The sequence below is a fragment of the Rana temporaria genome, chromosome 11 (assembly GCF_905171775.1).
Source record: "Rana temporaria chromosome 11, aRanTem1.1, whole genome shotgun sequence".
Lineage (NCBI taxonomy): Eukaryota > Metazoa > Chordata > Amphibia > Anura > Ranidae > Rana > Rana temporaria.
In genome coordinates this window covers 36,014,141-36,158,319 of record NC_053499.1, presented here as the reverse complement: position 1 = coordinate 36,158,319, position 144,179 = coordinate 36,014,141, and the positions used below count along the sequence as shown (strand labels likewise).

At 42.8% G+C, this 144,179-nt stretch overlaps 1 protein-coding gene across 3 annotated transcripts; it reads right to left on the bottom strand.

The window, feature by feature from the left end:
• Positions 1–46,274: 46,274 nt before the first annotated feature.
• On the bottom strand, positions 46,275–111,136 carry SLC5A12 (solute carrier family 5 member 12). Of its 3 annotated transcripts, none has more exons than XM_040328355.1 (15): positions 110,684–111,136; positions 93,338–93,403; positions 92,263–92,314; positions 85,645–85,712; positions 84,968–85,122; positions 79,077–79,217; positions 72,063–72,192; positions 66,358–66,446; positions 63,046–63,158; positions 61,263–61,330; positions 59,135–59,221; positions 56,966–57,165; positions 53,491–53,594; positions 50,297–50,427; positions 46,275–46,741 (listed from the first exon to the last, which is right to left on the bottom strand). In XM_040328355.1, the coding sequence occupies exons 1-15, from the start codon at positions 111,038–111,040 to the stop codon at positions 46,580–46,582; spliced, it is 1,923 nt and encodes a 640-aa protein (XP_040184289.1). In that variant the 5' UTR covers positions 111,041–111,136; the 3' UTR covers positions 46,275–46,579. The 3 variants fall into 3 exon arrangements, with proteins under 3 accessions (XP_040184289.1, XP_040184290.1, XP_040184287.1); XM_040328356.1 differs by lacking the exon at positions 110,684–111,136 and adding an exon at positions 103,755–104,313; XM_040328353.1 differs by lacking the exon at positions 110,684–111,136 and adding an exon at positions 99,521–100,066.
• Between the last annotated feature and the right edge of the window lie 33,043 nt (positions 111,137–144,179).

Here is a 144,179-nt window from a genome sequence, read left to right as displayed (position 1 = left end):
ATTTGTTACATGAACAAGAGGTGGGAGTAGGGCCCATTCACACTTGTGCATTGGGGCAGGGCACTTTATAACACATGTGTAAAAACAAAAGTCCTGTATTTTTTTTATGCCTTGTGGTGCATTGCTAGTCCATTCATAATTGGCTACCTTAACGCAATGCCATAACACTCAACTGTGAATAGGCCCTGACTCTTCCAACGGGGACACATGTCATTTTCTTGACAGCTGGGAACATTCTAGAGATTTCCCCTCACTTCCTGTAACATTACCAGGACATAAGCTACAAGAAATCCTCTAAATATGATACAGACAGTCGCAAATAAACTGGCAGGGGTTTTAAACGTTCTCCGCTGTATCCAAAACCATTGTGGTGTCCTGGAACAGTACAGTTTTTAAGGGCAGTTGCAGTGACAGCATACAGTGTGAATGCATAGTGGGTCGTGGAATTATTTTTTTTTACGATTAGCTTGCCTTAAATGCACAATTAAGACGCCAAGCTAAGCTGATCCATTTCAGTTTGCATAAAAGGCTCTTTTTGCACTGGTATTTTCTCCCATGGCAGTGCCCAACATCCCATGCCTTTTTTTCCTCTAGTAGTTTGCCTATTAGCCCTAGAAATGTACAGAACTGAGCAAAGTTTAACCCCCCCCCATTCCACCACTTCATTACTCTATCACCCCAACACCAGAGATGGGCCGAACGACCCCCTGTTCGGTTTGCGCCAGAACTTTTGACCATCGCGAAAGTTCAGAGTTGAATAACCAACCTCATTGAAGTCTATGGGACCCCAACTGGAAAAATCAAAAGTGTCCATTTTGAGGGCTTAGATGCAAGTTATTGGGCATACAAAGGGCATAGGGGTCTGGGTACTGCCCTGGGGCACATGTATGAATTAGCAATGATTTACTGATGCCTAAAGTAAAAATTTTAGTGTTTCCCTACAAGACACTAAAATACCCCTTGAAATAATTTTGAAATGCATTAAAAAAGATCCTTGCATGTCTCTGCATATATCTTTGCAGATGCTTTTGGACGTAATATTAGTTGTAAAAACCACTGGATGGGTTTATCAAGCTTGCCTCATATTGATATGTGTTACAAAATGGCAGTGAAATTATATTAAAAAAAAAAAAAAAATCTTCACATTTTTATAGATTATACAACTGTTGCACAAGTAACTGGCTTACGTTTTTGTTTATCTGGAGGTAGACTGTGGTTGTCTGACATTATTACTTAAAGTGGATCTATAGTTGAAACTTATTTTTTTTTTTAGTTTTGCATAGAATGGGGGAAGGTTAGAACCCCTGTCAACTTTTACTTATATCCAGGGCTCAGTTATAGAATCTCCACCCTCCCCCTGTTTTCTGTTCTGTGGACAACCTTTTTCTAGAAAAGACGTGAAGGAACTTTCCAACAGTCTTTGAATACAGTGAAATCTGACAGAAGTTCTAATCCTTCCCTTCTCCATTCAACACAAAAGAAAAAAAAGTTTGGGTATACACTTTAGTTTTAGGTCTTGTGGATATCGGGTATTCACAGGGCAGCTCTATTAAGAGTGGCAGTAAAAAGCATGTTTACTTATTTGATGTCCTGCAAAGCACAAATTGTATGGGGCATCCATAGGGAACTATAATGAACTCTAAGTAATGTACACACACAGTTTTCAATCTATTCTGTGTGCAATAAGGCCAATATTTGCACTGAGAATAGATAAAAAGGTATTTACCAAACAGTGGCTGGCCATAGTATTGAAGAATCGGCATCCTTCTGTAATTGCGTAGACATTTGACTGTCTGTGGCCAATCTAAGATTACAACAGCAATGAACAGTAGTTTGATTAAAGCCCAATGTATTCAGCTAAATACATTTCAGGTGAATAAAAACAAAGGCGTGTAAAGTCGTACTGTTTGTTTTCCATAGAAAGCAGCTACTTCCTATGTAGAAAAGCCTGTCTACTGCCAGCTTGATAAGAAGGACTTTTTTTCTCTAAAGCCCCGTACACACGACCAGTTTCCTCGGCAGAATTCAGCTTCCGACCGAGTTTCTGGCTGAATTCTGCCGAGAAACCCGGCCGTGTGTACAATTTCGCCGAGGAAGCCGACGAGGAGCTCGACGAGGAAATAGAGAACATGTTCTCTATTTCCTCGTTGTTCTATGGGAGCTCTCGGCCCGCCGAGCTCCTCGGCGGCTTCAGGGCTGGACTGGCCGAGGAACTCGATGTGTTTTGCACGTCGAGTTCCTCGGCCGTGTGTACGGGGCCTGAGTGTAAGCAGTGGTCTTTCTGTACTGGTCTGACACCCCCCCTCCCCTGCTGAGATAGACCTATAGCTGTGCTCTGATGCAGCGGGGGTGGGTCCAACCTATGCAGAGAGACCACTGCTTTCACCCAGAGAACATGGGGCCTTCTCTTCAGCAAGATGGCAGTATAGAGGCTTTTCTACCTAGGATGTGGCTGCTTTCTGAAGAAAGCAAACTGTAAGGCCGCGTACACACGATAGGATCGCCAGAGGAGAACGGTCTGAGGGACCGTTTTCATCAGTCCAAACCGATCGTGTGTAGGCCCCATAGGTTCTTTAACCTTCGGTCAAAAAAATTAGAACTTTCTTTAAAATTTAACGGGTAGACGCCTAACCGATAGGTCAAAACCGATCGTTAGTATGCAAAAGCATCAGTTAAAAACCTGTGCATGCTCAGAATCAATTCAACACATGCTTCGAAGCATTGAACTTTGTTTTTTTCAGCACGTCGTTGTGTTTTACGCCGCCACGTTCTGACACGATCGTTTTTTTAACCGATGGTGTGTAGGCGCGACGGACCATCAGTCAGGTTCATCGGTTAACCGATGACAACCGTACTTCGGACAGTTTTCATCGGATTGACTGATCGTGTGTACGCGGCCTAACACTTTATTTATTTTCTTGGAATGTTTTTAGCTGATTTGAACTGAAAAGTTGGGCTTTAACTCCCCTTTCTGCTAATTTGCACCTTTAGAGATCAGTTAAAGGGGTTGTAAAGGTTTGTTTTTTATTTTCTGAATAGGTTCCTTTAAGCTAGTGCATTTTTGGTTCACTTACCTTTTCCCTCGATTTCCCTTCTAAATGTTTTTTTTTTCTTTGTCTGAATTTCTTACTTCCTGTTCCTCCTCAGTAAGCTTTCCACCATCATCTGAGTGGTGGAAAGTCATTCAGAACAGCTTACTGAGGAGGAACAGGAAGTGAGCAATTCAGACAAAGAAAACAAAGAAAAAAAACATTTAGAAGGGAAATTGAAGGAAAGGGTAAGTGAACAAACAATGCACTAGCTTAAAGGAACCCATCTAGAAAATAAAAAACAAACCTTTACAACCCCTTTAAGGTTTGCACTTTCCCTTTTTCTGAAAAATGATCCACAATGGATACGTTTTCATGGCACGGCTAAGCTGCCACTGTAAGAGCCAGTTCACACTGGGGCGGCACAACTTCGGGGGCGACTCGGCCAGGCGACCTGAAGACGACTTCTAAGGCGACTTGCAAAATTACTTCTGTATAGAAGTCAATGCAAATCGCCCCGAGTCGCCCCCGAAGTTGTACAAGAACCTTTTTCTAAGTCGGAGCAACTTGCGTCGCTCCTATTAGAACGGTTCTATTGACTACAATGGGACGCGACTTGTCAGGCGGCTGTGTTGCCTGACGAGTCGCCCCAGTGTGAACCGGGTCTCAGGCATTCAGAAGGTAATCTTGTCACTCCCTGAATGCTTGTGTTCTTTTGTTTTTGGCAAATTGCAATTTTCAATGAAGCATTTGGCTCATGGTTGTGGTGCAACTCCATTGACTTGAATGTTCACTCAACATGACGTGTTAAATTTCCTATGACTGTAATGTAAAGCATCACAGTCACACCTTGGGAACAGCTCCTGTAAAGTACCACCAGTATAATAGGATTTGGGTGGTTGGTTGGGGGGGGTCTGGGCTTAACCACCTGTTTTTACTGCCCTTATGGCTGCCCCTGTGAAGAAGGCCTAAAGTCTTACTGAAACCATTTCTAGAACCTGCCACCTACCCTCAACCTTCATTGCCCTAAATCTACCCATAAGTCCCTACTGCCCCAACATCTGACCAGGAGAGATGGAGTTGCAAACAACCGGGTCCACAAAATGTTCCAAGGCAGTGTGGAGTGGTTGTGCACTCCACTTATTTCATCTTAGTAATGTTATCTTTTCATGGCATCAGCAACTTCTACAACCATTCTTCTGCACATGTAACTGATTATATGAATGTACTTGGCAGAACTGTAAAATTTTATATGAAAACTGACTTATTATATGCACATGACTTCAGGAAAATAGTTATTTTTATGCTTCAGGGTAGCATGCAACTGTTTTTTATATGCAGCATTTTTGATTTCTTGGTTTATGTACAAATCTTAAATGCAGATGGACTTTTGCTGTGCAAACCCTTTACCGCTAACCTGAAATATTTATGCAAGCGACCTTTTTTATATGTAATATAATGGTGATAATCATTTTCTCATGAGAAACACATAATTTAGCATTATGGGGACTACATAAAAGATTATTCACTCCTGCAGTGAAAATTATTATGGTGTATTAATACATACTGTATATACTATAGCTATGGTATTGCAGCATGCACAAGAGGCCTACAAAGAGTTGTGGACAAGGCACCGTGACTTTATATGATGAAACAAATGTTCTGTAACTACACCCAATTTTATTGATATGGTTAGTGACTTAACCCCCGAGCGTGACTCAGGGTTGTTTTTCAATGCAAAAATCGGTAACCCAGAGTCACGCTCGGGGTAGATGTGCAGAGCCTGCAGCGCGCGCTGGCTTACCTTTTCCAGGCAGGGTTACTGTACTTACCTTGTCCCTGGATCCAGCGATGCATCCCCGCTGTGTGAGCGAACGGCGTCCTCCATTCGATTCACACAGTGCCCGCGTGCCGTCGATCTCAGTTCCCTGCGACGTTATGACGCACGGGGGTGGAGACCGGCAACAAATTAAAAAAAGTAAACAAACACCTTACATACAGTATACTGTAATCTTATAGATTACAGTATACTGTATGTAAAAAATACACACACCCCTTGTCCCTAGTGGTCTGCCCAGTGCCCTACATGTAGTTTTATATAATAAAAAAATAAATTTTGTGCCTGCAAACTGTATATTGTCCATATCAACCAAAAGTGTCCCTTTATGTCAAAAGTGATTTTAGAGCAGCTAGAAAACAGCGATAAGCAATTATAATTGTATGATTTTGTGTTTCAAACTTTATCATACCCGGGATGTCTATTAGACTCTTGTTTGGACAGATTTAAGTGAGTTATTCCTAAGAATTACAGGCCTGCGGTATAAAACGCAGAATTTCCATGCAACATAATTGTACCGCTTTTGGTACGTAATTCCAGACAGAATCAGACCGCCAGGGAGGTTAAAAGACAGAAACACATCAAATTGCTCGTCTATATTATTAGTAAATTATATGGTGGATTTATTAAAGTCAAATAGACTGTGCGCTTTGCAAGTGTAATTGCACTCATTTTCAGATCTTATTAAATGTGGTGAAGCTCTGCTAATTTCCATCAGGTAATCACATGCAAGCAAAAACTTTTTTTCCTTGCCCCCAATTAAATATTCTTTAACCACCTAAGGACCGCCGCACGACGATATACGTCGACAAAATGGCACGGCTGGGCACAAGGATGTACATGTAAGAACCCAGCCGTGGGTCGCGAGTGCGCCACCGCCGGCATGCTCGCGACCCGGTCCGAAGCTCTGTGACCACGCCCGCGGGACCCGATCGCCGCCGGGGTCACAGAAGCTGAAGTACGGGGAGAGGTGAGTGTAAACAAACCTTCCCTGTTCTTCTCTGTGGCTTGTCACTGATCCTATGTTCCCTGTTATAGGGAACGACGATCAGTGTTTCTAGGCATACACACGGACGTGTTTCTCGTCGAAAACCAGCCCGACGAGGAACACGACGAGGAAATTGAGACTCCCGACGAGGAAAAAGACAACGTGTTCTCTTTTTTTCTCATCAAATTCCACGACAGTTTTCTCGATGAAAAACATACACACGACCGTTTTCCTCTGCAAAAAAGCTCTGCCACCAAGTTTCTTGATGGATTCTGTAGAGGAAAACGGTCGTGTGTACAAGGCCTCATTCTCAAAACTTTTGGCCACGGCCTTAGAAGAGACCACTGCATTCCCACTTGGTTCTCAGTATGAAGACTCTGGTTGAACCATATACTGTATACACACAGGTTTATCCTAACAGAATCAGATGTCCACAGCAGATTCTTACCATAAATCTTGCCAACACAAAAGCTAGCCCTTCAATTTTAAAGGTTGGCTAAAATGCAAGATATCCACATGCAAAAGTAATTTTTTCATAATTTTTAAAAATGGTAACTATATTAGTTATAATAGGACAATAACCATACACAATGCCTGCTTGCGCAGTAGCATTTAATACATTGAAATATGATGTTTTATAATTAGAATTTTTTTGTGCAAGAAATTAATAAAATTTTTACCAAATAATGTATGTGTTTGAAGATGATGTGTGATGGATTGGAAGGGTCTTTTTATTGCGTGATTTGGGTAAAATAAAGCCCACGTGTCAGTATATATAAATACCTGAATTGTCCTTAGAAATTAAAGCAGGCATCCCTATCTTTGAAGATCTTTATGGGCGCTTCACACTATGCAGTATATTTGCAGAACATTTCTTCACACACTTGTGGACAATGCTTTTTAAGCATAATACACATGCATGTATTAAGGTATAGTGTACTAGAATCGGATTAAAGTGATTCTAATTGTTGTTGTTTTTTTTAAATAACAAACGTGTTATACTTACCTGCTTTTGGTTTTGCACAGAGCAACCCCGATCCTCTTCTTTTTTGGTCCCCTTCCAGATTCCCTGGCTCCTCCCCTCCGACGAGTGCCCCATAGCAAGCCTCTTGCTATGGGAGCACTCAAGTAGGTTCACCCCGCAGCCACACTTCTGTGAATGGTCATTGTCAATTCACACACAGAGCGTGGATTGTCCCATTTTTTCCACATTGGCTCACTGGCTATGATTGACAGCAGTTTGAGCCAATGAGGAGAAAGAGACCTGGGAGAGCCGCTGCTCTCATATACATCGTTGGAATGAGATGGAACTCAGGTAAGTATAGGGGGGGGGGGCTACTTGTAGAAAGCTTTTTACCCTAATCCATAAAATGCATTAAGGTAAAAAACTATCTGCCTTTAGAACCACTATAGTGTTAAGAAATTATGGAGTTGTTATCAGACACAAACTTTAGAAGATTAATTTGAGAGACAAGGTGGGAAGGGCGGGTCAGAAATGGCCAGTCCTCCTTTGCTCTGGTTCCAGATCTCGTTACATCAACAGGGTCTTTATTGAAGACTCTACTGACTTTAGGGCCCCATTGCACTTTAGGTTCATGATCAGAAACTAGGGTAGTGACCCAATGAAGGGTGTATTTTGTCACTGTGAGCCTCCCACCATTCCTCCTTAGTGGATCAGTGTATGTTAAAGCTTTAACATCATCATGCCTTTACATGAATTGGGTTTACCTGCCTTGTACATGGTAGCAAATGTGTGCATTTTATGGTCCAGCTGTTCTGTAGAAAATGCATGTTAACAGATGTAGATGCATGCAAAGGCTTGCAATGCATTTAAACTCTTGTGAGCTGATGTAGGTAGGCTCATGTTAATACATGTTAACCCATGCTAACTCAAATGAACTGAAGTCTAAAAACACTTCAAGAATGGGGGTAAAAAATAACTTTTTTGTTACTTCCTTTAACATTCTGAGGAAGCCTCTTTACATATAGATGAAGCTCTATGTACTACGCTTTGTGCTCCTGTTACACAGAATGGAAAAGTTTCCATTCATTGGTATGTGGCAAAACCACAAATATCAAGTTCAAAAACTTTTTTAATTGCCCGATCCAGCCATGTAAATTTGTGTAGCACGCATGAAAATTCTTAGCTTTCAGTGCTTCTGAGTTATTGACCTGGAAGTAGCATGCACAAAGAAGAACTTCTTAACTACTAGTCCTGGATCAGTGACTAAAACTATTTAAGCCAGGGGTCTCAAACTGGTGCCCCCCAGCTGTTGCGAAACTACAAGTCCCATCATGCCTCTGCCTGAGGAAGTCATGCTTGTAACTGTAACCCTTGCAATGCCTCGTGGGCCTCGTAGTTTTGTAACAGCTGGAGGGCCTTCAGTTTGAGACTCCTGATTTAAGCTGTTAGCTCAACATGACAACCACAATAGCACATGTTTCCTTGAACCAACAGCTTTCGGTGTAGGGTAATTTGAGTAAGTTGTTATTGATTTTAATAACACAATATAACTTGAACAGTCAAGGATTTTTCAGATTCTGTTTCCTGTGATGTACCTAGTGTATTTGACACCCGACATAGATTTTTTTTAAGGAGGAACCAGAAGTTCTCCCAGGCTTCCCCTCAGCCTTGTATCACATGACACATCAGAACTGAGAAGAAGCCTGGAAGAGCTTCCCTCAGCGCTTTGCTGCTCTACATTTACACAGGGGTAATGTGTGGGGCAGATGGCAGGTGCAGTCCTAAAGCATGTCATAGTTTGCTGTGTTTGAGGTGAGCTGATCCCCCCCCCCCCCCACCACAAACACACATACACTCTACAAAATATATGCCACTCTGCAAATGCAAGTGAGGCTGTGGCTATCCATAAAAGTGGAAAATGTCACCAGAGCTGCCTATCCACTGGGAACTGCCCAAAAGACTAGTCACCAAGGGGCTGATTTACTAAAGCCAAATAGACTGTGCACTTTGCAAAGTGCAGTTGTACTCTGCAAGTGCAGTTGCTACATAGCTTAGTAAATAAGTAGAAGTTCTACTGACTTCCAATATCCAATCATGTGCAAAGAAAAAAAATGCATTTTTGCTTGCACATGATTGGATGGTGGAAGTCACCAGGGCCTGCTCATTTACTAAGCGCTGGAGCAACTGCACTTGCAGAGTACAACTACACTTTGTAAACTGTACAGCTTATTTGCCTTTAGCAAATCAACCCCCAAATAACTTATTTCTGGTTCACTATTTCCTTTCCTTTTCTTACTAAGAAGACGACAGAATCTGGCTAACTCACTCAGGCCTCGTACACACGACCGAGTTTCTCGGCATTTTTTTTTTGCCGAGGAAACCGGTCGTGTGTACATTTTTCGACGAGAATCCCGTCGAGCCAAAAAGAGAGCATGTCTTCTTTTTCCTCTACGGGAATGGAGAAACTTGCCTTGTCGAGTTCCTCAACAGCCTAACAAGGAACTCGACGAGGAAAACGATGTGTTTCGCCCGTCGAGTTCCTCGGTCGTGTGTACGAGGCTTCAGAGATTTGTTGGATGATTAATCAGGTGCGTTCCTTTTCAAAGGGCAAATCCTTATCCATATACTAAAGTAAAAAAAATTAAATAACAAACATGTTATACTTCCCTCCACTGTGCAGCTCGTTTTGCACATAGTGGCCCCAAACCTGGTCTTCTGGGGTCCCTCGGCAGCTGTCTCGGCTCCCCCCCCCCCCGCAAGGACTCAACACCTTCATGCGAGCAAGCTCGCATGGTGTTGAGTTCTTGTGGGTGCGCTCCCGTGATACAGCCGGCAGCCATAGCCGCCGACTGTATCACTCAGCCCCGGCGTGCCACGTCATTGGATGTGATTGACAGCAGCGCGAGCCAATGGTTGCGCTGCTTTCAATCAACCAATGAATGAGTGGTGAAGAGGGCCGAGAAGCCTGCACATTCACGGGACTTTAGAGGGGTCAGGTAAGTAAAGGGGGGGTTCGGGGTGGCCTCTAATCTGCAGATGTTTTTTCACCTTAATGTATAGACCGTTTTAATCGATTCACCGCTGAAGTGGCCTGATGGTCTGATGTGCGTACACACCATCGTTCCAAAAACCGATTGGGTCAGAACGCGGTGACGTCAAACACACGACGTTCTGAATAATACGAAGTTCAATGCTTCCAAGCATGCGTCAACTTGATTGAGAGCATACGCAGGTTTTGAACCGATGCATTCTGTACTAACCATCGGTTTGGACCGATCGGGCAGCGGTCCATCGGTTCGGTTTTGAAGCATGTTTTAAAATTTTGGACCGAAGGAAATCAGACCGATGGGCTATACACACGGTCGGTTTGGTCCGATGAAACTGAACCTCGGTCCATTCTCATCGGTTTTGTCCGACCGTGTGTACGGGGCCTCAGGATTTCAGATTCCTTTAATATAATAAAGTTTGACTGTTAGCCATGGATAGTAGCAGAAAGTGGAAATACTGGCAATACATTTTACTGGATAACTAATTATGTTTGTCATGCAAGATTTCAACATTGCCTAGTTCTCTTTGTAAAGCATGGTGACACCAAACTCAATCTTTGTAAAGCATGGTGACACCAAACTCAATCTTTGTAAAGCATGGTGACACCAAACTCAATCTTTGTAAAGCATGGTGACACCAAATTCAATTTTGAAAGCATGTATAACAAAATCTGTTCCCTTAGCCAGTGAAAGGTATAATTAATATTTTCACTTTCTTGCTTCATCCATTGTAAAAAAAATGTGTTAACTGTAACAGCTATTTAGATTCTGTCATCCTGTCAATTCCGAAAATTACGGTTGATAACAGCTTAATTTCACCAATAAGCTAAATTAATTGCTGGTGTTTTAATTCACCACTAATGATTATGCATAGGAAAAACGAATTGTCTTCCCAAAAAAAAGCTGCTTTAAAAATTCCTTTTACGGGTTTGAAACCATAGAATGTTATTTTTTTTTCTTTTGTAAAAACAGCTTTATATTTTTCGACAAATAATTTTTTCTTCTCACTCATATTTTACCTTACAGTTGTAGTAATAAAAGGCTGTTTAAAAACATGGATCAAATAGAGTTAATAAGAATCACTTCATCTTATGTAATTGATGCACAAGAATATTTCTCACATACTACATAGTCAAATGAAGTCATTATCCAATACCACTTCCTCACGTCACTGCCATTACTGCTTTCTGCACAAAGATTGTGCATTATTTTGAGGAGTTCTGATTGATTGAAGTGTTTCTCATTAATGAGATTTACCCTTACACACCACTTTTACCTACAGGTAAGCCTATAATAAGGCTTACATGTAGGTGTTGGAAATATCTCCTAAACCTGCACGGTTTAGATGACATTTACCATATACGCTTGGGCCAACGTCATTGCGCATGCGCACTAAAGAAAAAGCACGATTGTGCGACCTACTAGCCCATATGCTTTTACTTTGCAGGGGAATAAAGAGGAGGTAAAACTTCCTCTTTAAGGAGGCTGCTATTGCTGAATTGCTTTTAAAAATGATAGTGGCATGCCTGTTTCTGAGTTTAAAGCGGACTTTCATCCTTTTTTCAATGTTCCCTCTCGTGCCTCCTTTACCCTGCCTAAAACACAATTGCAAAAAACATTTTTTATGTAAATATTTTTATGTAATAGCTTAGGTTTGTCATTCTTACTTAAAGCTGGAGTTCCCCCTCGAAAAAACATTTTTAACATTGGATTCATGTTCATTTTGTCTAGGGGAATCGGCTAGTTTTTTTTTAAATGAAGCAGTACTTACCGTTTTAGAGAGCGATCTTCTCCGCCGCTTCCGGGTATGGTCTTCGGGACTGGGCGTTCCTATTTGATTGACAGTCTTCCGAAAGGCTTCCGACAGTCGCATCTATCGCGTCACGAGTAGCCGAAAGAAGCCGAACGTCGGTGCGGCTCTATACGGCGCCTGCGCACCGACGTTCGGCTACTTTCGGAAAATCGTGACGCGATAGATGCGACCGTCGGAAGCCTGTCGGAAGACTGTCAATCAAATAGGAACGCCCAGTCCCGCAGCCCATACCCGGAAGCGGCGGAGAAGATTGCTCTCTAAAACGGTAAGTACAGCTTCGTTTTTAAAAAAAAATAGCCGATTCCCCTAGACAAAATGAGCATCAATCTAATGTTAAAAATTTACATTTCCGGGTGAACCTCCACTTTAAGCAACAATGGTGTTCCCGCACCACGTGCATGTGCAGGAAACCTGAAGGTCACGCTGGGATTCATTGTGCCGTTTCTGCACATGAGCAAGGTCCTGCAAACTACCTCTTGGGATTTATACATCATTCATCTCGGGAGGTAGCTTGCGGGATCTCAAGCATGTGCAAAAACAGTGCGGGGTCCCTATCAGTTTACTGGCAGGGCTTGTCTGCAAGACCCATAGAACTAGCAAAATCCCCTGTGGCATTTCTACAAATGCGCCAGATATGAATTCAAAACAGCGAAGCCAGGGAGGTGTAGTGTAGGGAGAACTTTCCCTAAAAAGTAAGATAACGTGGAACTCCATAGTCTGCTAGGGATATTTTTTCTTACTTTTATACAGGGACAATTATTAGGATTTAAAAATATATATTTTTAATTGTATGGATTTAATACTTTCTGAATTACTGACGTATAGCATGTATGCAGGACCAATTTAATCTGAATTCACTGGCTGCATGCTTGTTTTGGGTCATAAGCCCTAAAAACAGCATGTTCACAGAGCAGGTCAGCGATGAGAGCCTCTGTATTTCCCAAGACACTATAACAAGACAGATTATAATGAGGTTGGCTAAAAGAAACCTAAAAACCACCATCAAAGCAGCCTAAAGCTCAAATAGAAAGTATTTGCATGTTTCACTTCCACCACAAATCCCAAAAATAAGGGTTTTATGCCTTTTTTTAGGATAATGGATGAGCAGGTTGGAGAACTGCACCATTCTTTACACCTTTAACAAGTATTTCAACTAGCAAGCCAGGGTTGTTTTCAAGTCCTACTAGTAATACCTTGGCAGGTCCACATTATGGGGCAAATCCGTCAAGAACTAGATGCTTTCCATTTCCTTAATGATAAAACTTTTAGGAATTGCCTGGATGATGACTTGGGGGGCAGGGCTGTCTTAATGAGAGGGCCCAGGGTCCCCAGCTGCATGTGGGGCCCTTGCACTTTACCCAAAGCAGCTGGTCCTTGAGCCCACACTGCCTGAAATTGAGGGCCCCCATGATGGCACTGAGAGTGATAAATGCAAAGGGGAGGCAGTCTGCACTGTCGTCATTGTAGGGGCCCCAGAGCATTACTTTGCCCAGGGGCCAATGAGGCTATTAAGACGGCCCTGTTGGGGGGATTTCTACTGAATCCAGACTCAGACAGACAGTCCCTCAGTGAAACCTCCAGACCAGCTCCTCAGTGAAACCCCTCTTTTAGCTCCCAAAGAATTTGCAGCAATATAGGCTCCCCAGTAATGCACAGCTGGGACCTCGATGAGATTAGCAGAATTGTCAACTGGACAGCCCTGGAAGGGCAACAGCCTGCTGGCTGGGAACCTCTGCTGCTGTGGCAGAAGACTGCTCTCTGGGGCTCAGAATGATTTATGTACTCCCCATCCACCATCTGGGCACTTTCGCCAAGGGATTTGCTGCAGCTGCATATATATTCAGGCTACTCATTTGACTCTCCTACTCACTACATTCTGGAAGTCTCCAGAAGACAGGGGGAAGCAATCAAACTTGCAGCCTGCAGAGCCCAGAGCAGCCCAAAGCAATAACATGTTGTTCTGCTAATTACAGGGGACCCATGGAACTAAATTTGCTTAACCTAACTTAGCAGCCTATCTGGGAGGGTGCTACATACATATGCATTCCCTTTTGTATAACCTTATTAAAATGGATCTATAGACCCTTTGACACTGGTTTGCTTTATGGTCATGTGATCTAAACTACAATGAGCCCTGCTTTCAGCCTTAGGTAGAGATCACATAACCAAATGCTATTTTTTTCCCTAGATTGTAGTGGAGAGGTGAGTATTTTTACAACTATCTCTACCTTTTGTACGCAGTACATATGAGGCTGCAGTTTCTTAAAGTGTCAAGGTTACTTGAGCTCCACTCTAAATTTGATCACATGTTTTTAAATATGCCTTTAAAATTGCAAGGTTTATAGTTTAACTAAAGTTCCCATGTATGATTGCACAGCACAATGAACAGTATTGTAAACTATATTCCTTATAGCATTCTCTCACAATAACATGATACTTTTCATATGTTTTATGGAATGCATCATTAATACTTCTGTAAATCGCATATGGCATTTTATGTATTGTTTATTATTAATTGTTGATGTTTACATTCTTTATGCATTAAATTATATAATGTAAAAACACTTGCTTAAATTATTTTCTTTCTTGGATACAAAATATTTGCATTATGTATATTTTAAATGGAAAAATATGGATTAATAAATAAATACCACACTGGAAATCTTTTGCGTGTTTTGCATTCTCGTTGGGTTCTTGGTTGGTATCATGATACCTAATTAGTGACCTACTGCACATCCAGGTACTCTTTCCTTTATGGCTCTAAAAATGGCTCTTAAAATGGTGGGTGCTGTAGCGATTACCAGTTGGGTCCTGGAAACAGCAAGCAAGTGAACATATTCTCCAGCACACCATGGATCAACACTTCCGTCCAAAGGTTTGGAGCTGCGCAGGGCCCCTTCGTCAGACATGTGATGGAGTTAGGCTCTAGCTGCTTTTTATAAGTGCATTTATATATAGCCATTCACCCATGTTTAACAGAAATACCACATTTGCCCACTAGATGGAGTGAAGTATTATAGGAAATTCTTATGAGACTTAAAGTGGAGTTCCACCCATTTTTTTATGTTTGTCTGTGCTGCATGCTCTAATCTCATAGTGTTCAGAATGGACAATTTTTATTTAATTTGTTGCTTGTAAATACCTTTATTTTGTAGTCCTTCATTACTTCCTCCTCCTTATTTGCCTAGGCTATTTGCAAGGGTTTTTGGGATAGGCATCATGTTTCCCAGTAGTCCTTGCAAACCTGACTGAAACCTATCACATTGCTTGAGCACTGATCATGTGCGAGATATGCAAAGCTGAAATCCAGGAAGTCATACAGTCTGGCTTCATGATGCCCACACTTAAGATGGCCACGGTATATTTCTAGATTATAAACGCTGTAACAACCTAACAAAACGGACCTTAGTTTACAGACTAACTTTACTAGAATACATTAAGCTTGTGTGTTACAGGGGTATTTATATTTAAAAAGTGAAATTGTGGGTGGAACTCCCCTTTAACTCCATCTAATGGCCAAATACATTGTTCTCATATTAAAATCAGTGATTTACAATCACAAAGTACATGATATAAACTTGTAACATTTGTTTTTTGTCCTATTTGGACAGAATAAATCTACATGCACGTTGACTGGGCAAATGGCCATGCAAATTATTTATTAATCAACCCCTTGATGTTAATTTTCTGGGTTTCCCTGCACAGCAGCTCTAGTACTGTAAGAAGAAATAGTAGCTTTGTGTAACAGCTCAATTGAGACAGAGGATAACGTCAACAGTGTGCTCCCTATGGTCTATATAACAGGCTGGGGCAGGCTGTGTTGAATAACTGCTGTGGAGAAAAGTTAAGTCACCAGTGTGTAGGCAGGTACCTACATGTTGGGCTGTTGTTTAATAGAAAGTCTGGGCTGCCCAGGTGGGGAGAGTACATTTTTAGGCTCTCCTCTCCTTACAAAAAGGGGGGGGAAGGTGGGAGCCATGGGCCTTCAGGAGGTGGGAAGAATCAGATAAGAGAAAAGGTCCAACAGAAAGATGTAACCAGGAGTGATTTACAATCAAAACCACTCTAAGGTAACCCTCCTGCTAAGAACTTTGCAGTCTATGGACTTCTACTTGCAAAGGTATGTCTGGTAAGCCTAGGAATAGCTAGTTGGGGTTTTATCTATTCATGTTGCAGAGCCTTCAAGTATAGTTGTGTTAACTGTTTCTAAGCCTGGTCTGAAGTTACTCTAAAGAGCTGCATGGTGCTACATGGCGTATTCGAAGAACAGGGTCTGTAAAGCACACACAGGGTACACGAGAAAGGCCACCATAAAAGGTTAACTACAGGAGAGTCGAAGGAGGAGAATAGTTGCCATGGGTAACCATGAAATAGTGAGAGTAAACAGCAGCCAGACAGCGAGAAACGGTACCAGGAATGGGTGACAGGTCCTCCAGTAGCAAGTGGGTCGGTGCTTTGATTCCCTCCCTAGCGGACGGTTCCCCTCCTGCTCCCGGGCATTGGTGAGTAAGCATACGCAAGAGGTACCCCCACGCTCGGGGCGAATAGCCCCCACCCTGTAGCTATGATGTTTGTTTGGGGTGTGAGAATAAAAACATTAGCTGTCCAGAATTACAAGTATTTTGTCAGGCAAGGCAAGGCAAGGCAATACACATAAATGTTTTTTTACACAAGGTTTAGTTAACTGCTCCCCCTTTCTTCTTCATTATATTTATCTTTCTTTTGCTCCCTACTCTTCCTTGTGGCCACCAGGTACATAAGAGATAAACCAGTTCTACAAAGGTGAGCAGACGATGTAAGCAATCCCTCTTTCTTTCAGAAGTCAGTGTTAGGTTTTAGGTGGTAAGCTCTTAGGAGCTGGGCCCTACCAACTCTCCGTAACTACAAATTTAAAATGGTAGTAAACTATACCTTAGGTAGAGGCAGTAAAGCGTAAGGCTACTCAGTGTTTCACAGGTTGCTGTTTTGTTACTTCCCTCTGATGGACGGCAAGCAGAAGAGGCAGCCTGAGTGTTTGTGGCACTCCAGCCAATTCCAGGGGAGGTATGCCCAGAAGGTGGTGGGAGAGCCCATAAATAGAGATCTGAGCAGCAAAGTGCAGTATTCCTGGGTCCAGTCTTGCAGGAGCAGATCCCTGTACATGGGCTCTGCTGCCTGATGCAGGATTCTTCAGGAAGCTTTAAGGAAGGCCCAAAGGTCCCAGCTAGGCTTAGCTGGGGGAGTATTCACAGATATATGTCCAAGAGTAAGTCAAGTCAGAAAGAAGCTCATTGGAGAGAGTCAGGTGGAAGTTGCTGGGAAAGAGTCCAACTGTCCTGTGGTGGTTTGAGTCTACATCTCCTTTACTAGGGAGAACCTGGTGGAAATTGATAAGAAACAGCCAGTGATCATGTGGCTAAGTGAGTAAATAACCCCCAGGGCTGAAGGGAAATTACTGTGTGCAACTTTTGATTCCTGACGAAGCACAAGTCACCAGCAGCATTAGAAATCCTGTGGGACATTCAGTGTATTCAGAGCAGCCAGCAACTTGTGCACTAGTGCAACCAGCCGTTTGTGAAGTGAAGTCAGAATTTGGAATCCTCAATTTGTTCAGTTTGCAGTTTATCTGGGTATCCCATGCTCCCTCCCCCTATCCACATCCATTGTTCTCAATAAAAACCCTAAAAATAACCCCTAGACTGTTTTCTGAGCCAGTGGAAGAATGAAGAACATGTTGTGTGTCTGGCTATGTGTGCTCTAAATAGGAAAATAGGACCAAAATCATTAGCGTCTCCTTAGGGAGTTCACTACATACATCACAGTTTATGCAATGTGGTTGTTCAGAGTATATAAAGTACAGTGCAATGTACTGATTATGACAGACCAGAGTATACAGTATGTTTTTCAGTAGGCTTGGAACATACAGTGAAATATAGGGTGGTCCTTTATGCAAGTAATAAATAGTAGTTTATAAACTACTAGCCATTAACAATTTGATTTCAAATGAACCAAAAACCTGTACAGCGTCTCTTTCATAGAGATTGCTGTATCAATTATGTTATGTAGCCTGACCCCACAGTGAGAACAAAAATTATAACTCAATAAGCATTGTACAATCTTTTCATATTAGGAACAATGTAAATGATCATATTACAAGTGATGTGCCTCAAAACAGGTTTATGTTGAAATATAAAACTTGTACCGAGCAACAATGGAATGTTTGCATCATTAAACACTAAACTGATTGCCAAAAACGATACATCGTTGTTTTCTTAAAAAGTAATGGAAAATTTAGTACAGGTAAATATAAAATGGGGGAAAAGGTATTGGAGTTTTTTTGAGTTCAGGTAGATAAAACCAGATCCATAAAGACATGGTTTAAAGAGTTGGTATGGAGCCCAGTACCTCAACCTTATTGAACACCTTTGGGATGAAGAGGAACACTGATTGCAAGCCAAATCGTCATGCCAACACCAATACTTCACTTCACACTTGACTGAATGGGCACAAATTCCCACAGACACTCCAAAATCTTATGGAAACCCCCTTGCAGAAGAGTGGAAGCAGTTATAGGTGAAAAAAGGCAGGGCTTTTTTTCAGGGGGAACTTGGGGGAACTCAGTTCCACCACCTCTGGCTCAGACCCTTTGGTGCCTGCTCACCACAATTACTTGTAAACACAGAAGTCTGGTTTCTGTGTTTACAAATGACAGCTCTGCACTCTGCATGTAACCCCCTGAACTCTGCACTCTGTATGTAATGCAATCCTGGTATTTAATGCCCCTTTAAGACCCTCCTACTGTTTTTGAAATCTGAACAGGGTCGTGGTTGAGTTCCTGCACCTATTTTCTGAGAAAAAAAGCTCTGAAAAAAGGTATGGGTAAGGGAGCACCTCTCTAATAATGGCCATGGTTTTGAAATGGGAAGACACTCATATATGTGCGGTGACCAGTCAAACATGTCACAGAAATAACTGGATGTGTACATTTCAATAGAAAGGATTGCATTTGACCAAATTGTCCAAGAACATAGGGCCAGATTCACAATAGAGATACGACGGCGTTTCTCCTGATACGCCGTTGTATCTCTGTTTCTATCTATGCGACTGATTCATAGAATCAGTTACGCATAGATATCCCTAAGATCCGACAGGTGTAATTGTTTTACACTGTCGGATCTTAGGATGCAATACCGCGGCCGCCGCTGGGGGGAGTTTGCGTTGTAAACCAGCGTCGGGTATGCAAATTAGGAGTTACGGCCGATCCACGACGGATTTTCGTGTTCGCTACGTCGCCGCTAGTCTAGTTTCCCATCGCAAAGTTAGTCGTTTTTTTTGGTGCCCTAACTTTAGTCAGCAAGTGTATTGCTGTCTAAAGTATGGCCGTCGTTCCTGCGTCGAAATTCAAAATTTAACGTTGTTTGCGTAAGCCGTCGGGGAATACGGAAGTACGCTACGCGTGTCGCCGTTCGAAAAAATGACGTCACTTCACGCAAAGCACGGCGGGAGTTAGGAAACAGAGCATGCGCAGTAGGTCCTGTGCGGGCGCGCGCCTAATTTAAATGTTAGCCGCCCATTCGATTTGGCCCGCCTTGCGCCGGACGCATTTACGATACACCGCCGCAAGTTTCCAGGTAAGTGCTTTGTGGATCGAGCACTAAACCTGAAAACTTACGGCGGTGTAACTTAAATGGCTTAAGTTTTCAAAGGCGCAATTGTACGTGAATCTGGCCCATAATTCCTGTAAATATTAACTTAAGATTAGACGTGATCATATGCAATTTCTTTAAGTACAAAGTATTTTTTATACGATGCTACGTACTGGTATGCGAATATTGATATTGGCATACAGTATGTCACCAAAGAATTCTCTCAAAGATAATAACTTAAATATTGCTTAATATCCTCTTTTCATAAATACTTCCTTTGAAACTATGTTGTTAAAAAAAAAAATACTTCCTGGAGCTTAGTTTTTTCTCAGTTTTGAATCTAGTATCAGGACAGTAAAATTGCCAAAGTACACCCCCCCCCCCCCCCGACCAATATCACATCTCTTCTCTAAAGCCCCGTACACATGATCGGACCTTTGTCCGACCAATATCACATCGGAATTCCGACTGAATTTCCATTGGAGTAAAAGAGAACATGTTCTCTATCTAAACTCTGATGGAATTAATCGTAATTTCCGATGGGGCATACACACGGCGTGAAGTCCGTCTGACCTTTTCCATCTTAAATTCCGATCGTGTGTATGGGGCTTTATTCTGCAGAAAGTCAACCCCTTAACCCAAAAGTACACCTTTTTCCTGCTATTAGCATGTTATTCAAACCCCAGCAACATGACAATGATTCAGCCAAGCCTTGCAAGTTCTCTTTGCGAGTAGGGACCTAGGATCCCTATAGTGTAGCAAACATATGACAGTCCTTGATGCCAGTCTGCCTACACGTGGCTACTGCTCCCAGCACCACATCTTCAGGCCCTGCCATCCAAGTTTATTCCCCTCATTAAAAAAAAAAGAAGCAAAGTGCATGGACTGTTTTCTGTCTAAAGAGTGAATGGAAAAAGTGTGCTTGGCTGGGCAGACTGACAGGTGGACTACGACACTCAGCTGCCCTCACAAGGGTACCACTACAGACGCTAGGCAAATTTTGTTTTTGGCTTCTGTAGTCAAGGGAGCAGCGATTGTTTGCTCTGGTCTGTTCAGGGTTTCCCAGGCTGGGAGTTTGACTACTTCCCCCTGCTTCTGGAAGATGTTTCCAGAAAATGGGTCTGGTAGAGCCAAATGACCAGCTATCATGTCCCAGCCAATCCCTGGAGAAAAGTGTCCAGAAGGTGGCTGGCGAGTGATAAATAGTCTGGAGCCTTGGAGGGATTTTCCTTTCCTCATTGGGGGGGTTCCCAAGCCCCTGGGGACGCTGTCCTTCCTACGGCAGCCTTGGACAGTGTAGCTGTTCTTTGAGGTCTCAGCCATGGCAAGGCTTAGAGCCTGAAGCAATCTTTCTAAGGAGCTGGCTGTGGGACTTCAGCTTATGGAGTCTGGTATGGAGAATTATTGTCTCTCGCACTGGGATGTGTCCAGAGGAAGCTGGAAGGTGTGCAGCTGTTCTGGGGACTTGTGAGTACCGACCCTGATTTGTGACCCCTGGTGACTGTGTGTGTAATTATGGGGGAAAAAATGCTATTATTGGAGATGGGACATGGAAACAATATGGCTTGGACAAAATGGCTTTGAAAGGACTTTGATTTGAGGCAGATGACAACTTCCACAGCCAGCCTGCAGTAAAGAGGGCTAGAAGAATGCACAAGGTCATTATTATCTGACCAGTAGGACTCTTGAGGCTATTAAACTGCCCCCCCCCCCACTACACAAACACACACACACGGCTAGAATGGGGCCTGAAGGGTTATGATTTGGATGGACATGGTACATCCTCCTGGTTGGTCCTTTATTAGCTTTAGACAAATGTTTTACTATATTTGCTATTGACGGAATAAGGAAATGTAGTACTATAGTGGAACTCCAGCCAATTAGTTTTTGAGCAGGCAAATCAGTGATCATGAGCAATCTGCATAAAGGCGGTATCACCAACTTAGAAGCAAGCAAACTTCTTGGCACAATTAACTCTGAGGCCCAGATTCTCAAAGGAGATACGACGTTGTATCTCCAGATACGCCGTCGTATCTCTGAGTCTGAACCGTCGTATCTATGCGCCTGATTCATAGAATCAGTTACGCATAGATTTCTAATAGATCCGACCGGCGTACGTCTCTTACGCCGTCGGATCTTAACTGTATATTTACGCTGGCCGCTTGGGGCGTGTACGCTGATTTACACCTAGAAATATGTAAATCAGCTAGATACGCGAATTCACAAACATACGCCCGGCCGACGCAGTACAGATACGCCGTTTACGTTAGGCTTTTTACCGGCGTAAAGTTACCCCTGCTATATGAGGCGTACATGCGGCGTACCAATGTTAAGTATGGACGTCGTTCCGGCGTCGAATTTTGAATATTTTACGTTGTTTGCGTAAGTCGTCCGTGAATGGGGCTGGACGTAATTTATGTTCACGTCGAAACCAATACGTCCTTGCGGCGTACTTTGGAGCAATGCACACTGGGATATTCCACGGACGGCGCATGCGCCATTCGTGAAAAACGTCAATCACGTCGGGTCACAAGTTATTTACATAAAACACGCCCCCCTGTTCCACATTTATATTAGGCGGGCTTACGCCGGCCTATTTACGCTACGCCGCCACAACTTACGGAGCAAGTGCTTTGAGAATACTGCACTTGCCCAACTAAGTTGCGGAGGCGTAGCGTAAATAGGATACGCTACGCCGGAACAAAGATACGCTCTTCTACGAGAATCTGGCCCTATATCTTCTTTCATGGTGCAGCATTTTGAGAGGATCCTGCAGAGCCTGTATCTTGCTCTGCAGCCCAGCTTTGATGTCACCTCATTCCTCATGACATACTATCAGCATTAAGCCGATTTTTGAGGATCCCCTTCACACTTTTTTCCCCCTTAACATACAGGGTCCAGTTTCAGGGTACATAGAGGCACTGATCGCTAGGGAGGGGGTCAATAAGAAACCCCCTCGCTACCAGGGAACACTGTCTTCTATGCCAGTCACGGTGAGCACACGGCAGCTGGCAGCTTAAGCACCAACACACTATGGCGGTTACTAATGACAAAACACTTAGATCTTCACATCATTCTCCACTTATAGACCTTGGCGGCACTCTTTTGATACACCTGTCATATATGCACCCCTTTGAAAGACTTCAGACTAAGCACTTAATAACTTAGGAACTTTACTGAAGGTTCTTGCAAGTACAGGATTAACGGAAAACAGTCTTTCAGGGTACAAAGCAGAGTTCCTGTTCATTCTAACTAACTCAGGCTAATCCAGGCTGCTCATGTCATTCCTTTTAAAAGAGAAGTATGGGAATCAAAAATAAAAAATCATACTCACCTAGATGGCTGCAGCATCAAGCCCAGCTGCAGCTGTCTTGCTCCGCTTCTAAAACTGAGAACTGAGCGATCACCATTGATCGCTCAGGTCTCAGTCTTTAGCGTGCAGGCTCTCTGCTCTGCCCCTCAAGGGTGGGGGTGGGGGGGAGTGACTAGCTCAGGCTCTCGACCATATGGTTGGGATTGCTTCAGAGCCTGGACTGGCCCTGTGATGTCAGCCAACAGCTGAAAATGGGTCACAGGAGTGCAGAACTAACTGCACTTCTGTGACCCACAGAAAAAGTATAGCCAAAAAAGCGTTACCCATACTTTTCCTTAAAGCAAGAAAGACTCCCCTATCATAGCCCATATTCTGACTTTAGTACCCCAACTGGATACCCCAAGAGGGTGTCCACATGTTCCTAGAAGAGCTACATCTTGCAGCAGGGCTTCCTGCTAGTTCCAATGTGAAAGAACCTCCTTCTAAAGACTGCTTCCCCTTGTATTTATGTGCTATCACAAGGGGCAGGGTCATGAACACCCAAGAGTGAGCAGACTTAACCCCTTCCTACCTCCCTGGGCAGCCTAGTACATAAAACTCACTAACACAGATTTTATTGTAACACAATACATCAACAATGTACACCTCAAAAGTTGGTGCCTGCCTACTTCACTTTAATAGGATCGGTTCCAGGGGTGGAACTGCCTACCGAATGTGCAGGAGGGTATAATTCTTGTCATGCTGCAAAGCACGTTGGCCATAAAAAAAGTATACAGCCCCAACTGGTTGGCAGTAAAAACTCTCAGCCACCTATGGCAGTGCTAAGACTGCTGTTCTTGTTTATAGGTGCTTATAAGTCATGTACTGCACAATGTATTGATGTTGAAAAGCTGTGAGCTTAGAACAAAAGACAATATAAATTACAGTGAGATAAATCAATAGTATTTTCAGACAATAATCATATAATAACAGACTATTCTGAAGACAAATGGCTTGTGCAAATCTATCAATACCAAATTTTCTGAAACAGAGCTGTGTGTTTTTTTTCTTTATTTATTCTGAACACTGCTGAGCAAAAATAATTTGGATTTGAAGAAGAACTCTGGGAGAATATGACAAATATTTGGCAGGTAAAGCATTTATGAGAGCCAAGAATCAGCATTCTCAGTGTTATTTTGTAGGGAAGGATTTTTTTTTCTGCTCCGTCCCATTGGGGAGATTTTCTTTACTTCATATTCCATAAACAGAACAAGAAGTGAGAGGAAGTATCTCCAAAGTTAGGTAATTCCTCTCTTAGGGCTGCTTATCATGTGCGGCCATTGCTGCCCCTGATCTGTAGTGGATTGCTTTTTAGAGGCATTAGACAGGTGGTGAGAAGGCAATATGTCACCCCCTCATTGCCTGTTTTAATCCTCAAAATGCCAACCCATTGCCCGGAACCGCCTGGATTGCACTCAGTTGCAGTGCAGCCCCTTTCATTTGGATTAGTCACGTTCAGTGGCAGTATCGCCCTCTGAATGCAACATCCTATTTAACGTTTGCCATGATGCAAACCATCGCAGCCCTGAGTGGCTGCATGTCCATGTTTAGGTGGGCAGTCGGTGGACCCAACTTCGTGCTTTTACTGACCCCCGACCACATAAGTGAATGAGCCCTTAGACAGTTGTCACCAGAACTAATGTCTCCGTAAGAAGATTCACCTCTAATCCTGTTCCTGGGACAATTCAACATACTGCATTGAACTTGATTTTGGGGCAGCCCTATTCAAATGAAGGGACCACTTTGGTGGCGGTACCACCCTCTGAATGCAACATGCCATTTAATGATGCAAAGTATCACAGCCATAGCATGTGTACAGCCTTGAGAAGTTGGCTTGCCCTTATTTAGATGGATGGCCAGAGGTTCAACCACCTGCTTTTATCATCTCATGGGCGCATGTCTAAATAAGCCCCTAAATGTGTGAGATGTGTTGACTAAGTGTTGAGAATAAAGACATCCCACAATAAACACACAAAAAAATCATGTGAATGCATAGAAAAACACTAAAAGTAAACCTGTGTGAATACGACAAAGTACCTCTATGTGATTATAGCTTTCTGGTAAGTATTACTGCCAGATATACAAATAAGGTAAACACAAACTACTAAAAAAGTGAAGATAAACAACACTCTAGACATGAAAAAATTTCCAATAAAAAGTAGAAAAAAATAAAAGTGAAGTATGAAATAAATCTAAAAGTCCCAAGTGAAATTGGATGCTGATGCCAAATTGTGTGGTCACCTCTTAGAATTTGGCATAAAACACCGCCATGCTCAAAGGTAATATGTTTGGCTGCTTACCAGACCCACACGGGTCACTAAGCATGTGTGCAGATTCATAGTTTTAGACTGCATTCATCTTTATACCAACTTGCAGAGGCTCAAGATGGATGCTGGCTACCGGCACACCCAGGTGGATTGATGAGTGTATGTGCTCATCCACAGCTGCTGGACTGCGTTCCTCTATACACCAACCTGCAGTGGCTTGAGTGGATCACTGGTTTTCAGCTTGCAGTGGAATGTAAAAATTGAAGGAAGACTGATGGTGCATTACCATTGATAAAAATCCAAAGCTGACGTCACAACTGACTCCACCCAATGCGTTTCCCCTACGAAGGCGTCAACTGGGATTTAATAAAAAATGTTGTTCCTGGTGTTCAGTGAATTTCATGAGCAGCAGGCATTTGCTAATTACTGGCCAGCACCTCCTTTTAACACTTAAGCCTCATACACACGCTCGGTTTACTCGGCCAGAAACAGAAAGAGGTACGAGGCTTTCAGGTTTCTCGTCAAGAAAACTGCATAAAATCTCGAAGAGAAAAATAGAGAACCTGCTCTCTATGTTCTCGTTGTGAGACTCAGCAGTGTTTTCCTGCCGAGAAACCCGAGAGTGTGTATACTTACCTGTCACCATGGAAACCCATGCATGCTCGAAAAGACTTTGACGCATGCGCAGTAGCTTCCTAGGCATAGGTAGGGTGCAGCAAGATGGCGGCGACGGCATCGAAAGTGACGAGCACATGCTCGTTGTACTCAATGACGTCACCGCGTTCTTGCCATTCAAAAGAACCGTGGTTCTTTTGAATGGAGTGTCTGTACACTTGGGCGGCAAGACATTCTTGCCAAGAATCTCGTCAGGAAAAACAACCTTTTTTTCCTGACGAGATTCTGGCCCGTGTGTACAGGGCTTAACACATAAATGAGCCCTTAGCCAGCTCTTAGTCAGCTGTTGCCAGAACAAGTGTCCCCATCAGAAGAGAAGACATCCCCTCTATTCCTGTTCTGGTGACAATTAAAAATATTGGAGTTTCCCTCACATGACAATGGTCACCATAATTAGGAGAGATGATTAATATCCCCAATGTGATACAGACAGCAATGGAAATCTAAGGAATGTCCTAACCTCTCATTACTCTATCCATAAATGAAAGTCAGTTTACAGCACAACTAATGTCTCTGATATGACAGTCTAAGAAAGTACAAAATCCAGTTACTATGTTATGCAGAAGCCTCATAAAGTAAACAAAAATCTTCTCTTGTGCTCTTGTGTCTCGTATGTTTGCCCTCCTAGACACTGCAGCTCACAATAGGAGAGTTTCAGCAACAGAGGCAGTGCTGTCAGCCCATAAAGCAGTGGGCATGACTGGGTGTGGCCGGGTGCTGATTCACAAGCTACAGGCCTGATAATACTGATAGCTACAACCCCTGCAACATCTTCTCATACCATGGTAGTACTAGCAGATGCAGTCTACATGAGAGTCACAACTCACAAATTACAGGAAGTTGCCTCCTGCAGGATCAATAGGTATTTGTGGGACTTTGCAAGGTTATCAGGAGAAAACTGTGACTGAGTGGTGATGCACCTATAATTAAATGATGCAGCATATGTCTGTGAAGATTCTTCTTTCTAAAGGATCAGGCAAACTCATTTTATTCAAAACCTAGACTGCACCTGTACCAACCCTATACTCTATTCTACTGTACTCTATTCTACTGCATCCGCATCCAATTGAATAGCGGCCCCCTTGTGACCCAGGGAATCATAGAGGAACCAAGTTCCCCTAACTGCATTGCCACTGCGGTCGAGCGCCACCTGCAGTGGAGAACACAGAGTACACCTACCTGGAAACTGGGACTATCATTAGGTGCAAAGACTCTCTTAAAATACCCCAACGATAGCCAGCAGAAGAACATCTCAAAGGACTGCCTTTCCTGCCCCCTTTGTTCCCCTGCTCCCATCCCCTACAATACTTTACTTTTGGACAGTACATACCCAATCTATCTAGGACTAGCGTTGCCACCATCATAAATGTACTGTAGCAATATAGTTCCAGCATTTGGTAGATTCAACTTTGCCACTGCTCACTACTGCACTTCAAATTTTTATTCTAATCTGGATGCCAAATGTCATCCTATGCCTAGTCTTTACTGTGAATCTCATTGCATGTTAACCTCTTCCCGACAGCACTATATCCGAAAGATGGCTACAATGTGGTCGCACATTTCCAGGGCGTCTATTGATGATGTCCTTTCATTATCGTGCTTCCCTCTCGCCCGCTGCGGCATGTGTCGGCAGGTATCTGTGATCGCTGTGTGCTTTGGAAATAGATCCAGTCACTGTGGCTCATTACCATGTGATCAGCTGTGTCCAATCACAGCTGATCACAGTGTAAACAGGATTTGCCATTACCGGCAGACAGCGCTTGAGGAGAGCCGGTAAGTGACAATCCACACAATGGACATCTACACTGATAATCAGGGCAATAATCATCAGTGTTCTGATTATCAATGCCGCCCAAACAGTGTCCATCAGTGCTGCCAATCGGTGCCCATCAGTGATGTATGTCAGTGCCAGGAATGAGCCGAACACCCCCCCCCCCCCGTTTGGTTCGCACCAGAACCTGCGAACAGACCAAAAGTTTGTGTGAACTTTAGAACCCCATTAAAGTCTATGGGACTCGAATGTTTGAAATCTAAAGTGCTAATTTTAAAGGCTAATATGCAAGTTATTGTCCTAAAAAGTGTTTGGGAATTTTTTTCGGGAGCAGTAATTTTAAATTACTTTTTATCAGAGCTTTTTTTCTCAGAAAATAGGTGCAGGAACTCAACCACGACCCCGTTCAGATTTCACAAACAGTAGAAGGGTCTTAAAGGGGCATTAAATACCAGGATTGCATTACATACAGAGTGCAGAGTTCAGGGGGGTTACACACAGAGTGCAGAGCTGTCACTTGTAAACACAGAAACCAGACTTCTGTGGTTACAAGTGATTATGGTGAGCCAGCACCGAAGGGTCTGAGCCAGAGGTGGTGGAACTGAGTTCCCCCAAGTTCCCCCTGAAAAAAAGCCCTGCTTTTTATCCTTCAGAAATAACACTTTGTGCAGGGACAGTTCTAAGCACGGGAAACAAGCGCTGCTTTACAGGCATACTTTACACACCCCCTAGGTACAAAATTTAAAGGAATATTTCACTTTTAGTGTTTCACTTTAAGCATTATTAAAATCACTGCTCCCGAAAAAACGTTAGTTTTTTTAAAACTTTTTTTGCATTGATACATGTCCCCTGGGTCAGGACCCAGGTCCCCAAACACTTTTTATGACAATAACTTGCAGTCAAGCCTTTAAAATTAGCACTTTAGATTTCTCCTATAGACTTTTCCAGGGTGTTCTGCGGCTTTTCGAATTTGCTGCGAACACCCCAAATTGTTTGCTGTTCGGTGAACAGGCAATGTTCGAGTCGAACATGAGTTTGACTCGAACTCGAAGCTCATCCCTAGTCAGTGCCCATCAGTGATGTCTGTCAGTATTTTTTGATTGGTTTAACAAAGAATAAAAAAAAACTGTGGTGAATAAATACCACCGAAACAAAGCTCTATCTGTCTCAAAAAATGATAAAAAATTTGTTTGGGTACAGTGTTGCATGACCGAGCAATTGTCACTCAAGGTGCGATAGCTCCAAAAGCTTAAAATTGGCCTGGGCATTAAGGGAGTGAACATGGCTAAATTGCATTGTTTCCATTGTTAATCCTTTTTATGCTTGCCTAGTTACCAACTATATTGGGGGGACAATATATTAAAGTGATTGTAAAGGAGTGTTTTTTTTTTTTTTAAATAACAAACATATCATACCTGCCTGCACTGTGCAGCTTGTTTTGCACAATGTGGCCCAGGACATCCTCTTCTCGGGGCCCCTGACGGCTCTTGCAGCTCCACCCCACATCAGATACTGTAACCCCCTAGGAGAAGCGCACTCCCAAGTCCAGCATTTGCGTCCACAGACACAAATGCCAGCCCCCCCAGTGCCCGCATCATTGGATTTGATTGACAGCAGCAAGAGCCAATGGCTGCGCTGCTATCAATCTATCCAATCAAGAGCCAAGAACCCCGTGGAGAGAGGAACGCCGAAGAGGTGAAGGGGCTTGGGTAAGTAAAATGGGGGGGCTGCGGGCCGGTGACTGTCAGGTGTTTTTCACCTCAATGCATAGGATGCATTAAGGTGAAAAAACACAAGCCTTTACAACCCCTTTAAGTTTGCCTTTACTACCTGGTTTGATGCCTGTTTTCTTTGATATAGCACTACTATTGGATACTTGGTATTACTTTCACGGATTTCCTGTGGTATTGTATGTTTGTACACTCAACCTGGTATGTCGGAGGTTCCAGTGAAAGTTGAGTCAGTGAACAGAGGACCCATTTTATCCAGTGATTCCTATGGGGGTAGTGTTACATAAAAGCTTACAAAACAACTTACTTTTCACAGCGTATTATTTGTATTATTCTTACTTGTTCTTGCAGCCTAAAAGCAACGTGGCTACATCTATGCTTCCTGCAACAGTTGCTTCCAGCCATCACAAGATGGAGCTGAAGTAAAGATGGAAGGCAGTGGTGTATCCGCACATTTAGGGGTGCATTTATAACAAATTTATCCAGCAATCCACCCAGTAAAAGTGCATGTACATCCATCCTGTGCAAATGGGGCAAAAGACAAATGTTATTTCCTGTGCTGGATGAATGTTTTACATTGATGTAAAATAGAAAATACTACATTTGGCCACTAGATGGTGCAAAGCATGATCGGAAATGATACTTAGAGCCATCTAGTGGCCAAAAACATAATTTTTTTTATTTTTTATTTGAAACATGTATCCAGCACAGGAAATAGTCAATAACATTATTTTTTTTGCCCTATTTGAACAAAACAAATGTGCATACACTTTCAATTGGTGAATTACTGTGCAAATTTTATATATATATATATATATATATATATATATATATATATATATATATATATATATATATATATATACACACCGCATATTGGTGGGACTGCCATTAGTAGGTTTATCGCAGATCATTTTTTTCCTTCTTTAGTTCTTTAGGGCCAGATTCACATAGAACTGCGGCGGCGTAACGTATCGTAGATACGTTACACCGCCGCAAATTTTCATCGCAAGTGCCTGATTCACAAAGCACTTGCGATGAAAACTACGCCGGCGGCCTCTGGCGCAAGGCGGGCCAATTCAAATGGGCGTGTGCCATTTAAATTAGGCGCGCTCCCGCGCCAGACCTACTGCGCATGCTCCGTTTCCTAACTCCCGCCGTGCTTTGCGCGAAGTGACGTAATTTTTTCGAACGGCGACGCACGTAGCGTAATTCCGTATTCCCGGACGGCTTACGCAAACGATGTTATTTTTTAAATTTAGACGCAGGAACGACGGCCATACTTTATACAGCAATACGATTGCTGTGTAAAGTTAAGGCACCAAAAAAAACTTTGCGACGGGAAACTAGACTAGCGGCGACGTAGCGAATGCGAAAAACCGTCGGGGATCGCCGTAACTCCTAATTTGCATACCAGACGCTGGTTTACGACGCGAACTCCCCCCAGCGGCGGCCGCGGTATTGCATCCTAAGATCCGACAGTGTAAAACAATTACACCTGTCGGATCTTATGGCTATCTATGCGTAACTGATTCTATGAATCAGTCGCATAGATAGAACAACAAATACGACGGCGTATCAGGAGATACGCCGTTGTGTCTGCTCTGTGAATCTGGCCCTGTGTTCCAGCAATCTTTTCACATAGTCCTGTGTAACTGGAATGCACTTTTGATTTATATGAAACCAGATGATAAACTTTTCTGGGTTAAAACTTTCCTTTGAACAATTGCATTACCTTGTTACTTTCTCCGGACAGCTGTGCCTTGATCAATCTTCTTAGCTGATATCTTTTCCCTGTTCCGGTTCAGTTAGAAACTTTAAAATTGTCTTTAGTTTGTTGTTAATCTAAGAGCAGAGAGATCCATATTTCGTCTGCAGTGATCGATCGCCAGACTACGGTAAAATGTAAGTGGTGAAGGATTGACCATTTCGTGTTGCATAAATCACAGCTGAGTTCTAAGCAATATCCCGTTTTGGACAGAACATTGCCTCTTCTGGAAGAAGTTATATGATTAGAAAATGTTCTGAGTCTGAGCAAAACGAAGGAACATTCCAGTGTTACGAAATTATTTGGCTTATGGCAGTGCAAAGAGGAATAATGACGTGCACCACGCCATAGAAGACAATGGGATTTTACCTTTTACCTTCATTTATAGGGGTATCAGTCAAAAATGATCAAGTTCAGTTGTTAGATCAACACCACATCCCAAATTACTGTAAAAAAGGACAGTTATCGAAAAGAAAACTGGATTTTAAAGGTGTTGAAACCTTCTATCAGAATGATTCACCAATACATATACATTCTAAAAAAGAAAATCTTTATTACAAATTCATTAAAATTATTTTTGGGATATTATTCCCCTAAAAACATAAAAGTCCCACAACCCACACTCAAAGCTTTGCAACCCCCAAAGTAGAGACTTTTACCATTATATATATATATATATATATATATATATATATATATATATATATATATATATATATATATATATATATATATATATATATATATATATACTGTATATATATATATATATATATATATATATATATATATATATATTAGGGCTGTGCAAATTAACTTTTAATTAATCGATTAATTTTTAATTTTTTTGATCGATCAAAATCTTTTTGATCGATTAAAATTCTTTTGATTGGTACTCACCTCTCCGACGGCTTCTGGGCCTTCAGGGAGTTCCGTCGGAGATCCAGTAACGTTACGGACACCGGCGGGGCTTGTCATGTCCATCTGAAGGGCTCCTTTGCTGTGCCTTCATATCTGCATGCCGGCGGGACCTTACTATCTGCCACACGCAAGGGCTGTTACACTTCCCTCTATCACTTCTCTCTATCAACCTGGGATTCTACAATCATCCACTGGGAGTTGTGATAGTTCCCTTCATGGGACATCTACAGTACATGCCGACAGACTGATGTTAACCTCTCCTCATCTGGATTCAGCAGTGGTATCTTTGTACACATTTACTGTAAATACCAGTATCATACTTAGCTACAGTACATGTTTTTATGACTGCTTTTGCTACCGTTTGGTATTACTCGCACCATTTTTACAGTTTATGTAGCTACATCGATTTTATTTCCAGTGCAATATTTATTTGGTCACCTACTTGAAGACAATAAAAGTTTTAATGCTATTCCCATCGAGTGCTGCCTTTGTGTGTTTTTTGTATCCTGCTATCCATTTTTCCAGTGGTTGGTAGCTGCACTGGGAATCAGCCTGCAAGGAGATCAGCTAAAAGTAGTTGGATCTGTATGTGCGTTATAATTAATCGAAATTAGTCGATTAATCGATAAAAAAAAAAAACGATTAATCGAACAGAAACATTTTGATCAGTAACAGCCCTAATATATATATATATATATATATATATATATATACACACCACATTGGTAAAGTATCACGTATAACAGGAAAAAAGGAAGAGGAGGGTGCCTGGTTCCAACATGTTTCGCTCTGTCGACTTCCTCAGGGGATCAGGGATGTGGTTGAGTATGGTTAAATGAACATTAAAAAGTGATACCCATCATTGAAGGATTAGGAAGTTTTTGTAATCTCTTCTTGCACACCCTAAAGACACAGATGGTGCAGGATAGTAGACAGTATTGGGGAGGACAACGAGGGACAGCGGTCCCCTCAGAAATCCCAGAAAGTGCCCAAAAAAAGAGGGAAAGGAAAAGAGCTCTAGATCATATTGCAGTAGCATACCACTGTCCCACAATATAGCATGCCAGTGCAGTGATGTGTATTACAAAAAAGGGGATTTTTTGGGGCATTTGATGGGCATTGGCAGCCAATGAGTGGCTCCTAAGACTTCTTTTGACACTAGCTCTGTTTTTTTACTACCCCCCCCCCCCCCTGAAAAGTGACCTCTGGTGGACCTCTAATCAGAGGATGGTGAAAAGGGGTTAGCAGGCATTTAGGAGACAATGATGTGGCTGCTTCCTGGTGCAGGTGTTTTTTTTTTTTTTTCTATTGCTGAACATGAATTTTGGTCTACTTAACTTTCCTGTCATTGGTTTTCTGACCCAAGCAAAAGAACTCAAACCTGAAAAAGGCCAGCAACTGATTTGTAATTCCACTACTCCCACCATACCATTATATTGAGCATCCTAATTAAAGGGTAACTCCAGGTATGGATATTTTATACATACCGTATTTATCGGGGTATAGCGCGCTCCCGCGTATAGCGCGCACCCCTAAAGTTGCCCCAATTCCTGTGGAAAAAAGATTTTTTGTACTTACAGTTTTGGTGTCTTGCGCGGCGTCCATCGTTGGCCTCGTCGGGTCCGGCGTCCGTCTGCGGCTTCGGGTGTCCTCTTCGTCGGGTCCGGCGTCCTTCTGCGGCGTCCTCGCGTCCTCCCCGCTTGTTTCCCGTGCCGAGTTTGAATACTGCGCCGACATATACCGAGCGCAGTACACTCGTGTATCGTCGGGCAGGCTCGGCAACTCTCGCGCTGACGTCCTGTACGTCTAGGACGTCAGCGCGAGAGGAGCCGAGACTGGCCGACGATACACGAGTGTACTGCGCTCGGTATATGCCGGCGCAGTATTCGAACTCGGCGCAGGAAAGCGGGTATCGGGGAGGACGCGAGGACCTGATTTTGCCCTGATTTTCAGGGCAAAAAAGTGCGCGGTATACGCCCATAAATACGTTAACAACATTGGTCCAGCTTGGACCAATGTAACCATGCATATGCTATATCTGGTTGATGTCCCTGGAAGCTGGGTCTGGCAGCTTCTGGGTCTGGCTGCTTCTGGGTCTGGCTGCTTCTGGGTCTGGCTGCTCTTCTGTATTCTGATCGCAGGAGGGCGGCTGCTTGGCTTGGGCACGTATCAAAGAATGCTTTGCATTTTCTGAATTAATTCAAAGTGTTCCCTGATTGGATGAGGTTGAGAGTGATGAGGTTGAGAGTGAATCATCACTGCCCCACCTCTCCATCTGGTCCAATTAGAGAACACTTTGAATACTTTGCATTTCTGAATGAATTCAAAGTGTTCTCCGATTGGACATGGTGGAGAGCGAATCATTACTGACCCTCCTCTCCACCTCATCCAAACAGAGATTGTTTTGCATTAAATCAGTAAATTCATAGCTCCCAACTGTCCCTGATTTGGAGCAATGTCCCTCTGTCCCTCTTTCCTCCTCATTTGTCCCTCATTTTGGTCTGATCTATATAGATGTATATAAAATGAACTTTTTATCTATCAAAATGTTTTCCAGCACTAAACCATTCATCTGATTTCTAAATTGCTGCATTTGTAAATTCCAAAGGCCAATATAAAGGAAACGTAGTGGTTAAAAAAAGCACATGTGGGTTTAACCAATATTGTTTTTTGTACAATTCTCCTTTAAGGGGGCTTGGCAAGGTGTGTGACATATGCCTGCATACTTTTGCTGATAGGCGTCCCTCCTTCCCATCTCAAAAAGTTGTGAGGTATGGTAAATTTACAGCTGGCCAATACAGGTGGTTGAAGATGCCAAACCTGGAAAAAAAAATGGGTAGAAGTAGAATATGTGTTGGTGCCAGAGAGGGAGCTTGCAGGGCGGAGATGAGTATTGATCTTGTTTTGGTCCTCATGTACATGGGCGCTTGCAGGGCATTTTATGGGTGCATTTCCACACCCGGGTACACAGCTGTTGCATACAGTCACTCATAGTAATGTCTGTGGCTTTATGATGCCGCTTGCCTAAACCTGCACATACAGGTACAGTACAGGTGTACAACACTGAACACAGACAGTCTGGAGGAGATTTACTAAAACGGGTGCACACAGAATCTCGTGCAGCTCTCTATAGTAACCAATCAGCTTCTAACTTCAGCTTGTTCAATTACGCTTTGACAATAAAACCTGGAAGCTGATTGGTTAGAATGCACAGCTGCATCATATTCTGTGTGCACCAGTTTTAGGAAATCTACCTCTCTGTGTCCAGGAGTGTACGGCAGAAATACGCCCGCAATTTACATTGTATGCCCAAAAGCGTCCATGTGCATGAGCCTGTATTATGGTGGTTGTGTCTGGTGGTCCCACAACTCCAGTAGATTTTAGTTATGGGAACAAACAGCTGAGCACAGAGGAAAGCAGAGGCATACAAACCAGCATTGCAGAACACTACGGTACCAGAAAATGAACAAAAAATGTGTCTGTGTGTATCTGTTGAAATGACGTGATCAGGTTGAGTTTCATTTTTTTAAACTCTTATCTCCCATGTACACAGATTGATAAATTACTTTGATATTTGGTGTGAAATTTCAGAAAATTCAGAAAAGCGCGATTCAAGCTCAATGTCACCATCTAGTGGTCAATCAGAGTGACTACATATTGAGCAATAGCATAGATATTAATTCAATGTAAAGTCTGTTTTTTTAAAGCCAAGGAAAACTCGAGTGTAATACCAAAAAGGGTTAAGTGACATCAATATCTCAAACCACCAGGTATTAAAAAAAAAAGAAAAAAACAACAAAAAAAGCATATTGTTCTAAATATTTCCTTAATAATATTTTTTTTATAAAAAATGGGGGAATTTTTTTAATTAGATAGCACTGTTAGGTAAATCCTTACAAGACTGCATTATGATGTACTTTTTGGCAATATAAGGCGTCACCACATACTCTTTTTGCCAGAAAGTATCTCCAGGAAGATCCAAACACAAGCTTATGTTTACTATTGTAGGCCCCACCAACACAGACGTCACCATAGTCTAAGGCAACCTTTTGAAGAGCAAGGGCCACTTAAGCGACTTGGTAACTGGTAGCGGGCCACAATGAGGGGAGCGGGTAGATGGCGGCACACTCTACTCTATAGAGCCCACTCTATTCTCTCTTTTTTTTTTTTTTCGCAGATCGGATTGGAAGTAGGCATTTGTAAACGGACACAAGTCCATTTAAATCTGCCACTCCTTAGAGGTGAATGGAGGGTCCCTCTGGGTCGGACTGACCGTGTGAAAGGGGCCTAAAGCTACTTTCACACTGATGCGCTATTGTTTTCCCACATCACGGGTGCAGCTCAGTTCACCTGTGGCTTTTCTTCAGGTTAGCTGCCCTTTGCAATAGACTTCTATTATATCCTGTAGGTGTGGTGCACTTTCAGAAAGCACACCAAACTCGCAGGTAATAGAAGTCTATAGCTCAGTGCAGGTAACCCACAGGTGCACTGCTCTGCACCTGTGGATCAGTTTAAAAGCAGCCCAGTAACCACTGCAGAACAGATATGCCCATTTATACACTGTGATTTTATCAATAAACGTACCTTTAATAACAGTATTCTATTCCATTCCAGAGCAGGAGGTCGCGGGCCACATCAGAGGGCTCCGCGGGCCACATGTGTCCCCCGGGCCACTGGTTGGGCACCCCTGGTCTAAGGTGACCAGATTTTTTAAATGAAATCCAGGGACATATTTTTTCTTTACTAGTAATGGCAACAATCAGCGACTCTCTGCCCGTCGCCGCTCGCCTCACAGCCTCTCAAGTCTTAGTCTTCAGGCCCCGGCTACTACTGGATGGGGAGTGGAGGAAGATCACTCTGCCAGGAAAGGCAAGGAGATAGGCAGGTGGCTGGCCAGGATTTGAGCCAAGGCAGATAATGGGAAAAATATAACCCTCCTATGGTACTAGGCACGGCGGAGCGGGAGGGTGTAATTCTATTTTTTTTATTTTAATTCTGCACTGACTGTCTTTGAAATTGCCCCTGCCTCCTATTAAATCCAATCTGGGGATAAAACCAGGGACAGACTTGGTTCGGGGACAGTGTCCTCAATCAGGGGACTGTCCCCTAAAACTGGGGATGTCTGGTCACCCTACCATAGTCACTCTTCCAGCTACCCAGCAGTTTAGGTTGTAATACGTCTGTACAGCATACATAGACAGCCAATATACAATCTGATTGTACAATGTTCTTTAGATCTACCATCAACTATGTAGTGCAAGGGCCTGCCTGATTGGATGCAAATTAATTGGATTGTTTAGGGATGTCCTCCTTTTACTTAGTTCCATAAATCAAAAGCAGAATGTAAAGAGAATGTACAATTAGATGGTATAGTGTATGGCCAGCTTAAGATTGCTAGGTAGCTGTCTGACATTGGCAGTAGGCACACTGTCCCTATGCATAGAAGTAAAGTAGTCGTTTAAGTAGTATTTTAAGATGCTATACTTTCAACCCAGAATTATTAAGGTTTCGGCCTTGTTTCTTATCAGATAGGGAAAAAATCAAAGGGTGTGTGTGTGTGTGGGGGGGGGGGGGATTAGGAAGACAAAGGGAGTCACTGGGGCACCCATTAAATATTCGCTCTAGGTCTTAAACTGGAATAGATATGCTGCATGAGGTTTTTATTCATGACGCCTCCTATCTCCTCATGCAATGCAAATACCTCATTGACCTATTAGCACCTCAATGACCTAAGAGGCATCCCCGCTGTACTATTAAAAGTCCTTAAATATGAGAAGATTGAACTTTCTAAACCAGACCTAAAGAATTCATAGTTAATCTTTTCTCAACTGTTGAAGATACACATAGGCATCAGGCTAGGGTTTCCACCTTTACTGAGAAAAATACCAGCCGTAAGGTCTTTTTCCTATTAAAAACATTGGCAACAAGTCCAATTTTTACCAACCAGGCCAGTAAAATATTGCACAGTTGGCAACCATACCCTAGGCCAAGAAACAAAATGGCTTAAAGTGTAAATCCAGGCTATGACTATTCAAATCTAAATCTGCTCCCATTTTATAACTCCAATACTAACTTTCTTTAAAAAAGAAGATGCTTCTACTTACGGTACCTATTTTAAAAGTGCTCTAGTCATGTGATCAGCTCTTAGCGGCCCACTTCAGCAGAGAAGAGGATTGCCCATAGCCATACCTCCCAACCGTCCCGGATTTCGCGAGAATGTCCCGCGATTTCGCGGCACCCCCACCCCTGCGATTACCGCGATTGGCGGCAAACCCCTCCGCTCAACAACTTTGATCCGTGGAACCCCCCCCGCTCAACAACTGCTATCCACGGAATCCCCCCCCCCCCCGCTCAACAACTTCGTTTGGGGGGTATGCTCATTTGTCCCTCATTCTGAAGTTGAAAAGTTGGGAGGTATGCCCATAGCATAGGTCCCAACTGTCCCTGATTTTCAGGAACTATACCTGATGTGGAACAAAATCTCTCTGTCCCTCTTTCCTTCTCATCTGTCCCTCATTTTGCTCTGATCTATACAGTTGTATATAAAATTCACTTTTTATCATTCAAAAAGTGTTTCCCGGTGCTAAATCTTTCATTCAATTTCTAAAAGGCTGCATTTGTAAATTTCAAAACCAATATAAGGGAATTGTAGTGGTTAAAAAAAAAAGCACTACATTTTTCAACTAATCATTTTTTTTTGTATATTTATCCTTGAGGTGGGGTGGCAGGGGGGGGGGGGGTGTCCTATGCCTACTTACTTTTGCTAATAGGTGTCCCTCGTTCCCATGTCAAAAGTTGGAAGGTAAGCCATAGTAAGCCTATGGGTGACAACACCCTCCAGGCATTTCATTGGTTGTTGGCCATCTCTCATCTTCTCTGAAGCTGGTCGCTGAGAGCCGATCACTTGACTGGACTGAAGCGCCCTCAGAATAGGTAAGTAGAAGCATCTTCGTTCTACAGCGGGGGTCAGTGACCAGTAGATTGTGGCCAGGTGACTGGTATATCGCAGTCTGGGCTTGCTGACCCGCCATCCCAGAATGTAAAACTGAGTGCAATGCAGAGGGACTACTGGTAAAGTTGGTAGCTGTAGTAAGAGAATAAGACCCGCATAAGCCGATGACTCCTCTGTAGTGCTGCCTCCCATCCCATGCTCAGTGATACCAACTGCACTCCACCTCTTATACCGGCTAGCGGTCTCTGGAGTGGTGCCAGCAGCAGGAAAGAAGAGATCTTCAGGTCAGTGTGAAGCATTACACTGGGCATAATAATATAGGGCTGTTTTCACACTGGATGTGCTATGGTTTACCCACACTGCGGGTGCAATACACTGTTTCCTGTGGGTTTGCTGCACTTAGTCATGTGTAGCGCCTTGTTACTTCAAAGTACCGGTGCTATTTAAATGTAGAGGGAGATCAGAGTGTTAATTGAACTCTGATCTAGTTAATGTGTTCAAACTTAGGTCTCTGTCTCAGCTTGGCTTTGCTGTGGTCTCATTCTGTTGTCACTGGGGTGCTCTTCCCACCCCAGGGCAGTAGGTGGCAGCAGTGGAGTCAAGATTTGGGTACTTTTCCACAGAAGCCAATCAGGAGGGTTGGGCCTCGCTGTGCATGCTGGGGGAGGGTATTTATGGGGCAGACGCCATTGGTTCTGGGTCTTCTTCTTCGTAGTGCGGCACCCACATTTAGGGTGACTGCACCACAGCGTTTTGGCCTACCAGGCCGGGGCGGGCGTGCCACGCGGTGTTCCTGGTTCCGGGACCATGTTGGTCTGGAACATTTGAGTCGTGGCAGGGAGCCCAGTGGTCGACTGGGTTCCCAATCCTAATGATCCCAAGCGGGATAGCTGTTCGGTGGGGAGTCCATCTGAGGAGAGTCAATGAGAGGCTGGCGATCCAATAGGGTCTCAACAAACCACCGGGGATCGAGGTATCTGGACACTGAGAGGCTGGTCACCTGTCAGTCGGTACCTGAGAGCAACTTGAAGGAGATCCAGGCGTAATTCTACTAAAAGGATGTTGTCTCCGTAATCACAATCAGGAAGGCCTGTGGCAGAGGTTTCATCCATTCCAGGAGGGTCTGTGGCAGAGACTTTTCCTTAAAGGTTCGAGTGATACTCTGGCTGCCAGGTCAGTGAGAGAGGCCTGTCCAGGTACGCTATTCCCACTCAAGCAGGAGTGGCGCAAGAAGTGTTACACATGGGAGCAGGATTGTTTCCCTATTGCTACGCCTGAATCTGCTATTCTTCTTCTCCTTTAAACTCTACCTTTATAGCTGGGTAATAAAGAGCACAGAAAAAGACACCTGTCGTGGACATTCCATTACTACTGCTATATGCACCATTCACCCCTAGGAATTCGGAGCCATGAGGTAAATGTGCCACCCAAAATAAACCAGCAGCTCCTCCGGGGGTAGTGCTACACTTGTATAAAAGATTAGCATTTAAAAAAAAAAAAAGGACACACAGTACTTTAGATCTTGATAAAACAGAGGGGATGGCAGTTACCGTATTTATCGGCGTACAACGCGCACTTTTTTCCCCTTAAAATCAGGGGGAAATCGTGGGTGCGCGTTATACGCCGATCCCCGCTTTCTGAACGCCGCCGCCGACATATACCGAGTGCAGTACACTCGGCTGGGCTCGGCCACGCTCGGCTCCGCTCGCAGTCACGCCCTGTGCCGCCTCCTAGCCTTTATGCGAGAGGAGCCGAGCGTGGCCCGAGCTCAGCCGAGTGTACCCGAGTGTACTGCACTCGGTATATGTCGGCGGCGGCGTTCAAAAACAGCGCGAGAGAAGCGGGGAGGACGGCACGAGGACACCACGAATGCCGCAGACGGACTCCGGACCGGACAAGGGGGCTGATGGACGCCGGGCAGCTGTAAGTAACTGTAACTGTAAACTGTCAGTATTTCTTTTTTTCCTTAGGATTCCCTTCTAGGTTTGGGGTGCGCGCTATACGCCGGTGCGCGCTATAGGGCGATAAATACAGTATTTATTATTCCGACTTTACAACCACTTTAAGGTAGGCTAAGTTTTTAACAGTGACATTTGTTTCATTATATTTTTCTACATTTTCTTCATGCCATTCTTACTTTTGATTGAGGGTTTGCAATTTTTTTAAGAAAAAATTTAAGGGCGGCACACCCCAGAGATCTTTGATCTCTTCCATGTTGTTCTGGTATATCTCCACCTCTCAAAGGTTGCCTACCCCTAAAGTAAAGTTATCTTTTAATATTAGGAAACAAACCAGAATTTTGTCTTTGGAAATAGGAAGTCTGTGCATGTAAGCCAAATTTACAGAATCCATATATAAAAATGTGCAGTGATAACTAAAGTCTTATCATATAACAGAATTATGCAGTCAGGAGCATTGTTCATTGTAAGTTGAAAACCCATTTATGCATTCATCTGCACATTACCATCCATAAGCATCTAAAATCTTCCTTGGGGGATAGTAATGTACTGACAAAATAAAGGAAAGAAATGAAGAATGGAGGATAGAGCTTGTGAATGTTTCCTGCACCCAACCACTTTACCAAGGCTAAATAAATACTCCTTGTATACGACCTTGTATTAACCACTTAAGCCCCGGACCATTTCACTGGCCAAAAACCAGGCCAATTTTTGCAATTCGGCACTGCGTCGCTTTAACTGACAATTGCGCGGTTGTGCGACGTGGCTCCCAAACAAAATTGCTGTCTATGTTTTCCCCCAAATAGAGCTTTCTTTTGGTGGTATTTGATCACCTCTGCGTTTTTTATTTTTTGCGCTATAAACAAGAATAGAGCGACAATTTTGAAAAAAAAAACAATATTTTTTACTTTTTGCTGTAATAAATATATAAAAAAAACTTTTTTTTTCCTCAGTTTAGGCGGATAAGTATTCTTCTACATATTTTTGGTAAAAAAAATCACAATAAGCGTATATTGATTGGTTTGCGCAAAAGTTATAGCATCTACAACATAGGTAGTTTTATGGCATTTTTAATAATACATTTTTTTTACTAGTAACACAGCGATTTTTATCATGACTGCGACATTATGGTGGACACATCAGACACTTTTGACACCATTTTGGGACCATTGTCATTTTTACAGCGATCAGTGCTATAAAAATGCACTGATTACTGTAAAAATTACACTGGAAGTGAAGGGGTTAACCTTTAGGGGTGCGCTGAAGGGGTTAAGTATGACCTAGGGAGTGCTTCTAACTGTTAGGGGGCGTGGCTTGCCGTGACACATCACTGACAGGGAACAGACGATCAGTGACATGTCGGGGAGATGTTGTGTTTACACTGACATCTCCCCGTTCTTCAGCTCTGTGGCCCGATCGCAGGACACCGGCGGACATAGAGTCCGCGGGTCCCACGGGCACGGTCACGGAGCTCGCGACAGGGTCGTAAGCACCCTGCCGGCGTGTACGCGACCACACTGCCGGCAAATTAAAGGGGACGTATATATACGCCCATTTGCCCAGCCGTGCCAATCTGTCAACGTAAAAGTGCGTGCGGTGGTCGGCAAGCGGTTAAAGCATATGCTTTGGGGTAAGTTTGTTCTGTATTAACTCTTTCCTGTGTACATCACTGATTTCTAAGGAGGCTGTTATCTGCCTGTGGATGTGAATATGAAAAATGGAAACAAACATGATGTACCCCAGTGAGCTTTTTATTGCACTTTGTCTCCCCACTGGAGAGACAAGCTCTATTTGTGATGAATTATCTATCTAAAATACCCAGGGGCCACGTTGTTTAATCAGTTCCCAGCCCAGATGTCTAAAACTTTAGCTTCAAATGGCTTTCTCTGGTCCATAGGTAAACCATATCCCATATCTGAGCACCATATAACAGTAGCCCAGTTATCCTTGTGATGTTCCTACCCAGCCACTCCACTGAGAGGCTCACCTTCACCCAACCACCACCCAGTGTTGACCAGAGTCAGCTGCTACAACACTCCCAGGTATAGGCTGTACCCTCAGCCTCAATGGGCCTTCTCCAGTACCCCACTCATTAATGTGCAACACAATAATGAGGGTCTCCTTTTATTTGTTAAGTTCTATACTGAAAACCATCTATATTATAGATAACAAAGAAGTCTATATTGTTGGGAGCCACATTATTGGTATACTCATACAGGTTCATTATTGGTGCAACTGTTAAGTTCCTGTGCTATATGATCTATAATAGGGATGAGCCGAACACCCCCCCCGTTCGGTTCGCACCAGAACCTTCGAACGGACCGACCTTTTGCGCGAACATTTAGAACCCTATTGACATCTATGGGTTTTAAACGTTCGAATTCAAAAGTGCACATTTTAAAGCCTAATATGCAAGTTATTGTTGTAAAACGTCTTTGAGAACCCGGGTCTTGCCCCAGGGAACATGTATGAATGGAAAAAAAGTTTTAAAAACTGTAGTTTTTTTCTGGAGCAGTCGTATTATAAGAATGTCTAGTCTGCAATTTGATGCATTTTTCCATCTTTCCTTGGCTTCGTTATGCACATTAATACAAATTTTTACCTGGGGTGCCCAAACTTTCTATCCCCACTGAAGCTGTATATAGGAAGTTGTCTCTGAAGATTGCTGAAGTCAAGTGGGCATCCTATAACCTCCCATCCCTATCAAAGTTTTTAACCATTTGGGCCAGCTTGGCCTGAACAAACTATTCAAACTGTAACAAAAGCTGGAGATCAGGTTTAGGGATGCCAGTGGTTACATGTTTCCCAGGGCCATGCCCATCCACATGCCAATCTTTTGGTAATTATTTGCCTATTAGCCTAGAAAATGCCATTGCTTTTTTTCTTTAACATTCAATGCCCATCGACCTCAATAGAGTTCGGATTCTCCAAACCTGCCCCTAACCAAACCCAGGTATCAGGAACTCAGGTACCCAAGCTCATCACTAGTACTGATTACTGTCATATCGCAGTTTAGAAAAAACAACCTGTTTCTTCTGTGTTCCTTTACCCAAATAATCCACAAATGCACAAGGTGTACCAAGCATTCTTCTAAAATAACTTTTATTTTTTACTCTTCCTAAACAATGTCTGGACACGAGTTATAATTTAGAAGCATTTATTGAAAAAAAAAAATAACATATTGAATATTTCATTATCTTATTGTTTACTTTACTGGCCATAGATAAAATCAATGCAGAAACATAACCATTATAATGGCCATACGCTTTTTTCTACCAATTTTTATTTGTTTTTAAGCAGCTTTTGGCTGCAAAAATATCCAGAGAAAAGAGCCGCTGGAATCCAGGGATATATGTGCTCTCACTAAACGCCAGTCTTAGCATTGGCATGTATAGAGAGCATTCGTCCCTCGGTATTGAGTCCGCTGCAGAACTTTGTTTTTCTTGTCCTTGACTGCCCCCTATGGTCACCCGTAGTACACGGTTCTCCTGATGCAGATAGACACTTGTGACCCCCTATGGTGATTTTATTAATATTTCAAGAGACCTAGAAGGCTTGTACCTTTAATTGGACAGCATCCCCTGAGAGAAGCCCGATAAATGGGCGAAACATGTTGGGAACTCCATTCTACAGTGCTGTATACATAAAACTTTACTGATATGTACTTGCCAATTGTTATGTTTTAAAAAGAAAATTTGCTCTTTAAATAAAAAAAAAATCTTATATACTATAGTTTATTTAATTTAATTTATTCTTCACCTTAAAAATCTCAATTTCTCTTCCTATATCTACTGACCACCCACATCGTGGGCTTGAAAAGTACCGGTAACTATCACTATCTTTAGAGTAGAGGGCTTAGTCACCGATATGGAAATGTACTGAAAATCCAAAAATTTGGGGTTGTCACCAGGACAAGAGGTGAAGGGAAATCTTCCAATGGGACAACTCTATAAAAAAGGGAATCCCATCAATGTTGTTGCATCTTCTTCTGTACAGGGGGTGAAGGAAAATTTCTCAAATTTCACACAGGCAGCGAAAAATATAATTTGACAGACATTTTAACTCTTCCCTACTTTAGTCAAAACGTAATAAAAATGTTTTGGCTATACATACACTTTAAGTATGCATTGGGTAGGGTTAGAGGGAGGGCTAATGTGATGGGGTTTTCATAACAAATAACCACATTTCCAATGCTGAACCCTGAACCAAATGTGTGTGTATGTATATGTATATATATATATATATATATATATATATATATATATATATATATATAAACACAGTACAGACCAAAAGTTTGGACACACCTTCTCATTCAAAGAATTTTTTTTTATTTTCATGACTATGAAAATTGTAGATTCACACTGAAGGCATCAAAACTAAATATAAAAATAAATAAAACATATTTCATATTCTAGGTTCTTCAAAGTAGCCACCTTTTGCTTTGATTACTGCTTGGCACACTCTTGGCATTCTCTTGATGAGCTTCAAGAGGTAGTCACCTGGCGCAGCACCCCATCACTCTCCTTCTTGGTCAAATAGCCCTTACACAGCCTGGAGGTGTGTTTGGGGTCATTGTCCTGTTGAAAAATAAATGATGGTCCAACTAAACGCAAACCGGATGGAATAGCATGCCGCTGCAAGATGCTGTGGTAGCCATGCTGGTTCAGTATGCCTTCAATTTTGAATAAATCCCCAACAGTGTCACCAGCAAAGCACACCCACACCATCACACCTCCTCCTCCATGCTTCACGGTGGGAATCAGGCATGAGTCCATCCGTTCACCTTTTCTGCATCGTACAAAGATCTGAAGTTTGGACTCATCAGACCAAAGCACAGATTTCCACTGGTCTAATGTCCATTCCTTGTGTTCTTTAGCCCAAACAAGTCTCTTCTGCTTGTTGCCTTTCTTTAGCAGTGGTTTCCTAGCAGATATTCTACCATGAAGGCCTGATTCACACAGTCTCCTCTTACATTTCTAGAGATGTGTCTGCTGCAAAAGGTGGCTACTTTGAAGAACCTAGAATATGAAATGTATTTTCAGTTGTTTCACACTTTTTTGTTATGTATAATTCCACATGTGTTAATTTATAGTTTTGATGCCTTCAGTGTGAATCTACAATTTTCATAGTCATGAAAATAAAGAAAACTCTTTGATTGAGAAGGTGTATCCAAACTTTTGGTATGTACTGTATATATACTGTATGGGTTTCATTTAAAAAAAAAATTGAATTAACTGTGCAAATATTTTCTTAACATGGGTATAGTTTACATTCTTCCACTCTTTATGCAAGAAAGGTTTTAAATAATTCAGGATTGTCTGAATGGACATGTCATGGGAAAAGAGAATGCCAGTTTTTTTTGGTCCCGGTACATGTACAGCCAGTCCAGAGCTGGGGTTATGTTCAGAACATGTGGGATCATCACAACCAGGAAGAAAAAATAAAATCAGTGGAGATAGTGGCGATTAGAGTAAGGGTGTGGGTTGAATATTTGTGGCCTTCCATAAGGCCTGGCATGTGCACCCTTGGAGAAATTTGTATGTACATATGAATTACATGAACATTGTAGTACTATTGGGTTCAATTGCATTTTAATCACAATCTAAAGGGCCTTCTGTCTCATTCTTAGCAACATTGTTAGCAATAGCAACATTAAGTATTTCATAATTTCAGCCCTCCATCTATTATTTTGCTGTAAATTACATCAAATAAAGGATGAATAAAAAAAGGATAAATACTATACAGTTGATGTCGTCCTTAGCAGCACTTTCAGTAACCATTGATGAAGATTCAGCAGAGAAACACTTTAATGCAATGAGCGTCTTATGGATGTTACACACATCCCAATGCTGCAGTAAACATAATGGACCTTGTGCTATTTACATACGACATTCTTTATCTACACTTGTGTTTGTATATGATTTTTCTTCTTCATTATAACCAGGTGGAGGTTTTCGGATGGAGTCTTTGTCATATGCCTGTTCTTCTGGTTGGTCTGTCAATGACGTCATTGAAATGTCTTTCTTCAAACCATTATGATCCTATAAAAAAAAAACATATTAGCAAGAAGCAAGAAGGCAAAGGGAAGCCTGAAATATGGACCGGCAATAAACTTTTCCTGACATGGCACAATATTCAATAACAGTATAATAAAAAAAACTCGAAGATCAGCCCTTGACCTTTAATCTAATGACATCATTTTAGCCTATGAAACATTAGGAATCCTGTGCTTATTAAGGTTGTATAACTATCCTAAATCTGGAAGCTTCTTGCCCCAAAACCGTGTATCCCCTCTCAACTGAAGGGGCAACAGTTATAAAAGTACAACTAAGGGCAAAACTTGTTTTTAGTTTTGGATAAAGTGGAGTGGGATTTCAACACTGGTTATGTTTTTATTGCTGCCTGCGCCACCATTAGAAAGATTCGTCCTCTCCATTTTTCCTGTTTACCATTATCAAAAAAACGTGAAAGTTAAAAAAAAAAATCACTAATTTTGCCCTTTTCCTAATAAAGTAATAGAAGGGAAATCTTCCTATGGGGACACTAATTCTGATGACCCCAAGAGATTTTCTTTAGCCATTTCTCGACCACCCCATAGCAGAGTGGCTGCGCTGCGCAGAATAACATATATATATGTTACATTAGACAGAGCAGATGGACAAATCTCTGTTAACAGCCTCCGGCTGATTGGAGCTCTGATTTAATCTGATTGGATGCAGCCACTGTTCATCTGAATATTTTCTGCCTAGCTGCTTCGGTTTTTTAATCAAAGTATATCAGATGTAAGGGAGGTGACAGGCTCACCCATGCAAATTCTGGCTGGTTCATCAGGAATCGAACAAAAGTTACATTTGTATGACCAGGTTTAGTGAAAGGAAAAATCTCCAAAGTGAGGGAAATCCCCTCTCAGACAGTTTTCCCTAGGACAAGTGTCCTCATTGGATGATTTCCAATGTATAATTTTTTGATGTGCCATCACTTTTAGTCCAACAACAAAAGTCGCCAGGACAAATAGACATAGTGAATCTCACTAGCAAGAACACAGACAACAATAAAAACCATAAGGAGGGTCTAACCATTCTCTACTCTATCCAAAAGCAAAAAGAAAATGTTGGTCTTTAGATACACTTTTACCACGTACACACGCTCAGAATTTCCGACAACAAATGTTCAAGCTTGTTTTCGGAAATTCCAACCGTGTGTCGGCCCCATCGGACATTTGTTTTCGGAATTTCCGACAACAAAAATTTGAGAGCTGGTTCTCAAATTTTCCGACAACAAAATCTCCTAAATTACGATCATGTGTAGACAATTCCAATACACAAAATTCCATGCATGCTCTGAATCAAGTACGAGATGGAAGCGCTCGGTCTGGTAAAAGTAGCGTTCGTAATGGAGATGGCACATTCGTCACGCTGTAACGGACTGAAAAGCACGAGGCTGAAAAACACGAATCGTCTCTCACAAAACTTCTACTAACACGACTGGTATTGAACTTCCCTTTTTTAGCGCCGTCGTACGTGTTGTACGTCACCGCGTTCTTGACCTTCGGAATTTCCGACAACATTTGTGTGACCGTGTGTATGCAAGACAAGTTTAAGCCAAAATCTGTCTGAAAAAAATCCACGGTATTGTTGTTGGAATGTCCGATCGTCTGTACGCGGCATTTAGGCAAGGAGTTCCTTAGACTCAGCTAGTAGGATAGACTTTGTGAGCCCTCATAGTTTGAAAAAGAACAAATATTGTGGCTGATTGCATGTAGCTGATAGTTGTAAATGCTATGGAGATAAAGAATGCAACATTGGAGAATGCCATTGCGAAGATGACAGCCAGATGGAAAGACAAAGATGGTTGAGAACAGGGGCGTTGCTAGGTGGCAAAAAGACCAGGGGCTTCAGCCCGAAGTGGGAGGCGGGAATTGGCGCTGCTGGGGGGTGGGGGGCTGGAATTGGCGCTGCTTTTTTTTCTGGGCTGGGCGGTAGGGTTGTGTGACTTACCAGTGCCCATCAATGCTGACCAGTAAATAAACCTGCCTGACCATTACACTGACCTACCTGACCTACATACACTGACCTGCCTGACCTACATACACAGCCACTGACCTGCCTGACCAACACGCACTGACCACTGACCTGCCTGATCTACACACACTGACCACTGACCTGCCTGACCTACACACACTGACCTGCCTGACCTACATACACTGACCACTGACCTACCTGACCTACACACTCTGACCACTGACCTGCCTGACCTACACACACTGACCACTGACCTGCCTGACCTACATACACTGACCACTGCCATGCCTGAACTACACACACTGACCACTGCCACGCCTGAACTACACACACTGACCTGCCTGACCTACGTACACGACCACTGATTTGCCTGACCTACACACACTGACCAGTGACCTGCCTGAACTACGTACACTGACCACTGTCCTGCCTGACCTACACTCACTGACCACTGACCTGCCTGACCTACACACACTGACCAGTGACCTGCCTGACCTACGTACACTGACATGCCTGACCTACACACACTGACCAGTGACCTGCCTGACCAGTGACCTGCCTGACCTACGTACACTGACCACTGACTTGCCTGACCTACACACACTGACCAGTGACCTAACTGACCTACGTACACTGACTACTGACCTGCCTGACCTACGTACACTGACCAGGGAATCTGCCTGACCTACACGCACTGACCAGTGACCTGCCTGACCTACGTACACTGACCACTGACCTGCCTAACCTACACACACTGTGACCTACCGACAATGACAGACATAGACACACTGTGTGTCTGACCTACCTCAGTCAGCCGTGGTGTGCAGGTAGTCAGTCAATCGTCAGTGTCGGAGAGGAGCCGAGCCGAGGAGAAGAGCCACCCGCCCAAAGCGGGGATGTAGCATTCCCGCCTTCTGGAGCCAGCAGGCTAAGATGGACATCACCATCGTCACGTCACACGTCCCGCGGTCCCTGCACTGGCGCTGCAGGCTCCAGAATGCGGGACCTGTGACACTTGGTCGATTTTGGGCGCAGTCGCCCACTTTCGGACGCTATGGCACTCGGCCAATTTCGCCCGCACTTGGCCACTTTCAACCGCTATGGCATTCTGTCACTTTCGGCCGCACATGGCCAATTTCAGCAGCACTCATGATCAGATTGGTCCCGGCGGCCGGAGCTCGGGGCTAACAATGGAATGCAGCATTCCATAGACTCTGGGCTTTTGGGGGTCACATTCAGGGCTTCAGATCCCCCTAGCCACCCCCTCCCAACGCCCCTGGTTGAGAAGCTTTTTTACCAACATGATGATGCATTTTGCTATTAAAAAATAAAATAAGGAGAGCAAACAGAACATTCAAAGAGTAAAACACTGAGGAGAAGCAATATGAGACACTGATTAGAAGCAGTAAATGACAAAATATGCCAGGTGAAAATATAGTGAGGCTCCATAGGAAAGCAGATAATAGGTGTTCACTCTGGGAGAGTAATGAGCTAAAGTCAGAATATTAGAAAGCCCCGGCCTGGGCAGGTGAAACTTTTATAAAAACTTGGTCTGTCTATTAGAAAAACACTTACCAGCTCCTCATCAATTTCATCATGGGGGACTCCACACCAACACTTTTTCTTGTACTTCTCTGACCAGAAGCAGACCAAATTACAGACTGGTCTTATCAGCAGTGGCCTAATATTCTTTCCACGTTCGGGACCTTTACAAAACATATATATTTTATTTCTGTGTATTTATAACAACTCACATATTTATTGTCATGTTATTATATAGAATACATTGCATCATTCTTTGCACCTCTATCATTTATAAAATATCTAAAAAAAAGTTATGCACTCTTGAGGGCAGGTGTATCAAACTCAAGTGAAACAGTAAGTCAAATTGAGAGGACAAATTGTATTTTAGGTACTTACACTACCTCACAAAAGTGAGTACACCCCTCACATTTTTGTAAATATTTTATTATATCTTTTCATGTGACAACACTGAAGAAATTACACTTTGTTACACTTTGCACTGGCTGTGATTGACAGAGTGGCTTGGTGATATTAAGGTCAGGAGACTATTATAGCCACTCCAGAACCTTCAAATTTTTTCTCCTGTAACCACTGGAGGGTCAACTTGGGCTTAGGTTGATTGTACTGCTGGGAAGTCCAAAAGCGTCCCATTTTCAGCTTTCATGCAGAAGAATGCAAATTGTCTGCCAGTATTTTCTGATAGCATGCTGCATTATTCTTGACACCAATGTTCACAAAATTCCCCTTGCCTTTAGAGTTCACACACCCACAAAACATTAGTCAGCCACCACCATGCTTCACAGTGGGGATGGTATTTGTGTCGCTGTTGACCCCTCTCCAAACATAGTGCTGATGGTTGTGACCATAAAGCTCTATTTTGGTCTCGTCACTCCAGATTGCAGTGTGCCAGAAGTTGTGAGGTGTGTCCGGGTGTTGTCGGGCATATTGCAACAAGGCTTTTTTTGCCATTGGCACAGTAAAGGCTACTTTCTGACAGCTCAACCATGTAGCTCATTTTTGTTTAAATATTGTCGTATTGTGCTCCTTGAAACAACCAAACTATATTTACCTGTGGGGTTTCTTTTGTATCCCCCGAACAATTCTGGCAGTCTCTTGGTCTACCTGACCTTGGCTTGGTATCAAGAGATCCCCAAATTTCCACTTCTTAATAAGTGATTGAACAGTACTGACTGGCATTTTTCAAGGCTTTAGATATCTTTTGAAATCCTTTTTCATCTTTATGAAGTTTCATTACCTTGTTACGCAGGTCTTTTGACAGTTTTTTTTTTTGTTCCCTATGGCTCAGTACCTAGCCTGCTCAGTGCACATGAGAGCCAACAAACCCTTCAACTATTTAGACATGGACACTAATTGCAATTTAAAAAGCCACCAATGAGGGAAATTAACCTTTAAATTGGCCATTTTAACCTGTGTGTCGCCTTGTGTGTCTGTACCAAGGCCAAACATTCCAGGGTATGTAAACTTTTTATCAGGGCCATTTGGTTGATTTCTGTTATTTAAAAAGGAGCCAAACAACGCTGTGATAAAAAATGGCTTCATATGATCACTATTCTTAAATAAAAGACAGTTTTACATGATCAGTCAGATTTTCAATATCAATGCCAAAATGTCAAGATTTCTGTCAGGGTGTGCAAACGTTTGAGCACAGCTCATATTTTGTGTTATGTATATTATGGGTTGGTCACTACATTATTTGCTTTTTTTCCTGTACCATCTAGAATACCCCTTGCCTGAAGAATCATACTAGCAAAACGCATTGAGAGATTGCAGCCCCTCCACAGTTTTATTGTGTATTAACTTATCACTGTATACTTTTTTTTGAGTTATTTAATCTAAGCCCATAGGCACTGATGTTATTGAAGGTCATATTACTGTATAACTGTGGATGGAAATAGCACTGCAATTAAGGGGTTACACTGTTGATGTAGTGATATGAATCTATGTTAATTTTAAACACTTTTTTGTGTATACTGTGTTTCCCCGAAAATAAGATCTACCCCGAAAATAAGACCTAGCACTATTTTCCAGGAGGGCTGCAATATAAGCCCTACCCCGAAAATAAGCCCTAGTTCGAGGTGATTGTGTGATTTTTGAGGAAACACGGTATAATCCTGTTACGGCGGTGTGCAGTGTGCAGTGTGCTGTGTGTCTGTAGCGGTGTCAGGTGCCCTTTAATGCAGAACGGCGCTCAGATGATCTCCCCGCTGGTCTCCTCTTCTCCCGCCTGTCTGCGTGGGATCTTGGCCCCCCCATTCCTTCACAGACCTTCGGCGGGTAATTGAAAGCACTGTACGGTGCGGAGCCTCTGGAATCAACGTGTGCGATATGCAACACGGATACTCCGGTCTCTTCTCCTGCCTGTCTGCGGGGAGCTTGGTCCCCCTCCCTTCACAGAGCTTCGGCGTGTCACTGAATCTACAGTGCAGAGCCTCTGCAATCAACATGTGTGTGGTATGCAGCATGGATACTCTGGTCTCCACAAGGTATTTACAGTTTTTTTCCTCACATGCTGGTGTGCCCTCTTCCCTGCTTCGAGCATTGCAGAGGGAGGGGGGCTGGGGTCCCTCGCTGGTGGCTGGGAGAGGTGGAGGAAGGCTGAGGTGTTTAGCACTGTTGGATTGCAGAAGCACACACATTCTGTATTGTGTGCTACTGGTGTAAAAGAAAGAATTTGGGCATTTTAAGTTTGTTCAAACTGTGGATTCCTGACAGGCAGGGAGAGAGCGAATATATTAAGACCTATCCCGAAAATAAGCCCTACCTACTTGTTGCCAAAATTAATATAAGACCCAGGCTTATTTTTGGGGAAACCCGGTATGTTGTTCTTAATGGACTTGCAGCCTATGCTTTGGAGTGGCTGTGTTGGTTGGTATACTATTAAATGTTGATGTTTTTATAGATGTTTGAGCATCAATTCTTCAATTAATAGGCACCTTAAAAATCCCTCCACTCCTTTGTGACAGCCTTTATAGGATGGGCACCGCTTTTCTATTTTTATAAATGGTACTTGGAAAACCCCTACTGAGTAATAGAAGCAGACTTTTTTCCACAATTAATTCTGACCTGCTTCAATATGGCATTCTGCAGAAGAGACGCGGCTCTGTTGATTTAATTCTTCCAGATAACAATGAGTAAGAATATTTTTGTTGTTTCTCTAAAATTCAACTAGGGGGATTTACAGTCAGAGTTCTTCTCTAATAAAATAAGAGCAAAACAATTCTCACCTGTTATAAAACTGATCAATAATCCCACAATGAGGCAGCTTATATAGCCAACAGCGCTGTAGTAGAGGTAAGATAAACTGTACCAGTTATCTTCCAAGACAGACCTGTAAAGAAAGAAAATGTAATTGCTAACATGAAAGGAACTACTATAGTCTGCTATGTCTATGCAATTTCAACTGCATCTCGGTAAAATCAATGAAACCCAACTACTAATTTTTTTAAATGTGTAAATCGGTTTCCAGACTGGCTACAAACAAATGAGCACCTCAGATATCATTCCCCGGCCCGTACTTATCTTTCTCCATAAGATGTCTTCGGTATTTCAAGTTGAATGATGACCATTGGTCAATGTCACTGGAAGACTGAGGACTTAGTATGAATAAATGGGCATTAGCACAGGGCCTTCCATTCAAATTATATTAAAGCCCAACTCCAGGAATTAGACATAAGCTACTCTTGCAGCAGGGTGGGGTCCATTGGCTAAGAGCGCTGATATGGAGCCGGCCGGCAGACCTTTTTCAGTCATGACCCTTCGACAGACCAGCTGCCGGTTTCTATTGAACTGGCCGATGCTGCCCAACATTCGGCCTGTGTGTACTAGACCTATGGGGCCACAGGAATTTGAAAAGAGGGACAGTCCCTTTAAGGCCTTGTGCACACTGAGCGCCTCTGAACCTAGTTTCTCCTGGCAGAAGAACAGCTGCTAAAAAGACACAGTACACACGGTCGAAATTTCCGACAACAAATGTTCGCTATGAGCTTGTTGTCGGAAAATCTGACCGTCTGTATACTCTATCGGATATTTGCTGTCGGAATTTCCGACAACAAATGTTTGAGAGCTGGTTCTCAACTTTTCCGACAACAAAAGTTCTTGTCGGAAATTCCGATCATGTGTAGCCAATTCCGACGCACAAAAATCCACGCATGCTCGGAATCATGCACTGATTCGAACTTCATTTTTTCGGCTCGTCGTAGTGTTGTATGTCACCACGTTCTTGACGTTCGAAAAAAATGTGACCGTGTGTATGCAAGACAAGTTTGAGCCAACATCTGTTGGAAAAAAAATCCACGGTTTTGTTGTCGGAATGTCCGATTGTGTATATGCAGCATGAAAGTCACGTGTTCCACATGTGTTTATGTGCAATCACATGCATGTATGTACATTCATGCATATGCGCTGTAATGCATTATATTATGCATTATATTAATATTATTTATATAGTATTCGATTGTCCAGAATTTTTTTGTGGTCAGAATTTGTTAACGTACAAACACATATAAACACATTAGCATTTAATGTTCATTTATGTTCAATCCATGTCTTTTCTGCCAAAAACGCTCCTTTTCTGACCGCGCTGGTGATATTTTTTTTAATGTTTTTTTTATGTGTTTTTTTCTGCCTTCTAATACGCCTGTAAGTGCAGTGCAAGGACAGATAGGCTAACATAGAGGTATGTTTACAGGCAGACAAGTAAAACGTCAAATTCCTGTAAAAGCTGTATTTTTCTTAAGGCCAGTGTGCATGAGGCTTAAAGTGGAGTTCCACCCAAAAGTGGAACTTCCGCTTTAAGCCCTCCTTGCCTGCTTGCCCCCTGCCCCATGCCACATTTGGCATGGGGGTGGGAGTGTGTACAACATATTTTAATAGGACTTCCTGTCCCACTTCCTCCTTCCTCTTCTTGGCCACCTAGGCGACTCCTCCTCTCGCCCCTCCATGCCAGCGATCTTTTGGGACACAACACAGGTCCCAGAAGATTGGTGGGCCAATAGCCGTGAAGCCGTAAGCTGTCACGGCCGGGTGCCCACAGTTGCTATGATGGTGCAGAGGAGAGGAGTGGGAACGGAGAGAGCCTCCAGGTGGCCGTATCGCTGGACCGTGGGGCAGGTAAGTGTTGGTTTATTAAAAGTCAGCAGCTATGCTTTTTGTAGCTGCTGACTTTTAATAAATGAAAAAATGGGTGAAACCCTGCTTTAACTAATGGACAGCTATGCTATGCTATTGGGCAGCCGATCCAGCCCGTAATTGCTAAGCACCAGGCCATCATTAGATGGCTCGGTACACAGAGACAGTGTAGTGACCCAATTCAAGGAGCTGGGTACCATGTGATCAATGTGATTGGTTTTGTATTGTTAACAGTGTTAATTCCTCCTCTTACCCTTACAACATGGGATGAGAGAGGTTAAGTATTTGACAATGGGGACATAATAAATGGATCAGCTGACCTGTACATTAGCCCCTCACCTCCCTTATCCTGCACATCTGAACATTAAGTCATTCACCTCCATCCTGCATTGTATGTGACCAGTACATTAACCATTTCACGTAATCCTTCCTCTGTGTATGACTGTATGTACATTTAATGTATCTAGTGTTAGACTCAGAGACTAAACGCTCAGGAGATTATAATCAGCCCAAAAAAAACCTGATGATGGGGTCTCCTGCTATTATGTGTAATCTTTTTAATCAGGTGTTATGTGTTTACTGTTATAATGTGTACCTGTGTTTGCCTATCCTGTCTAGGTGTGAAGTGTCTTTCTGCCATGTAATTTCCCCATTGTGTGCCTCCTAGATGTGAATTCCCATTGTTAGTTGAGTAACCTATTGTTTCTGTCTGTTTGTCAAGGCTTCAGGTACATGGGACGTTTTTACAACTGCTGCTGAACGTTTAAAATGTTTGTTTTGCCGCGTTTACATGCCGTGTTTTGCCGCGTTTGCGTTTGGAGGCGTTTAAAAAAAAAAAAACATTATTTTTTATAAATGGCCAAAATCGAAAAACGGATATAAACGAAATGCGTTTAGCCACATTTGGCATCTGAAACGTGGAAATCTTCAGCGTCTGAGCCCATTTTTTTGCTTTCAAAGAAACGCTGTTAAACGCAACTGCTTAAAAACGACAATAAACAAGACTGTGTACATGGTCACATAGGATAACATTGAATGAGTCCAGGGGCAGTTAAAAAAAGCATCGAACTGCCTCTGAATGTACGTTCAGCAGTGTCCCGTGTGCATGGGACCTTAGCCTCCTGGAGATTCCTACAGGATGTGATTAGTCTTGTGTCAACTTTACCTCGTTACCTAATCGTTGTGGGATGTTTACCCCAATGTGTAATATCTGTTTTTTATTGTTTATGTGGTGACTGTCCCTTTGAAGTGTATAAAAACATTTATTTCTGTTCAATACAGAAAGTTATTCCTTTGCTTTTATCTCAGCATCTTGTCTGCATATGATGCTTGAGGTAAGGCAGGCGGTCCATCAAGTAATTGTCATTCAAACTATTATAGTACTGAAAAATGGCCTGGTAATGAAGGGGTATTACCGGGTGGTTAATAAACATTGTGATCTGCTTATAGTGTGCAGTGAACTTGGAGTATTCATTTTCAGTGCAGTAGAGGAACCTGTACAGCTGTGCAAGACTGAGATCAGTATTAAATTCAACATCTAGGTAATAAAAATAGAAGATTAGGTAATCTCACCGTTCTGGCGCAGTAGTAGCAGACAATGTGGTAAGTAAAGGTGTAGACATCGTGGAATTGGCAGTTACGTTAAGTAGAATGCATTGATCTGTCCTTAGTAATAGTGGCAGGGTCTTGATAGCTGGAGCTGGATATATAAATGCTCCAATTGCAACCCAAAATGACATAACAAATCCAGTCAGGACACCTCCCAGAGCGCCCTAAAAATTGTACATAAAGCGCAGTTTCATCATTTCACTTTTCTTTCTTTATTCCATTTTTTTATACTACTGCTTCAGAATTGTTTTGGCATTGCTAGAAATAAAAATATCCTATAATCTTCTTACAAAATTCTAGTTGTCACTTGTAATGGTTGTATAGTGTAGGAGTTAAAGGATCTGTCCACCCAAATGTATTTTGTGGGAACCCCCCATATTGGCCACAGCGGGTATTGCAGACACATGAACAAAAGTACATGGATCATATCAGCAGAGTGAGGTGGCCTAAACAAAACCTAAAAAATCAGTTTTGAGTGAACTTACCCTTTAAAGAACAAGCAACAACATTCAGTAGTGTGACTCATAAGTTCTATCATGCTAAGAAATTCATGGTGTAATATGTACACAAAACTACACTTGACTAGATAATTGTTCAAGGTTTTATAAAAAGCAGAAGTTATACAGTCAACATAAAAGACTTGGAAGCACCCTGTAACTACAATGTTGCTTAGTGTTAATTTTTACGTGAAATGTCCATTTAGTTTTAGTCTTATAGGTAGATTCAGGTACGAGTGCTTGTTTATGCTACGCTGCCGTAAATTAGCTAGGCTAGTAATGATTCTCAATATACTTGCCTGCTAATATACGGCGGCGTAGCCTAAAGCGGGCGGGCGTAAGGGCGCCGAATTCAAATGTGTTGTAGGGGGGCGTGTTTGATGGCAATGAGGCTTGACCTTACGTTTTTTTAAGTTTTTTCTTAAGTGCGCATGCGCCGGGCGCCTACATTTCCCAGTGTGCATTGCGGCTACGTACGTCGCACGGGCCTATTGATTTTGACGTGGACGTAAATTACGTAAATCCCGATTTGCAGACGACTTACGCAAACGACGTAAAAAATTTGTATCTCGCGGCGGCCATACTTTAACATTGTTATTCCACCTAATAGGTGGAATAACTTTAGGCCTGCTAATGCCTTACGGAAACGGCGTAAATCGGCTGCGGCGGCCGGGCGTACATTCGTGAATCGGCGTATAAACTCATTTACATATTCTACGCCGGCCGCAACGGAAGCGCCACCTAGCGGCCATCCAAAATATTGCAACCTAAGATAGGATGGCGCAATCCGTCCTATCTTAGATATGTTTAAGCGTATCTCTGTTTGAGCATACTCTTAAACATAGGTCGGCGTAGATTCTGAGTTAGGTCGGCTTATCTACTGATAAGCCGGCCTAACTCTTACTGAATCTACCTAATAGTCTTTTGACTAAAATAAATTTTTAATTTTAGTCGTATTTTAGTCAACCAAAATCTCCATTACATTTTAGTAGACTAAAGTCTAAATGGTTTAGTTAAATTGTAATGCATTATTTAAGCATTTCTCTAGAATTGCCAAACTTTTTTTACTCCTAAAAAATCAAATAACATGTTATTATTTATGGTCTTAAGGTTTGAACGTGCACTACAGACTAGACATGTGCACACTGAAATATTTAGTTTCGGAATTTTGTTTTCTTCCAAAAAATTAATTAATTTAGTTACTCCCGAAATTTGTCTTTATTTATTTTGTTTCGCTAAAATATGCATTCGTCCGAAAATCTGAATTATTAAGGTCGAATCTGTCATTGAAGGCTTATGGTGACTGTCGAATGTTCTAAGAAGATTTAACGAAGCAGCTAAACTGTACGACGCCGCAATCGTACATTTCCGGTCGAATGCTCCGCCCACAAGCTATAGTAGAACTCTAATGTTGTATGACTAGTAATAATTATATTAATTATTATTTCTAGTCAACCAACATTTGAATTCTTCTATAGCCTATGGACGGAGCATTTGACAATGTGCTAATGACCACCAGTTGGTGATTTGTTGTAAGATAATACAATGACACTCTTCATCTCATTGCTCAGCACATATGTTTAACAGAAAATATTAAAGTGATTAAATACTCTAGTTAGTATAATAGTTAGCCTACCTTCCAATTGGTCCATGGAAACAAAATCCCCAAAGAGAACAATCCTAGCATGGGGCCACCACACATCCCGTGGATGCTAAGAGCAGCCTGGAAAAACAAACATTTCAGTAAGAAAACAGCTGTGGCTTCAGGTGAGCCAACTTTCACAGCATTCATTGCTAAATATTGTTAATATAATGTTTGATTCTCGCATACAAAAGTTATGGCAAAAGTTTGTGGGCAATCTCACCTTTATAAGCTTGTTGGACTTCCTGTTTTGAAACCATTGTCATTAACCACTTTAGCTCTACACCTTCTCTGGCACTTTGTGTTTACATGTTTTTTGCTAAAAAAATTCTTAGAACCCGCAAAAATTATTTATTTTTTGAAGCACTTGCCTCTAAAGTTTCGGCGGTGTATCGTAAATCCCCCGGCGGAATTCAAATTCCGCGGCTAGGGGGCGTGTACTATTTAAATCAGGCGCGTCCCCGCGCTGATCGAACAGCGCATGCGCCGTCTGCAAATTTTCCCAGCGTGCATTGCTCCAAATGACGTCGCAAGGACGTCATTGGTTTCGACGTTAACGTATATTACGTCCGGCCGTAATCGCAAACGACTTACGCAAACAACGTAAAAAATTCAAAACTCAGCGCGGGAACGACGGCCATACTTAACATAGGATACGCATAACTTACCCCAGGGGTAACTTTCCGCCGGAAAAAAGCCGAATGCAAACGGCGTAAAAAAAAAAAGCGCTGGGCGGTCGTTCGTTTCTGAATTGGCGAAAATGCTCATTAGCATATTCGACGCGTAAAAGATATGGAAGCGCCACCTAGCGACCGGCCTGGAATTGCAGCCTAAGATCCGACAGTGTAAGTCACTTACATCTGTCGGATCTTAGGCATAGCTATGCGTAACATGATTCTATGTATCAGGCACATAGATACGACGGACGGACTCAGAGATATAACCATTTTTTTTGTAAAATATAAACAATGATGTTACACCGAGTAAATAGAAACCAAACATGTCACGCTTTTAAATTGCTGTTTGAGTGCATGCGGGACCGACACAAGCATTTTCAAATGAGCAAAATTTCTTTTTACACAGATGTTTTTTTGTTTTGTTTTTTTTATCAATTTTATTGCTGTCACAAGAAATGTAAACATATTCATGTGACAGGTACTCTACTTTAGGGAGAGATCTGGGGTATATAAGACCTCAGATCCCTCCCCTTAAAAATACTTGTGATCAAGTGCATTTTTTTTTTGAAAATGGCACAGTACCATTTAATTCCAGAAGCGTTGAACCAGAAATGTTGTAAGCCCATCGGTTCATATATCATAGAGGCTATCAAAACCTTTCTGGTGGGATGGGACGGGACAACCTGATGAAACCTCTGCTTGTAAAAGCAATACAGCGGCTAGTTAGTCACTAGGATTGCTTTTACATGAGAGCTAAACAGCAGGCATCATCTCGGTATAAGCATTCGAAGTCTAGCAACGTATAGGTATGTCACTGGTCGGCAAGTGGAGTTCGCCTTTCCCTTTTGAGGCTGAAACAGCCTCCATTCTTCTGAAAGGTATTCGAAAAAGCTCTTGAATTGTGTCGGTAGGAATTTCTGCCCTTTTAGCCTAAAGAACAGTTGTGAGGTCAGGCAATGATATTGGTTGAGAAGACTGTACAGTACCCTTAGAATTCCTATTAATCCCAAATGTGTATAATAGAGTTGAGGTCAGGGATCTGTGCAAGCCACTTGGGTTCTTCGACATTAAGCCAACCAAGCCCATCAAGCCTTGGACTTTTTGTCCAGGGGCACAGTCATGCTGGAACAAAAAAGGGTTGTCCCCAAAATTTTGATGTAAGTATTTGGACATGCACAATTGGCTAAATTGTCTTTGCATGCCATAGTATTAACATTGCAATTTTAACTGGAAACTGCACTCAATAATATGGCCATATAGTACAGATATAAGCAGGATCACATTTTACAGTGATACTTTGTAATGACATATGGATTTATACATATTAGCAAACAAGTTGTCATGGGTTCCAGTTCCTGGCTAGCAGGGCTCACTTTTTAAAAATAATGAAAAATAACAAAAATTTCACACTGGTATTTAAACTTATAAATGCCAACTTCACTTACCTGCACAACACCACCCATAAATGATGCGACTACAGCCATTACAGTACACAATGCGCCAAACAGCACACCTGCAGTATTAGAAATGAATATATAAATTTTATAGCAAGGACAACAATGTAACCTTTCAGTTTAAAAGGTCAGTTGAGCTGAAACCAGTATTGTATTTTAAGTAAGAGTTTTTTTACAAATAAATAAATATCTGAAAAGTGTGGCGTGCATTTATATTCGGTCCCCTTTCTTCTGGAGGTCCTGACTTATCTTCAGGTGCCAAAGAGTTTGATGACCTCTACTACAGAAGGATGAATAAAGATGTAACCAATATTTCAGTTATTGGTAAATGTTGGTATTTTTTAACACTCTCTAGCTCGGGGTTTCTCAACTAAGGTTCCTCCAGAGGTTGCTAGGGGTTCATTGAGCAACGAGCATTTCCTGCCTCAAAGATAAATTCCCACTTACACATTGATCTTTTTAGCTATCTGTAGGGGGGGGTGAAATCAGTGTAGTATATATAATACAGTTCAGAGTATATAGTGCAATCAGTGTAGTATATATAATACAGTTAAGAGTATATAGTTCAGTATGTGTAGTATATATCAGTGGCGGCTGGTGCTCAAACTTTTTGGGGGGGCGCAAACGAAAAAAATAAAAAATTGCAGCCTCACTGTACCTATCAATTGTCACCACTGTGCCATGCCATCAAATGCAGTCACTGTACCATCAAAACGCAACCACTGTGCCATAAAATGCAGCCACTGTGCCATGCCATCAAAACGCAGCCACCGTGCCATCAAAACGCAGCCACTGTGCCATGCCATCAAAACGCAACCACTGTGCCATGCCATCAAAACGCAGCCACTGTGCCATGCCATTAAAACACAGCCACCGTGCCATCAAAACGCAGCCACTGTGCCATGCCATCAAAACGCAGCCACCGTGCCCTGCCATCAAAACACAGCCACTGTGCCATACCATCAAACGCAGCAACTGTGCCATCAATTGTCACCACTATTCCATCAAACACAGCCCCCAATTGTCGCCACTGTGCCCCCAATTGTTGCCACTGTGCCCCCAATTGTCGCCACTGTGCCCCCAATTGTCGCCACTGTGCCCCCAATTGTCGTCACTGTGCCCCCAATTGTCACCACTGTACCCCCAATTGTAGCCACTGTGCCCCCAATTGTTGCCACTGTGCCCCCACTTGTAGCCACTATGCCCAACTTGTAGCCACTGTAGCCACTGTGCCCAGTACTCCCCCCCCGGCACTTACCTTAATGGCTTCTACGTCCCTCGTCCCGCCCTCGATGACGCTTCAGCCAATCAGGTTACGCTGGCCCTGATAGGCACTTCCACACAGCCAGTCAGCTGCCGCTATTCAGCTGACTGGCGCTCAACTTCCGGCCAGCTGAATAGTGGACGGCAGCGGCGAAAATATACAGATTCATACAGTGTATGAATCTGTATATTTTACTGGCTGTGAGCGAGCCAGAGGGGGCGGCGCTCCTGCGTCCCTATAGACGCACCGCCACTGGTATATATAGTACAGTCCATGTAGTATATATAATACAGTTCAGAGTATATAGTGCAGAATGTGCTGTTCCCAGAGTCCTTACATGAGATCAGAGAACCCAATATACTAAGTGGCTCCACATTTTACAACTTTGTTTCTTTTATAGCCCTGACCATAATAAATATGTAAATACATAAATAAAATAGACAAATACATTCCCTTTAAAGCAAAACTTACTAATTGATTCCCTTTAAGTCAAAATGTATTTATACTCACACAAGCCTTTGCTAATCCAGGTACCTTTCCTGTCAGAAATGTTGTGAAAAAGGTTCTTAACAATGTCTTCATAGGTGACAGTAGCAAGAGCATTGATACTTGCAGCTACTGTGCTGCAATTAAAACAAAATAATCACATTTATACAGAAATATACACATGTATGTATGCATACCCAAAACTTTTCATGTTTGAATACAGTCAGGAAAAATTAGATCCTCTGTTAACTTTTGTATTTATACCTGCTAAGTATATTTACTGTCTTATTTGTAATTTAAAGCTAAACTCCAGATTTGGCTGAACTTTAAACAGTTCATTTGGACCAAATCCAAACAATTCCTAATTTTTGTACAGATTTACGGTTGTGCCTCCAGACTGGAGGTGAGGGGAAATCTTTCCAAAAAGTACATAGAAAACAACATATAAATTGACAGGGTTTAAAATCTTCCCTATTCTATTTTATTCACAATTGAAAAATAAAAAATGGAAGGGCAATACAACTTTCACAGGACATAGCGGATAATAATCTAATGGGGTTGATTTACTAAAGGCAACTAGATTGCACTTTGCAAGTGTAGTTGTACTCTGCAAATGCAGATGCTCCAGCACTTAGTAAATGAGGGTAAAGCTTCAGTTTACAAAGAATACCCAATCACATGCAAGCAGGGCAGGTGGGGGCCCCTCGGCTTAATAATCGAAGGGACCCCCTAGAGCAGAGAACCGGGGGGAGGGTGTTATCGCCAACCGATCATAGTTGTTCAGGGGTGGGGGGCTGGATCCGCCGACCGACCTATTGATGTTATTGAGCCGGGGGGGGGGGGGGCAGTGCGACAACCGATCATACTTGTTGAGCAGGAGGGGGGATCCGCCGACCGACCAAAGTTGTTGAGCGGGGTGGGGCTGCCTTTAGAATTCTTGGGGCCCCATAGACAGCTACAGTGAAGGGGCCCCCTGGAGCATCGAAGTTGTTGAGCGGGGGGGCTGGGGGCTGCCGAGAATTACATCCATCAGCCGAAGTTGTTGAGCGGGGGGTGCCGAGAATGCAGCGACCGGGTGATTGCCGAGGGAGGGGGTTGCCGTGATTGCCGCAAAATTGCAGGAGGGGTTTGCCGCGATTGCCGAGAACGGGGGGGTTGCCGTGATTGGGCCCGGGGTCCCCTATTGGTCGGGGCCCATGGGCTTGAGCCCAGTCAAGCCCAATGGTAAGTCCGGCCCTGCATGCAAGGAAAACAAAATAACAGCATTTTTGCTTGTACATGATTGGATGATGGAAGTCAGCAGAGCTCCTCCTCATTTACAAAGCTATGGAGCAACTGCACTTGTCTTTAGTACACCAACCCCAATATGTGATTACTAATAAGCACTTGTTTGTCCTTCACAGCAACCAAATTTGGAATTTCATCACAAGTTTAAGCTAGTGATTATTGATTGTTGTGGACTGATACAGCTATTGCTTTTTGGTCCAGCTCAATTCTATGTATACTGCTTTCTGATCAAAGGAGGTCACCTGTAGATATGTGCGGTTCGGTTCGTTCCGAATAAATATTTGAACACATTTTTCATTATTCGGACATTTGGTTATATCCAAATACTCGAATTACAGTATAAACAAAGTTTACCGAAAGCTCCTAATAACGAAAGGAAATTCGTCCAAATTTCCAAAATTCTAATTTAATTTTGAATCAAAATTTATATGGAATTCCAGTCGACTTCGAACTGTAAACATGTTTCTGACTGTGTGTTATTAGAGTACCGTTTCATAATAATGCTGTTTTAGTTAAGCCAAAGGTGATTTAAAGAGTCGTTGTAATCATTTGTTGGAGATTTTTTTTCTTTTGTTTGTTCATACATTCAATCGGAAAAAAATAAAATAAATCAAAAGTTTTCAATTTGGGCAATTCAAAATGTATTGATTAGAATGAATCGAAAAATCGGTAAATGCAAAGAAAATTTGAAAAAGACATAAAACTAATTCCGAATACGAATTGAACAAATCAACCACATTTAACAAAACAAAATAACTGGATTAACTAATATAAATGAAACAAACAGGGACTGTTATAAACACGGGAAACATGCGCTACTTTACAGGCATACTATACACAACCCCGAGGTACGAAATTTAAAGGAATATTTCACTTTTATTGTTTTACTTTAAGCATTATTAAATTCACTGCTCCCGAAAAAAAAATCTGTTTTTAAAACTTTTTTTGCATTGATACATGTCCCCTGGGGCAGGACCCAGGTCCCTAAACACTTTTTATGACGATAACTTGCATATTACCTTTAAAATTCGCACTTTTGATTTCTCCCATAGACTTATAAAGGGTGTTCCATGGCTTTCGAATTTGCTGCGAACACCCCAAATTGTTTGCTATTCGGCGAACGGGCGAACAGCCAATGTTCGAGTCCAGCTCATGTTAGACCCGAACATAAAGCTCATCCCTGAAGGTGGATCTTTTGGGGGTTTTTTCGGCAGAATATTATCAAATGCACAGTAATGTACTAATAACTGGATGCTATTGAATTGTGATTGGTCTCAGAGTTCTTTAACGGATGCTTGTTTTTGCACTTTGGTTCGACTGCACTTTGTTATACAAACTGACACAATTAAAGATTTATTTTTATTTTTATTACTGATGCACTTTATGAATTCTGAAAGCATGTATTCTTTGTTTCAACTGGCAACAGGGTTTGTGGTTTTTTTTTCCATATTGTAAGTTGGAGCGCTGTACTAATTAATATTTTGGTTTGTATTGATGTAATGTGACTACACATTATAGTGGTAGATGCTCCTCTGTTCATATGTTGACAAATAGATTTTTGAGTCTGTGGTGTAGTGGGAGAAGAGCAGGAATCTTTTTATTATTTTTTACATATTTTATCAGGTTCCTTCTAATAAAAAAAGATGAAGATAGAGAAACAAGCAGCAGACTGAGTGACTATGCAAATTACATTTGCTAGGCTCCTGTCCTTTTCACAAATCCTGGCCTGATCACCACACATATTGCGACTGATGTACTAAAGGAGTTAAGAATCTTCATACAATAAATGTATTTGAATATTCGCATCAATTATCCAGTGATGTGGAAAGCAATTTATGTTCATTTATTTTATCTTATTTTATCTGCACACGATTGGATAATTGAAGAGAATATTCACAAACCTTCCACAAAATGTATTGTAAAAAAGATTCTTGTCTTTTTGGCATATCAGCCCAAATATGTATTCAAAACAAACATAAGATGTGCTCTGCTACACCATTTCTTCAATTAACAGATATACTAATAATTTTTAAAACACCAAATGGTTACCTCAATGTACCACTAAAGGCACATGCCACAAAGAGTCCCGGCAGTCCAGGCATTTTTTCAAATAAGTTCATAACAAAGTAGGGCATCATCTGCAAAACAGAAACTTTGATTAGACATTTGTCCTAACTATATAAAATATTAATAATATAATATATAATAATAATAATAATAAAAATTGAACAATATTTAATAAAAAATGGAACCCGACCATTATGTCATGTTCAAACTACAGCTGACCATAGATGGATCAAATCTCGGCTGGTAGAACAGGGACTGGCCGAGATTCGCTTCATCTATGAGCAGGCAGGTTGTACCCATTCATCCATTAATTAACCTAAGTACAACCAGCTTGTCTGATTTTTTACATGCAAGTACTGCTAGTGGCTATGATAGCCATGTTGAGGGCATATGGCCTGGTACTGTTCAGGAGATGGCGCGCTCTCTCGCCCCTCTTTTCCTGCGACCTGCCAGGTTGTATGCTCAGATAAGGGTCTGGTTTAGATTTGGGGGCGGGGGACCTCACGCCATTTTTTTGGGCTCGGATTACCGCAGGCAGTTTTAAATTACATTTTGTCCTTTAGAAATGTGATTTAGCTGCAGTACTGTTCTAAACAAGGGAAAGATGCACTAATTTACAGACAGACTAAGGACACCCCCAGTGGCACGATATTTAAAGTATATTAAATATTTCACTTTTATTGTTTCACTTTAAGCATTACTAAAATCACTGCTCCTGAAAAAACGGGCCGTTTTTAAAACTTTTTTTTTTACATTGATACTGTATATGTCATCTGGGGCAGGACTTGTGTCCCCAAACACTTTTTATGACAATAACTTCCATATAAGCCTTTAAAAATAGCATTTTTGGTTTCTCATGTTCATGTCATAGACTTTAACGGTGTTCTGGTGCGAATCAAACGGGGAGGGGGGTGTTCTGCTCATCCCTATTGTTAGGTCTTATGCTGCTGGCATTATAAAATAGATAGGAAGGTATAGTATATTTACTATTTTTTTTTTACATTTCTTCAGTTGATTTATGGTTTCTGGCCTGGGTCAAAATTATTTCATACATCAAAGGATTCTTCATGAGCATTTTATTTTATGATCTGGAGGAGGGGAGGAGGGGCTTTCCTAGCTGAGCACAATCTTTTTCCTGCATGCCTGAGCTAAAAGCAGTTGAATTACTGGAAGTCCAAGGCCAAAAATGCTAGGGGGGTGATTTCTCAACAAAATAATGAATGAAGACTTGGGTGGATGGATTAGTTTGCTTTGAATGCTAAAAAAGATTCAAAGTGGTTCTACAGCCTTAAGGATTTTTTTTTTACCTTAATGCATTATCTGCGTTAAGGTAAAAATATCTTAAGTGACCAGAATCCCCCAGTCCACCCATGTGCTTACCTGTGCCCATTCCCGATCCAGCACTGAGTTGAAGAGCAGTGGCTCTCTCTGCTCTCTTGTTCCTCTTAGGGCAGATTAATAGCAGTCAGCAGGAGAGCGGGGGGGGGGATCCAGGACTGAGCCGAGCCGTACTGTCTGTGTCAATGGATGCAGACAGCATGGCTCTGGGTTGAGCCTGCACATAGCAAGCGGATTCCTATTGTGGGCACTCACTGAAGAGGAGGAGCCAGGAGCGCTGGCGGGGACCCCAGAAGAAGAGGATTGGGGCTGCTTTGTGTAAAACCGCACAGAGCAGATGAGTGGCTCGGGGATGAATTTTCAGTACCAAAAGCAGTAACCCCGAGCCACACTCGGGATCGCATCTCAGGATCCGTGTACTGCTCTTACTTACCTTGTCCCCTGGATCTTGCGATGTCTCCCCGATGTGTCTGCGAGCCGACGTGTCTCTGCTCAATTCACAGTGCCAAGCTCCGTTCCCTGCGAGCATTGTGACGCACGGGGGCAGAGCTCGGCGCCAAATTCAAAAAGTGAAAAACACACAGTACACTGTCATCTTACAGATTACATTACTGTACCAAATAGTTTCACATCCTCTTTGTCATTAGTGGTCTGTCCAGTGTCCTACATGCAGTTTTATATTTTATACACTGTTCTTTCTGCCTGAAAACTGGAGATTGTGCATGGCAACCAAAAAGTGACAGTGTACGTCAAAAGTGGTTTTAGACCAGCTAGAAAACAGCGATAATAAATTACAATCAGTTTCAGAATTGAGCGATAGCGATTTGTGGGGAAATTCGTCATCACACACTGAAAGTAACGACAGCGACAATTCTGCAACTGAGCAAATTTCAGTGTTTTTGATTTGATTACATTATTGAATAATTTTTTATTATTATTTGTTATAATTATTTCTAGTTATTTATTATACTAGAATTTATGATTTTGTGTTTCAAACTGTATTATACCCGGGATGTCTACTAGACTCTTGTTTGGACAGATTTAAGTGAGTTAATTCTAAGAATTACAGGCCTACAATATAAAATTTCCATGCGAAACAATTGTACCGCTTTCAGCATCAAAAATCTGACATAATCATACAGCCAGGGAGGTTAAATAGTGTTTTGTGTTTATGGTGTTCAGCTTAAGGGGTTGATTTACTAAAGGCAAATTGACTGTGCACTTTGCAAAGTGCAGCAGCACTCTGTAAGAGCAGTTGCTCAAGAACTTTGCTGGCTTCCACCATCCAATCATATACAAGCAAAAATTTGCAAAGTGCACAGTCTAGTTGCCTTTAGTAAATCAACCCCACAATGTAGCTCCGCTTTAATCAAGACAAGCAGGAAGCCTGTAAATTGTTGAGGTCTCTGATATATCTGCTTTTTAGGGTCAGAGACCCACATGATGTAAAGAAAAGATAGGGATCATTGTCCTGGGCTTTGCACCTTGAAAAACAAGTCAGCATTGTAAGATCCAATATTTGTGTCCTGAAAGGTTACTTTTAATATTGGCTTTTTTCATGCAGGCAACAGAGATAAGGCACAACACACTTATAGGAATTACATCTCTGTTCATATATGAAGGATCAGTAAAGAAGACTTTTGTTCCACTGTTAAGGGTTATTGCACTTAACAGCCAACATAAACCTTTGCATGCAATAACATAATAACTCACAGGCCTCGTACACACGACCGAGGAACTCGTCGGAAGAGACACATTGTTTTCCTCGACGAGTTCCTTGTTAGGCTTGTCGAGGAACTCGGCAAGCTTGCTTTGCGTACACACAGTCAAGACAAAATATCCTCGTTCTCAAACGCGGTGACGTACAACACATACAATGGCAGGGGAAGTTCGATCCCACTGGCACAACCCTTGGGGCTGCTTTTGCTAATCTCATGTTACTGCGTGTTAAGTAAAAGTTTGGTAAGAGACGATTTGCACTTTTCAGTCTGTTACAGCGTGAAAATGTGTTATCTCCATTACAAACGCTACTTTTACCGAAAGTGCGCTCCCGTCTCATACTTTATTCTGAGCATGAGCGGGTTTCTAAGCATTTCTAAGCATACACACCATCGTGTTTCTCATCGAAAACCAGCCCGACGAGGAACACGACGAGGAAATTGAGACTCCCGTCGAGGAAAAAGAGAACTTGTTTCCTCGATGAAAAACGTACACACAACCGGTTTCCTCTGCAAAAAAGCTCTCCCACCAAGTTTCTTGATGGATTCTGTCGAGTTTCTCGGTCGTGTGTACGAGACCAACGAGACAAACTGCTGGATTATGTACGCATAAAATCAAATAATGCAGGAACCAGAGCTGGAAGAGTTTTTGGGGGTATCATTATTTAAATATAAAAAAATGGCTACAACACATTACTAAACTCTGACCCCATAAGGCTGCATTCGTGCATCCGGAAAGTTTTCACAGCGCTTCACTTTTTTCACATTTTGATATGTTACAGCCGTATTCCAAAATGGATTGAATTCATTTTTTCCCTCAAAATTCAACAAACAATACCCCATAATGACAATGTGAAAGAACTTTGAAATCTTTACAAATAAAAATTAATAAAAATCACATGTACATAAGTATTCACAGCCTTTGCCATGACACTCGAAATTGAGCTCAAGTGCATCCTGTTTCCACTGATCATCCTTGAGATGTTTCTACAACTTGACTGGAGTCCACCTGTGGTAAATTAAGTCGATTGGACATGATTTGGAAAGGCGCACACCTGTCTATATGAGGTCCCACAGTTATCAGTGCATGTCAAAGCACAAACCAAGCCATGAAGTCCAAGGAATTGTCTGTTGACCTCCGAGACAGGAATCTATCGAGGCACAGATCTGGGGAAGGGTACAGAAAAATTTGTGCAACGTTAAAGGTCCCAATGAGCACAGTTGCTTACATCGCACAGTCGGGGAGGTGACTAAGAACCTGATCGTCACTCTGATGCCGCGTACACATGATCAGTCCATCCGATGAGAACGGACCGATGGACTGTTTTTTATCGGTAAACCGATGAAGCTGACTGATGGTCCGTCGCCATCCAGACCGTCCATCAGACCGTTGTCCTCTGTTTAACCTATTGTGTGTACGAGGCCTTACAGAGCTCCAGAATTTCTCTGTGAAGAGAGGAGAATCTTCCAGAAGAACAAGCATCTTTGCAGCACTCCACCATTCAGGCCTGTATAGTAGAGTGGCCAGACGGAAGCCACTCCTCAGTAAAAGGCACATGGCAGCCCATCTGGAATTTGCCAAAAGGCACCTGAAGGACTCTCAGACCATGAGAAACAAAATTATTTGGTCTGTTGAATCAAAGATTGAACTCTTTGGCCTGAATGGCAAGTGTCATGTCTGGACCAAAACCAAGCACCGCACATCACCTGGTCAATACCATCCCTACAGTAAAGCATGGTGGTGGCAGCATAATGCTGTGGGGATGTTTTTCAGTGGCAGCAACTGGGAGACTAGTCAGGATTGAGGGGAAAAATTAGTGTAGCAATGTACAGAGATATCCATGACGAAAACCTGCTCCAGAGCACTCTGGACCTCAGACAGGCAAAGGTTCATCTTCTAACAGGACAATGCCCCTAGGCACTCAACCAAGATAACAAATGAGTGGCTACAGGACAACTCATGTCCTTGAATGGCTCAGCTAGAGCCTAGACTTGAACCCGATTGAACATCTCTGGAGAGATCTGAAAATGGCTGTGCACTGACGCTCCCCATCCAACCTGATGGAGCTTGAGAGGTCCTGCAAAGAAGAATGGAACAAACTGACAAAAATAGGTGTGCCAAGCTTGTAGCATCATACTCAAAAAGACTTGAGGCTGTAATTGGTGCCAAAGGTGCGTCAACAAAGTATTGAGCAAACGCTGTGAATACTTATGTGCATGGGATTTTTTTTTTTATAAATTTGCAAAGATTTCAAACAAACTTCTTTCACGTTGTTATTATGGGTTATTGTTCGTAGAATTTTGAGGAAAATAATGAATTTATCCATTTTGAAATAAGGCTGTAACATAACAAAATGTGGCAAAAGTGAAGCGCTGTGAATACTTTCCGGATGCACTATATATATATATATATATATATATATATATATATATATATATATAAAAATATATACACACATCACAGTATATAACATGTGTTTACAGATAGGTATATTACTGTAGAAAATATCTTAGTGCAAAGGCCAGATGTCAGGTTAATAATTGTTTCGGCATGCACAGCAGAAATTTTCTGTGCTATAAATGGAGAAGCAACATAACTTCTACTGTGCTAAAGTTTTGCTGATCATGCACCTGGTCAGGAGCGCTTATAAATCCTGCAGTCCAGGGATCACAACCTTGAAAGTGTGCATACATGATCAGTCCAGAGAATACGGCACAAACCAAAATCACCCACAGTCCAATCAGGTTAAGATACAAGGCTCTGAAAGAGAAAAATATAGGTTGAGCACTTATTAATAGATAGATACACAAAATAAATAAAATTATGTCAGCTCTCAACAGTGATGAAATCTACAAGTCTACTGTATGCCCGTCAACATTCTAATTATTAGCACAGAGTGCACAGTTTCTTCAACGCAGTAGAAAAAAACATCCACTTCCCTGAAGATCTCTCCAGACTGGGAAATCATCAGGAAAGAGAAAGCACACTGGCATAATGGAAGATCCTCAAAAAATCTTCAATTGGCTCAGTCTTCCCCAAAGACCTAACCTGCCTAAATGGAGTGGTCAGCCAATCATTATATTTATGGTATTTATATAGGACAAAATATACCTTGATACTCCTTAAACCTTGATTGTCCTCCTTTTTAGGGGACCCTAGGTTCCTTCCTAATTTTAATTCTGACTGTGATTTCTCCAGGTGGATTTGATAATGATATTGTTACTCTGGAGTCTCTGACCTGAGAACCCCCTTTTTCCTCTCTCTGACTGAGCTATGCTCTACCTCAAACAGAATTTTATAAAAACTTGCAGATTAGACACTTTTTCTCCAACCACTACTCCCTGGAAGCGATAAGCACAGATACCACTTTTGAGCACCTGTTGAGATCCTCCTCTAGAGATAAGGGTACAATTTCTACGATGACGACACCACGTTCTTGCCTTTCAAGAGAACCGTGGTTCTTTTGAAAGGAGAGTCTGTACACTCGGGTGGCAAGAGATTCTTGCCAAGAATCTAATTGGGAAAAACAAAGTATTTTTTTCCTGACGAGATTCTTGCCCGTGTGTACAGGGCTTTAATCTTCAGCAATGCTCAGTTGGGAGGGGGAAACAGGCCAGGAAATTTCCCCTGAGGATTGGTTGGATATGCTGTTCAATATGCATTGATGCACAAAGTCAATGGCAGTGAAGAAAACGGTGGTTAAACGTTCTACCCCTCAGTTCCAGGCATGCCCTGATAGAGACACACACCTCCATATTTTCTGGAGCTGTAGAGTAATTAAGCCCCTAAAGCAGTGGGTGTTAACTAAGGTTGCTCAGATCACAGGGATGCAGCTGATCCTGACTTTTTAGATGTGCCTATTTTTTGCTGTACTACCAGAAGTGTCTCCCCCATGCCATAAACTGGCTCACACGCATTACACTGGCGCTCCCCCGAGGTCCCCCGTGAACAAGTGCTGAGGCGTATAGAGGTTATTCAATGTTTTGGAGCCCCATACCACTGTGGATAGTATGCCTGTCTTTAATTGAAAATGGGGATTTTGGTCCGCATATGAATATGTAAAGTTATAAAAAAGTATGGATAGCCTCATACCGGCAATGCTAAGATTTTGTGCCTTGTACCTATTGTATCTTTTTTTCTTTTTGTTACATTTCTTTCATATTATGCTTTCTCCCCTTTTATTTTCTGCTTAAATGGCATTGTTTTAAGTTTACCTGTCATTGTGGCCAAATAGTTATAACAGCCCTCAAAATTTGCACTCGCCTGCTCGCATTTTGCGAGTAAATTTTAAGGGCTGGCGAGTGTGGGCTGCCTGGGAGCAAGGGGGTGGGAGCAAGGAGAGGAGCCGCCGCCGACTGGTTGTTCAAAGCGTGGGGAACATGGCAGCTTTCAATTCAATAGCTGTGTTCCCCGCGGCGAGCTGCCATATATAGCCCCTCCCCTTTGTCCAGGCATTTTGATAGACAGATCACCCATCCCAGGATTGGACGGGTGATCTGTCTATCAAAGTTTCCCGGACAAGGGGGAGGGGCTGTATATGGCGGCTCGCAGTGAACAACAAGGCTGCGGTGGCGGCGGCTCCTCTCCTCCTCTCACTCAGCACATGTAGGCTGCAATGGGGACACTGGCTGCTATGGGGACATTTTGCTGCATTGGGGATACTGACTGCACTGGGGACACTGGCTGCACTGGGGACACTGGCTTCACTGGGGATAGGTGGCTGCACTGGGGACACATGCTGCATTGGTAGACATGGGCAGGCTGCATTTTTGGGCACGGATAAAGTTGTTGTTAATATTTATTTTTATAACTTAATTCTGCATAAAACATTTAAGTGTCATTTCATGAGATAATTTATAAGGGCGTGTCTGGGGGCGGGACATGGTAGGGGTTGGGTGGGGCAACTGGTGGAGAATACGCCTTGAGGCCTGGCTAGTAGCTCAGGAGTTGAAATTTTGAGCCCTGGTTATAATACTGCCTAGTTGATTCCAGCCATTACTCCCACATAGGGAAATGGCCAATGTTATGTATGTTTTTTAGCATTCGTGCTATATCTGTCCAAACTGATATTTGTTATATGCTATCTCTGTATGTTTTTTTCTTATGCTGCAATAAAAAAACATTGGTAAACACAAAAAAAAAATCTTTATTTTGGTTAAAATAAATATATTGCACTTACAAAAGTGATACAAAGACACACGTCTCATATAGAGGTTGATTTGCTAAAGGCAAAGAGACTATGCACTTTGCAAAATGCAGTTGCACTCTGCAAGTGCAATTTCTCTAGAGTTTAGTAAATGAGCAGAAGCTCTGCTGTTTTTTGTATTTTCCTTGCACATGATTGGGTACTCTTTGCAAAGTGAAGCTTTACCTCATTTACTAAGCTTTGGAGCAACTGCACTTGTAGAGGGCAACGTTTTGCCTTTAGTAAATTAACCCCATAATTTCCATAAGGAACATTTTATCAACCAATGAATGCACTCAAACCATTCACATGGCCCTAATGAAGAGACGTTGCCTCAAAACATGTCCGAAGGATATTAGAGGTTGGAGAAAATTAGCAAGACGCTTGTCTTCATATCAGTTTTATAAGTACAGTATAATATTTATTTTAACCAATTAAAGATTTTTGAGGATCTTAAACTCTGCCAGTGCACTCTCTATTTCATATGCTGGAGCTGCCAGGAGTTTGAATACTCTGTGGATGTAACCTTTAATTTATGATATTAACCATTGAAGTTCATACTGCGGCAATGAGCCGTTCATTCACTGTTTATGCAAATATATGATGTTCGGAACGTTTTGGCGGTCATTGTTTTTAATGTTATACACAGGGTCGGCAATTAAGTGGAACTAAGGTACTGGATACATATATTATACAATTTGTAATTATGTGGATGTTCTTTAGGCATTTTAACTGCTTAAGGACCGCCGCACGCAGATTTACGTCGACAGAATGGCACGGCTTGGCAAATGGGCATATATATACGTCCCCTATAATTTGTCGGCCGTGTGGTCGCGAGCTCCGTGATCGTGCCCACAGGACCCGGTGACTCGATGTCCGCCGGTGTCCCGTGATCGGGTCACAGAGCTGAAGAATAGGGAGATGTTAGTGTAAACACAAAATCTCCCTTTACTTCCTAGTAACATGTCACTGATCGTCTGTTCCCTGTCATTGGGAACAGCAATCAATGACATGCCACGCCCCCTAACATTTAGAAGCACTACCTAGGTCACACTTAACCCCTACAGTGCCCCCTACAGGTTAACTCCTTCACTGCCAGTGTAATTTTTACAGTAATCAGTGCATTTTTTAAAGCACTGATCGCTGTAAAAATGACAATGGTCCAAAAATGATGTCCGATGTGTCTGCCATAAAGTCGCAGTCACAATAAAAATCGCAGATCGCCGTCATTACTAGTAAAAAAATGTCACAAAACTATCCCCTATTTTGTAGACGCTATAACTTTTGCGTAAACCAATCAATAAACGCTTATTGTGATTTTTTTTTCCAAAAATATGTAGAAGAATACGCATCGGCGCAGTCACGAAAAAAATCGTTGATCGCCGCCATTAGTGGTAAAAAAAAATATTAATAAAAAGCCATAAAACTATCCCATATTTTGTAAATGCTACAAATTTTGCGCAAACCAATCAATAAACGCTTATTGTGATTTTTTTTTTTACCAAAAATATGTAGAGGAATACGTATCACCCTAAACTGAGGAAAAAAATATGTTTTTATATATTTTTGGGGGATATTTATTATAGCAAAAAGTAATAAATATTGCATTTGTCGTTCTATTTTTGTTTATAGCGCAAGAAATTCAAACCAAAAAGAAAGCTCTATTTGTGGGAAAAAAAGGACGTCAATTTTGTTTAGGTACAGCGTCGCACAACCGCGCAGATGTCAGTTAAAGTGATGCAGTGCCAAATCGCAAAAAGTGGCCTGGTCTTTGGCCAGCCAAATGGTCTGGTTAAATGAATAAAATAAATGCTATTTTTAGTGGTTGGCTACGGCTGTCTTTTATGTAACTGCTATTTACCCTCCTCAACTTGAGTATAGGAACTCTTTTTACTTGTGTATGTTTGATAAATTATTGCATGCCATATCTACCATGTGTCTTTAGCAGTTTATATTATATGTTTTTAGTATCAATAATAAAATTACAATGTGTCCTTTTTTCTTTTGAGGTTTATCTTTATATTTGTCAAGTGCGCAGAATCTAATCTAAACAGCAAAAAGAGTCCAAGCTTTTAAGTAAAGATAAAATCCTATCCATTATCTGGAAGCTACTATTATTTTAATAATTTGAATCAGTTCATTTACAGCTGTAAAACAATTGTCTATCCTAGAATAGTGTTGCAATATACTGTGATCTATACATGTAAAAAGTACTATTTGTGGCATGTGTTGGTAATATTGTAACATTACTTATACACAAAATAAAATGTCTCCCATATCAATATGAGTTGCGTAAAAGTCTTCTGGAAGAAAGGCCACAAGCTTTATTAGCCAAAGACTATAGACAAGTTATTTTTTTTTTTTTTTAATCCACCTATTTGATTATTTTCCTGATTTGGCCCCACAAACCTGTTCTTCTGGTTTTATATGGCTAAATTATATGTCCAGCTAAAAACTGGACACTATCATATGAAATGAACGAAGCTACCCCAAATACACCTCCCCAAAATAAAAACACATTTTACGGGGCAGAAATTGACTATTTGGTATTTTGTAGAACTTTTAAATCTGCCTAAATTACTCGACTCCTATTTCCCATAAACCCTTTTTTTGGACCTGGGCACAAAGAAAAATACACAGGCCCAGATTCTCAAAAGAGATACGACGGCGCATCTCCAGATACGCCGTCGTATCTCTGCCTAGCGCCGTCGTATCTATGCGACTGATTCTTAGAATCAGTTACGCATAGATATCCATTAGATCCGACAGGCGCAAGTCTCTTACGCCGTCGGATCTTAACTGCATTTTTTTTTTTTGACCGCTAGGTGTCGCTTCCGTCAAAATCCGCGTAGAGTATGCAAATTATCTAGATACGCGAATTCCCAAACGTACGCGCGTCCGACGCAGTAAAGTTACGACGTTTACGTTAGGCTTTTCCCGGCGTAAAGTTGCCCCTGGGTCTATGAGGCGCAGTCAATGTTAAGTATGGCCGTCGTTCCCGCGTCGAAAATTTATAAAATTACGTTGTTTGCGTAAGTCGTCCGTGAATGGTGCTGGACGTAATTTACGTCCACGTCAAAACCAATGACGTCCTTGCGACGTCATTTAGAGCAATGCACGCTGGGATATTTTAGGGATGGCGCATGCGAAGTTCGTTCGGCGCGGGGACGCGCTTCATTTAAATGAAACACGCCCCCTACCTGCTGAATTTGAATTCCGCCGGGTGATTTACGCTACGCAACGCCGCAACTTTACAGGAAAGTGCTTTGTGAATAAAGCACTTGCCTGAAAAACTTGCGGCGGCGTAACGTAAATGAGATACGTTACGCCCGCACAAGTTTGCGCCCATCTACGTGAATCTGGGCCACAGAATATAAAATAAGAGATATTGTTTCTGTGTTTTTGCATTAGGGTAAATTATAGTTTTCTTTATGTTTGACAAGTAACAGCACTAGCCTCTAAAAAAAACAGTAAAACATTTTGGTGTGGCAAGAGAATCATACTTAAAAACAGGATTTTTGAAAATAATCCTTATAGTGGGCTCACAATTTCAGGTCCTGAGCTACTAGCCAGGCCTTAAGGGTTACTCGCCACCAGTGGCTCCACCCAACCCCTACCCTGCCCCTAATTTTGCCCCTAAACCCGCCCTCATAAATGATCTCATGAAATGACACTCAAATGTTTTATGCAGAATTAAGTTGAAAAATAAATATTAAAAGCAACTTTATCAGTGCCCATCAGTGCAGCCTCACCTGTGCCCGTCAATGCAGCCTCACCTGTGCCCAACAATGCAGACTCGCTGCTCATCAATGAAGCTTCACCTGTACCCAACAATACAGCCCCACTGCTCATCAATGTAGCTTCACCTGTGCTCATCAATGCATCCTCACCTGTGCCCAACAATGCATCCTCACTGATCATCAATGCAGCTTCACCTGTGCCCTTCAATGCAGCCTCCCATGCTCCCAACAATGCATCCTCACTGATCATCAATGCAGCTTCACCTGTGCCCATCAATGCAGCCTCCCCTGTGCCCAACAATGCAGCCTTACATGTCCAACAATGCAGCCTCACATGTGCTCATCAATGCAGCCTCACCTGTGCCCAACAATGCAGCCTCACTGCTCTACAATGCAGTTTCACCAGTGTCCATCAATGCAGCCTCACCTGTGCCCATCATCACAGCCTCACCTGTGCCCAACAATGCAGCCTCACCTGTGCCTAACAATGCAGCCTCACCTGTGCTTACCAATGCAGCCTCACCTGTGCCCAACAATGCAGCCACACCTGTGTCCAACAATGCAGCCTCATCTGTGCTCAATAATGCAGCCTCACCTGTGCCCAACAATGCAGCCTCAGGTGAGTGGAAATTTTGAGGGCCGCTTATAGCATATGTTACCAAAGTACAGTATGTTTTGTCAAGTGGTTTCAAAAGATCTAGTGATTTTATTCAACTTACAGTTTTGCATGTTTTTCTGATTTGCACGAAATGCATCTCTGAATAGTTGACTGGTTGACCCCATAAATGCCTAGCCATGTAAATGTTCCTCCCACTGCAATAGTCCAGAAGGTATGTCTTCTTAGTGGATCTACATCGAAACTGTAAAATAATAATGATAAAAAAAGATAAGAGAAGATAAGACAAGATAAGATACGATTTATTGTCTTTGCAAATAGTTCACAATGACATTTCTTAAAAACTCCTCATAGTTCATAGTATACACAAAAACATAAAACAATACGTCACGCATTCAATCTGAAGTTGAAGTAAGATTATAGGAACTTCCCTTATTTGTTCCTTTTGAGTATGTTAAAGTGTTTCTAAAGTCAAACCATATTTGCCTCAAAGTGATATATATATATATATATATATATATATATATATATATATATATATATATATATATATATATATATATATATATATATATATATATAAAAGTCTTGATTTTTTTTTTTAACAAACATGTTATACCATACTTACCTCCTCTGTGCAGTGGTTTTGCACAGAGCAGCCTGGATCCTCCTCTTCTCAGATTCCTCGTCTGCGAACCTTGCCCCTCCTTCCTGTCGAGTGTCCCCACAGCAAGCAGTTTGCTATGGGGGCACCCAAGCCAAGCTGCTGCTCTGTGTGATCACTCAGACACAGAGCCGCGGCTCGGCCCTGCCCCCTCTCTCCTCTGATTGGCTGATTGAGGAGGAGCAAAGAGTGCCGGTGGGTGAACCCAGAAGAGGAGGTTTGAGGCCGCTCTGTTCCATTCAGAACTCTTTAAAACAACATTAGGGAACAAAGTAAAAACAATCCACTCACATCAATCAGCCACTGAAACCCTGGATGCCATTAACATAGCTCTACTACAGTCAGCCGACTTAGTAGCGCCCAAATGCAAAACCAGCATCCGGAAAAACAACTCCAGCTGGTTTAACAACCAGCTGGCGTTGTTTAAGCAAGAACGCAGAAGAGCAGAAGCAGCTTGGAAAAGAAGCACCACAGACGAAAACCACGCCATCTACAAGGAAATAACAAAAAAATACCACAAAGAAATTTTCAAGGCCAGAAAAAATCATTTTTCCAAGATCATCACCAATGCCCTAAACCGTCCCCGCGAACTCTTCAAGCTTGTCACCCAGACCATGAATCCAGTCTGTTTAGAAGCTCCCAATTCAGATACTCCAAAATTTTGCAATGAATTATCGGATCATTTCGTTAACAAAATCGAAAGGATCCGTGAAAGCATTCGGCAAAACAGCATCCCCCCCCCAATTTCCCCCTAAGTCACCCGCCCAATTCCCACGGGAATCAGCCCCAATCAACAATGTTTACCCTTAAACCCATCTCCATCGAGGACACAAAAAATATCATCAGCGCCCTGCGAAATAGCACAGCGCCAAATGATATTATCCCCACCAACCTGCTTAAGGAATGTGCCAATATTCTTGCACCACCTATCAAGCAGCTGATTAACCAGTCATTCAGGGAGGGCATAGTGCCCACCCTGTTGAAACAAGGTATAATCAAACCCATCCTAAAGAAGCCCACTCTTGACCCCAAGGACCCTGAACATCGTCGTCCCATAACAGGCCTGAACGTCTTCTCCAAGATAATGGAGAAAGTGGTGGTACAACAGCTGCAACAGCATTTAGACACCCATAATTTGCTCGATCCTTTTCAATCGGGTTTCCGTCCAGGACACGGGATGGAAACAGCATTGCTCAAAATATGGGATGATGCTCTAGAGGCCTCAGACGAAGGAGAATCTTGTCTTCTAGTACTCTTGGACCTCAGCACAGCTTTTGACACGATAGACCACAAACTATTGCTGACTCGGCTAGTTGAAGTAGCCAAAGTCGCAGAATGTGACTTATCCTGGTTCTCCTCCTTTTTGGAAAACCGATCACAAGTAGTGAAACTGGGACCGTTCACTTCTGAAAAACGCACGGTGTCAAGCGGAGTCCCTCAAGGATCCCCCCTGTCCCCGGTGCTGTTTAATATCTATCTTCGCCCCCTTTTTTAAATCATTAGCAGCCAAAAGCTGCTCTACCACTGCGGATGACACACAATTGTACTTTCGCATCTGCAACAAAAAGGATCATCTCGCTCTAGAGAATTGCCTCTCTTTGATAGAGAACTGGATGACAAAGAGTTATCTTAAACTCAACGGATCGAAAACAGAACTTCTTCTGTTTCACGCTAATTGAAAGAATCAACCGGTAACAACCTGGACACCTCCGCCCATTCTGGGCAAAATCATCACCCCTAGCACCAAAGTTAAAAGTCTCTGGGTCATCATTGACACCGACATGACAATGGATGCACAAATAGGGTCAGTAGTCAGCGGATCCCACCATCTGCTGCGCCTACTACGCAGACTTATGCCATTTATTCCCAAAGAGGACATAGCAGTCGTGGTGGGAACAATCGTTAACTCCAGACTCGACTATGCAAATGCCCTGTACCTCGGACTCCCAAAGTACCAAATCGCTCGCTTGCAAGTTGTTCAGAATACGGCCGCGCGACTTAAGACTGGGAAAAAACCTTGGGAATTAATCTCACCCTCACTGAGAAGCCTTCACTGGCTGCCAGTAAAAGATAGAATCACTTTCAAAGCGCTTTGTCTGACGCATAAATGTATTTTGGGAAATGCCCCCAAATATCTATGCGAAAAACTAAAGGCTTACAACCCCAATCGCGTTCTGCGATCTTCAAACCAAAATTTACTCCAAATCCCCAAAACCAGATACAAGTCCAAAGGAGAAATAAGATTTGCTGTCCTGGGCCCTCGACTTTGGAACACTTTACCAACCTCCATTCGGTTGGAGGAGAACCACTTGGCCTTTAGGAGAAAGATCAAAACCCATCTCTTTTGAGATCAAAGGAGAAATGGTCAACAAGCGCCCAGAGGCGATTCAGTTCGCATGTGCAGCACTATATACGTTTTTCACTCACCCACTCACTCACAGAGCAGGTTAATATAACATGTTTGATATTTTTTTTTAAAACTGTATTTTTAACCACTTTAAATATGCAATTGAAAGCATTTTGTTATAACCGATAAGAACAAAAAAAATTTAAGTTGATCCTGCCTGAAATACGGTGAGCTGAAAACTTCTTGGTCACTCTGCCTCTGCTATGCCCAGTACAGGAAGTGATGGTAAATCTTCCTAATGGGATACAGCAGTCAATTCACTAAGAAATAATACAGCATTAATTTTTGCATTAAAATAACTCATGCCGTATTTATCTCAGAAGCAGGCAATTCACTAACAAACATGCGTTAAATACCACGTGATAATCTTTTAATTTTGTTGTATTTAACACATTTTTTTACACCTTACTTTAATACAAACTGGACCTCCTGCTGCAACAGTAAGTAAAACATTTAGCAATGGTATTCCTACTACTGCTAAATGTGACAGATCCAGCTCAGGAATGATGGTTGTTAGAGAGCTGGCACCCGCCAGCCTCCTGAGACTTTATGCACACTAAAGTGTATTGTAAACACTCTTTCTTCTGACAGTGTTAAAGTTTGGCACTTGTGTACGGACTCAGAGTCTACGGCAGATGACCAGCCCATGATTCCATAATTACCCGGCCCTGTTGAGTGCTGAGGTTCATGCCTCAGATAAGTGAATGGTGGGGTTAGTCCAGAGGTCAAGTGATCACACTTAATCTTGATTGCTCCTGTAACTTCCAGCTCAGACAGCTAGGAAGGAAGAATAGTTCCACAGGAAAAGATATCTCCTACCATCATCCTAGTAAGTGAAATCTGGATACCAAATATGTGGTTGTTTTGGTTCTTTAGTTATAGTTATATATGTTTTCATTTTGAGATACATGGTGAGTTGTGCACATGGCTATGTGCACCAATTGCCTCAGGTATGCCCCAATGGCCTTGTTTTGTACCTTTATAATGAAAAATTCCAATAAAAATAATTTTCAAAAAAATATAAAAAACTCACCTAAGTTGCATTTTCTCAAACCGGTTTAGGCGAGTTTAGCAGCATTTATTTTATTGGCCAGATTAATTAATTCTGTCTTATGAAATAAATAAGTCCTGAAGTTCTAAACGCACTTAGAATTTAGGTGCTTTTAGACACGTTTGGCATTTTTTATGCCCAAAAGCTCCTCCTGAGCGCGATTCTTCTGCCTACAAGAGGTGAGCTCTGACTGCCTCTAAACTCTGCTGCTCCTTAACTCTGGTAAAAACCTATGTTAAGCCTCATAAAGCAGGTGTAAGTCAGCAGCATCAATGCAAATGGCTGCACCAGGGAACACAGCCGTTGTTTTTTTACGTTGTTTACGTAGTACGTGAATAGGGCTAGTCGTAGGTTACGTTCAAGTCGTAGGCAGTGATTCGACATAACTTAGGCAGTTGTTTCGATGTGATTCTGAGCATGCGCACTGTGAAGTATCCATGCGCCGTTCGTTATTCGTATCTTGATGGCGCTCGGTCCATCATTTACATGGGGTCATGCCTCATTAGCATGGCTCACGCCCACTGCCACTTACGACGAGTTATGCTAAGGAAACCCAGCGTAGATTAGGGAGCAAGTGCTTTGTGAATACTGTGCTCGCCGCTCTGCGCTACGTCGGCGTAGCATATATTCTATACGCTACGCCGGCATAACTATGCGCCAAGGTATGTGAATCCGGGCCATAGGCTTTTATTGAGATGAGTTCAGGGCTTTGGCAAAAAAAAAAACACTTTTGGATTTGTTTTTGCCAAAGCCCCTAAACTCAATAAAAGCATATGTGTTAAGGCACATATAGGCTTTTACCAGAGTTTACAGGCAGTCAAAGCTCCTCTCCTGAACGCAGAAGAGCTACGTTCAGGAGAGGAGCTTTTGGGCATAAATAAAGCCAATGCGCGTAAATGCACCTAAATGCTAGATGTGTTTAGCACTTTTATAGATTAAAAAAAAAATTATATTTTGACCAATTAAATAAATAAACTCCCAAATAGGGATGAGCCGAACACCCCCCCCCCCCTATTCTCATCAGAACCTTCGAACGGACCGTACGTTCGCACAAACTTTAGAACCCCATTAAAGTCTATGGGACTCAAACGTTCGAAATCAAAAGTGCTAATTTTAAAGGCTAATATGCAAGTTTTTGTCCTAAAAAGGGTTTGGGGACCTGGGTCCTGCCCCAGGGAACATGTATCAATGCAAAAAAAGTTTTAAAAACGTTTAGGATGCATTAAGGCGAAAAAACACAAACCTTTACAACCCCTTTAAACTCTCTTCCGCAAAAAAAAGTTGTATCCCTATTGTGGGGTCACTTGTACGGTATTTGTAAATTGAAATCATATCCCCTCTCAAGTGTCTTTTCTCCAGAGAGAGTAAGTTCAGTGCTCGCAACCTTTCTTCATGACTAATATCCTCCAGACCCTTTATTAGCTTTGTTGCCCTTCCTGGTACTCGCTCCATTTCCAGTACACCCTTCCTGAGAACTGGTCCCCAGAACTGGCCAGCATACTCCAGGTGAGGCCGGACCAGAGTCTTGTGGTATTCATACCATCAACTACAGATTTCAACTCAATAGGTGATGTGAACCCGTAGCCATGGAGCCTTTGCTTGGCAAGTCCATGATCTTGTCTTCCTCTGTGCCAATGGGTTCCCAGGTCTGCACATTCATTACCTTTTCTCAATAGGCCCTAATAGAGAAGCCCCTCCTCAGTCTTGCATGTGGGTGGCTTCTCTGTTAGAGCCTCTGAAAAAAACTTTTCAACTACTTATTATTCAGAAATTATAGCAATAATTTAAAGTAAACCTGACTTTTTCATATTTATTTTGTTTAGTTTAACATTTAAATCCATTAGAAAATAATTATCCTTGCTTGATATTTACTCAACAATGTCCAAGCGTGATCCATTCCTAGCTATCTTCCATACTTCGCTTGGACCTCCATTTTGGATTGTTCCCTCAACAAGAACTGATAAAAATCCAACGACCATCACAACCATCTGAAAGGCATCTGTCCATACAACTGCCTTGAGTCCTCCCTAAGTAAAAAGAATAGCACCGATTACATAATAAAAGATCAATGTAATTCCAGGTTAGAATCCACAGAGGAAAAAGTAGATCATTGGAAATTAAGCTACCGTATAGATAGAATAATAAATAAACCTATATATATATATATATATATATACACACACACACACACACAAAAAACGATCATATACACATCTAAAATTAAACAAAAAATAAAAACAAATTGCACCACTGAAATAAAAGTCTTTGCTTAATGGAAGTTAAGTAAGCTACAATAAAGTGTTTACTTGAGAAGGAACATATACACAACTGTGAAATCCCAAGAAATGTCTTCTCATAAGGTAAGTATTTGCATAAGGACAGCGTTCAGGATAGGAATATTTTGACAGCCAGCAGCAAAACACGGCAAAATCACAGCAAAAAACGCAGAGCGTTTTCCCCCGGCTGGCGGTCAACCTAGTCTGTGTATACATGAGCCCTTACCTAGCTGTAAAGCCTAACTGCATACAGAAATAAGGCTGAATACTTACCAATGTGCAGTAAAATGTGCAGACAATACCAGTGGCAAACACAGATCCCCACAGATTAAATCCAGTCACTGTAAAAAAAAAAAAAAAAAAGACATTTACACACCTTTATAGAACTGTATAAGGCTGCCAATGATATTGTAGAGATCTCTCACACATTCCACATGAATGTGTGTTCACCCACCCATATAAAGTTGTCTATACACATTACAGTTTAATTGTACAACCCAGATACAATGTCCTTTAAATTGACCAAAACAATATAATGCAGTGACAAACCTAAACAACCCATTTATGTGGGCCCTTGTACTACATAATGGTAGATTTCATTGTAGATATTCTGGGGAATTAACTAAGCTTCCTACGCCGTCATAGCCTACAAGTTTGGGATTCCATACAGTACAGTACGGCACCAGCCTCATGTCTCCCTTTTTACCCCTGCACACTATCACCAATTATCCTCTCTTCCCCCTAGACCTGGACCACCCTCAGGCCTCGTACACACGACCAAGGAACTCGTTGGAAAAGACACATCATTTTCCTTGATGAGTTCCTTGTTAGGCTTGTCGAGAAACTTGATAAGCTTGCTTTGCGTAAACACGGTCAAGACCAAATCTCCTCGTTCTCAAACGCGGTGACGTACAACACATACAACGGCAGGGGAAGTTCGATTCCACTGGCACAACCCTTGGGGCTGCTTTTGCTAATCTCATGTTACTGTGTGTTAAGTAAAAGTTTGGTAAGAGACGATTTGCACTTTTCAGTCTGTTACAGCGTGACAAATGTGCCATCTCAATTACAAACGCTACTTTTACCGAAGGTGCGCTCCCGTCTCATACTCTATTCTGAGCATGCGCAGGTTTCTAAGCATACACACGAACGTGTTTCTCGTCGAAAACCAGCCCGATGAGGAACACGACGAGGAAATAGAGACTCCCGTCGAAGAAAAAGAGAACTTGTTCTCTTTTTTCCTCGTCTAGTTCCTCGACAGTTTCCTCGATGAAAAACATACACACGACCGTTTTCCTCGGCAAAAAAGCTCTGCCACCAAGTTTCTGGATGGATTCTGTTGAGGAAAACGGTCGTGTGTACGAGGCCTCAGGTATTTTTATGGTGGGTTGCTAATGGGTTCACAGATCCAACATTTTCTTGCGGGAGTCCTATGACATCTCCAGAGACAGAATTCTTATGCTACCACCAACTTCATCATTGGCTCGCCTCACTGTGCAGAATAGCAACATATTCACTCAAAAAAACTACTTTTGAACACATCTGCCAGCACTCTCTGGGATGCTTGAGCCTCATCTCAGCCCTCTATGCTTCTTTGAATAACCGTCCCTCCTCCCCTCCTCTCACCTATGTAACTCAGTGGGAACGAGACTTGACAGCTAAGATACTTAGCTGACTGGAGTGGGGCCTAGTCTTCTGTGGCCAAATGCTCATTTAACACAGTCACTTTTGCCCATGTCAATTTGGCCTCCAATGACCGCTGTTTTCGGGGGTGTGGCCATCGGGGTGATGTAGTACATACAGTGCATCCGGAAAGTATTCACAGCGCTTCACTTTTTTCACATTTTGTTATGTTACAGCCTTATTCCAAAATGGATTAAATTCATAATTTTTCTTGAAATTCTACAAACAATACCCCATAATGACAACATGAAAAAAAAAATTCAATACTTTGTTGAAACATCTTTGGCACCAATTACAGCGTCAGATGCTACAAGCGTGGTGTGACGGTATCGGTATGATATCCCCGTCAACGTTCCCTTCTTCCCATAACGACAATCACCCCAATATTCCACGAGGAGGGATATCCCTGGAATCGCCCAGAAAGCCACACATGAGACAAGCTTACTGCTGGAACAAGACAGACTTTAATGGTTTTTCTTCTCAGCTTTTTATACAGTCCAAGACATTGAAGCAACAATGAAATCTCCACCCAACCCAATCACACACTAAGGCTAATTACTAAAACATTCCAGACAGGTCGGCACCGACCGACAATTATCATGTCTAATCACTGCACATTCCTTACACAACAAACCACCTTCACACACTTGAGTTTCCTAAGCAGACGTTTCGTCTGCTTCCAGTTTGACACCTATTAACACCTCTGAGAATCACTAGGTTGTGGACAGGGTTATCACACAATTAAAGGCCTTTCAAAAGCTAGCCTTATTTAACATATGAACAGTCCTTACAGAGAGAGATGAATCACACATAAAACACCTGTTACCTGTAACCAACAGCATTAAGTTAGCAGGGAGAGCATTAGACTGAAGCATATAGGCAATTGCATCACAATGGCCCCCCCTTTTCTCCCTGCTCCGGCAAACCCGGTTGGACCTTCCCTGGTCCAGTAGGGTTGACGGGTTCAGAGCTTTTAGTCCGAGGTTAACTCCGTTTGGCGTGACTGACCTCCCTTGGCAACTGCTTCAGACTCAGGTATGCCACCGGGTCTTCAGATCACACGTCGGTCAGTCCCCAAGTCTTTGTGCGATCTGCAAAGTCACCAGAAGTCAGTGTGAAGACAGCGAATGGGTCTGTGCGCCGCCGTCTAGGTGTCCCCCTATGGGAGGGGGCAGGTTATGGCTCTGAAGTGACAATCACAGGAGATTCATAAAAAGAAAAAGTTATATTTGTTGAAATGCTGTAGCACTGGTGCTCAGAGTCCGGGGGGGGGGGGGGGGGGAGAGGGGACTCAGAGCCCCATAAGGTCAGCCACCCCCTGCTCCCTCCGCAGCCGCCGGTTCTCCTCTTTGAGCTTCTCCAGCTCCATCTCCAGTTCATGGAGCCTGGGGGGGTCAGCCCGCTGTGACCTCAGGTGGTTGTTCTCCTCCTCCATGCGGCTTATGCACTCCTCCAGCTCTATGTACTCACGGATCAGATCCTGCTTGCTCATGTCCTGCAGGCTCTCCACGTGGTCCTTCATCATCAGGAACTGGGTGGTGGTGTAAGGGGCCACCGGTGGGCCCTTGGCGAACATCTCGGCCCGCATCTGGGGCGCCCGCTGCGATTCCATCTCCTCCAGTCGCTTCTTCTCCTCCCAGGTCCGCTGGTTATATGACTTCCAGGACCTCTTCTTCTTGGAGGGTAGCTGGCGGTGCCTCTTTCTGCCCAGCTCCCTCCAAGGCCCCTCCGGCTCATGGCGGTCGCCCATGACCAGCTGACAATGGTGTTCCCTGTTGTCCGTAATAACAGATTGTACCATGAGGGCTTCGTAAGGGGTGCCCAATGGTTCTTCCGGACCCAGCTCCTGGAGATCCCAAGCCGAGTCTACACAATGGGCTGCTGCTGGTGGGCGGTACCCAGGTTGAGACCAATTTGACCTGGTGTTGTCGTTCATGGGGCAATTCTGCTTGAAGTGACCCAACTGTTTGCACCGGAAGCAGCGTTGTTCGTTGTCCTCCTGGCGTGGGTAGCGAGGGCTAGATGTCATCGGTCTGTTAGGCGGTTGGTATCTAGCGGCTGGTGGGTGTGAGGGCGCCGTTGGTTGTGGAGGTTGTACCAGGGGTGAGACCAGGTTTGTCTTGCGAGTATCCGCATATTCATCCGCCAACTTCGCGGCCTCTGGTAGAGTCATGGGCCTGCGATCTCTCACCCAATCTTTGACGTCCGTCTGGATGTGATTGTAAAATTGCTCCAGGAGCATTAGTTGCAAAATGTCCTCTGCGGTGGTGGCCTGGCTGCTGTTAACCCAGTTAGAGGCCGACAGGGACAGCTGGCATGCCCATTCTGCGTAAGAGTCTTTCGTGGTTTTGCGTGAGTCCCTGAACTTCTGTCGGTGGGACTCTGGGGTTACTGCATAACGAGCCAGGAGCGCTTCTTTAACCCGGGCGTAGCTATGGATATCCTGATCTGGCACGGTCCGGAAAGCATCAGAAGCTTTGCCTGACAGTTTGCCTGACAATATTGCAACCCACTCTCCTCTAGCTATTCGGTGCAGGTTACATTGTCGCTCAAAGTCCGCCAGGTAGTTATCAATTTCACAGTCCTTTTCATCAAAAGCTTTAAAAGCGCTAAACGGAATCTTCCTTGCGTCTGCTGTGCTGTACTCACTGTTTGGAGAAGGTGCGGCTGCTTGTTGGACTGCTGCCAGTTTTAACTGTAGCTCTGCGTCCCTTATTTGTTTATCCTTCTGGAGTTCTGCGTCCCTTATTTCTTTAGCCTCCTCCGCTAACAGGTCCATCACTTTCAGAACCACATCTGGCGTTGGGTTCGGGCCGAACCACGCTAGCTTCTCTCTCATTAGCTTGTTGGCTGGCGATTCCTCCTCCTGAATCACTGGTGTCTCCATCTCTTGTACTGCTGGCGTTGCTGCAATCCCGTCCTCCTGGTCTAGCTCCATTAATTCTGCTATGATGACCCGCTTGGTTTTGTTGCTAGCGATCCTTCCACGAACTTCCAGTAGTTCTTCCAGTGTCTGCTTGGAATCCGGGTGTGAAGGGGAATAGAAGGGAAAAATCCCACTGCTACCAACCAATTGTGACGGTATCGGTATGATATCCCCGTCAACGTTCCCTTCTTCCCATAACGACAATCACCCCAATATTCCACGAGGAGGGATATCCCTGGAATCGCCCAGAAAGCCACACATGAGACAAGCTTACTGCTGGAACAAGACAGACTTTAATGGTTTTTCTTCTCAGCTTTTTATACAGTCCAAGACATTGAAGCAACAATGAAATCTCCACCCAACCCAATCACACACTAAGGCTAATTACTAAAACATTCCAGACAGGTCGGCACCGACCGACAATTATCATGTCTAATCACTGCACATTCCTTACACAACAAACCACCTTCACACACTTGAGTTTCCTAAGCAGACGTTTCGTCTGCTTCCAGTTTGACACCTATTAACACCTCTGAGAATCACTAGGTTGTGGACAGGGTTATCACACAATTAAAGGCCTTTCAAAAGCTAGCCTTATTTAACATATGAACAGTCCTTACAGAGAGAGATGAATCACACATAAAACACCTGTTACCTGTAACCAACAGCATTAAGTTAGCAGGGAGAGCATTAGACTGAAGCATATAGGCAATTGCATCACACGTGGCACACCTATTTTTAAGCAGTTTCCTCCATTCTTCTTTGATCGACGCCATTAGTAGTAAAAAATGTTTTTAATATAACTATCCCCTATTTTGTAAACACTTTGGGTCAGATTCATGTAGATGGGCGTATTTGTGGGCGGGCGTAACACATTTGATTTACGTTTCGCCGCCGCAAGTTTATCAGGCAAGTGCTTTATTCACAAAGCACTTGCCTGTAAAGTTGCGGCGGCGTAGCGTAAATCACCCGGCGGAATTCAATTGCTCCCAATGTCAGACTGACATGCAGGTTTGAAAACGTGCAAGTTCAGGTGTACTCGCACGATTTCAAACCCGCATCAGTGTGAACCTAGGCTTAAAAAGATTCCCAACTTCCTGTAGTCCAATAGACAACTGCCTGGGTCAGAAAGTAAAGTATTTTCAAAGGAACAGCAAAACAAGAAGTCAACAAGGTTCTGATCATTCCATAATCCAATCTAAAAAAAATAATAATATTCTAAATAAAAAAAAAAAAAACGATCCTGATCTACATAAAAAAAAATAGTTTTGGAATTACACTTTAGAAAAATTAATAAGGCAATGGCTACTCTTTACATATCATGAATGCTTATTAATGTCAATGTAACCTCCTGTCCCCGGTAAACATTGGTAAATCTGTTGACAAGTGTGGAAACTGTATTTTTCCTGTTTTGTACACTTAACTACATATTCCATGTAATAACAGTATCGTTTCTCTACAATAAATGGCACTTGTTATGCATTTACAATGTTGACATGGTTTGCATAAAACACTGTATTCTTAACCGATTCCAGGAAACCTGAGATAATGGCAAGGTATATTGGTACAATTGAATTACCATATGATATACTTTATTACATTACTATGTCACAGCACACATTTAAACAAAATTCTGATCACATGCTATTTATTTACCACCAGAATTTGATTTAAAAAACTAAAAACAAAATGTTAAGAAGTATAAAATAAATGTATAAAATGTATAAAATAAATGGGTAACTACCTTAACAATATTGCTGACAGGTCCAAGGATGTCAATGTTTTACTATACCAAATAATTAAAAGTTCAAGTTATACGGTTACAGCTTTATCCTAAGCATCCGGGTTCCAATGTGAGGCTGGAGTGTTGACACTGCTTCACCACAATCCCCTCTTGAAAGACTGCTTACACCAGGGGTAGGCAACCTCGGCACTCCAGCTGTGGTGAAACTACAAATCCAACCATGCCACTGCCTCTAGGAGTCATGCCTGTGATTGTCAGGGTCTTGCAATGTCTTATGGGACTTGTAGTCTCACAACAGCTGGGGGGGGGAGGCTGGCTTTCTCTGTGGGTCAAGTCCACTTTTGTTAAGGTAGCCAACTTTTTATACTATGTAAAGGGTGGAAAAAAACAATCATGCATTTATAAATATAGAGGAAAGAGGAAAAGTCTGTGTAAATCAATTTTCTATTATTAATTATTATAAATGCAAAAGACTTCACACTAGAATCCTATATTATAAAGGCAATATAACAAGTTGAATCTGATGTCACTGAGGTACCTTGATTTAAGGCCAAAGCTGGTGCATACACAACTACTCCAGTGTATAGAATCTGTAAAAGATAATAGGGAAACGGGTGTAAGAAGGGTTACCAGCTATCTTGAACATTACTGAAACATTTAAATATACACAGTAATTAAAGTGTAACTCTACTTTTGTCCTTTTAGCCCAAAATCCAATTGTTGTCAATAGCTTGTAGACTTCACCTCTATAACATCTCTAAAATTCACCCCATTTTGACTAATAAAACCACTAAGCTACTCATTCACTCCCTTGTTATCTCCCACATTGACTATTGCAACTCCCTTCTCATAGGCCAACCTCTCCATAGGCTATTCCCTCTTCAGTCTACCATGAATGCTGCTATCAGACTCATCTACCTTACCAACCACTCAGTGTTTGCCACCCTTCTCTGCCAATCACTACAGTGGCTTCCAATTGCCCAGAAAATTAAATTCTAAATACTAACAACATACAAAGCCATTCACAACTCTGCTCTGAGCTAAATCACCCATCTTATGTCCAAATATCACCCAAACCGTCCCATCCGCTCCTCTGAAGATCTCTGTCTCTCAAACTCCCTTGTCTCCTCCTCCCGTGCCATCTCCAGGATTTCTCCAGAGCCTCTCCCATCCTATGTAACTCTCTACCTCAATCTATCCGACTATCTCCTACTCTGGCTGCCTTTTAGGCGATCACTGAAAATTCATCTCCTCACGGAAGCCTATCATGCCTCCAACTAATCTTTTTTCACTTCCATCAGCTCTTTTACCACAGTTACAACCTTCTGTACCACTTGCCCTACCCTATTAGATTGTAAGCTCTTATGAGCAGAACCCTCTTAAGCCTCTTGTATTTTATTTTATTGTAACTGTGCTGTCTCCCTTTTATATTGTAAAGAGTTGAGTAACCTGTTGGCGCTATATAAATCCTATATAATAATATATTGACGCTGAACCTTTGAGTTACTTTAGTTATTTCTTTAGGACTTGCATTTGTGATTACTGTGAACATATAACATTTTAATAACATGTGATTTGAGAATTGTATTCTCTCCATTGTTTGAGAATCTTACCGTTTGTAAAATATACATAATAGTAGCAACATAACGGACAGGTCTGCTAAACCGAAATTCCAGGTACTGAAGGAAACAAAAAAGAGACAATGTATTTTAGGTTACTGTAAATAAATACATAACTTGGCATTGCATACAATGCTGTCTCTATAACTTAAAATAGAATTCCAGGCAATATCTAACTAATCTCAATACTGTCTTCCCCTCCTAACACCTAATCTGACTAAACTATGTAAAAAAGATGTACAGTATATACTTGCCCATTTTCAGTGTGTTATAGTCTAGTCACACAATCGCCCCCGTGTCATCCAGCAGTGGCTACAGGAGAGAGGAAACAGCGCTCAGCAATGGCTGAAACACCTGGGGGTGGTGACGTCCTCCATAGCCTCATATGGCCCACCTATTCACAGTGCTCCCTCCTCTCTCCTGTAGCCACTGCTGACTGACACAGGGGAGCCAGATTACGTGACCAGACCAGAGCGGACTGAAAATAAGTAAGCAATGCAGATACACATTTCTTATACAGGTTAGTTCGTGTTAGTAGGGGGAGGGAGCATTTTTTTTTTAGATTAGTTAGGTATAGCCTGGAATTCCACTTTAATGAAAAATATTAGGCTATACAAAATCAACAATATAACACATTTAATTAGAAGTTGCTTTTTTCTGTCAGTTTATGGATTATATTAATCAAACACTTCACTGTGTGAATGCCTTACAGGAGAAGCACAGCAAAACTATTTTTGCTGTACTTCTCCTGTGGATCACATAAGTGCAGTTCATTCTGAACTCCCGTGACCCTGAAGCCCGCTTTTGGCTGATGTCACAGAGCCGGTCCAGGCTGGAGCAAGATTGCGACCATATGGCCCCTCCACAGCCCAGCTATTCAGTGAGGGAGTGGGGGTGGGGGGCAGTGCAGAGAGCCGGTGACTGACAGTCACCAGCTCTTTGCTCACGGAGCTCTGAGAACCGAGTGATCATCTGTCTTTGATCACTCGGTCTTAAAGCCGGCGGGGACAGATGCTGCATCCACCTAGGTAAGTATGATTCTGGAAAAAAAATCCTCAACTTCTCTTTTAACCATTCCCACAGCCATTATGTCACAAATATTCTCTGTATTATGCCTAATGTGTTTTTTTCCTATGATCGTCAGCTCCATCTAGCGACCATAATGCAGTATTTTCCAGATTGAGGTTTTTCAGAAAAGTACGACCCTACGGTCACTAGATGGAGTTGACTATTAAGCCTCATACACACGACCGAGTTTCTCTGCAAAAACCAGCAAGAAACTTGCTGGGATTTTTTTTTTGCAGAGGAATCGGTCGTGTGTACATTTTTCGACAAGGAAACTGTCGAGGATCCTGTCAAGCCAAAAAGAGAGCATGTCTTATTTTTCCTCGACGGGAATGGAGAAACTTGCCTTGTTGAGTTCCTTGACAGCATAACAAGGAACTTGACGAGGAAAACGATGTGTTTCGCCCGTCGAGTTCCTCGGTCGTGTGTACGAAGCTTGAGAGAATAAACATATTAGACACAATACAGTGTGTATACATGATGGCTGTTTGAATACTTCAGGCATTCTCACAGTGAATTGTTTTATACATAAACTCTTTTATGTACAAATGATTAGCAAGGAATTAAAAGTACTTATGCACTATACAAAAGACCATTTAAATACAGTAAAAACGTGTGCCAAGTTAGTTTCAAGTAGCATTTGCATTCCCATACTATTCCCAGGTCAAACCTAGGTCAGAAGATGTCAATTGCAGGTCAAAAGCAGCCATCAATGTATTCTCAAGCAATTGTCAAACTGATACCATCTATACAAGCCCAAAGCCTGTTGACACATTACCTAAAGTGTATCTGAAGCCATAACTTTTTTGTAGCAGTTTTTGGAAAGTGTAATTGCTGCCTTTATCCTCATTAGGAAGATCCCCCTCTATGTTTCCTGATGACCACTGTCACTGTAAGTGAGGGGAAACAACTTCCCGAGTTGTCACCAGAACAGCAATAAAGGTGGAATCTTCCCACGCGGATACTTGTTCTGGTGACAACTATCTAAGAGGGGATTACCCTTTAGAGACGTGTCCTCTACAGAACGTAAAGAAAAGTATTTTCAATCAAATATAGCAAAATATTACTCTTGTTCATTTATGTTAATTTTCTTCTAAAAATGGTCATTAGACATGTGCATTCGTTTTCATCCGAATGCATTTTCATCTGAATTTCAGGTATTTTTGTTATTGTATGAAGTAAAGCAAATATCCAACTGTAAGGTAACGTCAGGTCAGGTGAGGTCAATTTAACTATTCTATACATGTATTCTGTAGACATTCATATCTAGATAACTATGCTATTGACTGTAATGCCATGTACACGTGATCAGGCTTTTGTCCGGCCAAATCACACCGACGGAATTCCATTGGAAAAAAATAGAACATGTTCTATATCTAAACTCCGATGGAATTCATCTGAATTTCATCTGAATTTCTGATGAAAAAACTCAAATGGGACTACACATGATCGGAAAATCCGATGGAAAAAGTCCATCACGTTTTTTTCTTCGGAAATTCCGATTGTGTGTACGCAGCATAAGAAAAATAATAAAAATAATTTCTTAAAAAAAACAAACAGATGTGTTGGAAAGGAAACAACAGAAAATACAAATGGCTTGGCCATCATGATAAATAATCCAATGCCTTAAAAACTTTGAGTGCCATTGGCCCAAGCAACCATGCACATCAGGAGTTTAATTAATAGTCCAAACATTTTTATATATACATGCACTAGCAGCAGCAACCCTGAAGCAGAAGCAAGCTCTGGAAAATATTTGTAAAAGAAGAAAGAGAAGCGCCAATCTAAGTGCAGTAAGCATACAATTTAATAAAGGAATAACATATAACAAACAGCCAAGTGACTACTCACAAGCATCATAAGTAAAATGGGCATGTAGATGGTAATTGCATGCCCGATGTCACTGAGGTGGCCAGCAATTCCTGGGTCCCGATGCGCATTCACAGGAGCGTGGGGCCGCTAGATGTGACTGGAACGGTGGATGTTCTGGCGGTCCAGTACCTCAGAAGCCTCAAACAACCCACAGGGAAGCAGGGAGCCAGGATGCGCCACTCCAGGCGGCGTTCGTGTCAGCTTGGAACGCAGCGTGCCGTTGTCGCACCGGAAGTGACGTGGGGAGCCGGGCCAGCCAATCCCAAATATATAGTATGTAGTTACCAAAGATAGAGGGTACTAGAAAGAAATCTATTTGCCCAGAGTTCTTCCAAAAGCCTCTAAGGCCCCGTACACACGACCGAGTTTCTCGGCAGAATTCAGCCAGAATAAATATGCAGCTTACGCTGATGACATCCTATTCTTTATTCAACAGCCACGTATCTCTTTGCCAAATTTGATGTCAGAATTTTCCTCCTTCCAGACACTTTCTAATTTTAAGATTAACCTTTCCAAATCTGAGATTTTAAATATAACAGTTCCCCAACCGATAGCTGATCAGCTGAAACCCCTATTTCCTTTTCGTTGGGAACCAGCACGCATGAAATACCTTGGCATCTACCTGACCCCTCACCTTCACTCCCTCTTTAGACATAATTATATCCCTCTTCTTAACACCATTAAAGATGATCTCCGAAAATGGTCTTCTTTCTCACATTCATGGTTAGGTAAAGTTAATATAATCAAGATGAACATACTTCCCCGCGTTCTCTTTATATTGCAAATGATCCCCATAAAAGTTCCTATGGATTTCTTTACTCTTTTACAGACCATGATCACCCGCTTCATATGGAAAGATGGGCGTCCTAGGGTTTCCAGAGAGACTCTTTTTAGGGCCAAATGCTCCGGGGGACTGTCTCTACCCAATTTTAAAACGTACTATCAAGCAGTCATACTTTCACGTATAACGGACTGGAAGTATGCTTCTACCTCCAAATTATGGGTTCAACTGGAGCACTCCCTGAGCAATTCTGATCTCTCTCTCTGATTCCACACTCTTTTAGAACTCTTTCCCCTAATACTTCGCCTCTTACTCTAATCTCCTTACAAGTATGGGACGGTCTTCATAAGAAATTCACATGGTCATACGATTCTCCATTAACCCCATTAGTATTTTATAACTACTTTGCACCAGGTTCCATTGACCCAGGTTTTCAAGCTTGGTCTCCAGGTGGACCTCTCCTCCTACATCATGTTGTCTCTACCAATTGCCTTAGACCTCTGCCCGAGATTTTGGGTCATGGTTCACCCTCAATCTTGGACAGATGGAGATACAATCAATTGAGTTGTTTTATTCGATCTCTTCCACATCCATTACGGGGTATTCAGGATCTCAATGGCATAGAACAGGTCTTTCTTCATAAGGACCCCCCTATACATTGTATTTCCCAATTTTACAGGGCCCTTAATGATTTGCAATACCCTTTATACCCGGGATACTTATCCAAATGGGAGGGAGACTTGGGAGCTAATATCTCAGATAAAGTAAAAGACAAAGTGCTTAAACTTACACATGTCTCCTCCTTGGCTTCTTCCATGGCTGAATCTAACTTCAAGCTTCTAACTAGATGGCACTACACGCCTGTCAAACTCCATCACATGTTCCCTAATAACTCTCCACTCAGTTGGAGGAACTGCGGTCAGAACGCTACCCATGCCCACATCTGGTGGCTCTGCCCTTCCATTCGGCCTTACTGGGTGGAAATATTAGACATGATACACCAGATCACCGAAGTGAAATTGCCACTTGAGCCGTGGATAGTTCTTTTTCATGCCACTTCAAGACCCATAGGTAAATATAAACGTTCACTTATCCCACATCTCCTTAATGCAGCTAAAGCTGTTATCCCCCGTCTCTGGGGCCAACCCACAATCCCCACCATTAAATCATGGTTACAAAGAATCTCCGAGATTAGTCTCACCCATATTGCCAGAGACACTAGTGAGCAATACTCCAAAACCTGGGCCCCCTGGTCCTTATTTATTTCTACTCAACACTATAAAGATATAATTTCCCTACCCCCTCATGATTCTCAAACTTCATAAAACCTCATATCACTGATTTGGGGTCCCTGCTTGTACTAAATGTAGTGACCCTGGCCTCTCATTGAGGTTTTACTGAATATAATGATTTTGCCAGTTGTCCATTACTATTGCCATGTGTGCCGGCTTCATCCTCCCCCCCTCCCACTCCCCCTAATATCTCTCTCTACATCTCTCTCCTTTCCCTCCCTCCTTTTTCTCTCTCTTACTCTGCATTTAATTTTATTTATTTCTTATTTTATATATTTTCTTTTTATTATATAATTATTATTTTTTTTTCTGATAAAAATGTTATATAGACTTGAACTACTTTGGTTCTTTGTAATAATATGTTGATTGCATTTATCTGTATACTATTTGTATGCTATATTTCTCTTGTATCTTACCTTGTTGTGGTATTTGAATGTACCTTTTTCTTTCAATAAAAACATATTAAACAAAAAAGAATTCAGCCAGAAACCCGATCGGAGCCGTATTCTGCCGAGAAACTTGGCTCGCCGAGATCCTCGGCGGCTTCACTAGGAACTCGATGAGCAAAACGATGTGTTTTGCTCGTCGAGTTTCTCGGACGTGTGTACGGGGCCTTAGAGCTCCCTGGATGATACAAATGGCTTGGCCATCATGATAAATAATCCAATGCCTTCAAAACTTTGAGTGGCATTGGCCCAAGCAAGCATGCACATCAGGAGTTCATACTTCATTCTGACTCTCTAATCTGCATGCTTGTTCCAGGCCATTAATTTAGAAACGACTCATCCATAGACAATTAGAATTTAGTTTGACTAGTGCCTTAAAATAGTTCACATGCAATATATATATAAAAAAAAAAAGCCGGTAGTATTTGTGTAATGTTGTTAAAATGGATAGGACGTTAATGCTCTATTGTGTAAATGTAATATTTGCTCCTCAGTGGATCCCATTAGCCCATTGACCTTCTAAATAGATGAGTAACCAGGGGGTGGGCTCCACTTCCTGGCCACTTCCACTCTGGTTTCATCTAAATTAACTCAACTTTCTCAACTACATCAATTAAAGACAATAGTTTGTAAACTACACTAGAAGGTGCCTCAGTTAGGGTCTATCGTACAGATTTTCTATTTCATTTTGATGAATCAAGTTTATTTGCTTGCTACTTACTTCATAAGTGCTAGTAATCCCAGACCGGTAGAATATTGGTATAAAGAGTTCGGCAGAAATTATGATCACACAGGTATAGGCAATAAGGAACCAAAGGTAGTATGCTCCAAAGCGGACAACTTCTGCTGGAGTCCCCAGAACGGTAATTGCAGACATAAAACTAGCAGTTAGTGACAGAGCCACAGGTCCACAGGTCATCTGTCTCCCACCCACCAAGAATTCATTGGATGTCTTGTTTCTCCTTTCTTTAATTGCAAAGAAGACTCCAATGCTTGCCGAAACAACTAAGAGAGCTGCAAACACAACATAGTCCCACACCGAAAAGTTACTTATCGGAGGTTCTTCAAACATTGTCATCTTGTCTGCCTTGTTTCTTTCTTTGCCAGGTATTTAAACATGTACAGCTTCTATATTGCATCCATTTATTAAATGTGGATTTCAATCAATATAAACTGGTAGCATAAGAGGTTTGGTAGATATTGTATATTGTGTACACAGCCGAAGCAGCCCCAAAGTGCAAAAAGATTTATTGAGTTGTTATCAGACTATAAATTGTGTTTTCACAGGTTCTCAGATGAGACCCATGACTGACAACAAGCCAATAGTATTGCTTGATTGTTTTACAGCAGTTTTCTATCTTTCACTTTTTTTTTAGTTAAATATTACTCAGATGAGTAAATATTATCAGTTCAGCACTAAAGTTTCAGAAAACCTGATTTGTAGCTGTAGATAATTTGAAACAAATATATATTGCTTTTGCATATGCAGGCTTACGGGATACTGATTATCCATCCCTTGTCAATCCTTAACCACTTAAGACCCGGACCTTTAGGCAGGTAAAGGACCTGGCTAGTTTTTGCGATTCGGCACTGAGTCGCTTTAACTGACAATTGCGCGGTTGTGCGAAGTGGCTCCCAAACAAAATTAGCGTCCTTTTTTTCCCACAAATAGAGCTTTCTTTTGGTGGTATTTGATCACCTCTGCGGTTTTTTATTTTTTGCGCTATAAACAAAAATAGAGCGACAATTTTGAAAAAAATATTTTATACTTTTTGCTATAATAAATATCCCCCAAAAATATATAATTTTTTTCCCTCAGTTTAGGCCGATACGTATTCTTCTACCTATTTTTGTTAAAATAAATCGCAATAAGCAATTATCAATTGGTTTGCGCAAATTTTATAGTGTTTACAAAATAGGGGATAATTTTATTGCATTTTTATTATTATTTTTTTTTTTACTACTAATGGCGGCGATCAGCATTTTTTTTGTGACTGTGACATTATGGCGGACACATCGGACAATTTTGACACATTTTGGGACCATTGCAATTTTCACAGCAAAAAATGCATTAAAAATGCATTGTTTACTGTGAAAATTACAATTGCAGTTTGGGAGTTAACCACTAGGGGGCTGAAGGGGTTAAGTGTGAGCTCATCTGTGTTTCTAACAGTAGGGGGGCGGGGCTGGACATGTGATATCATTGATCGCGTTTCCCTATAACAGGGAACACACGATCGATGACAGTGCCCCAGTGAAGAACGGGGAAGCTGTGTTTACACACAACGCTCCCCGTTCTTCAGCTCCGGGGACCGATCGCGGGACTCCAGCGGTGATTGGGTCCGCGGGTCCTGCGATCACGGAGCTTCGGACCGGGTCGCGGGCGCACGCCTGCGACCCGCGACTGGGCACTTAAAGAGGACATACAGGTACGTGCTTGTGCTCAGCCGTGCCATTCTGCCAAATATATCTGCAGGAGGCAGTCCTTAAGTGGTTAATAAAAATAGTGTAAGATCTGTCAAACAATTGTCAAACTGATACCATCTATACGAGCCCAAAGTCTGTTGACACATTACCTAAAGTGTATCTGAAGCCATAACTTTTTTGTAGCAGTTTTTGTAAAGTGTAATTGCTGCCTTTATCCTCATTATGAAGATTCCCCTCTATGTTTCCTGATGACCACTGTCACTGTAAGTGAGGGGAAACAACTTCCCGAGTTGTCACTAGAACAGCAATAAAGGTGGAATCTTCCCACGCGGATACTTGTTCTGGTGACAACTATCTAAGAGGGGATCACCCTTTAGAGAAGTGTCCTCTACAGAACTTAAAGAAAAGTATTTTCAATCAAATATAGCAAAATGTTACTCTTGTTCATTTATGTTAATTTTCTTCTAAAAATGGTCATTAGACATGTGCATTCGTTTTCATCCGAATGCATTTTCATCTGAATTTCAGGTATTTTTGTTATTGTATGTAGTAAAGCAAATATCCAACTGTAAGGTAACGTCAGGTCAGGTGAGGTCAATTTACCTATTCTATACATGTATTCTGTAGACATTCATATCTAGATAACTATGCTATTGACTGTAATGCCATGTACACGTGATCAGGCTTTTGTCCGGCCAAATCACACCAACGGAATTCCATTGGAAAAAAATAGAACATGTTCTATATCTAAACTCCGATGGAATTCATCTGAATTTCATCTGAATTTCTGATGAAAAAACTCAAATGGGACTACACATGATCGGAAAATCCGATGGAAAAAGTCCATCAGGCGTTTTACCTTCGGAAATTCCGATCGTGTGTACACAGCATAAGAAAAATAATAAAAATAATTTCTAAAAACAAAAAAACAGATGTGTTGGAAAGGAAACAACAGAAAATACAAATGGCTTGGCCATCATGATAAATAATCCAATGCCTTAAAAACTTTAAATGCCATTGGCCCAAGCAACCATGCACATCAGGAGTTCAATGTAAGAAAATGTGGTAGATGCCGCACGATTATCAGAGCATATAATAATGATCAATGGTATAATAGCATAAGGTCCATAAAAGATACAGAGGGTTTGGTCAATAGTCCAATGAGAGTCCAATTAATATTCCAAAATTTTTTATATAGACATGCACTAGCAGCAGCAACCCTGAAGCAGAAGCAAGCTCTGGAAAATATTTGTAAAAGAAGAAAGAGAAGCGCCAATCTAAGTGCAGTAAGCATAACATTTAATAAAGGAATAACATATAACAAACAGCCAAGTGACTACTCACAAGCATCATAAGTAAAATGGGCATGTAGATGGTAATTGCAGGCCCGATGTCACTGAGGTGGCCAGCAAATCCTGGGTCCCGATGCGCATTCACAGGAGCGTGGGGCCGCTAGATGTAAATGGAACGGTGGATGTTCCGGGGGTCCAGTACCTCAGAAGCCTCAAACAACCCACAGGGAAGCAGGGAGCCAGGATGCGCCGCTCCAGGCGGCGTTCGTGTCAGCTTGGAACGCAGCGTGCCGTTGTCGCACCGGAAGTGACGTGGGGAGCCGGGCCAGCCAATCCCAAATATATAGTATGTAGTTACCAAAGATAGAGGGTACTAGAAAAAAATCTATTTGCCCAGAGTTCTTCCAAAAGCCTCTAAGGCCCCGTACACACGACCAAGTTTCTCAGCAGAATTCAGCCAGAAACTCAATCGGAGCCGTATTCTGTCGAGAAACCCGGCCGTGTGTACACTTTCGGCCGAAGAAACCGATGAGGATCTTGTCGGGCCAAATAGAGAACATGTTCTCTATTTCCTCGTTAGTCAATGGGGAAACTTGGCTCGTCGAGATCCTCGGCGGCTTCACAAGGAACTCGACGAGCAAAACGATGTGTTTTGCTCGTCGAGTTTCTCGGACATGTGTACGGGGCCTTAGAGCTCCCTGGATGATACAAATGGCTTGGCCATCATGATAAATAATCCAATGCCTTCAAAACTTTGAGTGGCATTGGCCCAAGCAAGCATGCACATCAGGAGTTCATACTTCATTCTGACTCTCTAATATGCATGCTTGTTCCAGGTCATTAATTTAGAAACGACTCATCCATAGACAATTAGAATTTAGTTCGACTAGTGTCTTAAAATAGTTCACATGCAATATATATATATAAAAAAAAAAGCCGGTAGTATTTGTGTAATGTTGTTAAAATGGATAGGACGTTAATGCTCTATTGTGTAAATGTAATATTTGCTCCTCAGTGGATCCCATTAGCCCATTGACCTTCTAAATAGACGAGTAACCAGGGGGTGGGCTCCACTTCCTGGCCACTTCCACTCTGGTTTCATCTAAATTAAGTCAACTTTCTCAACTACATCAATTAAAGACAATAGTTTGTAAACCACACTAGAAGGTGCCTCAGTTAGGGTCTATCGTACAGATTTTCATTTTGATGAATCAAGTTTATTTGCTTGCTACTTACTTCATAAGTGCTAGTAATCCCAGACCGGTAGAATACTGGTATAAAGAGTTCGGCAGAAATTATGATCACACAGGTATAGGCAATAAGGAACCAGAGGTAGTGTGCTCCAAAGCGGACAACTTCTGCTGGAGCCCCCAGAACGGTAATTGCAGACATAAAACTAGCAGTTAGTGACAGAGCCACAGGTCCACAGGTCATCTGTCTCCCACCCACCAAGAATTCATTGGATGTCTTGTTTCTCCTTTCTTTAATTGCAAAGAAGACTCCAATGCTTGCCGAAACAACTAAGAGAGCTGCAAACACAACATAGTCCCACACCGAAAAGTTACTTATTGGAGGTTCTTCAAACATTGTCATCTTGTCTGCCTTGTTTCTTTCTTTTCCAGGTATTTAAACATGTACAGCTTCTATATTGCATCCATTTAGTAAATGCGGATTTCAATCAATATAAACTGGTAGCATAAGAGGTTTGGTAGATATTGTATATTGTGTACACAGCCGAAGCAGCCCCAAAGTGCAAAAAGATGCATTGAGTTGTTTTCAGACTATAAATTGTGTTTTCACAGGTTCTCAGGTGAGACCCATGACTGACAACAAGCCAATAGTATTGCTTGATTGTTTTACAGCAGTTTTCTATCTTTCACTTTTTTTTTTTTAGTTAAATATTACTCTCCTGATTTGTAGCTGTAGATAATTTGAAACAAATATATATTGCTTTTGCATATGCAGGCTTGCGGCATACTGATTATCCATCCCTTGTCAATCCTTAATAAAATTAGTGTAAGACCTGGTTCATATTGGTACGATTTGACATGCGATTTGACATGTCAAATCGCATGTCTAATCAATGGCATTTTCCGTCAATTGCACCATCCTAATTGGTGCAACGCGGCATCTGCGGCGCTGCACAGATTTAAAAAAGTAGTTTCTGTACTACTTTTTGCGATTGCGGGCTGCGATTTACATTGACATCTGTGCAGGTCTCTGAAATCGCGTCCGAAATCGGGACTGACAAGTGGGAGTGAAATCGTGCAAGTTCAGCTGAACTCACACGGCTTCATTCCCGCAGCTCAGTGTGAACCTGGGCTAAAGTAGATTTTTCATCATAGCGTAACAAGCAGTTGGCCTCCACTGTCTAGATCAAACTTTCTCAGCCAGTTTTTTGTAGAACCCTGGGGTTCTTCCAGAGATTGCTAAGGGTTCCATGCAGGACCGGGACAAGGAGTGGGCAGAAGGGGAAGCTGCCATGGGCACTGTGGTATCATGTGATGGGGGCACCACAATGAATTGGCAGAAGGGATATATGTTGAGAGGGGGGATTTGGGGGGAAGCAGGGGGTAAGAATTGTTCTAGGAGTGGAAATTTGGGGGTACTAGAAGTGGTGATTTAGGGAGATTTGTGCTTGGAGGGGGGTGGGAGAAGAGGATGGGTGCAGGAGGGGAGATTTGAAGGGGGGGCTTGTGCTAGAAGAGGTGATATTGCAGAGGGGGAATCGTTCTAAGAGGGGAAATTATTTGGGGGGTGGGGGGTTTGAGCTAGGAAGGAGAAGGGGAGTATTTGGAGAGGGGCAGGGGGATAAGATGTGTACTCAAAGAGGACATTTTAAGGGATTTGAACATTAGAAGATTTGTGCTAGAAGTGGTGATTTTGGGGGGGGCATTTGTGCTGGGGCGATTTCAGCAGGGGAAGCGGATTTGTTTTGGGAGTAGGGAGAATTTATGCTCAGAGGATAAGCAAGCAGATTAGTGCTCAATTATTTTTTGTGGGGGGGTTTGCTTATACATAATGCTCATACATCTTCAGTGGTTCCATGAGCAATGTAAAGCCTCCTACACACAAATGGATTTTCCGACAGGAATTGTGTGTTGACAGCCTTTTGGCCAAAAATCTGACCGTTTGTACGCTCCATCGGACAATTGTTGTCTGATTTTCCGCGGACAAATGTTGGATGGCAGGCTTTAACATTTTCTGTGGACAATGGACTGTTGTCGGATTTTCCGTCAGACAAAAGTCCAAAGTACAAACACGCATGCTCGGAAGCAATGCTCACCAAACACAGCATTAGCAGAAGGTGCCCAAAGGGTGGCACTAAAGAGCTGAAAAAACACCTGGTACGGCTAGTACGTCACTACGTTCGTGTTTGTTGGCCGATAATTCTTTGCCGTTTGTATGCAAGACAAATTCCTGGCGAACGCTCTTCAGACAAAAGTCCGATGCTTTGTCTGCGGAAAATCCGATCATGTGTACGAGGCTTAACTGAGCATTCCTTTCAACGACTACCAAAAAAAGGGTCATCATTTCCACTGTAGGAAGGCACCTATCCTTCTGACCACCAATGTAAGGAAAATGTTTCCTCTGACTTTCAGTGTCAGGGGGCACTTTTACAGTATATGGACCATCAATTTATATGGGCAATTTAATTTTCACTACCAATAGGGGCACTTTTCGACTGTAAATGGGCACTACACTGTCGACTTATATAAGGGGACATTTATGTACAGAGCAACAATTTACAGAGGCTCAGAGTGCAATGTATTCAAAGGGCAAATCCAGTAATTGGAGCCAAAGTAACATGCCACATCCAGCGAAAGGACAGACACCGGGCATAATATTGCAAAAATAGCTTCACAAGGGTAATAATAAAAGAAAGACAGTTTGTCTACTTGGACGGAGTACAAAAAATATCAATGTCCCTAGAACAGGTAAAAATGCTAGACCAATCAACACACTTTAAATGAAAAATTAAATGACTGGCATATTATTATTTTTTTTATTTTATTTTTACGTAAACAGGCAGGGTCCCCTATTGGGCGGGGCCCATGGGCTTGAGCCCAGTCAAGCCCAATGTTAAGTCCGGCCCAGCTCACCACTGACTACTAATGTGAGGGGCAATACAAAGGAACAGTACAAATTTTGACTTTCTAAATGTATTTACTTGTCATTATTATTTGTTTCATTTCATGAATATTATATGTTTTTGAGTAGAAGATAGTGTTAAAAGTCACACAACGATGTGCTGAAAAAAATGAAGTTCAATGCTTCGGCCTCGTACACACGACCGTTTTCCTTGACAGAATCCATCAAGAAACTTGGTGGAAGAGCTTTTTTGCCGAGGAAAACGGTCGTGTGTATGTTTTTCATCGAGAAAACTGTAGAGGAACTCGACGAGAAAAAAAGAGAACAAGTTCTCTTTTTACTCGACGGGAGTCTCAATTTCCTCGTCGTGTTCCTCGTCGGGCTGGTTTTCGACGAGAAACACGTTCGTGTGTATGCTAAGAAACCCGCGCATGCTCAGAATAAAGTATGAGACGGGAGCGCACCTTCGGTAAAAGTAGCATTTGTAATGGAGATAGCACATTTGTCACGCTGTAACATGAGATTAGCAAAAGCAGCCCCAAGGGTTGTGCCAGTGGAATCGAACTTCTCCTGCCGTCGTATGTGTTGTACACGTCACCACGTTTGAGAACGAGGAGATTTGGTCTTGACAAGCCTAACAAGGAACTCGTTGAGGAAAACGATGTTTAATTTACGACGAGTTCCTCGGTCGTGTGTACGAGGTCTTCCAAGCATGCGTCGACATGATTCTGAGCATGCATGGATTTTTAACCGATGGACGTACCCACAGACGATTGTTTTTTTCTATAGGTTTTTTATCCATCAGATAATTTAAAAAAAAGTTCCTATTTTTTTAACCTATGGATAAATAACTGATGGGGCCCACACACGATTGGTTTGGTCTGATAAAAAGGGTCCATCAGACCGTTTTCATCAGACTAACCTATCGTGTGTACGCAGCATTACACAATTCAGTGATAGGTCAATCTATGGTATGTATAGGACAATTCTCATCATGATTAAACACAGTGAAAAAATAGCATCGCTCAAAATAAACTCTTTTCAAAGTGTTTTTTTTTTCCTACAACATGTTGAAGACAAGAACATGAAGCAGTATTAGCAGTAAGTTGCCCAATTGTGCAAAAGGTAAGAGAGCGATGTCTCCTGAGCATCCAAGGGACAAAGTCAGCCAAGAATATCAGTATCTATATGAGTGGTGCATGTACAACTGCCATCTTGATAGACAGAACTCTGACACCATCTTAGAGAATCCATAAAGAAAATTATTAAGGTTGAGGGAACCTTAAAGGGGCAGGCTCGCTGTTTTATGAGCTTTGTTCAAGTGTATTCTACTCTGTGACATACAGACTTCTCTCTGACGTACAGACTTATCTGAACTGGATGATGTGTGGTGATGAATGCCTGCACATTATCTCTTGTATTACATTACCATCTTAAAGAAGCCGTCTTTTATGGTGCATTCACGCTTGTGAATCCGCGAGCAGTCCGATTACAGATTACATGTGAGAACCCCAGTGTTGGTTACTGTGGTTAGCTGCAACTATTTGCCCAAACACTTGACTTGACTTTTGGGAGCAGAAAGTCATGTATAGTATTGATATTTCTACTGCTACTATATATGCTACTATATATGACAACTTACTTCTTGTCAGTGGTTGCTAAGAAACCCCCAGCTGAATCCTTAGCATCTGCGGCGCTGCACCGATTTCAAAAAGTAGTTCCTGTACTATTTATTGCGATTTCGGGCCGCGATTTAGATTGACATCTGTGCAGAAACCTGCACAGATGTCTCTGAAATCGCGTCCAAAATCGGGACTGCCAGCGGGAGTGAAATCGTGCGAGTTCAGCTGAACTTGCACGGCTTCACTCCCGCAGCCCAGTGTGAACCTGGGCTTATAGGTAAATGCAAATCCCTTTGAGCAGCCATTAATAGATCAAAATTCTTCGTATTAGGATCAGAGCCATATATCTCCTTTTTAAGTTCCAGTAGGATTTGTGTCCCTTCCAAACCACTACTATGGCCTCGTACACACGACCGAGGAACCCGTGTGAAAAGACACATCGTTTTCCTCGACAAGTTACTTGTCAGGCTTGTGGAGAAACTTGACAAGCTTTTTTGTGTACACACTGTCAAGACCAAATCTCCTCGTTCTCAAACGCGGTGACGTAGAACACATACAACGGCAGGGGAAGTTCGATTCCACTGGCATAACCCTTGGGGCTGCTTTTGCTAATCGCATGTTACTGCGTGTTAAGTAAAAGTTTGGTAAGAGACAATTGGCACTTTTCAGACTGTTACAGCGTGACGAATGTGCTATCTCCATTACAAACGCTACTTTTACCGAAGGTGCGCTCCCATCTCATACTTTATTCTGAGCATGCGCGGGTTTATTAGCATACACAAGCTTGTGTTTCTTGTCAAAAAACAGCCCGACGAGGAAAACGACGAGGAAATTGAGACTCCCATCGAGAAAAAAGAGAACTTGTTCTCTTTTTTCCTCGTCGAGTTCCTCGACAGTTTCCTCGATGAAAAACATACACACGACCGGTTTCCTCGGCAAAAAAGCTCTTCCACCAAGTTTCTTGATGGATTCTTTCAAGGAAAACGGTCGTGTGTACGAGGCCTATTTCTGAAATATATTGCCCCCGCACAACTGCCTTAAAAACATTCCATACAACATTATTTTCCCAATAATTTACTGGACAGTACTGGATAATCCTCTCAAATGTTCACCTTTAATTAAATAATAATAAATGCACATGTTTTTGCAAGTAAAAAAAAATGCAATTGTTCCCCCCCCCCAAGAGCCCACAGAGCATTGCGCCTACGATCAGTAGATCATATGTGCAATGACAGGATTCAGCAGGCTTTTCCTACAGTTCTCTGGCAAAAAAACAATTTTCAGGCTGTAAGCTTCAAGCCTCGTACACACGACTGAGTTTCTCGGCAAAAATCAGCAAGAAACTTGCTGGGAGATATTTTTTTGCCGAGGAAACCGGTCGTGTGTACATTTTCGTCGAGGAAACTGTCGAGAAACTCGACGAGCCAAAAAGAGAGCATGTTCTCTATTTCCTTGACAGGAATGGAGAAAATTGGTTTGTCGAGTTCCTCGACAGCCTAACAAGGAACTCGACAAGCAAAACGATGTGTTTCGCCCGTCGAGTTCCTCGGTCGTGTGTACGAGGCTTAAGAGCTTCAGAAAGTATCAATGGAATACAAGTGCTTGGATCAGCACACTCGTAGTCCACTTAGAAATCCAAATCCATCTGTGGCTTTTTTATCTTTTAAAACAGCAAAAATGCTCAAAAGCAATATTAGGTCTGGATATGTCTCAATATTGCATTTTATAGCTACCGTATTTATCGGCGTATATCGCGCACTTTTTTGCCCTGAAAATCAGGGCAAAATCGTGGGTGCGCTATATACGCCGATACCCGCTTTCCCGCGCCGAGTTTTGAATACTGCGCCGACATATACCGAGCGCAGTACACTCGGGTATAGTCGGCCAGTCTCAGCTTCTTCCGCGGTCACGTCCTGGACGTACAGGACGTGAGCGCGACAGTTGCCGAGCCTGCCCGAGTGTACTGCGCTCGGTATATGCTGGCGCAGTATTCAAAACTCGGCACGGGAAACGAGCGGGGGGGGAAACGCGAGGACGCCGCAGAAGGACGCCGGACCCGCCGAAGAGGACACCGGACCCGCCGCAGAAGGACACCCGAAGCCGCAGAAGGACACCCGAAGCCGCAGAAGGACGTCGGACCCGCCAAAGAGGACACCCGAAGCCGCAGAAGGACGCCGGACCTGACGAGGCCGCCGACGGACGCCGCACAAGACACCAAAACTGTAAGTACAAAAATATTTTTTTTCCACAAGATTGGGGGTCACTTTAGGGGTGCGCGGTATACGCGGGAGCGCGTTATACCGCGATAAATACGGTATGCTGACTTTGGTGTCAGACAGTTTCAATTTGAAATTGTACATATCCTTTAAATAGTAAAAAAACAACAACAACAAAAAAAAACACTTGAATAGAACATTGTTATTCAGAAAAGTAATTGGATGATGGACCTACCTCATAAGTACTGGTGATTCCAGACCGATAAAAGACAGGTACAAAGAGCTCTGCTGAAAACACGACCACAAACGTGTATGCTATAAAAAACATCACAAAAGAGGCTCCAAAACGGTAAACCTCTGAAGGAGCCCCTAAAATCGTCACTGCTGACATAAAGCTGGCAGTTAGGGACAGAGCCACTGGTACACATGTCATCTGCTTGCCACCAACAAGAAAATCTGCAGATGTTGTTTTTTTTCTCTCTTTTATGGCAAAAAATACACCAATGCCTGCAGATATCAAAAACAGGCCTGCAAATACAACATAGTCCCAGGCAGAAAATGTGATCATTTTAGGAGCAAGAAATTTAGACATTGTGCTTTAAAAAAAAATATGGTTAAAAAAGTAAAAAAGAAAATCTTATAAAAATCTTCCAATCAATCCTTTCACTTAAGGAAGAGAGAGCATATTCTTCACTGGCATGACCGAGGCCAGAGGACATTTGGTGCCTTTTATGCTATTTTTTGGTTGAGTTAACTATTACTTTAAATAATGTTACTCAGCAATTCTGCCACCAAACAGGCCTTGTTCTATGGATGCTCTAGTGAAAAATGGCACATGTATCATTAGATACTGGGGCAGATCCACAAAGAAATTACGCTGGCGTATCTATTGATACGCCACGTAATTTTAAAGTTCCCGCGTCGTATCTTTGTTTTGTATCAACAAAACAAGATACGATGGAATGAGGGATCGATCCGACAGACGAACGTCTTAGTACGCCGTCGGATCGTGGGTGTAATTTTACGCTGGCCGCTAGGTGGCGTTTCCGTCGAATTCCGTGTCGAGTATGCAAATTAGCTAGATAGGGCGATCCACGAACGTACGTCCGGGCGGCGCTTTTTTTTACGTCGTATGCGTTTGGCTTTTTCCGGCGTATAGTTAAAGCTGCTATATGGTGGTGTACTCAATGTTAAGTATGGCCGTCGTTCCCGCGTCAAAATTTGAATTTTTTACGTCGTTTGCGTAAGTCGTTTGCGAATAGGGATTTGCATAGAATGACGTCACCGGCGTAAGCATTGGCTTGTTCCGGTTTAATTTCAAGCATGCGCACTGGGATTCCCCCTACGGACGGTGCATGGGCAGTTTAAAAAAAAACGTTGTTTACGTCGGGTCACGACGTATTTACATAAAACACGCCCCCATCACAGCGATTTGAATTGCGCGCCCTTACGCCGCCAAAGATACACTACGCCGCCGTAACTTACGGCACAAATTCTTTGAGGATTTGAAAAAAAAAAGTAAGTTACGGCGGCGTAGTGTATCTTAGATACGCTACGCCCGGCGTAATAATGCGCCCCTGACTGTGGATCTGGCCCACTGTATATATGGTAGCTTATGTTGTGTTTTTATATAACACTAAAGTGCAAACAGTTCTTTTAGTTGGGGTCGAAGGGGGTTGACAGTACAAATGAATTTAAGGTTCGTCCCGAACACAGACCAAATCCTGGCTGTTTAGGTGTTTACCAGCAGATGACTGTCATGTTTAATAACCATAAAATCACTACTGTTATCCATGCCACCTTCCCAAAGTCAATAATTGTTAAGCACGTCTGCAGGTGTTGCATGGCAGGTTGCGATTGGATATAGAATCTAGTATGGATCTTAGGGGGACCTCATGTTATTATTTAGTTTTTTGCCTAGCGGGCATCACGGGTGGCGGGCATCACAAGTGGCGGCCATCATGGGCGGTGGGCATTACGGGCTGGTTCCTCTTCCCCTTCAGGCATTATGTCTCTTCCCTCCTCCTCTCCTTTCGGCCAATTGGGAAATGGGTCCCAGACCCACTTCCTGATTGGCCGGTAGGAGGATCCGTGTTTCAATAGGGAATATTTATTAGCTATTGTAACACACCTGGGTGGGCTTGTAGCGCAGTGCTCTGCGCCCAAACCCACCCTATTTTGAAGACTATTTGAGCCTCTGGCTCTAATCAGGTGCTTCAAAAAAACACTTCCCCATTGGAATCAATGCATCCGGCGTCCTGCATTGGGGCCGGATGCATGGATGGGGGGGGGGGGCAGTGCCCGAGCTCCCTCAATGGATAGGCCGCCCCTGGTTTTACATTGGTTTATCATCTGTGGTCTCCTAATTCCTAATGACAGCTTGATAGAAATTGGCCAGTGACAAGTGGCTTTACACCAGCAAGAACAGGGACAGCCTCAGCAAACTACTGGCCAATTCCTATCTGACAGAGCAGGACTATTACTGTTTGATGAAAAAGCATTTGTCGCTGCTAAAGCTAGTCAACGATTAAAAAAATACCGAACAATGGAAAAAGGGTCTTTTCACATGGCTTTGAGCAAAACATTGACATTTTGTAAATAACATGCTCAGGGGGGCCTTAAAGATGAATGTGGTGTCATGGAACAGGACAGTTTTATTTATTAAAAAGGTGACAAACAAGTGAAAACCAGTGCACAACCCACAACAAATAATATATACAAATACAGGGGAGATACCGTAAACGTAACAAGCCAGGCCGAGGTCACACACCAGGGGATATCAGCAGGATGGGGGACAAGGAGCCAGACGGACAGGAAGAGCAAGGATGGATAGGCTGCGGGGCAGGGATCCAAAGGAACCAGGATACAGATGGGACAGGTCCAGGAAGGGCTTGGGATAAGGATCAGATTGGATCGAGTTAGGTCAGAAGCTGGCTCAGGGTCAGGATTGCAGGGTCAGGGTCAGGAAGATAGATAGATACCAAGGCGAGGTATGCTTGTCCTCGCCGGGTATAAGTAGAGGTGTCAGTGATTAGATTCAAGTCACACCTGAGCGCAGCAAGAGCTGTACGCTCCACACTGCCAGGATCCATCCGCTGGTGGAGACCAGTACTGCATCCCAAAGGTGATATAACACCAGCAGGGAGAAGTTCTCCTGACAGTTCCAAACTGCCAGGAGACACCTGCTGGTGAAACGCAGTACTGCGAGCCAAACAATAATAATAAATATCACCAGCGGATGGAACCTTTCCTGACAATAGCCCTAGACATGGACAGAACTGAACAAAGTTTAAAGTGGTACCACTCATACCTACAGGCAAGCCTATAGTAAAGCTTACCTGTAGGTACTGTGAATACCTCCTAAACTTGCACAGTTTAGGAGATATTCGAGTGCATGCAGTTGGTGACCAGTTACCAGGGGATGCTCTCCGAAGGTCCTGTATACAGTGCCAAAACAAAAATGGTAAGGTCCTCCAGTGGGGTTTTTTAGCGGCATGATGTTCTCAATAAATAAGAGTGGTTGGATGATATTGAAGTTAAAATCTTTACTTGGTTTCAACATTAAATTACAATAAAATGTACAACATGGTTGGAGCATTTGTAAAATAGTGTAGATAATATACATATAGTACACTCTGATTATACATGAATAAAAAAATAACAGTGGCAAAAATCAACAACAATACAATACATGTTACATCGTAATTCAATTGGTTTCCGTATGAGTACCCCGACACGTTTCGACCTAAACTGTCACGGTCTTCTTCAGGGGAATTGTACTCACTCAAGGGTTAATGAATTAACATGTGATCAGAGATGGTTGCTGAGAAGTAAAAAATTATCCGAAGACCCCCATAACAAGAGAACCCCCCGTTCCGCTTGACGGGAACCCACCAAACCGGGCTTACAAGGAGTCACAAGTGTGGACCATAGGGGGGAGGAGACGACCGGACGACACATAGGCTACATCCTAATGTATGTGTGGAGGGAGCTGTCCCAGTGCCGGACCTTTAAAGCCCGTGACATAAACAGTGGCTCCCATGCCCATGCCCATGCCCATGCACAGAAGTGACATCATTGCGCCCTCTGCTACTTATGTAGCCACAAGACGTAAACCCGGAATAAAGACCGGGGGACGATGTCAGCCTTCTCATCGTTGACAGTACATACCTGTAGGGCTTTGTTCTAAGGTAGGTCTCTCATAATGTGCTAGTATGCAATGCATGCTAGCACATTATGACATTGCCTTGCAGGGAATTTCATATTTTTTTTTCAACAACTGCAGTTTATTACCGCTTTAAAGTGGTTATTACATTTTATGCATTAAGATAAAAAAAAAAAAACTTCTGTGTGCAGAAGCTCCCTCAGCCCTCCTAATACTTACCTGAGCCCCATATTGAACCAGCGATGTTGCACGAAAGCCTCTGCTGTCCATGGACCTCTCTCTCATTGGCCCATAGGCACCCGCTGCTGTCAATCAAAGTCAGTGAGCCAATGAGGAGAGAGAGAGGGGCGGGGCTGAGTCACACCTCTGTATCTGAATGGACACACAGAGCAGCAGCTCGGGTGCCCCCATAGCAAGCTGCTTGCTATGGGGGCACTCAACAGGAGGCCACGAAATTGTGGTAAAATTGTTAAACTTTGAAGTCGCAGTAGTGTGAAAGGGGCCTTAATGTCATTTTAACAACATAATCTCGACCCCTCCACCCAACCACTCCACCACTTTATCACTCCATCACGGTCACCCCACCACCACATGAATTTGATAGGATTCACTGGTAAGTTCTGGACAAGGTTTGCTAAACTCTAGGCACATCAAACCTGGGCATGTTCAACAATCACTATGTATGCAAACAAGGATACATATGCCTGAGTTTGCTGCACCATGGGATAATTAAAGTATTATTGCTTGGATGTGTCTGTCTCTTGACAAAAAAAAAATGCTAAGGGAATGACCACACCTAACAGAATAGGCAGAATCCCAGTTCTGTTAGTCAAAGTGGTTTACTCTCTAGCCTATAAGCATTAAAGTTTGTTAGGCCTCGTACACACAACCGAGGAACTCGGCGGGCGAAACACATCATTTTGCTCGTCGAGTTCTTTGTTAGGCTGTCGAGGAACTCGACGTGCCAATTTTTTCCATTCCCGTCAAGGAAATAGAGAACATGCTCTCTTTTTGGCTCGTCAAGTTCCTCAACAGTTTCCTCGTCGAAAAATGTACACACGACGGGTTTCCTCTGCAAAAAAAAACAAAACAGCAAGTTTCTTGCTGATTTTTGCCGAGAAACTCGGTCGTGTGTACGAGGCCTCACTCTTTCCTATGAGCATTACTCATTTGCGAATCACAATTTCTTGTACTAGTTGATTCATGTTTACATGCACTTTTTTTTATTTTTTGTACTATTGTCTCTCTTTTTCCAGGAATTACAATTTATATGCGTTGTATTGCAGCAATGAGTAAAATCTTTACCTACTAATTTAATTCCCCTATCCTTACTTAGATGTTCATGATTACACACAGTTAATGATTCTATCAGACAGCGATGCATGTTACGTATGTGGTAATGATCACCAGATGAGTGCAATAAATAACCGGATAACATGCACATTAGGAAAATAACACTTGTTAGCATATTAATGAGAACACAGTGTAACATCTCTGATCAAGGCACAAGTAAGGCATGGTTCACACTGCCACGATCTAAAATTCGCGCAACTTACAGTGCGACTTTGCCAGGCGACTTGAGCGCGACTTGGGTTGACTTTGAAGCAACTTTGAGACAATTTCAGGGAATGCCTGGGTAATCTTCTCGTAATGTCAGAGATCCAAATCAATTAAGATGAGGATGGCATCCCAGTCTTCGTCCGTAGGGTTCAATATTGAGTTGGCCCACCCTTTGCAGCTATAACAGCTTCAACTCTTCTGGGAAGGCTGTTCTCAATGTTTAGGAGTGTGTCTATGGGAATGTTCGACCATTCTTCCAGATGCACTTTTGTGAGGTCAAGCACTAGTGTTGGATGAGAAGGCCTGGCTCATTGTCTGTTCTAATTAATCCCAAAGGTGTTCTGTCGGGTTGAGGTCAAGCCAGTCGAGTTCCTCCACCCCAAACTCCCTCATCCATGTCTTTATGAACCTTGCTTTGTGCACTGGTCCAAATAATTTGGTGGAGGGGGGATTATGGTGCGGGGTTGTCTTTAGGGGTTCCAGTGAAGGGAACTCTTTAAGCGTCAGCATACCAAGAAATTTTGGACAATTTCATGCTCGCAACTTTGTGGGAACAATTTGGGCATATCCCCATGACTGTACACCAGTTCACAAAGCAAGGTTCATAAAGACATGGACGAGCAAGTTAGGGGTGGAGGAACTTGACTGGCCTGCACAGAGTCCTGACCTCCACCTGATAGAACACCTTTGGGATGAATTAGAACAGAAACAGCGAGCCAGGTCTTCCCGTCCAACATCAATGCCTGACCACACTAATAGCCTTCCCAAAAGAGTTGAAGCTTTTATAGCTGCAAAGGGTGGGCCAACTCAATCTTGAGCCATACAGACTAAGACTGCGCTGTCATTAAAGTTCATGTGCCTGTAAAGGCCATCTGGGGTCAGGAAGAGCCTTTTTACGGCCTTGGCTCCCAGGTTTGGCACGCATTTTGCAAGTTGGTACAGGTACCCCGACTGGTAGGGACAAAAATGTCCCTGATAAATTGGGAAGGCATAGGGTTTGCAACTTCTCTAGACATCTTCTTTCCTGGTCACAAGGTGGCCAGGCCGCATTCTGCCTCTCTCAACAGGCGCTTTCAGTTCGGCTGAATCTTGCTCTCGCTGTTGGAACTATAAGGGCCCTTTCACACGTGCGGACAGTACAAGACGGAGGAAAATCCTATTTTTCCATCCGTCTGCATAGCGGATCGGGTGAACACGGACAGACGGTCCGTGTTCATCCGATCCCCCCATAGGGGAGAGCGAAGATCTGACAGCAGGGCCGATCCCAGACGGGGTGCACAGGGTGCACTGCACCCAGCCGCCAGAGGGCAGGGCCTATCCCAGACGGGGTGCACAGGGTGCACTGCACCCAGGCGTCAGAGGGGAGGGGGCGCCAAAGTGTCAGGAGGACCGTTCGTCGGCAATCAGAGCAGGGGAGAGAGCCGGGACAAGGAGCAGCCCGGAAGTGCTGCATTAACATGGAGTCGGCTGGGGCGGGTGAGATGGAACTGGGAGCCCTGGCTGCATGTAACCCTGCCTGGGCTTGCCGCGATTTCCCCTCCCTCCTCCTCCTCCTCCTGTATTGTGAGAGATCTGTCAATGAGGGCACACTGCCGAGGGAACTCTTAGACACCTCCTCAGCTCTGACACAGCTGAAGGGAGACCGGGGATGAAGATTTCCTGCCTCTGTGCCATGCCGATTTCTGAAGATAAGGTCAGGGAGGCATGGCTTTCTGTGTGGAGGAAGGAGGGGGTGAGAATTCCTGCCTGGGGGAGTTTATTTTGGTGGAGAGGTTAAGGAAAGGGGGTGGGTTTGCTTTTGGAGAAGGACCCCCCTGTAAGTTTCTTGTAGATAAGTTTACAGGGGGTGGTTATTGGTAGGGATTTGCTCCTGAGTGGGAAGTTTGTTGAATGAAGGGAGATATTCTTTAGCATTAGATATGAGGGAGATATTTTCGCCTTGAGGTGTGATCGGAGACAGGGGGGTTAATATTGTGGGGATATATGAGGGAGGGTGGTGTTTTGCAGTGGGGAGTTTTGCTTGGGGGTGGGGGGGTTCTTAAGCGGTAGAGGGGGGGGGGATATTTTCCTTTAATTCACACTGATGTGGCTCTGCAAGGTGCGTTTTGTGTGGGCATGGCAGCCCATTTATACTGTATGGGCTGCTGTGCCTCCTTAAATACAAAGAAAAGGTCAAAAGGACCCTCCATCATTTCTGGAGTCGCAGCCCGCACAGAAATCGCAAATGCAGAGCAGTTTCCAGTGTGGGTGTGATTCTTAGTGCAGCATGCCATTAGGATTAAAGTGGGTGTGCGCTGAAACAAAAATGTTTAAAAGCCAGCAGCTACAAATACTGCAGCTGCTGACTTTTAATATTAGGACACTTACCTGTCCTGGAGTCCAGCGCCGTCCGCAGCAGAGGACGAGCGATCGCTCGTCACTCTGCTGCCCCCCGCCATCCTCTGTGAGGGAACCGGGCAGTGAAGCTGGAGCGCTTCACTTCCTGGTTCCCTCACAGAGGATGGCGGGGGGCAGCAGAGTGACGAGCGATCGCTCGTCCTCTGCTGCGGACGGCGCTGGACTCCAGGACAGGTAAGTGTCCTAATATTAAAAGTCGCGTTGCGCCGTGCTGACTGGCTCCCGTTGTGTTCTGGGAGCCGAGTGTTTCCCAGAAGACAACTAGGGGGGGCCGGGATCTGACGTCCTGCCCGCAGACTTTGTGGCCGGAAGTGGGTGCAAATACCTGTCTTTAGACAGGTATCTGCACCCCCCTCCCCCCTGAAAGGTGTCAAATGTGACACTGGAGGGGGGGAGGTTCCAACGGGCGGGAGTGGAGGTGGAGGGTAGAGCTCCGCTTTAAGGGACGGTTCATACTGCTGCAATGCCGGAACCCTGCAAATCCACTAGGGGTTCCCACATCGCATGTCTCCTGCCGGCAATTCACACTGCCCCATGTGAACTGCTGGGAGTGCCAATTAAAACTTAATGGTACCCCCAAATCAGTTCGCATATCGCAGTGCGATCTGCAAATTCGGACAGGAATTGGATCGCATGGGTGTGAACACCCAGGGCTCGAGTCCTGCAGGAACGCATGGAAACAACGTTCCTGTACTTTTTCCACAGCAGGAACGCTGTTCTCATTGTCATCAAGGTGCACCCGTCCTCCCCTACCTCGGTCCGCCCATTCCTCCTCCTCCAGCGGCCGCTGTAACAAAGTCCCGGCTCTAGTGATAGGGGGAACACTGATCCACTGGCAAATTGAATCAGTGTGATGTAAATTATAGGAGCCGGGACTTTGTTACAGCAGAAACTGGAGGAGGAGGAGGCGGACTGTGGGAGGGGAGGACAGGGTCGCGCTGGGATATTCAAATCCCAGATTCAGCCACATGCCAGACTTCATTGCTAGACACAGATCAGGCTGCATTGCTGCACACTGATGTGGCTGCATGGACACTGGCAAGGCTGCATTTGATGGATACTGGCAAGGCTGCATTTGATGGGCACTGGCAAGGCTGCATTTGATGGGCACTGGTAAGGCTGTTTTTGTTGGGCACTGGCTAGGCTGTATTTGATGGGCACTGGCTAGGCTGCATTTGATGGGCACTGGCTAGGCTGCATTTGATGGGCACTGGTAGGCTGCATTTGGTGGGCACTGGTAGGCTGCATTTGGTGGGCACTAATAAGGCTGCATTTGGTGGGCACTGGTAGGCTACAATTGGTGAGCAATGGTAGACTGCATTTTTATGGGCACTGATAAGGCTGCATTTGATGGGCACTGGTAAGGCTGCATTAATCTTCTGTACCATGTCTGCAGTCTCTGACCATCTCCTGTACCATGTCTGCAGTCTCTGACCATCTTCTGTACCATGTCTGCAGTCTCTGACGATCTCCTGTACTATGTCTGCAGTCTCTGACCATATCCTGTATTATGTCTGGGGGCTCTTTCTAAACAGACTCTCTAACAGAGGCCCTCTCTGTGTCTATTAGAGACACCCCCCCTCTAGGTCCAATTAGAGTACTCTGCTTCTCTTTCTGTATTTTGTTTATTGTTAAGATATCATGGGAGGATCCCAGTGTAAGAATAACTCCTTAGGGGAGCATCTCTGTGTTTGAATCGTTGCCATAGAAACATGTGTAAAGGGGGAGGAGTTAGTAAGGTGGCCACGCCCTTGTAGGGGCGCCAGAAATATTTCTGCACCTAGGCGCATGTGACCCTAGGATCGGCCCTGTCTGACAGGGTGGTCCCTGCACAGTGTGCAGGGACCGCCCTGTCATCTGCCAGCTCAGCGGGGATCAACAGAGTGATCCCCACTGAGCAAGCGGATAACAACGGTACGGATCCTCACGTGATCCATACGTGGGAAAGGGCCCTAAGTGTTCCCGGCTGGGCTGCCTTCCTACCGGGTTATTTGTGAACTGTCTTTGCATTATTTCAATACAAGTTCTTTTATTGCACTGGGACTGGGTGTGTTATTGCCGCCACACCACGCTGCACCCCACCTACAAACAGGTATACTGTAGGTCTAACCCACTAAACTTTGACTGGAGTTTGTGTATTACAGGGCCAATGGTTTGCCAGAGAGCTCTGAAGCTACATAGATATTGAATACTGAACATGGAGATGCCTGGTAGCAGTTTAATAATTATAGAGTTGCCATGGAATCATTAAAACTTGGCTTGCTGTAGTACTTCCAATCCTTACTTTATGGCTAACACACTCTTGTGTAGTAATAGCCAATCAAATAAATTATCAACAGAAAAAGTTACAGAAATAACTGCATTTGCTGGCAAAGTTTCAGTGCAGGTTGCAGGAAAAGGATTGCCCCTTGGACCTGACCTTGGTCTTTTCGTCCACATTCGAACATCATCTTACTCAAGATTATGTAAGAGTGCTGGCTTAAAACTCATTTTGCATACACTTCAATTTAATTATTGGATGACCTGACCTCCTGTACTAATTGCTTCTGGAAAATAAAAATGCTATTTTTAGTCCATAATCCATAAATCCCACTTTTGGAAAATGAGGTATTTGCATAAAGTAACGCTACAAAGTAGCTGAAAATTAACAAGACAATGACCCTGAGTTACTAAAGGAATAGAGCAGTTTCACTTTGCAAATAGATTTTCACTTTCCAAGTAAATTTTTCCTTAGCGGAGTAAATGAGGTGAAGCTATGCTGAATTTATTTAATCAATTCTGTGAACGTAAATTCACTTTTTTAACACTTCCTTTTATGTGATTGGGTATTTTTTGCACATTCTTTAAACTTTCTTCACATTTACGAAGCTAAGTGAAAATCCCGATGCAATATGAAAATGTATTTTGCAAATCGCATTCCCTTTATCTTGCAGAGCATTCTGAGACATTGATCTGTATCAAGTCACTTTGATGAGAAGGTCACAGAGTCTTGTGTCAGGGATTAGTGCTATAAATATGCATTGATTACTGTGTAAATGTGACTGGCAGGGAAGGGGTTAACCACTAGGGGGCGCTGAAGGGGTTAATATGTTACCTAAGGTGTGTTCTAACTGTAAGGGGGAGGGGACTCACAAGGGGAGGAGACCGATGTGTGTTCCTCTGTACTGGGAACACACATTGGTCTCCTCACTGCTGACAGGAGGTGGATCTGTGTGTTGACACACACACAGATCCACACTCCTGCCGTGATCACCTGCAATCGCGGGTGCCCGGCGGCAATCGCGGCCACCGGGCACCCGCGCCAGGTCACAAACGCGCGCCCTAGATCGCCGGGAACGCAGGACGTCATATGACGTCCACCCGGATGGAGGGAGGGTTCCTGCCGGCGTCATTTTACAATGCACTGGTAGGGAAGGGGTTAAGGTCACCCATGCTCCGCCCCCTTTTGACAATGTCATGAAGGGGAGGGGCTTTGCCGTGACTCGCAAGTATTTATTTTTAAAGGGGAAACGGCAGGCTTTATTCAAGGCATGTACTATGTAAAGGGTGCAGATTCCAGGCATGTGCTATGTACAGGGAGCAGAATCCAGGTGTGTACTATGTAAAGGGTGCAGATTTCAGGCGTGTGCTATGTACACGGAGCAGAATCCAGGTGTGTGCTATGTACAGGGTGCAGAATCCAGGTGTGTGCTATGTACACGGAGCAGAATCCAGGTGTGTGCTATGTACACGGAGCAGAATCCAGGTGTGTGCTATGTACAGGGTGCAGATTTCAGGTGTGTGCTATGTACACGGAGCAGAATCCAGGTGTGTGCTATGTACAGGGTGCAGATTTCAGGTGTGTGCTATGTACACGGAGCAGAATGCAGGTGTGTGCTATGTACAGTGTGCAGATTTCAGGTGTGTACAACCCATGCGCATGCCTATGGTGGACACCTTGCTGATCCCTGATTTCCCCCCTTGCCCCTACCTGCAGATGCCCATGCATGATGGAAGCCAATCAGCTTCTAACTTCAGCTTGTTTAATTAAGCTTTGACATAAAATAACCAAAGGCTGATCGGTTTAGTAAATCAACTCAATGCATCAGTGTTGTTCCATCACACCAGCCTAGTATATGTTCAGGCACGATTATTTCACAGGCAGTTGTGTGGAATGATCACTGTTAGCAAGGTTGCATTTATAATTGTGTTTTGTGTTACTAAATCTGTATTGCAATTGATTTTGCTGTCTAGCCAAACTTCTTTTACAGGACTTTGCCTGTTAAATAAAACCCTTTGCCAACTATTATGCCCCATACACACGATCGGAAATTCCGACAGCAAAATGTCCGATGACTTCTGACTTCTGAGTTTTGCTATCGGAATTTCCGCCAACAAAAGATTGAGAGCTGGTTCTCAAATTTTCTGCCGTAAAAAATTCCTATCCTATCCTATCAATTCTTATTGTCTGTAGCAATTCCGACGCGCAAAATTCCGACGCATGCTTGGAAACAATTAGACGCATGCTCGGAAGCATTGAACTTCATTTTCTCGGCTCGTCGTAGTGTTGTATGTCACCGCGTTCTTGATGGTCGAAAGTTCCAAGAACTTTTGTGTGACCGTGTGTATGCAAGTCAAGCTTGAGCGGAATTCCGTCGGAAAAACCATCCAAGGTTTTTCCGAAAGAAAATCTGATCGTGCCATTACAGGTGTGTTGGTGTTAAAGGGGTTATAAAGGTTCGTTTTTTATTTTCTAAATAAGTTCCTTTAAGCTAGTGCATTGTTGGTTCACTTACCCTTTCCTTCGATTTCCCTTTTAAATGTTTTTTTTCTTTGTTTTCTTTGTCTGAATTTCTCACTGTTTCTCCTCAGGAAGCTGTTCTAAATGACTTTCCACCACTCGGATGATGGTGGAAAGCTTACTGAGGAGAAACAGGAAGTGAGAAATCCAAACACAGACAAAAAACATTTAGAAGGAAAATGGAAGGAAAAGGTAAGTGAACCAACAATGCACTAGCTTAAAGGAACCTATTTAGAAAATAAAAGACAAACCTTTACAACTCCTTTAAGCTTCATACATACGATCGGATTCTTCAACGGGAATTGTGTGGTGACAGGCTGTTTCGGAAAATCGGACTTGTATGCTCCATCGGACAAATGTTGGATAGCATGCTTTAAAATTTTCTGACAACAAATGTGTGCTGTTGGATTATCTGATCGTGTGTACAGAAGTCCTTCGGAAAAAAATCATGCATGCTCAGAAACAATGTTAACCATAACACAACATTAGCAGATGTTACCTGCAGTTACCTAAAGGGTGGCGCTAAAGAGCTGAAAAAACATGTAGTTTTGTGTTTGTTGCCTGACAATTCTTTGCCGTTTGTATGCAAGACAAGTTCCTGGCCAATGCCCTTCGGACAAAAGTCGTATGCTTTGTCCGCAGAAAATCCGGTTGTGTGTATGAGGCTTTAGACAGATCCAAGTACTAGATGGGTCATCAATCAACAGGATGACCCAAACAATCCAGAAGCTCCTCTGGGGTAGTTTTCAATGGCACAATCACACCAATCTCCCCCTGCCCTAAATAGTAGAGCACCCCTTATAAACCTAGGGGCCAGATTCTCAAAAGAGATATGACGGTGTATCTCCAGATACGCCGTCGTATCTCTGAGTTGCGCCGTCGTATCTATGCGCCTGATTCTTAGAATCAGTTACGCATAGATTTCCCTTAGATCCGACAGGTGTAAGTCTCTTACGCCGTTGGATCGTAACTGCATATTTACGCTGGCCGCTAGGGGCGTGTACGCTGATTTACGCGTCAAAATATGTAAATCAGCTAGATACGCAAATTCACGAACGTACGCCCGGCCGACGCAGTACAGTTACGCCGTTTACATTAAGCTATTCCTGGCGTAAAGTTACCCCTGCTATATGGTGGCCTAAGTGCGGCGTACCAATGTTAAGTATGGAAGTCGTTCCCGCGACGAAATTTGAAAATTTTACGTCGTTTGCGTAACTCGTCCGTGAATGGGGCTGGACGTAATTTACGTTCACGTCAAAACCAATACGTCCTTGTGCCGTATTAGGAGCAATTGCACACTGGGAGATTTCCACGGACGGCGCATGCGTCGTTCGTGAAAAACGTCAATCACGTCGGGTCCCATAGCATTAACATAAAACATGCCCCCCTGTCCCAAATTTGAATTAGGTGGGCTTACGCCGGCCGATTTACGCTACGCCGCCGCAACTTACGGAGCAAGTGCTTTGAGAATACTGCACTTGCCCGTCTAAGTTGCGGAGGCGTAACGTAAATCACATACGTTACGCCCGCACAAAGTTACGCGCTCCTACGAGAATCTGACCCCTACTAATGTATGTATTCAAACCTTCTTTTAACTAAGATAGACTGACCTGCACTACTCCAGTGGGCACAAGTCAGTAAACTTGACAAATCACAGCAACATAACCATCAGCACAAATCAGACCATGATGCTTGTTAATGGTAAACTTCTATATGAGATGTTTAACAAAATAACCAGTATTAGTTGCTGTACATGGGCTTAAAAGGAGAATTACAACAGTGAGGCCACTAAGTTAAACATCACAGCACAGTTTTAATTATCACCCTTTAAATAACTAAACACTTAATAACTGCAGTGACGGATAGGCTAATGCCGCGTACACACCATCACTGTATGTGATGAAAAAAAACGACACTTTCTGTGAAGTAAAAAATGACGTTTTTGAAACTTCAATTTTCAAAGACGAAGTTGCCTACACACCATCGTTTTTCTCACAATGTTCTTGCAAGTGAGGTTACGTTCCACCACGTTTTACCATTGAAGCTCGCTTCATAAGTAGCTTCTGGGCATGCGCGGATGAAAAAACGTCTTAGAAAACGACGTTTTTTGCTACACACGGTCAATTTCTGTGAAGTAAAAAGTGCACTTTTGAAAAAACGACACATAAAATTGAAGCATGCTTCAATTTTTTTTGGTCGTTTTTTACAAGACATAAAACGACGTTTTCCCCCACACACAGTGAATTAAAGTGACGTTTTTAAAAACGTCATTTTTTTTCATCACATAAAGTGATGGTGTGTACGCGGCATAAGAGAGTGCTTCAAACAAAACAATTAAAGGACTATTATAGCAAAAAATATTGTATTCTGGCAACTGCAGCTGGTTAATACTTATAATGATAGTAGTCAGTATATTTTTTTTATAACATAAGGCCAGATAAAGGCATGCAAAGGGCCGCATCTGGCTCCCCGGGCTGCAGTTTGGAGACCCTTGCTCTAACTGATTATAAAGTGTGAGCAGGAGTTTTTCTTCAATTTGTTAGTGTATTTCAATCTGCTAGTACATTTAACACTCTCCCCACCCCCCGACTGACAATGCTGCTGTGCCCCCTGGTCTCATTCATTCAGAATGGAGGCACTTTTGTACAGGAGAGATGGTATTGGTCAGATTACCAGGTTATCTTATCAGCTCCGAATAGTTTCCCCCCTTCATGACGAGGCAGTTTTTTGCGATATGGCACTGCGCTACTTTAACTGAAAATTGCGGGGTCATGCGACTTTGTACCCAAATAAAATAAAAATTTAAAATTTTTAAAACATTTGCGCTATAAACAAAAAAAGACTGTCAATTTTGAGAAAAAATAAATATGTTTTACTTTCTGCTATAAAAACCCATCCAAAAAAAAGATCTAATTTCTACATCAATTTAGGCTAATATGTATTCTGCATAATGTTTTTGGTAGAAAAAAAAAAATATCCCAATAAGCGTATATTGATTGCGCAAAAGTTATAGCATCTACAAAATATGGAATATATTATATATATTTTAGCGGGACTGCAACATTGTGGTGGACACCTGACACTTCTTGGGGACCAGTGACACAGGTTTGCCAACCTCCCACAGCATGTTTTACTGACAAAACATGGAAAATTTACTGGCGGATCACATTTTTTTTTCGGCAACCTGAGAAATTACAGAACTCCTATTGGAAACTAACACAGTGAATATTTGAACAGTATAAACATGATATAGAAACAATGAAAATACCTATAACAAAGTAATTTGCTTGATGTACACTTAAAAAGTCAACGCAGAATGGAATCAACCCCTGATATTTACTGGCAGTTGTAAAGAAATCACAGATTTTTACAAACTGTCTGTAAATTTACTGGCGGTTGGCAACCCTGCAGTGACACCAATACAGTGATCAGTGCTACAAATATGCACTGTCACTGTAATAATGGCAGGGAAGGGGTTAACATCAGGGGCGATCAAAGTTTTAAATGTGTTCCCTGGGAGTTGCTGCTAACAGTGGGGGGGTTGCTTTGACTGGTGGAAGACAGAGATCCGTGTTCCTGCTTAGCAAAAACACAGGATCTCCAGCTTTCCCTCTGAAAGAACGGAGATCTGCCTTGTTTATATAGGCAGACCACCGTTCTGTCTGACTCAGGAATGATAGGCGGGTCTTGGTCCTCAAGACCCGTTGATTGGCTCCCGCTGTGTCCAATCACAGCGGAAGCGGGTCGCCAGCGGGCACACGTGCACGCTCCAGACCCGGCAAACTAAATCACGTACAGGTACGTGACTTTGCACTGAAGGACCGCCCTGTTGCAGTAAATGTACCTGGGGCGGTCCGGAAGCGGTTACAGTAACGCAATGGTGTATCGCAAAAAATGGCCTGGTCTTGAAGGGGGGGTAAATCTTCTGGAGCTGAAATGGTTAAGGCAGGTTGGCTACAATGGGTGAAGAGCGGAGATGCATAAGACAGTTTTCTCAAGGGGAAAGAAATATAAATCTGTCTCGGCTTCTAGTAACCACACCGTAACTATATCCTCAAAGTTGACGAGAACAGCAACAATAAGATACCCGGGGGTTCTAACCCATATTCTTTCTGAAACAAAACAAACAAAATAACTTTGTCTGGGTAGAACTGCTCAATTGCTAGACATTTTATTTGGGTGTAAAAACATTATATAACCATAAAGATTATTTAATGCACATGTTTCAGTATTAACTGATATGAGTTTGGACTTTGTGTCTGTTTCTTATCAATCATCTGTCATAACTAAGTTCTTCTGTATCATAAAAATCAATAAAGAAGTTCACAAAAAGAAAAGGAACTTCGCAACTTCATACTTTAGTTTTCAAAACAGTGCCAATAAATTAGTAATTCTTATTGGTGAATGCAAACTGGAAGCAAATGATTTACTCTTCAATGCAGTAAAATGTGAATGTAAAGCTCAAAGTTTTGCATAGAGCAGAGAATAGTTTACATCGCTTTCTGCACAGGTGACAATGGTTCAGAGACGGCTCTAGGCACTTGACATGGGGCCCCACTCACACCTATGATGGGAAAAATAATTCAAGGACAAGAGCCTCTTCCCCACAACCCTGGCCGGTGGTTGTGGGGGTCTGTGGGCAGGGGGCTTATCGGAATCTGGAAGCCCCATTTAACAAGATGGCCCCCAGATCCTGCTCTTTAATAACTAAGCGGCGGGGGCCACCTGGGGTTGTCACCTGGTGAACCCGCCCCCTTGTGACGTCATTAACTGAAGGGCATGCTGGGTCATTGAAGTCACAAGGGGTGGTGTCACTGATATTCACTTGTTGTTAGGGACGCTTCCGGCCCCGCTCCTGAGTCAGGGCTCTTAACGCTGCCTGAGCACAGCAGCATTAATGTCCCCTATCCCTCAAAACTGGGGTAATGCATTGGGTAAGTTAGGCGATTAGGTTAGGCCCCTGTGAGTGCGAGGCCTTAGGCGACCGCCTAATTTGCCTAATTAAAGAGCCGCCTCTGCAATGGTCATTAGTACCAATTGAGAGAGTGACTCTTCCCAGCAGGAACTTTGGTACGCAATATTGTCAGTGCTTCAAAAACCTTTAACCACTTCACCTCCAGGAACATTTACCCCCTTCATTGCCAGGTCATTTTTTTGCGAGGTCGTGCAAAACTGTACCCAAATGCCTCGTACACACGATCGGTTTTCCCGGTAGTCAAAAGTCCACCTGGAAAACTGAGGGGGAAACCGAAAACCTGCTTGGTTGCTTTTCTTGTATACACACGGACGGTTTTCCCGACAGGACAACTGCCACCACAGCTTTGGTCGGGAAAGCTGCCGAGCAAAAAAACGCCCAGAACCGCTGCGAGAAAAAAAAATTTTGCTTGCAGTTTTCCTGTCGGGAGCATACACACGGCCCGTTTTCCGTCTTATAGCAGAACTGCGATATAGCAGTGGACATTCTGACACTGTACCCAAATAAAATTGATGTTAATTTTTGCCACTTCGGAGGCATCTACCTCAAGAACGAAAGGAAGTGCTGGGTCCAGGTGTTGTAACACCGGAGCAGAGGTAAACAGAGTTTTTAGCTGTTCAAAGGCTGCTTGGGCTTCTTGGCTCCAGATGAAACAAGTATGGCGATGAGTGAGCTTTGTGATTGGGATGATGATGGTTAAGAAGTTTTTGATAAATCTCCGATAGAAATTAGTGAAGCTTATGAATCTTTCAACTCCGTTTCTGTCCGAAGGTGTGGGCCATTCCAGGATTGCCAAAACCTTTTGTGGGTCCATAGAAACCATGTCAGTGGAGATTATGAGCCCCAAAATTGTATGGATTGTTTCTCAAATTCACATTTCTCTGCTTTGGCGTACAAGCTGTAAGCTCACAGAGTATATAGTATTTTCTTGACATGGTTCTGGTGGAGCTTGAGATAGACAATCAGGAACAGGTCAAGGTACTCTCTGAAAATATCATTCACCAAGTGCTGAAATGTTGCACGCACATTGCACAACCCGAAGGGCATCACCAGGTATTCAAAGTGACCAAAGCGTGTTCAGTCCCCCTCTCTGATGTGGACCAGGTTATACGGCCCTCAAGTCCAACTTTGTGAATACTCGGGCTGCTCGGAACCTCTGAAATAATACCTGTTATTGATGGTGATTTTGTTGAGCTTCCTGTAATCACTGCATGGCCTGAGGGAGTGATCTTCCTTTTCAAACAAAGAAAATGCCTGCCCCTGCAGGGAGGGATGAATCCCTTAGCTAAGTTTACGCCAATATATTGCCCAAGGGCCTCCAACTCCACCTTGGACTATGGTAAGGTGCACCTGAAGGGAATCTCTGCTCCAGGAAGCAGCTCAATGGGACAGTCATAGGACCAGTGCAGAGACTGCAGTGCAGCTTTCTTTTTGTCAAACACGTCAAGGAAGTCATGGTAGACAGAAGGATCGATTTGACTGGTATCGACTGGATTGAATGGTCAGGCATGCAGGAGGGTCAGCATGCATAGGAATTCCACAATGTTGGTGGCAGTAGTTAGATGATAAGGTGACCTCCCCGCCGGACCAGTCAATTATAGGGTTGTGTGCCTGCAACCAGGGTATTCCAAGGATGGCTGGGAATATAGGAGATCTGATGACATGGTCTCTTGGGTGATGGGTTTAGAGCTGAGTGGAGTGTCGTCAGCAAGTTAAATATATCAAGTTTTTGTACCTTGAGATTAGAGCGAATATGCAAGTTATTGGCAAGATTGATATATAAGAAGCAGCTGCAAGCTTCCCAATTTGAACTCCCTTTCAGCCACTTGCAACGGGATGAGAAGAATAATGTGAGTAGACAGGTCCCAGATAGCTGGATGTATGAAGGACATGGGTTCCTGGACTTACTTGGTCGAATGGGATAGTTGCGTAAGAAGTGTCCTGTAGCTCCACAGTAGAGACATAAGTTGTTCTGCCACCTACGATCCCTTTCTTCCGGGTTCAACATGGGTCAGAGTATACCAATCTGAATAGACTTTATGTCAGAAGTATTATAGGTTGACAGGATAGCGGTCGGAACTCAGAGTGTCGCTCCCGCAGGCACCTATCCAGTTCCATGGAGACTTGAATAAGAGCCTCTAGTGTGGCGGGGGCCTCAGTCCTGGCCAGCTCATCCTTAAGGGTTTTGTATAGGCCTAAGCGGAATTGATATTTTAAAGCTGCATCATTCTATCCAGTGTCAGCTGCCCATCTGCGAAACTCTCCGATATAATCCTCCACCGGTTGTCTGCCCTGTACAAGTGTATGAAGGGCAGACTCAGCAGTGGCGGTTCTCTGCGGATCATCATAAAAGGCAGCCATGGCTTCAAAGAACGTGGTGACCAAGTTGAGCACCTCATCTTTCCGTTCCAGAAGGTTATATTCCCGGGATTGCGGTTCATCAGAAAAGAGAGAGGTGATAAACCCAACTCTGATGGTCTCAAGTGCAAGGGAAAGTTTACAGGCATTCATGAAGGCCCTGAACCTACATCGCTCCCCTGGAGTCGTGACTCTGGGCTCTGGAGGAGGTAGTGCCACCGCAGGTGGAGCAGCAGCATTGTGGGGAAGGAGCTTGTAGCTGGGTTCGGCTTGGCAGACGTCAGACACAGTGAGGGTATAAAGATGTCCTTCAAGATGGAAGTGCCCATCTTGTAGGTTCTTGACTGCTTGTGTCAGAGCCATCATTTGTTGACAAAGAGCCTCCACTGAGGAAGCACCTCTCTCAGCCTCAGACATAATGGCCGATTGATACTGTCGGGTACTGAAGGACTTATGAATAAATGGTTGTGAAACAAATCATTTGAGTTTCCATTATTTCTAATGGGGAAATTTGCTTTGATATACGAGTGCTTTGGATTACATGCATGTTTCCAGAACAAATTATGCTTGTGATCCAAGGTTCTACTGTAGTTCATTTTTAGGGTTTACATACACTTTAGATTTATACTGCAAAGGGTAACCATCGCCTAGTGAAGAAGCATGCTGTACAAGAAATTACATTTTATTTATGCTTCCAAGTTAGGAGTGTGCAGGAGAGTTTTTCTACTATGTAGACCAATTTTCGTTAATAGTTATGCTTTAAAAATATTTTGGAGGAAACAATGCTCTAAGGGCAGCAAAGTGGTGCAGTGAGTAGCACTTTCGCCTAGCAGCAAAAAGGTTTGCTGGTTCGAATCCCAACCACGACACCATCTGCCTGGAGTTTGCATGTTCTCCCTGTGTCTGCGTGGGTTTCCTTCGGGTACTCTGGTTTCCTCCCACACTCCAAAGACATGCTGGTAGGTAAATTGGATCTCGTCCAAATTGGCCCTGTATATATGTGTGTATGACTGTGTGTCCCTAGCGTGTCATGATCCTACGGGGTAAAAATTACCGCACCAGCCAAGCAGATACTGGCTGGAAAAAGTGCCCAGAGGCGATTCAGTTTGCATGCGTTGCGCTATACAAGTCATTCATTCATTATTTTATTTTATATTAGTATTTAAACAGCATAACCTCATGCGAATTTACCCAGCCATACATAAGAAATCAAATAATTATCGCTCCATTCCAAAAAGAAATGTCCATAAAATTGCTCAAGCATTGCATTAATATAAATCCCATCAATTCCTGTGATTCTTGCACTCAGTACATGTGGCGTAGTAAGTGAATGCACATAAACAATGAAACACAACATTTGACTAATGGATGAATTCTTCCTCCACACCTCAGTGCTACGCTCTTCAAGATAATACATTCTCTAGATTTATTGCCCTCCAACAGCGTTGTGCTTAGTATGCTGCCTCGTATGGTATTCTACATCCGTCAAAGTTTGTGAGCCACCATCTCCATAGCCCATAAACACTCATAATAAAACCCACATAATGGAGAAGTAGGTTTATTTAAAAAGAATAATATTTATGTAGAAGGGCTGTCTGGAATTTAGAGGGCCCATTTACATGAGATATACTGTAGGCCCATTTTTCTCTTGACAGTATTTGACTGAAAGTAAAAAGGATGCTTATCTATCTATTATCATCTAGTATTTGTAAAAAGGAGACACAAACAGATGGAACTTTGAAGGTGCCTTAACTAAAACAAAAATTTATTATCAACAAAAACTTGAAAGTGTATTACCAGTGTCAGCATTTGCGTAGAAAGATCTTTTTCCCACTGGTTGGTTGTAATAACCTATTAATAGATATACAATTTTCCACTAAATAGATAGAATAGAGCTAGTATCTTATTCTTTGACTAATTTTGCGATATGTTTTATCAGGAAAATGCAGTAAGTAGGAAAAATCGTCATATAAGTAACAAATAGATAGCAAATAGATAGCCAATATTATTTATGATTAACCGATTCCCGACGGCCGCACGCACGCACAAATACGTTGACACAATGGCACTCCTGGGCAGAAGGACGTATATATACGTCCCCTTTAAGGAAGCGCCATTGTGCACGCACGTGCCCCCGGCCGCAAGCTCCGTGAACCCGACCTTTGGGTCCCATGGACTCGATCACTGCGGGGATACCCGTGATCGTCTCAAGGAGAGATAGAGCGGGGAGATGCTAATATAAACAAGCATCTCCCCGCTCTGCCTAGTGACAACGACACTGATCTCCGCTCCACTCACTAGGGCACACTTAACCTCTACAGCGCCACCTAGTGGTTAACCCCTTCACTGTCAGTGTCATGTCACACACAGCCCACCCCCCCTACAGTAAGAAACACTAACTAGGGCACACTTAACCCCTACAGCGCCACCTAGTGGTTAACCCCTTCACTGTCAGTTTCATTTTCACAGTAATCAGTGCATTTTTATAGCACCGATCGCTGTAAAAAATGACAATGGTCCCAAAATGGGTCAAAAGTGTCCGATGTGTCTGCCATAATGTCGCAGTCATGATAAAAATCGCTGATCGCCGCCATTACTAGTAAAAAAAATATATATTAATAAAAATGCTCTAAAACTATCCCCTATTTTGTAGACGCTACAACTTTTGGGCAAACCAATTAATAAATGCTTATTGCGATTTTTTTACCAAAAATAGGTAGAAGAATACGTATCGGCCTAAACTGAGGAAAAAATAGTTTTTTTTATATATTTTTTGGGGATATTTATTATAGCAAAAAGTAAAAAATATTGAATTTTTTTCAAAATTGTCGCTCTATTTTTGTTTATAGCACAAAAAAATAAAAACCGCAGAGGTGATCAAATACCACCGAAAGAAAACTCTATTTGTGGGGAAAAAAGGATGTCAATTTTGTTTGGGATCCACGTCGCACGACCACGCAATCGTCAGTTAAAGCGACGCAGTGCCGAATCGCAAAAAGTGGTCATTTAGCAACAAAATGGTCCGGGGCTTAATTGGTTAAACATATGACATTTATGTTTGCAATATATTTACTTGCTATGCATCCTACACTGAAGAATCAGGGGAAACCCAAAAGGTAAGCTGTAAAGCCCATGGGGTCCTTCAGGGACCACAGGAGGATAAATATGAGAGCACATTAGCGCTACAATATATATATCTATATAGATATAGATATACCGTATTTATCGGCGTATACCGCACACTTTTTTGCCCTGAAAATCAGGGCAAAATCGTGGGTGCGCGGTATACGCCGATACCCGCTTTCCCGCACCGACTTTGAATACTGCGCCGACATATACCGAGCGCAGTACACTCGGGTATAGTCGGGCAGTCTCGGCTCCTTCCGCGCTCACGTCCTGGACGTACAAGACATCAGCGCAAGAGTTGCCGAGCCTGCCCGACAATACACGAGTGTACTGCGCTCTGTATATTTCGGCGCAGTATTCAAACTCGGCGCGGGAAACGAGCGGGGAGGACGCGAGGACGCCGCAGAAGGACGCCGGACCCGACGAAGAGGACACCCGAAGCCGCAGAAGGACGCCGGACCCGACGAAGAGAACACCCGAAGCCGCAGAAGGACGCCGGACCTGACGAAGAGAACACCCGAAGCCGCAGACGGACGCCGGACCCGACGAGGCCGCCGATGGACGCCGCGCAAGACACCAAAACTGTAAGTACAAAAAAAACTTTTTTTCCACAGGATTCGGGGCAACATTAGGGGTGCGCGGTATACGCGGGAGCGCGTTATACCGCGATAAATACAGTATCTATATCTATAAAGATATATGTATTAGGGCAGTTACTGATTACAATTTTCGTGTTCGATTAATCATTTTTTTTTTTTGCGATTAATCGACTAATTTCACACATACATTTTTCGGATCACCACCATATATAGTCCCCACTGTAATATCCACAGACATCTCCCCCAATGTAATATCTACAGACATCTCCCCCAATGTAATATCCACAATCACCACACTGTAATACCCACAATCTCCCCCACTGTAATATCCACAGACATCTCCCCACTGTACTATCCACAGACATCTCCCCCACTGTAATATCCACAGACATCTCCCCACTGTAATATCCACAGACATCTACCCACTGTAATCAACAGAAATCTCCCCACTGTAATATCCACAGACATCTCCCCCCACTGTACTATCCACAGACATCTCCCCACTGTAATATCCACAGACATCTCCCCCTCTGTAATATCCACAGACATCTCCCCCTCTGTAATATCCACAGACATCTCCCCCTCTGTAATATCCACAGACATCTACCCACTGTAATCAACAGACATCTCCCCCACTGTAATATCCACAGACATCTCCCCACTGTAATCCACATAAATCTCCCCCATTGTATAGGAAGATTAGTGCTCGTTTAGTCTTACCAGAGAAGCCGGCGATTATGAGCATTTGAGGCCGGGTGATGATGTCAGCGCGCCGCTCTAGGCTCACCTAGGCCAAGGCAGCAGTGGATCTGGTTATGTGGTTATTAATTAATGTGTCACATTTTTAACATGCTATGGTCCCAGGATGACCCCATGGACTTTACAGGCCTTTTGGGCTTGGGACTTGTGGCATTCTCTGATTCTTTAGTGCAACATACACAGCATGTAAGTGTATTGCAAATATAAATACTTTATATATATATGTTGTTATATTTTTATATATGTTACTCTATATAAGGTTATGCAAATATTTGATATATTTTCATTGTTTACATGACATATTTTATCAACTGTATCTTCCTGGTGAAGCTTATTATGAAGATACCAGCTCTATCCTATCTTTGTCTATTATTTGTTCATTACAACCAACCAGTGTAATGATATGTATACACAATAGATAAGGATATGTATGATGGTATTTTAAAAGGAAAATAAATCTATCCAAATGTTGACATTGGGGAAGTACACCTTCAAGTCTGCCACGATAAATGTTTTATTTTGAATATTTTTGTTTTTTGTTTTATATTAGTAGTTTTTATTCAGATTTTTGCTCTAGTTAAGGTGCCTTGAAAGTGTAATTTGTTTGTATCCCCTTTATATTTGTAAGTTGGGGTTGTGGTGCTAGGTGAGTACCCATCAATCCTTCTTTTATATTTCTAGTGATTGTAATTTTGCAGTAATTGAAAAGGGTGTCAAAAATATTTCTTGCAAGGAAGCCATTTGCAGGTCAACTGAAAGCTGGGTACATATTCGAAAATTGGAAGAAAAATCCCATACAAGGAAAGATCGCTCAATTTTCGTATAGTGTGTATTAGGGTTGTCCCGATACCACTTTTTTAAGACCGAGTACAAGTACCGATACTTTTTTTCAAGTACTCGCCGATACTGAATACCGATACTTTTTTTTTAATCTCATGTGACAGCGGCACATGTGTCAGTATGTTTTTTTTTTTATCTTTAACAATTTGTTTTTAACTTTTTACATTTTATTTTTTTTACATTTTTTTTATTTATAATTCTTTCTTTTTTTTAGAATTAAAAATAATTTTTTCTTAATTTTTTTATTTTCTACAATAATTTTTTTTATTATTTTGTTTTTTTATTCTTTCTTTTTTTATTTATTTTTTCAGCCCTGTTGGGGGGTTTTGGTGAGATATCAGGGGTCTTAACAGACCTCTGACATCTTCCCTTTGAGACAGGGAAAGGGACTAGGGACACATGTTCCCCTGTCCCTTTCCCAGCAGCATCATCTGTGCTGAAAATTAATGGAGTGATCACTGTCCATTCGGAGCAGTAAGGATCCGGATTTACCGGCTCCTACCCCGCTCTCCATCCTGACATTTCCAGGGGTTGGAGGAGGAGCACCGAAGGGGCGAGAAACACGGTGGCATACACAGGATACACACGGCGGCATACACGGCGGCTTTCAGCTGCTTTAAAATCAGCGGTGATCGGTGCTTGTAACTTCCCCACGCACTGATCACCACCGACAGTACAAGTATCGGGTGAAGCATCGGGAGCATTTGCCCGAGTACAAGTACTCGGGCAAATGCTTGGTATCGGTCCCGATACCGATACTAGTATCGGTATCTGGACAACCCTAGTGTGCACACAATTTTCGACATCCAATTCAGACTTTCCAAATGAAAATTTCCAAAGGGATAAACACCAAAATGTTTCTTCTGTGTAAGCAGAACTAACGATTTTCGTTTAATCACTTGAACTCCGGAAGATTTACCCCCTTCATGATCAGGCCATTTTTTGCGATATGGCACTGCGTTACTTTACCTGACAATTGCGGGGGTTAATGCAACTCTGTACATAAATGAGAGCTCTATTTGTGGGAAAAAAAGACCATAGATTGACTATGGCCTTTTTTCCCAACAAATAGTGCTTTCTTTTAGTGGTATTTGATCACCTCTGAATTTTGTGTGGTATTAATAAAAAAAGACTGACAATTTTCTGCTAAAAACGATATCGATAACGATAAACAAAATAAATTTAGGCGAATATGTATTCCGCTATATATTTTTATAAAAAAAAAAAATACTAATAAGCGTGTATTAAATGGTTTGCACAACAGTTCTAGCATCTACAAACTATGGCATATATACTGGATTTTTTTTTTAATACTAGTAATAGTGGCGATAAGCGACTTATAGAGGGTCTGCGATATTGTGGCGGACAATTTGACACTGACACTTTGTGGGAACCAGTGACACTAATGCCCCTGTACACATGGTCCAAAATTCCGTCAAGAAAAGTCAGATGTGATTTTTTGGTCGGAAATTCAGACCGTGTGTAGGCTCCATCTTACTTTTCCTGTCAGAATTTCCACCAACAAAAATTTGAGAGCTTCCAATCGGAAATTCCGATCGTCTGTAGCAAAATTCCGACGCATGCTCGGAAACAATTCGACGCATATGTGGAAGCATTGAACTTCAGTTTCTCAGCTCGTCGTAGTGTTGTACGTCACCGCGTTCTTGACGGTCAAAAGTTCAGACCGCGTGGATGCAAGCCAAGCTTGAGCGGAATTCCGTCGGAAAAAACATCCAAGGTTTTTCCGACGGAAAACCTGATCGTGTGTACGCGGCATAAGACAGTGATCAGTGCTAAAAATAAATACCGTCACTGGCTGAGAAGGGGTTAAACATCTAGGGCAAGCAAAAGGTTAAATGTGTGTGTGTTTACTATGTGTACTGTTTTTACTATAGGAAGTGATGGATGTTACTCATCAAAATCCATCACTTTCCCCCTTTCAAAACTGAGCTCTGCCTTATTTAAAGTGGAGGTTCACCCTAAAACAAGTATATACCATTCCATCCAGCATACTGCCGACATGTACAGTATGCTGTTTTTTTTTTTTGCGCTGTACATACCGTTTAATCGTTCTTTTTCTATTCAGACTCCCGCGGAGAATAGGCGTTCCTATGAAGAGGCGTAGATGATTGACGTGCGGTTAAGGCGCGTCACGCATTCCGAAAATAGCAGAACTAGGACTTGGCTATATACGACGCCTGCGCAGTCAGCTCCTAGTCTGTGCGCAGGCACCGTATAGCGCCGTATAGAGCCGAGTCCCAGTTTGGTTATTTTCGGAGCGCGTGACGTACCTTAGCCGCACGTCAATCATCTACGCCTCTTCATAGGAACGCCTATTCCCCGCGGGAGTCTGAAAAGAATAAGTGCGATTAAACGGTATGTACAGCGCAAAAAAAAACGGCATACTGTACATGTCGGCAGTATGCTGGATGGAATGGTATATAATTGTTTTAGGGTGAACCTCCGCTTTAAATAGGCAGAGCTCCGTTCTGTGTCTCTCCTTGCCGATCAGGTGCCGGTGGACATCCATGGGCTGGCACCCGCTGATCATCTTGTGCTGTGTCTAATAACAGCACCTATCCGGAAGTGCTGAATCACGTATTAGGCATGTTATCCAGCGCAGAGTGGTCACCCTGCCTCAGTAAAAGTACGTGGGGCGGTCGTCATGCGGTTAATGCATACGGTTTTCGTACAAGAAAAATCGGGTACAAAAGAATGCACAGGATCAGAAACAACAAACAACAACAAAAAAGGTTTTGTCGTCTGAGAGTGTTTCTACCATTAGTACCATCCTCACATTTGACTTACTGTGAAACATCGAGGAAAACTAGACGATTGTTTGCCTGATTTTCTTATAGTGTGTACCCATCTTACTGCTATGCCCTGTACACACGATGGGTTCGTCTGATGAAAACGAACCGATAGACCGTTTTCATCGGACAAACCGATCGGGTGTGGGCCCCATCGTTTTTTTTCCCCATCCGTGAAAAAAAATAGTACCTGTTTTCAGGCCCGTCGCTAAAGGACAGGCAAAACAAACAATTGCTTGGGGCCCCCAACTTCCCCTTCCCAGGCTGTAGCGTGGCCAAGCTCCTCTTCCTTCCTTCTGGAGTCCTATCAGTGCGGACTGACAGGAAGTGCACACTGAGTGCTCACTTCCTTTCAGTCCGGCTGGGAACACGGGGAACTGAATCTCCTGTACCGCGCGGTACTCGGCCTGGCCCTGGCACTATCTGATAGGGGACTGGGGACCCATAATGATAGAACACCGGACTAAGAGGAGGAAGAGGAGCTCGGCCATGCTACAGCGACAGCCTACAGGGATAAAGGGGAGGTGAGAATAGAAAAACATAGGGACTAGGGAGGGGGGGTTAGTAAGAACATGGCAGTAAAAAATTTGTGTAGCGCTAACGTAGGCTTTGCGTGCGGGGGGGGTGCTTGGGGGCCCCCATTTTGCTTGGGGCCCCCAAATTCATCTTATGGTTAAAAAAGCGATAGAAAAAAACGATCGTCTGTGGGGAAATCCATTGGTCAAAAATCCACGCATGCTCAGAATCAAGTCAACGCATGCTCAGAAGCATTGAACTTCATTTTTCCCAGCACGTCGTTGTGTTTTACGTCACCGCGTTGGACACGATCGGATTTTTAACCGATGGTGTGTAGGCAAGACTGATGAAAGTCAGCTTCATCGGATATCCGATGAAAAAATCCATCGGTCTGTTTTCATCAAACGAACCGATCGTGTGTACAGGGCATAAGTCTCCATTTGACTAGCCATGGATCATTTGGTCTCTCTGTGAGTTGGCTATTTGTCCTCAGACCAGCAAGGATATTATGACTCCAGCATGTTAAATGGATCCCCCTAGACCTCTTTTGTGGTCAGAAAACTGGGACACCTCCAGTGCAATGTTCTAAAAGGATTATGTAATATGTTCCCAAAACTTTAAGTGACTCTGTTGAAAGAGAAAACAACCCAGCAGAGAAAAATGTAAAAAATAAATACTTTTAAAGGAGTTGTAAAGGAAAACACTTCCTGGTTTGCGGCGCTCGTTCATGTAAGAACTACATTTCCCAGTATGCATTGCGGCACGCCCAGTAATTCACACCTCCTTGAAGTCTCTAACACGTAGAGAGCGTCCTGCCACACAGATGTAGTTCCCAGGAGGGGGCGAGCACGTCAGTGACCAGCGCAGTAAAGCCTCCCTTCACGGTGGTGAGTAACAATCAGACAAGCAGGAAGTAAACAGAACAGAGAAGAAATAGAGCAACTTCTGAGCAAAAACGAACAATGAGGAAGTGAAATGAGGAATGTCTGCAGGTAAAGGATGCTGATTATGAAAAAAAAAAAAATTCCTTTACAACCCTTTTAAAGTCCAACTAGAGGTTTACTCCTAACTGTGTACCCATGGTTTTGTTGTACAGGGCACCAAAATGCCTAGGTTTTCATGATGACTATTGACTAACTTAAAGGGGTTGTAAAGGTTTTTTTTTTTAAATAACAAACATGGCCCCCGATCCTCGTCTTCTGGGGTCCCTCGGAGGCTGTCTCCCCGCAACAGCTAACCCCTGTTCTGGGAAGCTCTCTCTCAAGGGGGTAAGCTTGCGGGCACGCTCCTGTGATACAGTCGGCAGCCATAGCTTCCGATTGTATCACTCAGCCCCGCCCCCGGCGCGCCACATCATTGATTTGATTGACAGCAGCGGGAGCCAATGTCTGTGCTGCCATCAATCTCCAATGAAGAGCCGTCTCAAGCTGGGGGAAACCATTGCGGGATCGTGCCCACTGAGTTTACTCAGATAAGTAAAACGAGGTGGCTGGGGGGCCAGAGAATGCAAGGAGTGTTTTCATAGGATGCATTAAGGTGAAAAAAACACGAAGCTTTACAACCCCTTTAAGAACTCTGCAAGCGATTTTGTTCTAGGAAGACTTATCTTCAGAGATAGAAGATATTCCCACTAATGATTATATGACATACTTCTGTTGCAATACAGCTTAATGAATACTGTATATTGTATGTGATGAACCAGAGTGGAATAAAGTTATGCTAAGTGGAAAAACTGTCACTTTGGAACCAAAAGGCAAAAGATCATTTTCCTCGGGGGTCAGGGCAATTGGCCATGATAATGAGATCAGAACATACCAAATTAGAAAACTAACCAGGAACTAAAGTAAAAACTTTTAACGTACACTATACGAAACCTGCACAAGCCTTCTTAAACCTGAACCTGTGCTGAGAGATACATGAAAGTTGCCCTCTCTTCTTTTAAAAAACACAAGTTGCATGGCTTTCATGCTAATTCAATGGCATTAGAGACTTCTGAGTTATTGGCCAGGAATAAGTATAACGACCATGACTTATGATTTCTGTTTGATCATAATGGCTGCCAAGCAACTAGCATTCTCAGGTGGAGACCAGTAATGGTAACCCCATATTTTTCTGCAATGGCTTTCTTTAAGAAGTTTAGAGTTCTGCTTAAAACCCCATCTTAAAGTATTACCTCGACCCTTAAACAAAGGGTCCCAAAGCGGTACCTTTTCTCCAAACTGCAGTAACCTTCTCCAGTCTGGTAGCCAAGCCTCTTCCGGATTGAATCAGTCTGGTATGGATATTAACCACTTAAGACCCGGACCAAAATGCAGGTAAAGGACCCGGACAGTTTTTGTGATTCGGCACTGCGTGGCTTTAACTGGCAATTGTGCGGTCATGCGACGTGGCTCCCAAACAAAATTGGCGTCCTTTTTTTCCTACAAATAGAGCTTTCTTTTGGTGGTATTTGATCACCTCTGCGGTTTTTATTTTTTGCGCTATAAACAAAAATAGAGCGACAATTTTGAAAAAAATGCAATATTTTTTCCTTTTTGCTATAATAAATATCCCCCAAAAATATATAAAAACATTTTTTTCCCCTCAGTTTAGGCCGATACGTATTCTTCTACCTATTTTTGGTAAAAAAAAATCGCAATAAGCGTTTATCGATTGGTTTGCGCAAAATGTATAGTGTTTACAAAATAGGGGAGAGTTTAATTGCATTTTTATCAATAATTTTTTTTTACTACTAATGGCGGCGATCAGCGATTTTTTTCGTGACCGCGACATTATGAATGAATAAATGAAAAACTTATATAGCGCGGCACATGCAAACTAAATCGCCTCTGGGCGCTCGTTGTTCCTGTCTCTCGTGACATCAAAAGAGCAGAGCTTTAATCTGTCTTCTGAAGTTCAGGTGGTTTTCCTCCAACCGAATGCTGGTTGGTAAAGCGTTCCATAGTCTGGGACCTTGGAAAGCAAACCTTCCATTGAAGCCAAACCCCAGCGAATACTTTATAGTAACAGCAAACAGCTTTTTTTTCATAAAGGTGTTCCAAAAAATAAATAAAAGCTTAACCCTTGCTAGTGTTAAATGTTTTTTCTGATCTCTGTAACTAATACATTCTGCTGTATAGCATGTTCTTTTAAAAGAATAGACAACAGACTTACTGGCCAGATCACCAGATGAAAATAGAAGAAAGAAAGCATAAAAAAGAAAATGAATGTAGCCAATCAAAACATGTTTTTTAATAGTTTTAAAATGAGTGAAGAAGCATTAGAACCTCTGTAAGTTTTTTTTTTTTTAAGCAGGAACAAAAATTGTTTCTGGACAGCCGCACTCTGAACAAGTTGTAGCCTTTATTAAAAAAAAAAAAAAGGACAGTACTACAAGTCTCAGCAACATAAAAAATAATAAAACCCAACTGCTGACGCGTTTCGCACTGAAACTAGTGCTTAGTCATAGCTCAGTTTTTTTTTTACTCTTATGTCTTCAGTGGGGAAATCTCCCTTCATATTCTGTCCCTTAGCCGGAGGTGACATACACTGTTTGTAGGGGTGTCTGGATCACAGGGTAGATAAACAAAAAGTACAGTGGAACCTCGGATTGCGAGTAACGTGGTTAGCAAGCATTTCGCAATACAAGAATTTTTCTTTTTAAATCCTGACTCGGTTTGCGAGTGTTGTCTTGCAACATGAGCAGGATTCAAGCCTCTGCGGTGTGCAGTACCGCATTTGGCCAGAGGTGCGGGGGCGTCGGAGCCATTCAGAAATACTCAGAAACACTTGGAAATACTCCGTTCCCAAGTGTTTCCAAGCCTTTCCAAGGGTTTCCAAATACAGCCGAAACGGTCTCCAAATATTTCCGCGTCTCTCTGGTGCCCTCCCACCTCTGGCCACATGTGGTATTGCATGCCATAGAAGTCAATGTGGAACAAATTATTTTCGCTTCTATTGACTTCTATGGGGGAACTCTCTTTGATATGTGAGTGCTTTGGATTACAAGCATTCTCCTGGAACGAATTATGCTCATAATCCAAGCTTCCACTGTACAACATCTTTTGCCAGGTAAGACATTCCTAATTTCTACTGTTTGCAAAATGTTCAGCCAGTGGCCCAACAAACGTTTCTTCTTTTATAAAATTAGAATTTCATCAGAGTTGTATGTAACTGAAATCTCGCATTTTCTATAGAATTTGATGATGTTAGACAGCCGGACCATTCATTTGAGCCATGAATAACTGTAGTGTGTAGGAAGACACATTTTCTTTTGAAGGCTGTGATAAATATTAGTTGTAGAATTTAAGCAGCCAGGAACTTTGCCCTCAGCTCATGGAGCCAGTGCAAAGTCTTAAATCAATGTTCTGTAACCGTCTTACAAATGCATACAGACACTCTACACAGATCTGTTTAATCTTCCAGTCAGTGTGGAAATCTGTTTATCAGAAATGAATGGCAAACTCACTATAGCCCTAGGATGTCCATACATCACTATCAAGTCCTGATTATCAGCAGCTGGACTAACTGCAGAATGCAAAAGCAAATATGTAATAGATTATAAGATCTTATATTAACTGCTGCTTAGGTCGGGTTCACACCGGTGCGACAACCGCTCCTCCATTGGGAGCTCATGTCACTTGACGTGTGAAAATCAATGATTCCCTATGGGAGCCGTCTTAACTTTGAAAATGCTCCCTGCACTACTTTGGCCCGACTTTGATTCTGCGTCAGCCCATTGAATATCATTGAAGTTGGATCAAAGTCGGAACGCTGTCTTGCATGATCTGACTTGTGCTCTGCTGATCTTGAGGGGGAACTCCACGCCAAATTTTTAGGGTTCCCCCTCCAAGAGCATACCAGGCCC

What these genes read in the sequence shown, in the direction of transcription:
- SLC5A12 (XM_040328355.1), bottom strand. Translation starts at nt 111,040, where the DNA reads ATGTCTAAATTTCTTGCTCCTAAAATGATCACATTTTCTGCCTGGGAC. An exon ending in AGCTTTGGCCTTAAATCAAG is followed by an intron (nt 85,713 to 92,262) that starts GTACCTCAGTGA and finishes TTTTTTTTACAG; the next exon opens with TGACTGGATTTAATCTGTGG. An exon ending in GCCTTTAGTGGTACATTGAG is followed by an intron (nt 63,159 to 66,357) that starts GTAACCATTTGG and finishes TTTTAATTGCAG; the next exon opens with CACAGTAGCTGCAAGTATCA.